The 138,208-nt window shown below is 55.3% G+C and overlaps 5 protein-coding genes and 1 long non-coding RNA gene across 8 annotated transcripts in view; 3 read left to right on the forward strand and 3 right to left on the reverse strand.

The window, feature by feature from the left end:
• The first annotated feature begins 12,476 nt into the window (after positions 1–12,476).
• DAGLA (diacylglycerol lipase alpha) lies at positions 12,477–62,963 on the forward strand. Of its 2 annotated transcripts, XM_049779586.1 has the most exons (20): positions 12,477–12,562; positions 40,325–40,463; positions 40,734–40,945; positions 42,177–42,278; positions 42,473–42,611; positions 46,656–46,743; positions 49,039–49,173; positions 49,521–49,598; positions 52,213–52,337; positions 54,503–54,656; positions 54,739–54,822; positions 54,911–54,988; positions 55,175–55,255; positions 55,730–55,872; positions 57,088–57,156; positions 57,346–57,418; positions 58,272–58,468; positions 58,999–59,128; positions 59,381–59,565; positions 61,795–62,963. In XM_049779586.1, the coding sequence occupies exons 2-20, from the start codon at positions 40,369–40,371 to the stop codon at positions 62,792–62,794; spliced, it is 3,168 nt and encodes a 1,055-aa protein (XP_049635543.1). In that variant the 5' UTR covers positions 12,477–12,562; positions 40,325–40,368; the 3' UTR covers positions 62,795–62,963. The 2 variants fall into 2 exon arrangements, with proteins under 2 accessions (XP_049635543.1, XP_049635542.1); XM_049779585.1 differs by lacking the exon at positions 12,477–12,562 and having other exon boundaries at positions 40,307–40,463.
• A 9,386-nt stretch (positions 62,964–72,349) lies between these two features.
• On the forward strand, positions 72,350–104,651 carry MYRF (myelin regulatory factor). 2 transcript variants are annotated; one of them, XM_049779577.1, is made up of 27 exons: positions 72,350–72,506; positions 84,333–84,420; positions 84,491–84,736; positions 86,191–86,252; positions 86,957–87,233; positions 88,962–89,212; positions 89,302–89,425; positions 90,641–90,836; positions 91,774–91,850; positions 92,093–92,203; positions 92,707–92,797; positions 93,029–93,229; positions 93,891–94,002; positions 94,373–94,482; positions 95,194–95,354; positions 95,450–95,522; positions 96,639–96,727; positions 96,862–96,930; positions 97,233–97,313; positions 97,474–97,562; positions 97,698–97,865; positions 98,019–98,264; positions 101,421–101,508; positions 101,661–101,735; positions 101,868–101,973; positions 103,462–103,536; positions 103,680–104,651. In XM_049779577.1, the coding sequence occupies exons 1-27, from the start codon at positions 72,461–72,463 to the stop codon at positions 103,758–103,760; spliced, it is 3,393 nt and encodes a 1,130-aa protein (XP_049635534.1). In that variant the 5' UTR covers positions 72,350–72,460; the 3' UTR covers positions 103,761–104,651. The 2 variants fall into 2 exon arrangements, with proteins under 2 accessions (XP_049635534.1, XP_049635535.1); XM_049779578.1 differs by having other exon boundaries at positions 97,477–97,562.
• Positions 104,652–106,362: 1,711 nt separating this feature from the next.
• Positions 106,363–109,875, reverse strand: TMEM258 (transmembrane protein 258). The gene is made up of 4 exons (XM_049779942.1): positions 109,701–109,875; positions 107,749–107,858; positions 107,011–107,147; positions 106,363–106,476 (listed from the first exon to the last, which is right to left on the reverse strand). The coding sequence occupies exons 1-3, from the start codon at positions 109,809–109,811 to the stop codon at positions 107,021–107,023; spliced, it is 348 nt and encodes a 115-aa protein (XP_049635899.1). The 5' UTR covers positions 109,812–109,875; the 3' UTR covers positions 106,363–106,476; positions 107,011–107,020.
• Positions 109,876–110,201: 326 nt separating this feature from the next.
• FEN1 (flap structure-specific endonuclease 1) lies at positions 110,202–115,489 on the forward strand. The gene is made up of 2 exons (XM_049779718.1): positions 110,202–110,288; positions 114,282–115,489. Exon 2 carries the CDS (start codon positions 114,295–114,297, stop codon positions 115,435–115,437), a length of 1,143 nt encoding a protein of 380 aa, XP_049635675.1. The 5' UTR covers positions 110,202–110,288; positions 114,282–114,294; the 3' UTR covers positions 115,438–115,489.
• Positions 115,490–121,316: 5,827 nt separating this feature from the next.
• LOC126017941 (uncharacterized) lies at positions 121,317–121,724 on the reverse strand. Its single transcript, XR_007498898.1, has 2 exons — positions 121,635–121,724; positions 121,317–121,445 (listed from the first exon to the last, which is right to left on the reverse strand). It is a non-coding gene; the product is annotated as an uncharacterized LOC126017941 (long non-coding RNA).
• Positions 121,725–122,400: 676 nt separating this feature from the next.
• The window catches only part of FADS1 (fatty acid desaturase 1), a 15,932-nt gene continuing 124 nt past the window's right edge, over positions 122,401–138,208 (reverse strand). The window contains exons 1-12 of the mRNA XM_049779688.1: positions 138,132–138,208; positions 133,884–133,994; positions 131,827–132,024; positions 130,808–130,909; positions 130,555–130,683; positions 128,192–128,252; positions 126,916–126,992; positions 125,479–125,576; positions 125,265–125,361; positions 123,764–123,843; positions 123,532–123,657; positions 122,401–123,308 (exon numbers count right to left, since the gene is read on the reverse strand). The exon at positions 138,132–138,208 is cut by the window's right edge and continues 124 nt beyond it. Of these exons, the coding sequence (XP_049635645.1) occupies positions 123,257–123,308; positions 123,532–123,657; positions 123,764–123,843; positions 125,265–125,361; positions 125,479–125,576; positions 126,916–126,992; positions 128,192–128,252; positions 130,555–130,683; positions 130,808–130,909; positions 131,827–132,024; positions 133,884–133,994; positions 138,132–138,208 (1,208 nt within the window). The 3' untranslated portion in view covers positions 122,401–123,256. The remainder of the gene's footprint in view (positions 123,309–123,531; positions 123,658–123,763; positions 123,844–125,264; positions 125,362–125,478; positions 125,577–126,915; positions 126,993–128,191; positions 128,253–130,554; positions 130,684–130,807; positions 130,910–131,826; positions 132,025–133,883; positions 133,995–138,131) is intronic.

The following is a 138,208-nucleotide window of genomic DNA, read 5'->3' on the forward strand; positions in this document are numbered from 1 at the left end:
CAAAATAAAATAAAATAAATAAAAACAAAAAATAAAAGAAAAAGAATGACTCAAGGAGGACGAGTGTACGATTGCCACTCTGTGTAGATACATAGCATAGGTCTCGAATCCCCAGAGCTCTGATGCAAAAGGAGTGAGGGGAAACTCTTCCTTCACCCCTCTCCACACCTGCTCTTGGTTTTGAATTTCAGGTGTACAACCATTCATTAATCTAGAGGTGTCTAATTAGAAGGAAAAATGATTCCTCCTTCACCTGCAATTCAAATGGACGTGGGTACACTCTTCTCTTTAGGCATTTCTATTCACAAAATCGAGCAGCTCGACTCTATCCCACCTCTGAGTGTGAAGCCAGTTTCTGACAGCCTCTGGGCCTGGAGTGTGGCCAGTTGACTCTGAAGTGGCCTCCCTTCTGGGGACTCCCTTAGGGACCATTGGCGGATTCTATGGTAGTGAATGAGTCACAGGGCGCTGTCTGTAAGGGGCTCTGAGGCCTTTCTCTCGCCCAGTCCTTGGCAAAGTACAGTGCTTTGCAAGAATTTTGCCCCCCTCTCCCTCACCACCAGGGCCAAAGAAATAGCATAGTAGGGAGGGCATTTACCTTGCACACAACCAACCCAGGTTCAATCCTCCATATCCCTTATGTTCCCCTGAGCACTCACCCCTCAAAAAAATAAAATAGGACCCAGAGAGATAGCGGTGTTTGCCTTGCAAGCAGCCGATCCAGGACTAAAGGTGGTTGGTTTGAATCCCGGTGTCCCATAGGGTCCCCCGTGCCTGCCAGGAGCTATTTCTGAGCAGACAGCCAGGAGTAACCCCTGAGCACCGCTGGGTGTGGCCCAAAAACCAAAAATAAATAAATAAATAAATAAATAAATAAATAAATAAATAAATAAATAAAATAAAAAGATAATCTGGGTGTATGTATGTAAGGCATCCTAGTTAGATTCCTGGCACCCCAGTACGACCAGGGGTCTCATCTGAGCATATAGGCAAGAGTAGCCACTGAACAGCTCTAACCCCGGCCCCAAATAAAGAACCGTCCAGTTAATTAAGCAGTGTGTGCACCAAAAGACTTTTCAGGAATGTTTGCCGTGACCTTGTATCATGTATGAGCCAGAAGGCTTATAAATGAAGAAACTCCACGTGTCCCTTAATAGTATCATATGCGGGGCCAGAGCAGTAGGGTGTTTGCCTTGCATGTGGCCAACCCGGGGTGGACCCGGGTTTGATTCCCAGCATCCCATATGGTCCCCCAGCCTGCCGGAGCAATTTCTGAGTGCAGAGCCAGGAGTAACCTCTGAGTGGCGCCGTGTGTGGCCCCAAAACAAACAAACAAAAAGTATCATATGCATGAACAGTACATATATGTACTGTACATATGTATACAGTGCTACATGCACAGATAGTACAGCAGATAGGGCATTTGCCTTGCATGTAGCTGACCTGGGTTCAATCCCTGCTACCCCAGATCCCATACCCCAAGCCTTGCCAGGAGTGATTGATCCCTGAGCATAGAGTCATGAGTAAGCCATGAGTACCACTGGGTGTGCCCTCCAAAAAGAGTATTATATGCAAAAAAAAATAAGTAAAGCATAAAACAATTAACTAATGAAAGAGTGCGTCACAATAAAAAAAAAACAAACAAGAAATTCCTAATGCACTCAAAGACACTAATGAATCTAATAGATGCAGTGCAGAGCTGAAGATCCAGACACTGTGTTGAGAGAGTTTAATATGCTGAGTGCATGCTCTGCATCTGGGCACTGAGGGATTCATTGAGCACCACTTAGGTGTGGCTCAAAACAAACAGGATTGTTGAAGAGCTAGCGTATGTGTTAAGGCACTTGCCTTGCGTGCTGGCCAACCCTAATTTGAATCTCCAAGATGACATATAGTCCTCAGAACACCACCAGGGTTCACTCCTGAGCACAGAGGCAAGATTAGCCAGTCCCTGAGCATCACTGGCTGTGACCCTCATCACCAATTAAAAAAGGAACCCAAGGCTGGAGCAATAGCACAGTGGTAGGGTGTTTGCCTTGCATGCAATCAGACCCAGGTTCGATTCCTGGCATCCCATATGGTCTCCCAAGCATGCCAGGAGCGATTTCTGAATGAGAACCAGGAGTAACCGTTGAATGTCACCAAGTGTGGCCCCAAAAACAGAAAATAAAAATAAAAATAAAAAAGGAACCTAGGCACAAAAAGTATACTTGATTATTCCATCTGCAGAAAGTACAGGAACAAGATACTAGTGCAGAGTGTTTACTTCCAGGGATTGGGCATAGACTATGAAGGGCATAAAAAGGTGGAAATAATTGGAGAGAAAGCACAGAGGTTAAGAAACTTGCTTTAGGGGCCAGAGAGATAGCATGGAGGTAAGGCGTTTGCCTTTCATGCAGAAGGTCATCAGTTCAAATCCCGGTGTCCCATATGGTCCCCCGTGCCTGCCAGGAGCAATTTCTGAGCCTGGAGTCAGGAATAACCCCTGAGCACTGCCGGGTGTGACCCAAAAACCACACACACAAAAAAAAAACTTGCTTTACACCAGCTTGACAGAGATTAAGAAGCTTGTTCACCCCAGATTGAATATCTGGCATCGCATATTGTCCTCTGAACAGAGTGATCCCTGACCACAGAAGCAAGAATAAGTCCTGAGAATATCAGAATGTGACCTAAAGGTGAAAAACAAATGCCACATACAGAGAAGAGGAGGAGGGGAGAAGGAGAAAGGAAGAGGAAAAGGAAGAGGAGGAAGAGAAGGAGAGGAAGGCAGGGGGAGAAGGAGAGGAAGAGGAGGAGAAGTGAGGAAGAAGAGGAGTAGTTGGAGAGGGTAAGAGGAAGAAGAGGAGGAGAAAGGAGAATGAGAAAAGTAGGAGGAGGAGGAGAAGAGAAGTAGAAATACTATATATCTTCATTTGGGTGTGGTCAAAATTCATCCATCTGAGTACTGAATATGCTATAGCTAAAGAAATCTGGGTCTGAATTTTAAAAGCAATGGAAAGTCATGGCAAGGTTTTAAGCAGTGACATGATACAATCTGACACTCATTTGTAAAAGGCCACTCTATCTGTTGGATAGAAATTGAGAGGGCAGTGAAGAGGCAGTGACTGTTGCCCTGAAAAGGAACAAAGGCCTTCTGATTTTGATTAGTAATGGACAGAAGTGGATAGACTCAAGAATATTTTGGGGGGCTGGAGAGATAGCATGGAGGTAAGGCATTTGCCTTTCATGCAGGAGGTCATCGGTTCGAATCCCAGCGTCCCATGTGGTCCCCTGTGCCTGCCAGGAGCAATTTCTGAGCATGAAGCCAGGAGTAACCCCTGAGCACTGCCGGGTGTGACCCAAAAATTACCAAAAAAAAAAAAAAGAATATTTTGGAGGGAGAATCAACAGGACAAGATTTAGGATATGACTTAGGATTGATTTAGGATATGTACTGATGGATGTATGGATGGAAGAACTACTGGGTGAATAGACAGGATGGAGAGTGATAGGTGGATGGATGGATGGGTAAGTGGATGAAGGGATGGGTGGGTGGGTGGGTGTGTTGGTAAGTGGATGGGTGGGTGTGTGGGTGGGTGGACAGGTGGAGGATGGACAGGTGGGTAGGTAAATGGATGAATGGATGGATGGATGGATAGGTGGATGCATGGAAGGATGGATAGATGGCTAGTTATCAGTGGCTAGATAGATGTGTGGATGAATGGATGAATAAATATATAGATGTGTGTATAGGTAGGCAGAGGTAGAATGAGTTGATGTGTGGATGAGTAAATGATGAATAACAAATAAATTATTTAGCATGAATGAATGGGCAGTTTTATGTATGGCTGAGTAGGTAGAAGCATGTGTGAATGGATAGAGGGTGGATGGGTGGATCGACTGGGAATAAATGGATGGGTAGATGAATAGATGAAGAATATGAGGAAGATCGTGGGTGAGTGAAATGATGGATACATCAATGAGTGGATGGATAGATGTGTAGAGGAATGTAGAGGTGAGTGAAAGTGGAGGGAATTGGTGGCTGAAGGAACAGAGGACAGGTAGGTGGATAATGGATGGGTTGGATGGAATGATAGGCAGGTATGGGGACAGGTGGGTGGGTGGGTAAATGGGTGAAAGGGTGGATGGGTGAATGGGTAAATGGATGAGTGGGTGGGTGAATGGATTAATGGGTAAATGGGTGGATGGGTGGATGGGTAAATGAGTGGATGAATAAATGGATGGGTGGATGGGTGAATAGGTGGAGGGGTGGGTGGATGAATGAATGGGTGGATGGGTGGGTGGGTGGGTGGGTGGATGAGTGGATGGTTGAACACCCTCATCAGGACAGACTTTCTACTCATGCTATTGCTGTCCAGAAAGTACAGATGACGCCCTCATCAGTGAGCATGCAAGCCTTCCTCTGAGACATCTGTGTTTACACTCCAGTAGCTCCCCAGTGCCCCAAGGAGAAAAACTAGTTACTACTGTGCCCACCGGGGAAAAGACACTTACAAGTAGGAGGGATTAATGAGATGCAGGATTCCCCAATCCTTTGGGCATTACAACAAAAGCACCAGCGATGCCCAAGCGAGTTGAGGATGAGGCCAGAATAGAAACACCTTCCAGAATCTTCCCACTTGAAGACCTCCAGACTCTTCCTCCTCCCTCTCAACACGAGCACCCCAGCCCTACCCCTCACACCACCTCCTCCAGCATCTCCACCATCAGTTCTAGCACCCCACAGATGCAACTGAGGCAGGCCACAATATGGGGTTGTTCCATAAATGTATCACCAAGCATGTAGGCTCCCCGCTGGCATCGTGTCGAGGGAAGTTCTGTGCCTCTTGCACAGAACCGGCTGATCTTTTCATTCCCGACAGCCCAGCTCCCCTCCTCGCTACCCATTCCTGCCTCTCATAGCAGGAAGGACTGGATGAAGGGCTTTCAGAGGGCCACGGAGCTGAAATCCTGCCAGGAGAAGTTCCACACAATGGAGCCCTCCAGCCCTTAGCCACACACGCATTTCTGAGACTGAATCAAGGAGTTTATTTCTCTCCCTGCGAGAGCCTGAAATTTCAGTCTCAAAGGAGTCTCTCTGCTTTCCAGCATGTTCTATTTGGGTAAACAACATTCCCCTCGGGTGTCAGAGTCTTATGAACCTGATGGGGGCATGGTTTGGGTGTGGGGGGAAACTGCACAATTCCTTCCCACCCACCCCATCATGCAGAACCCAGCACCTCCTAAACTCAAGCTGGAAAGAAAGACACAGCCTCTGAGGATGAATGATCTCATAGGGACCCCTGGGAAAATCACATTCACTATGATCTCAGGGGCCTCCCTGGGATTTCTGCATCTAGCCCCAAGCTACTCAAGAGTTCCATGGGATGGGCCGGAGAGATAGCACAGCGGTAGGGCATTAGCCTTGCACGCAGCCGATCCCAAACAGGCAGTGGTTCGATTCCTGGCATTCCATATGGTCCTCCGAGCCTGCCAGGAGCCATTTCTGAGCACAGAGCCAGGAGTAACTCCTGAGTGCAGCAAGGTGTGACCCAAAAGCAAGCAGACAAACAAAAACCAAATGAACAAATACAAAATAGTTCCATGGCCCAGAGCTGGGATCTTATTTTGGTACCCAATATCCGACAGTGAGGACACAGCCATTGGAACTTTCCAGCCTATAAGGAGCAAGTTTCTACTTTTAAAAACCTTACTGTGGCAAAAACAAAACAAAACAAAAATGGGGAGGGCCCAGAGTGGTGGTGCAAGAAGGAGGTCGTTTGCTTTGCACGTGCTAACCTAGGATGGACCACAGTTCGATCCCCCGTCGTCCCATATGGTCCCTCAGGCCAGGATCGATTTCTGAGTGCGTAGCCAGGAGTAACACCTGAGCATCACCGATGTGGCCCAAAAATCAAAACAAAATAAAATAAAACAACAACAACAACAACAAAAAAACACCAATCCAAGACAAACGGTGGTTCAAATCCTGGCATCCCATATGGTCCCCCATGCCTGCCAGGAGTGATTTCTGAGCACAGAATCCCTAAGCGCTGCCAGGTGTGACCCAAAAACAAAAAAAAAATAAACAAAACCAAAAAATTTTAATTTAAAAATATAAAAATTAAAACCTTATCACATCTGGGATTCCTCCAGCCCTAAGCCAGAGAACCTGTTTGACAGCTGCGAAACCGCCCATTGTGGACCAAGCACTTAATTTCTGGGACCTCAGGGCCATGTGTTTGGGGGTGGGGATGCCACTGTGCAGAAATTTTGCAGTGGACTTTGCAGGTGGCTCTACTCTGATGCAATCACTGGCCTGTCCAGCCCGTTCTGCAGCTACCAGGGAGCCGAGCAGCAGGCGTCGTCTGGGGCTCAGCACCCCGGGCCCAGCTGTCTGTCGGAAACACGGTCACATCTCCCGGTGCAATTATTGTGACTCAAATACGGGTACGCTGGGGAAATGCGCAAAAGTTCTCTGCCGTCTTTGGAGTGTCAGAAAGCATCTTGGTTTTGCCTTGCAAGATGTTCAGCTTGCCAGAGTGTGGGGCAGACGGAGGGAGGGGGCGGGGAGGAGGCGAGGGGAGCAAATCCATCTCCAGCCGACTCTGCCTGTCACAGCCCCCCCCCCCATCGTTCTAATAACAACACTCAGCATTTAATCAGCCCCTGTGTGGAAGCAGCCGAAGTCAAACTCGTTAATTAGTTAATCCACATGGCCCCCTGGCAGGAGGAGCCATGTTATTATCCCCCACTGGGACCCAAAGGGAAACTGAGGCCAGAGTGGGAATTTGGCACGAAACCCAGGCCGGCTGCTGGACCAGAACTGGTGGAGGTATATGACCCATTCAGCACCCTCCCTCCCTGATCCTCCCTCCCTGTGAGAATTTTTCACAAGCTTAGAAAACCCTATGATCAGGGGCCAGAGCAATAGAGCATCGGTAGGGTGTTTGCCTTGCAGGCAACCTACCCAGGACGGACCTGGGTTCAATCCCCGGCATCCCGCATGGTCCCACAAGCCAGGAGTAATTTCTTTTTTCTTTTTCTTTTCCTTTTTTTTTTTTTTTTGGTTTTTGGGTCATGCCCAGCAGCGCTCAGGAGTTACTTCTGGCTCTACACTCAGAAATCGTTCCTGGCAGACCTGAGGGACCATATGGGATGCTGGGATTTGAACCACCGACTTTCTGCATGTGAGGCAAATGCCTTTTACCTCCATGCTATCTCTCCGGCCCTAGGAGTGATTTCTGAGTACAGAACCAGGAGTAACTCCTGATCATCATCGGATGTGGTCCAAAAACCATAAAGAAAAAAGGAAAAAGGAAAAAAAGAAAACACTGATCAGACGCTGGTAGAATTGGGGTGAGTGTGATACAGGGGCAGAGAGAGGCGGGATGCAAGACGACTGGCAGCATGAGCAAGTCAGACACCCCCTGTGGTAAGTGGCATCTAAAGGTTTTCAGTGCTCAGCGTGGATTCTCAGCGGTCCTTCTCACCATTCGCCATAGGGTTGCTCTCAGCTTCCTATTCAGGCGACTCTGGATTTTGACTGGCTCCAGGTGGGCCCAATAGTGAACAAGAGAAACTTTTCCACCAGGAGATACAAGATTGTTTTCCTGCTTTGGACATGGAGGAAAGCCACCTGGATATTTGGGGTCACACACAGCTGGGTGGAAGCAGAACACCCCCGCACACCCCCCCCCTTCTGTATCCCATCACGCCTGTGACAATGTAGGTGGAAATCGGCCCCAGATACTTCACAGCCATAATTCAGCGCCTCAGCGACTCAGAGACTCAGCTCAGTTCGCCAGGCAAAGGACATGCCGGCAGAAGGCCAGCAGAGCAGAGCATGAGAAGGATGGAGGGAGTCAAATACATCTGAGGAGTTTGGGAAATACTGCAAGAATAGAACCAGCTGCTCAGCGCTGTGGCCCAATCATGAAACACTTCTCTTGAAAAGGTGAAGCCCTGGGATTGATCACTACACTGCAAGGGGAGAAAAAAAAAAAAAAAAGATATAGGCCTTGATCTGGTTATTTGGAGTTGCTTAGGCGGAAATAACAAGCCTTTCCCCTTTTTCTATTTAATAGAAAATTGTATTCTAGGGTTGGAGAGATAGCAAAGCGGTAGAGCGTCAGGACAGACGGTGGTTCGAATCCTGGCATCCCATATGGTCCTCCATACCTGCTAGGAGCTGTTTCTGAGTGCAGAGCCAGGAGTAACCCCCCCCCCAAGCACCACCAAGTGTGATCCAAATCCCCCCCCCCAAAAAAAGGAAAATTGTATTTCTATTCAATATATATTTATGTATGATTTGTAGGGGGGTCCACACCAGTGGTGCTCAGGGCTTACTCCTTCCTCTGCATTTAGGGGTCACTCCTGGCAGTACTTGGGGGACAATATGGGATGCCATGGATTGAACCCAGGTCATGCATATGTAAGGTTAATGCCCTACCTGCTGTACTATCACTCTGACCTGATTGTTGTTGTTGTTGTTTATTTTGGAACCATATCTGGAAATTCTCAGAGGTTACTCCTGGTTCTGGGCTCAGAAATTACTTCTGGCATGCCCGGGGGACCACATGGGATACTGCGGATCAAATCCGGGTTGACCGAGTTCAAGGCAAACACCCTCTCCACTGTGTTATTGCTTTGGCCCCTGACTCCCTTTTTTTGTATCTTTTCTTCCCCCCTCAATATTGATGCTAGTAGCATGGGTCTGCCTATAACTCATCTTATTCCCTTTTGGGGGTTCTTGGGCCTGAGACGGTATCTCTAACAAAGTGCCAGTGGCATGTTTGAAGGTCAGAGAGTGCAGAAGACTGCGTTGCTGATGGTTGATTTTGAAACACCTTTGAATTTTGTTGTAAAACATCCAAGATGGGGTCACACAGGCCTGGAAGAGAAGCAGGAGCAGCTCAAAAATCTCGGGCAGGGGCCGAAGAGATAGCACAGCAAGAGAGTCTTTGCCTTGCACACGGCCAACCCAGGACTGATGGTTCGATTCCCGGCATCCCATATGGTCCCCTGTGCCTGCCAGGAGTGATTTCTTTTTCTTTTTTCTTTTTCTTTGTTTTTTGGGTCATACCTGGCAGCTCTCAGGGGTTACTCCTCACTCTACACTCAGAAATTGCTCCTGGCAGGCTCAGGGGACCATATGGGATGTCGGGATTCAAACCACCGTCCTTCTGCATGAAAGGCAAATGCCTTACCTCCATGCTAACTCTCCGGCCCCACCAGGAGTGATTTCTAAGCACAGAGCCAAGAGGAACCCCTGAGTGCCGCTGGGTATGACCCAAAACAAATAAACAAACAAAAAATTTCAGGCAGCAGTTCTGATAGTATTGGGGTTAGATAAGATGAAGGGCCAAGGGACTTGAGAGATAGCATGGAGGTAGGCCATTTACCTTGCATGCAGAAGGACGGCGGTTCGAATCCTGGGATCCCATATGGTCCCCTGAGCCTGCCAGGAGTGATTTCTGAGTGTAGAGCCAGGAGTAACCCCTGAGCGCTGCCGGGTGTGACCCAAACCCCCCCCCAAAAAAAGATGAGCGGCCAAAAGATAAGGTAAAGATAAGGCAAGGCCAAAAGATAAGATGTGTGACCCCCAAAACCCCCAAAAATAAATAAATAAATAAATAAATAAGATGCATACATAACATTGTTTCCCACACTGCAGATGTCCCTCCCATCAACACCTGGAGGCACTGCTGAACATACAGTACAGAGTAGCTCCTGAGCACTGCTAAGTGTGGTCCCTAAGCAACCAAACAAACAAAAATATACTTGGCAATGCTCAGGGGTTACTTCTGGCTCTGCACTCAGGAATTATTCCGGGCAGTGACGAGTCACCATTGGGGACGCTGGGAATCAAATCCGGGTTTGTGTGTGCCAGTCAAGCGCCCTCCCCTTGCCTATCTCCCCAGCCCCCAAGCAATAATACTTGATTAAGACATCAAGTCTGGCAATCTGGAGGCGGCTACGCACAGAATGCTGGGACTTGGTGTTTAGTCAGGACAAGTCTGGATGGATCAATGGGGAAGAAGGCTGTTTGCAAATAAGGTGCAAAGTCTTAGAATCTTTGAAGTGGTGGTTTGAGTTCTGTTTTCTTTCTCCCAAGTCCTCTCTATACTGGAGCCCTGCACTACCACCTGGACATTTCTGTTTGTTTCTGTTGGGGGCGGGCACACCTCGGTACTCAGGGATTACTCTTGGCTCTGAGCTCAAAGAGCCATATGGGATGCTGGGGATCGAACCCTGGTTTTCCTGGTACTGGATCAATTAGATGCTTTCTTCATGCCAACACTGGGCCAATTGGTGGCTTTCTTCTGCGAATCCATAACTTGGACCAAAGAGACATGAAGTTTGACAGTTCAGAATGTGATGAATGGAAATGACCTAGAGACCGAGTTCCCTAATGCTTCTCTACAATGATCCCAGCTCTCTGAGCGGGGGAAAAGCTCCATTCTTTTTGTTTTGTTTTGTTTTGGGGGTCACACCCGGTGGCACTCAGGGGTTACTCCTGGCTCTGAGCACAGAAATGGCCCCTGGCAGGCACGGGGGACCATATAGGATTTGAACCACCATCCGTCCTGGATTGATTACTTGCAAGGAAAACGCCCTGCCGCTGTGCTATCTCTCAGGCCCTTTCTGCAATTCCCTGTGGGATCCCACCCACCATTTTTGTCCTCCCCTTCCTGGAGTTTTGCTGTTGGGCTGTTGTTTTCTTTGAACCTAGGCTGGAGTTTGTCTTCTCGGCGAAGTGCAGGTGAGGCAAAACTTTTCTTCCAGAAGTCGGTTCCCACCTGCCTTGGTGGCGGCGCTGCACTTTAAATCCAAATGTCCTGGTAATTTTGAGGCTGAGATGCCACCTCCATCAACCCCGTGACACACAGCTCCATATGCCGCACCCAGGCTCCCACTTGTTCAGAACGTCTGTCCATCATCCTGTTTCCTTTGAATGACATCAGGAACCCCCCACCTCCACCCTCACTGGGGAGCCATTTAGGGGCATAGCACCTGCAAAAAAAAAAAAAAATCATAGAACTCCATGCTCGCCCTGAGATTGCCTCCGATGAATTTCTACCAAACCAGGGAAGACTCTGCTGAGTCTAGGGGCTTCAAGACCCCCTGCAGTGAAGACCCCGCAGCCAGAACTGGCACTCCTGCCCTACTGAGCCCCCCTGGATGGAGCCTCAGCCTAGTGCATATTGGAGTTCAGGATCTGGGTTCTCCCTGGGCTCATCCCATCCTTATTATGAATAGTATATTTTCCACTCAGGAGCAGCTCTCAGGGAAGGTGTGTTAAAAAACCACTTAAACCTTAAGTGAATGGGCAAGCATGCAGCAGACGCCTAGGGATGATGCATTTCATGGACCAGCAGTTAAAAATGGACCAAGCTGAGGCCGGAGAGATAGCACAGTGGTAGGATGTTTGCCTTGCACGCAGTCGATCCAGGACGAATGGTGGTTCGAATCTCGGCATCCCATATGGTCGGTCCCCCATGCCTGCCAGGAGCGATTTATTTATTTATTTATTTATTTATTTATTTATTTATTTATTTATTTATTTATTTAGATTTTGGGTTTTGGGTCATATACCTGGCAGCACTCAAGGGTTACTCGTGACTTTACACTCAGAAATTGCCCCATGGCAGGCTCGGGGGACCATATGGGATGCTGGGATTCGAACCACCATCCTTCTGCATACAAGGCAAACACCCTACCTCCATGCTATCTCTCTGGCCCCCCCAGGAGTTATTTTTGAGCCCAGAGCCAGGAGTAAGGGAGCGCTGCCGGGTGAGACCCAAAAACAAAACAAGAAAAGAAAACAATGGACCAAGCCAAGCACCTTGCTGACCCCTGTTGCAAATGCAACTGGAGGACACAGCTTATATCCTGGTGTTCCTCTCACCCTCCTCTAGGTCTCCAGATGCTCACTTACAGTGCTCCCTCCAGCCCCTCTCCCCCAGAGGCGGGTGCAAACCATTCACCAGGCCTCGCCTATCCTCCCCTCCTGCAAACGATCCCGTTTTCCATCCAGCGCTCCTCCTTGCTGTCTTGCCTCTCCCACGCTCAAACCTTGTCACGCGGGACCCGAAAAGGAGGGGGGACCCAACCCAGCCCAAGCCCAAGCCCAGTCGGCGGGGGCTCCCCTGCGTTCTCCCCCACGGGGACCAACGCGGAGACTCAAACCCGTGTGTCCACCGGTTCCCCCCTTTCCACGCGTGATCGCGCCCCAAAGGTGGTCCACGGGGGGCGCCAGCCACAGACAGACAGACTGTGCGCTGCGCTGCGCTGCGCTGGCTTTGGCAGGCAGGGCCCCGCGGTGCCGTTCTCCCTCCTTGCCACCAGGGGACGCTGGCGTCCCACGGCCGTCGCCATGGTCACCGCTAACGGCGTAGCGGGGTTTTACGTCAAGGGCGTAGCGTCCCCCTGGGGGCGGAGGCGGCCTTCGCGCCGGCGCCGGCGCCCTGCGGAAGCGGCGTTAGTGAATCGGGGCCTTGGGGAGAGCCCAGGATGGAGGTGGCGGTCGCGGCGGCGGCGGCGGCGGCGGCGGGCCGGGCCCTGCAGCAGGCGGGAGGTAAGAGGCGCTGCGGGAATGGGGTGCAAGGGGTACAGGGGTGGAAGCCGGGCGTCTGCGATGGCCCTGCCCTGCCCGACGGGGTCTCTCCAAGCTAGGGCGGAGGTGCGGCTGTGCCACGCACGTCCCTGGCAGGTGTCATTCAAATGCGGGGTCCGTGCATATATGGGGGTCCTCCTGGGGGGTTTGCAATGCAAGCACAGGGGGGTGATCAGCAGATTTCACCCCATTCCTGGGGGGATGAATTGCAGCTCTGCGGGGCCCGGCTAGGTTTGAGAAAGGTGCAAGCAACCCTTGGAGCTGGGCTGGTTGGTTTTGGGGTTACCCCCCTGGAGCCCAACCTTAGGCGGGGTGGTGGCAGCAGCAGCAGCTGGCAGCAGCTGGCACGGGGGACGCATGGCCGCGCCCCAGGGCATGGGCGTGAGGAAGTGTGTGCCGTCTGTCTGGTCCGCTTGCTTGCTTCTGGCCTTGACTGCGGTGAGGAATTGCACCCCACACTGGCCATGCCTACACCCTCCTCCAGGGCTTGCAGGATTTGGGGAGACCTCAGCCCTTGGCAATGAGGCTCAGAGGGGGGCTCCATTCCCTGGCCCTAGCTAGGGGCCCATCTGTGGCCCTCAGGCCCTGGTGGATGGAATGAGGGGGTGCTGCCCTCCTCCCCTTCTGCTGATGACGAGGACTTGGCCTCCCCCGGACACACACACACACATACACACACAGCCTTTAATGCCTACTGGGTGGGCTCCCCATGGGCTCCCCACCCACCCACCCCCAAGAACCGCAGCAGGCTGTCTTCCCTCTAATGGAACTTGAATGAGAGAGACACCCCAACCCCCTACCCCACCCCAGCGGTTCTTCTGCTGTGTGGGCCCCAATAGTGGACACAACAGAGATGGGCCCCAGGAACTGGCATTTTCCTGGGTACTTGACAATTCATCCTTCCTTAGGGAAGAAAGGGCAGGGACTGGGTTCTTGGGGCGGCCGCTGTCCCCCACCAGCAGATGTCTTTCTCGGGAATCTCAGGAAGGGTCGTGCCTGGCCATCCGCAGCCTCCCCTCCAGGGGGGTCAGCCTTGTCGGAGGGTGGGAGGGGTGTTCTGGGGAGCCGCCTCTCTTCAGTGCTTAGAACTCTGGGTTCCAGGGATGGTTTGGAGAGGAGGTGCCTGGGGGTGGTGGGGAATCCAGCCTGCAAGCGGATGGGGGGGGGGCACTTGGGTTGCACTGCCCCCCCATACCAGGTTCTTTGAGGACGCTTTGAGTAAGGGTCTCACTCTGCCTGACACAGATCTCTGCTTTGCAAAAGGGGTCCAGATGGAAAAAAGGTGCGGGGGCCACCTGGGGAAGTTGGAGTTGGTGGAGGAAATTCCTGGGTGTGTGGAAGGGTTTGGGGAGACTGGGTTGGGCTGGGGAATGTCAAAGAACCCTCAGGCTGGCTGAGCTGGAGCTCGGTGCCAGAGAAGGCACCCAAGGGTCCAGAGAGATGGTAGGGAGGGTCTGGGGGACCTGAGGCTGGGGGACCGGACAGCTGCTCGTGTGCCAACCTAGCCTCTTAGCAGATGCTGCGAAAGATCTCCAAGGACTGTGTGGGTCCGAGACCAGAGGTCCATGTGGGGCTGTGTGTGACCTTGAGCAGATGACTGACCTCTGGGCATGCTGGCTGAGATGGTCACGGAGGTCACAGAGGAGCCAGAACATGGGAAACCATTGTCACCCATGCCAGTCACAGTCCAGGTTATTCAGCAGGTGGAGAGCCTAGGGCAGGTGGCACAGAAGTGGAGATTGCGGGTGGGACATGGAATGGCATTGGGCCGGCCGGCAGGGCCAGGGAACAGAGGCGCTGAGCAGAGAGGCCGGGGCCTGGGGGCAGCTAGGGGGGTTCTGTGGACACTGTGAATCAACTATAAGGCTGGTACCAGGCCCCAGGTCTCCTGGGGATGGCCCGGCTCTTGGCCTGCATGAATAGGCATGGGGAGTGGCCGCACCAGGGCTGGACGGGTGCAGGGCTGCACAGGGCCATGCGGGGTGGGAAGTGTCTGAGGCTGACAGATCTGGGGTACCTGTGTGGGAGGGAGACGTGCCAGTGTGTGTGTTTTGTCTTGAGAATTTCCTTTGGCTCTGGCTTCCGAGGCTGGGGGTGGGGAATGGGAGCATCAGTACGTGTGTGTTTGTGTGTGTGTTGGGAGACGACAGGGCATTGGTGGGGGGAGGCCAGGAAAGCAAAGTGGGTCAGAGCTGCTGAAACGTGGGATGGGCTAGGCACTCTTGGGAGGCAGGTATCGACGGGTTGGCAGGAAGACTGGGGTAGTGGGCACATACAGGGGCTGGTGGGCAGGGGTGGCAATCTTAGACGGTTGCATGGGGTGGGGCTGTCTCATCACAACTGCTGGCCTGATCTCGAGCTCTGGAAGGCCCGTTTCTCAATCTTGTCTGGTCCAATCCCTTTCAGAGTCAGACCTGTTTCTCAAGCCTTCCAGTGGCCATGTCTGGCCTCAGTCTGGACTGTGAAGGACTCCTTCCCTGTCGCCATAGCCAGGACCCAAAACTGCCAGGCCAGAGCCACGAGCAGACTTTTTCAGGCTCAGGGACTCACTCTGCGCTCAACACCCGATACTGCCAGCTTGTGCCCAGTCTCCTTTAGTCAGTTTTTGGGATCAAGCAGGTTGCCCATGTTCCCCCTTTTGCTGCCAACCCCAGCAACCCACTGTGGGCATTGCCCCACACACACACCCCCAACCCCACACGCCCCAGAGCCTGTTTGTTCTGATGTGCCTGCCACTCAGCCGTATGGTTCGGGGCTCCAGGGGCCCTTTACAGCCACCCTTTGCCATCTGCTTGGGGTGCTGAGACTCAGCACAGCAGAGCCAGGGACTAGGGGGAAGAGGAGGTGGTGGTGCCGGCCGCGTGTCTTCCAAAGCTGCTGAACTCAGCTGCTGGCTGTCCTGCCCTGTCTGCCGCGGTTTCTGGCATCTCCACTCCAGGGGTGCCAAGGCAGCGGGCATCTCTGGACAGAGGAGTTTGGCTCCCAATTGAGTGTGGCATGGTGCCGATCTCCCTCACCCAGAGAAGCGGGGTGCTGGGCACAGGGAAGGGACTCAGCTCCACCCCCCCAGCACCTGTCGGCCAGCCCTGTGTTCTTTGCGAGCAAGCGAACAAATGAGAGAGCACTGCCCACTGGAATCCCTTTTGCGTCACTTTGCAAGTGGCGCTGGGGGAAATGTCAGGGAGCATGTGGCCAGAGCTGGAAGGATCCCCGGCAGCCGCCGAGGCCAGGGCGGTGCAGGATGCGGTTACTTTCCCCTCGGGTAAGGCTGGAAACGAGCTATTGATTTTTCTCTCTTTTTTTTTCCTTCCCATCCCCTCTTGTGCCAAGCTGCCCGGCCCCCACCCCAGCCTCCATCCCCCTGAGCACACAGAAAGAGCTTGGATCTACCCGGGTGGAGACAAGCTGGTGGAGGGGGGGAGCCTGTCCCCAAAGCAGGGTGCCCGGGGACTGCACGTGTGTGTGGCCATGTGTGCCCGCCAGCGTCTCTGTGGGAAGTGAGGGCTGAGGGGGTGTGGAGTGCCTGGCGGGGTGGGAACTTGCAGGCTCCCATGTCGGGCTGGCCCTGGCGTTGGTAGGTGTCTGCAAAAGGTTTTGTTGGGCCCCACAAAGCAGCAGGGGGCCGGGAAGAAGCTCATTGGAGCACCAGAAGGGATCAGGAACACCTTTAGGTTTCCATGGGGTTCACCTTCTTCGACCCTAAAAAACAAGGAACCGTGGAGGCTTTCTCAGGATTCCCTAGAGAAGCTGGAGCTGGAGATAGGGGTCACCCGGGTGTCTTCACTTCCAAGTCTGCCCAGGACAGACAGACATAAGAGGGTGAGCAGATTTGGGGGCTGAGACCCACCCCTCTACTTCCTCAATTTACCCATCTGTAAACTGGGCCAGCTTACAGCCAGCCACCAAACTATCCACCATGTGGTCACTCACAGCTGCTGCTGCTCCACCGCCAGCCTCATGCATGGCCGAGGCCCCAAGGCGGGGGGGGGGGGGGGTCCAGTCTCTGTTGGGGAGTGTCAGCTCCGGCCCCCCCATTCTCGGCATGGCTGGAATTTGCAGCACACGCCAGCCGGGTTCTCAGAGCAGCCGCTGCCCGACCCCTGGCACCGAGCCCGTTGGGCTCAGTGACCAGCAATTCCTTGGGGGGGGGGGGGTGGAGGGGTGAGAGTAGGCCCTGCAGTGCTCAGGGTGCAGAGGTGCGGCATGGGGGAGCACTCCCAGAGATGCTTGGCCAACCTGTCCCAGACAATTAAGTGCTGGGGCCTGGAGGGACAATGTCCCCCATTTACCCCACACAGTGATACAGGGCAGGGCCCCTGATGGCCAAGCGCCCTGAGAGTCATTTCCTGAGTGCCCCGGGTGGGGGCAGGGAGGGCCTGGCTGCAGTTTGCAGAGACAAGGGTCATGGAGACTTGCAGAAAGAGTGACTCAAGCCAGGGAAATCTGGGGGGGGGGGGTCTTGGCGAGTGGGTGGTTTGAGGGGGATAGCAGGTGTGGGTAGAGGAGATAGACAGGCTGGAAAAGGGGATGCTGATCATGAGCCTGCCTCAGTGCAGGGGGGGACGGACTGTGGCTGATTTCCTAGGACCATTCAGGGGGACGGGGAGGTCAGTAGTCAAGGCAGGCTCAGACCAGGAGGTGGGGGGTGACTTGGCAACCCCCCCCTAAAGAGAGGCCTGGGGGAAGGAGGTCCTGGGGGAAGGAAGGGGTGGAGGTAGAGCAGTGACCACTCAGTGAAGGGCAGGAGAGCACTTGGCCTTATTGCAGAGCCTTGAGATGGGTAGATGGGAGCATCCAGGGAGCTTCCAAAATGAGGGCGAAGGCCCGGGACCCCTCTGCCTGTGGGTTGCTGGTTGTGACGCAGTCCTGCGAGGCTGTTCACACAAACGGGACCCCCGAGGGGTACCAGTGTTCCCCCTCACCATGCCTCAAGTCCCCCCCCACACACACATACACCCGGGACCCCCAAGGTTGCCAGTGTTCCCCGCTCACTCCAGGTGCCGATCTGGATCATTTTCTCACCAAATTACCCCTTGAAATCTTGCCTGCCTGAGTTCAGCCCAGGAGGTAGCTATTCTGGGAAGTTTCATCAAACCCTTTCAGCCCAGGCGAGTTTTGCACACTGGGGGGCGGTGGAGGAGGAGAGGGGGTGGCGCTCACCTGTGCCTATGTGTGCGTGCGTGTGTGCGTGCGTGTGTGTGTGTGTGTGTGTGTGTGTGTGTGTGTGTGAGAATGTGTGTCTTGAGGAGCAGGGACCCTCGAAGTGCCTGCACATGGCCGCAGACAGCTGCGGTAGGCACGGTGGAATCGCCCGTATGCAGCTCTGCTCCCTTTCCGGCCCCAGAGGGCCTTTGGCCATGGCCTCTCCCGGAGCTACTTAATTAACCTGTGATGGATGTTCTGGTCACACTGAGGCTCATTTATTATTGATGCCTCCTTCGTGGTTTTAGCAGCTACCCTGCATCCCACCCCCAGCCTGGGGCTGCTCCCCCCCAGGGACAGAGCTACTCAGGGAGCCCTGCTCAAGCCTTTTCAGGTTTTGGGTAGCCTGGAAGGCAGCGGGACCTCCAGCCGTGCACGTCAGCCACCGAACAGCAAAGCAGCCAACCGCTTCCCTTTCTCATTCCAGGCGCCTCCATAAAAGATCTCAGCCTTAGGGGCCGGAGAGATAGCACAGCGGTAGGGCGTTTTTGCCTCACAGGCAGCCAATCTAGGACTGACAGTGGTTCGAATCCCGGCATCCCTTATGGTCCCCCCGAACCTGCTAGGAGCTATTTCTGAGCACAGAGCCAGGAGTAGCCCCAGAGTGCCACTGGATGTGACCCCCCAAAATACCCAAAAAACAAACAAAAATATCTTAGACCTCATTGGTCCCCAGAAGAGGCATTAGCTGCCCCCAAACACACAGCACCCGGGAGGGGACTCGTGGGTGCCCCGATTGGAATCATATTCGCATCCCTCCCTGAATACTGTCTGTCCCTCCACCCAGCCCATCTCCATGACACTCCCCAAGATTCCAGGACAGCCTGACCTGGCAGCTTCAGGGCATGTCCAGGCACTCCCACCCCACCCCCACAAACCTAAGCATATAGAGTACTATCAAGCTGTCCCCCAGGAAAGACATTCGCTCAAGGACCGCCCCCCCCCCCCAGTACCACCATTGTTTGGAAGGAGCTTAGAGAGGCACAGAAGCGGGTGTGGGCACCTCCCTCTCTGTCTCCCTCATACTTTATTTACTCCCTGGCTCCTTGCAGCCCACAGGGTCTCCATGTCTCCCCACCCTACCACCTCACTCCCTACCCCAGTGTGGCCCACAAAAAAAGTGGCTGATTTGGAGGAGATGAGATAGCAAGTCCTGCGGAGGGAGTAGGGCCTGCATTCTGCTCTAGGCTTTTCCAGGCAACCTCGGAGGACTTGGCCACTACCTCAGGCTCTGTCGCAGGGCCTCTGTCTTGGGGCCTCTCATCCCTGGGTTCTGTCCCACAGCATCTGGACCCTGTCCCTGTCCTGTACTATCTGGGACCTGGCCCTCCCAGGAGCACAGGCAAGGCAGGACATGAGAGCCACCCCATCATGGGATGTGTGAGTTTGTATGTGTGTGTCTGTGTGTTTATGTTTGTGTGCTAGTGATTATGTGGATGCAAGCGTGTGTGTGTATATATGCATGAGTGTATGTGTGAGTATGTGAGAAGCCAACCCAGCGCTGCTCAGCAGACTAGGCACACACCCCCAGGCCAGGGCATGTGCTACCCACTCAGGGCGCTGCCTCCACGTGGCGAGCCTCCACAGCGTGCCAGCTGGCAAGGACCAGCTACGCACTCGTGTGCCCAAGGGTGGGTCAGGAGGGCCCAGCTTGGGTCTTGCTCAGGCTGTTAGGTGCCAGCATCTTCATGGGCAGCACAGGGGTTGCCTGGCTGTGGGGGGATAAAAAGGGGACGAAGAGGGGGTGCAGCCAGCCCACCCGGTTCTCTCCCACCCTATTGGTGAGGAAGGAGAATGGTCTGCCAGCCACTGCCTCAACCTTTCCTGCCTCCTGCCAGCATGCGGCAGGTCTGGTAGAGCCGCGCCCTGGGTTCGTTCCGGAAAGCGGGGAGACTTGCAGCATCGCAGTGGGGCGGCAGAGTTCCCAGGGCCTTGGCTCCGCATTCTCCTCTTTCTTGCCAGCTCCCTACACCCCGCTGGTGTCAGCACCCCATTCTGGCCTGGCGTGGCCAGTGAACCCAGCTGTGTCCTGGGCTCCTCAGCCCGGAGCCCAGGGCAGCGACCAGGGCTGAGTGGAGGGCGAGGCAGCTGGCTGGGCTCCCTGGAATCTCAGGGCCTGTGGCCCAGGCTGACGTCCTGATTTCCCTCAGCCTGGTTACATCAGGCCCAGCTCCGCCCCTGCAGCCTCGGACCTGGGGGTGGGGGCCCTGCCTGCTGGCTGCCCTGCCTCCTCACGGGTGCCTTCTCCTCCTCGTGCACCCCCTCCTCTGACACCCCTGAGCTCACACACCCTCCTTCTCCCTCTTGCCCCATTGCCTCCCCCTTGCCTCCCACTCAACCCCGTCCTCCCATGCAACTTCACCCTTCTCAGGCACCTCCTGACTCTACCCCATCCTTCCTTCTCTCTCACCTGGCCTTTCCTCAGGCCCATGGTCCCCTCACTGCTTTGTGCCCATATCCTCGATGCCTGAAGGGGCTGATGGAATGTCGACCAGGATCCAGCCAGATCCACCCCAGCTGGGCTCAGGTCAGGGTCAGGAGCTCAAGAATGATTCCCCCCAAGAGGATCCCACATCTTTCTCACCTCAAATCACGGGATCCTTCTTCCCTATGGCCACATTTACCTACCCTGTAGCTCCTGTACTGTCATTTCAGAACTGACATGTGTCCGTGCCTCCTCCTGGGCTTTTCTCCTCTTTGTCCCCTTTCGCTTCCCCAGGCCTTGGGGGAGGTCAGTGTCTTTGCCTTTGCTGGGGGGAGTGGAAGGACTCTGACCCCAGAGCAGATCTGGACCCCTCCTGACTTACAGCTATGAATCTTGGCCACACAAAAGAATATCTAGACCAGCCTCTGGCTGGGGAAGGGGGCACAGATGTGTCCCCCCCCCCCCCCGAGGGCCCCGCTGGATGCTGGAGCCAAGGCCACACTGTGTCCTTGTCTTCCTTGTCTCCTTCGAGGTCTCCCTCTGCGCCTGCCATGGGAGAGCCAGGCCTCCAGGGTCGGGGCCAAGGGATGAGAGGACAGGGCGGCAATGCAGCAGCATGGCTGCTGAGCTCGGTGCCATGTGCAGTGCCTAAGGAGGGAGGCAGGGCTACCAGGGAATCAGGGGCTGGGAGGAGCACTATGAGGGGAGAAGCCCAGGTGTTAGCACTTAAGAGAGGAGCAAAGCCCCGGCCAGGAGCACCATGGGTGGGGGTAGGAGGTGGGTGGGAGTAGGGTCCATGTGGGATCACTCAGGAGATCGAGAGCTGGGTGGAAGCTCTGCAGGGGAGCAGGGACTGGATAGGAGCATTGACTTGAGAGCAGGGCTGGGCTGGGAGCATTTTAGGGGACACAGGGGCCATGTAGGAGCACTTAGGGGATCAAGGGCTATTTGGGAGCACTACTGGGGAAGGAGGGACTGGGCTGGGAGCATTGTATTCCTGCAGGATCCAGGCAAGGTCACAGTGGGTCAGGTGGGCTCACACCGGTACCCTGTCTCTCTGGCTTTCACTTTTAGGGTGTTACTCTTGGCTGTCCTACTGCCATGGGTTTGAGAACCCAGGTCTTGGGGACCTTTTCTCTAAGAGTCCAGAACCCCACCCCACCCCCAACCCCCACGGTGCTGTGGAAATTTCTTCCTTTGCTGTAACCTGGACTCATGAACAACCCGGGTCCTCCCAGCTCTCTCCCTCCTCCGGTCCTGGGGGAGCCCCTGAGCAGAAGTCATTGAGCCCCCTACCCCTTCGCACTTTGACCTCAGCTTTTCAATGCTGCCTGGGGCAGGGTTGGGGCCTGGGAGCTGGAAAGGGCACTGGGTACAGAGGCCTGACGGGACTGAGGCTCTTTTCTTTCCTTCCATCCTTCCTTCCTTCCAAAGGCAGGACACACAGTCGGCTGTGCGGAGCGGAACGTGTATTCCCAGCCCGGCCCAACCTCCCCATCCCGCCCTGCTTCCCACTTCCTGCCCCCCACTGTGTCCCAGGCCTGTGGGCTGTGGAGGTGGCCCCACCCCTACTCTGTGCGCTGGCAGACCCAGTGGGTCAGGGGGAGGTGAGATGGATGAATCTGTGGGGATGAGTGGGGAAGCCGTGGGGAAATGAAAATCTGGGGACCCAGTGGTCGGGTGACCGGGTGACCCACTGGGAAGCCCAAGCTCTGGCACTGGGCCAGCTGCTTTCCTGTCCCAGGGCCGCCCCTTGTCCACAGAGTCACGGACCCTCCTCCGTCTTCGGAGTTGGGGGAGGGGACAGGGGGCTTGGGGGGACACAGCTGGTGGATGCTCCTTCGGCTGAACACCTCTTTAGTCTTTCCGATCCCCTCCCCCCCCCCACACACACACCCATTGCTGATTCTGGGGTGAGGGGATGGGAGAGTGACTAAGCATGTAGGGAGAGGCTGGGGGTCAAACTGGGGGCCTTACCAGCCTTGTGCTTGCCAGGCAGATACTCTGCTGGCCCCCCCTTCCAGGAGCTGGGGGGGAGAGAGAGAGAGTGTTGGGGGAAGAAGCACACACACCCCCAGGAGGTCTGGCAGTACAGGACCCACAGATGATGGCCCCAGACCTCATGTGGCATCTAGCCCAGGGGATGTTAAGTGCTTAGTAATGCTAGTTGGCATAATCCGAGTTGGTTAAGTGCCACTGCCAGCACCAGCCCAGAACCTTTGTGAGGTAGGTACTCATGTGGACTTGGCCGTACCCCTGACCATTGCCTCCCAGTCTTCTAGCCTGGTCTTGAACTCTCTGGGAGGAGCCCAGAAATCTACATTTCACTGCTCTGGGTTGCTGCTAGAGTCTCCCCAGCTGAGTAGGTTTCTGGGGTGTGGGGAGAGGTAGCCCCAACTTCCTGGCGTTGCATGGCCCAGGAGTAGTGCATAATTCCACCATGGTCCCTGCCTTCCACCTGCAGGTTTACAATGTTGGGAAGTACCTGAGAATCGGCACTGATCTCCCCCAGTCGGGTGTGTGAGTGTCTGGGGAGCCCCTGAGAACCAGCACTGACCCCTCCCAATCAGGTGTGTGTGTCTGGGCCCACCCCCACCCCATGCGTCCCTCACCTGCACAAGGAGTTCTAGACTGTGTCCCAGAAGGGACGTGCTTGGGCCTCAAAATGGGATGGGGGGGACTTGGAACATGGGATCCTGGTCATGGTCCAGGGAGAGATGGCGGGAGCGGGGACCAGGCCGACATGGGGGTTCTGGGATAGTGGACCCTGTCCCTCACTATCTCTGTCCCTGGGACCCCTTTTCCCATGTGGAACATCTGTGTTGTCCCGAGGCAGGTCTGGGCAGGGTAGGCAGTGGGCCCAGACTCCAGGTCAGTGCTCCTCCCCCCCTTCCCCCTATCTCAGCATCTGGCTTACCCCCTCTCTACTCTGAGTCCTCCCATCATGGTCACTGCTCCTCCTCCTGATGGGGGAGAAGAGGGCCCTCCTCCCCAGCATCAGCTGTCTAGGTCTCCTTAATCAGAGTCATCCTGACCCTTCTGAGTGTCACAGATCCCTGTCCCCCCTTGTATACTCTCCTAAGCATTCAGCACTGCCCAAGACCCTCACCCCAGCACGAACGAAGCCACTGCTCAGGAGGGGCCCCGGGAAGACGGGGAACCATGTGAAATGCTCCTGGTTCCCGAGTTCCCGCCTGACTCATGGCGAATGCTCTGTGTCCCCAGCCATCTGGGGACGCCCTTGGGAGCTGAACAGTCACGTCTCCAGCCTCTTTCCCTGCAGAGAGAACAGGATGGGGAGACCAGCCAGGGTTCAAGGAGTAGAGGGGGTGCCGGGGATCCACCAAATACCACGGAGGGGCCTGTAATACCTCCCATGTGTCCTTGCGTGTGGCCCCCTGGAACTTGACACCAGGAAATAGGCCCCTGCCACTTTGCAAATAATGTTCTGGGGGCCTGGAAGCTGCTATGCCAATGCCCAGGGAGGCATTGGGCATCCCAGGTGGGGTGCCCTTGGGAGCTGTGGCCAACAAGGCACTGGGACATGCTCTACCCTCGGGGCCCCAGACTGTCCTTTCAGACCCACTTGGTGGGTGCCCCACATCCTCACCCACCCCAGGAAGGGCCTTGGTTAGGATAAGGCTGGCACCAGGCATGGTGGCACCAATCCAGGGGGTCTGCATAGTAGGGGTTGCTGGCGCCAGTGGGTCCAGCAGGTTGTGGGGACAGATGGATGGACAGACACAGACTTGGGGTTGGAGCCTGCCCTGCCCTCCTGTCACCAATCCCATCACTACTCCACACTCCTGTCATTGTTCCTGTCACTGTTCCTGTCACTTTTCTGTCACCACTCAGGTCTTCTGTCACCGTTCCTGTCACAGTTTCTGTCACCACTAAGGTGTGCTGTCACCATCAGGTTAGCGCTCATGTCTCCTGTCACCGCTCAGATCTCCTGAGACAGTTCCTGTCCCTGCTCATGCCCCCTTCACTGCTTCTGTCACCACTCCTCAAGTCTCAAGTCTCCTGTGACCACAGGTCACGGCTCAGGTCACCTGTCACCTGTCCTGTTTCCTGTCATGGCTCCCAGCCCTGTTCCTGCCCCGTCCCTTTGCCCCATGGGGGGCAAACAGGAGCTGCTGGGCTCCTGGCACCCCTCATCTTCCAGGCACCTTGCACGGATCCCCTCCCTCCTCGGGGGTGTTCCTCTCACCCTATGCGGGTGAGGCCGGGCACCCCTTGCCGTAGGTGTCAGTGGAACTGAGCCGGGATTTCCCCGCTGACTCACGAGGCCTGGCTGCGCCTCAGCCTCCGAAGAAGCTGCTGGAAGGTGTCTGGGAGCTGAGGGAGGCCCAGGGCCCCCACATGCATGCCTCTCCCTGCCCTGTTCCTCACTGTCTGCCCCTGCGTGGGGCCTGAGAACAGCCCCCAGAAGAAACAGGGAGACCCCAAGATCCTGAGCCCTGTGTCCCTGAGCCCCCTGTGCTGGGGGCCTATGGGAGAAACAGTCCCAGCTCAAAGGAGACATACATGAAAAGCAGAATCGGGGCTCAGTGGGGACCCAGGAAGGACTCAGAGGGGCAGAGAGGTTCATGTGATCCAGCCAGGGACCAGGGACCCCGCACTGCAGTTGGGGTGTTGGGAGGCTAGGGCAGCAGAGTTGTGGAGGTGAGGGCCGTAGAACAACGGGGTGCACACGAAAGGGCAAAGAGGAGTGCTGCCAACCTAGGCCTTAGGTGCCCTGTGATCTGGGGGACCCCACTTTCTAGAGTCCCTTATCCACTGGAGAAACCTTCCACCTGCCTGCATAGTGCCACCTACTCGTCCAACATCTTCCCGACCCCTCCCTGCCTCCTGCCCTGCTGACTCCCGTCCTTTGCACTAGTTGCCCTGAACCCTCTGAGCAGACTGGTGGGGGGCTGAAAGGAGCATGGTGGGGCCCGGCCTGTGGCTAAGACGAGGGCACCTGGACCAGAGCGATAGTACAGCAGGCAGGGCACTTATCTTGCACTCGGCTAATCTGGATTCAGTCCTTGGCATCCCATATGGTTCTCTGAGCAATGCCAGGAGTGACTCCTGAGCATTATTGTTGGGTGTGGCCTCCCCAAAAAATACCAGCTCAGGGTTCCATGACTGGGTAGGGATTGGAGGCAAGGGGATGACGGGCTGTGGGTCCTTATAGGGAATTCAGCCCCCCACTCCCCGCTGTGGGCTCTGCAGACACTGCTCTGCCCTGCCCTCACCCCAAAAGCCCATCTTGGTTCTCAGTGGCTCTGCTGGTGCCTCTCTGCCCGGGTAGCCCTATCTGTGGAGAATGAGGCAATTTTGGGGTGCCCCCTCAGTGGATGCCCTTCTTCAGGATTCTTCCCTGTCTCTTCCCCAGTCTCTTCTGGGGACTACAGGACTGGCTTCTGGGGGGCCGCTAGAGTCACCCTGAACAGCTGCTCTGGCCCCTGGCAGGGCCTCCCAGGGAGAAGCGGGGTACAGAGTGTCCTAGGCTGGCCCCCTGCCCTCAGCGCCACCCCAGACTCGGGTCAGCCAGGGGCAGGCGGGGACTGGGGTGGGCGGGAGGGGGCTCTGGCACCTCTCTCCGGGGCTGAGCCGCCAGCTCCCATCTGCCAAGCACAGGGGTGCCCCCCGCCCCCCACGAGTTGGCTGGGAGGCCCGGAGCTGAGGAGTGCATGTTCTCCAAACATCTTGTGTGCGGCAGATGGCCTTGACGCCCCGAGCCCCCCGTTCCGGCTGTGCTTCCCTTCCCTTTGCCGTCCCCTCCTGTTGACTTGGGTCGCGGGGCCCTTGCATGTGTGTGTGCGTGTTTGTATGTTTGTTTGTGCTTAAATGCGAGAATGAAGCCCCACTGCGTGGAGACCTCTGGGGAACCTCATCCTGAGGAGGAACAGGGGGTCCTAGCTGCCTTTCTCTAGTAGCCAAGCACCTGGCCGAACTACAGCCCCTTGCCTGGTGGGGACGCAGAGTGCCCTGGGTGGCCCCTAATTGCTGGGTGGGAGCTCCCCAGGGGAAGCTGTTTCTGGCTAAGCCCTGGTTGGCAGCTCAGAGCTAAGCAAAGGCACTGGGGCAGGCCTGATGCTACAGAGTCCAGGCTAGCGGGATGGGACAGGTAAGGTCCCCCCTGAACCACTCCATGTGGTCCATCCAATTGTGCTGTTCATCCCTGCCTCTGCTTGCTTGCAGGGCGGGTTTGGCCTGTGAGGGGCCTTTCTCTGAGCCCCAAAAATCCTGGAACAGTCTGCTGGGGGCCCCATTAGAAACTCTCCCGGGACCCCAGAGTAGCTGAGCTGCAGCCAGAGCGTCTGCTGCAAGCCACCCCACCATTCCACAGGGCCCAGGGCTGTACCCCAGCCACATGACCCTGGGGTGTCTTGAGACCATCCTCTGCCTAGTTCCAGACTGGGCCCTCCCACAGCCCCATGCCTGGGTTCTGCGTCAGCCACAGAGGCCCCTGGTCCCGAGGGGTCACATGCTGGCCTGTGGGTGCAGCATTCCCCACCCCCACAGCCCCCAGCTTGTTTGTTCTTTCCAGCCTGCTTTTGGCCTTGCCCAGAAGCTCACACCTGCCTCTTGTTTGTCCAAGGATTTGCCCTCCAGGTACAAGGGAGGGGCTAAAGGAAGGTTGAGGGGGGCAGGCCAGCAGCCAGAAGGGCTGGACCATCTACCGGCCATGCTGCAAGGCCTGGCCCAGCCTGGCCCAGAAGAGCATGTGACTGCAGCGTCACCCCACCCTGCCGTTTCACCAGCCTGGTTGCCACTGGCAGTTGGGCTGTTGGTAAGGAGCAGAAAAGGGCTCCGAACTCTTTCCTATAGGGGTGCAGGCCCCAGGGTGCTGGGGCGAGGGGCCTTGTGAATGGGACTGTTGTGTGGCTGGGCCTGGAGCACATGGGCCAGCCAGGAATTCCCTCCATGGCCACCTCTGGCCCTGTCCTTCCTCCCAGCAATGCCACACCCTTCCTTGATGTCCTGGACCCCTGCCCTGCTCATTCACGCCTTTCTGATGAGTCACCCCAGGGGGATGAGGGTTCTTCTCTGCTGGCCAGGGCACTCTGCCTGCTGTCCTGCCCTCCTGAGCTGGCTGCCCTGCATAGCTTTCCTGATTGCAGAAGGCAGCTATTGGCCAGGAAGGGGCTGGTGGTTCCCTGAGGATGCTCCAGGCTTGGTCCTAGAGATGAAAACAGAGGCTGGGGGCATAGCAGTAGGGTGTTTGCCTTGTATGTGGCCAACTCAGGACGGACCCAGGTTCAATCCCTGGCATCCCATATGGTCCCCAAAGCCGGCCAGGAGTGATTTCTGAGTGCAGGGCCAGGAGTAACCCCTGAGCGCTACTGGGTGTGGCCCAAAAACCAAAAAAAGAAAACAGGCTGGAAAGAGGAAGTCCTGGGGTTCCTCAGCTGGGCTCCATTCCACAATTCCATAGCGACTCTGCCCCGCCACGGGTCCACCTGCCGGCCTGATGGCCTCCTGCACGCGGTTCATGCAGCCAAGATGAGTTCTTTGGGTCCTGGCTCAGAAGCCACATGGCTGCGCAGATTCTGTCTTAGACACAGGCAGAGTTGTGGCTCTGCTGGGAAACAGCCGTGCCATTCCAGGTGGCCATAGCTGGCCAGGCCTGGTCACTCCCTATAGGGGTGCTGGCTGCCCATGAGGGCTGGAGCAGGTTGCCTCTGGCTCCTGATATTGGGGAGCCCTGGCACTCCCCCTTCTTAGCTGGGTAGTGAGGCTGCCATGGAGGAAGTCAGGGCTGGTGTCCTGAAACTTGTGATCATTCAAGTCACACAATCTCTATAGGCTGCTCCTGGGTCAGACCCAGTGCATCTGCATACCCATAGGCATGTGTGTGGCTAAGTCAGCCTGGCCTCCAACCTCTGACTACCCTTCAGTCCCCACCAGTTGAGATGTAGTGGGCAGTTGGCACAGCTCTGGGGAAGGGGTGACCTTGGTCCCCACTTGTTGCATGAAGCCCTTAGGATGGGCTTGATGGAGAAGGATGGAGGCCTTTATTCTTAGGCCATGGCCACGTGGCTTCATCCCCCATCAACCGGCAGGTCTGGCGTCCAGGAAAGCAAGGGTATTGAACTCACTCACAGGCAGGCTTCAGGAAGCATCAACTTTATTCATGCCTTATCCACCACATGTGTGGCCTATATCATAACCTTTTAAGCATTCAGCCATTCTTAGCTAGCCCTGCATCTTAACTCCTGTCAGCCATCTTCCCTTTGACCTCCATGCTGGCAAAAAACCAAAAGACCAAAAAGCGCCCTCATCCCCTCTGGTCAAAACCTTATCTACCCTTTCCAAAACCCCTCCCAGGATATGGGCGGGGTCTTGTAGGTAAGGTCAAGTTACCTAGGAAGAATGGGCGGGGGATGAGACTTCACCCGCTTACCTATAAGGAACTTTCCTGGTGTGCCAGGTATTGTGGCCACATCAGAGTGCTCAGGGCTTACTCCTGGCTCTGTGCTCAGGGATCACTCCTGGCAGTGCTGGCCACCTGCAAAGCAAGCACCTTCCCGATAGTCCTGTCCCTTGGGCCCCTTCTGTCCCACTGTTAACTGGCTGACACAAGTGCCATTTCTCCCTCTTCCCATTCAGGGCTCCAGGGTATTGGGACAATACCTGCTCAGCTTAAGTGGCCAGAATGGGATCTAGGGCCAGAGAGATAGCATGGAGGTTATAAGGCGTTTGCCTTGCATGCAGAAGGACCGTGGTTTGAATCCTGGCATCTCATATGGTCCCTGGAGCCTGCCAGAAGCTATTTCTTTCTTTTGTTTCTTTTTTTTCTTTCAGTTTTTGTGTCATACCCAGCAGCGCTCAGGGGTCACTCCTGACTCTATGCTCAGAAATGTCTCCTGGCAGGCTCGGGGGACCATTTTTGAGTGTAGAGCAAGGAGTAACCCCTGAGCGCTGCCAGGTGTGACCCAATAAACAAAATAACAACAACAACAACAACAATAATAATGGGATCTGGCCCTTCACCAGCCTCCCACCAGCCTTTTTTGCTCTGTGAGCCTCAAGTGCAACCCAGAGAGGGTTCCGTGACCTCCCCAAAGCCCAGAGGAGCCCTAGGCAGGCAGGCAGGAAAGAGGGTGATCGGTCATCCCTGGCCTCTCTGCCTGGCTCAGTTCTCTGCTTCGTGTAAGGGATATTGCAGGGCCTGGAGCCTGGGCATTTGCTGGCTGCACTCATGGGGAGCTGGAAGGTCTTCTTGGGGGCCAAAGGGGGGACCCTAGATATGGGGGCTTTTAAGATTTTTCCAGAAGCTTCAAGCACTTCCTGTTAGTTCTGATATCCACAGGAGGTTGGCAGGTCAGTACATGGGCAGGGGTCTCAAACTCAATTTACCTGGGGGCCGCAGGAGGCAAAGTCGGGGTGATCCTTGAGTACAAAGTCAGTAGTAAGCCTTGAACATTGGGGGGTGTGACCCAAACAACTAAAACAAAACAAAACAAAAAAGATTCCTCTAGGGCAGGGCCACAAAATGTTGTATGGAGGGCCGTTTGTGGCCCGAGGGCTTCGAGTTTGAGACCCCTGGATTAGGGTCACAGAGAAGGAGATGACAAGGATCCTGGACATGTGTTCCTGGATCTGATCTTGGGACAGGCTCTCAGCAAGGGACTTAAGGGATCCTGGGCCCCAGACCTTCACAGCAGGGCCACGAGGAGCCCAGTCAGCCTTGGGGTGGGGTCTGGGAGCAGAAGCTGGGTACCCTAGTGAGTGGAACACCTAGGGAGCATAGAAAGGCAAGGAGGCTTCTCACCCACAGCCACTGTCAGTGCTCAGTCCTCACCCTCTCAGGCTCCCACAACTAGCCCTGAGCTTAGTCCTGGGTTTCTGTGCTGAGGGTTCATCCATTCAGGTCCCTGTTGGGGATGGCAGGGGGACCTGCAGATCCCCCTCTCCCCCTGTGACCTATCAGCCCTGGGCAGGAGAAGAAGAGGACTGGGGGTCCTTTGAGTGGAGGAACAATGATGTGAGGGGCCTGTGACAGAACATTGAGGAGGGGAACATTGAGGCAGGAAGGCCTGAGGGTCCTTGGAGGGTCTCTGGGCCAAGAAGTTGGGGACCACAGATGGGGGGTGGGTAGCAGCAGAAGACAAGTCTTCCCATGTGTGCTATGTGGCATTGGGGGTGTGCAGGGATGGGGGAAGTAGTGATAGCCCCTGTGGACCCTCTGTTTTTCATCTGTGTGGGGTTCCATGAGCCTGAGACCCCTGACTTGACCAGGTCCTCTTAGGAGGGACTGTGAGGACATGACCCCAGTCTACCCCAATACCACCTCATGCTGGAGACCCCTGGATGGCTGGAGGGACACCCCAAGGACAACACTGAGCTGAACTGGGATCTGGGGGAACCTGTTTATTTCGGGGGCTGGCCTCTCCTCTCCCTTCCTCCAGGATCCACAAGTTTGAGTCAGCCATGGGCTCAGAGCCAGGATGGCTTGGGGTCCTCTGGGTACCCCTAAATGTGCCATGCTGCCCCCACCCACCCATAGGCTCCCAGGTGAGAGAAGGACCCTGCCCACTTCTCTGCCTCTGAGACCCTGCTGGCAGGACCCCAGTAAACCCAGTGAAGTCCTATCCCTGGACACTTGTCCTGTCCCCCACTGTCCTCTGCCCTGGGAGACCTCCTACTGTCATTTTCTCAGGGTCCAAGTCCAGGTTTTGAACTTGGGAAGGGGAATGAGTGGAGTGTCAGTAAGCATTTCCCAGGGCTTGTCTTCTCTTCCACTTCCTGTGGCTGTTTGGGGGTATGGGGGTGCAGCACACACTTGTCATGAGGAGGTTCATATTGGCCACATTGGTTTCAGAGTCATGACCCCTACCTTGTGAATTTGGTTTTGACAGCCAGAGTCCCGTCCCTAACCAGCAGTGCCCCATTTTCCTTCCCAGGACTTCCACTCCCAGCACCCCACTTTTTTTTGTTTGTTTGTTTTTTGGTTTTTGTTTTTTGGGCCACACCCGGCAGTGCTCAGGGGTTACTCCTGGCTGTCTGCTCAGAAATAGCTCCTGGCAGGCACGGGGGACCATATGGGACACCGGGATTCGAACCAACCACCTTTGGTCCTGGATTGGCTGCTTGCAAGGCAAACACCGCTGTGCTATCTCTCCGGGCCCAGCACCCCACTTTCATTCCAGTCCCATCTGTACTCTCAGGGGCTCCCCAGTAGATCTTTCAGATGCATCTGGATGCCCTGGAACATTCTAGCAGCCCTCCCTGCCCCAGCTTTCCAATAGGGAAAGCAGGCTGCATTGTGGAGAAACCCCTGTGTCTGGAGAGAGCCCCCAAGCTGGGCTCCCAGGCAGATGGTCCAGGCCACATCAGCAGCAGACATTGGGCGTTCGGACTCCCCTCTTTGCCTTTGACACCCCCTCCTGCCTGTCCCCCAACCCCTCCCACCAAAAAGGTGGAGACTTGGGGCTTAGGTGTTGGGTCACCAGTCACTTCTGAGGTGGGGGGCTGTGTCCAAGGCTACTTGGGAGCCTCCAGTTCTTCATTGGCACCTGCTGCATTTGGAGGCAGCAGAAGTATTTATGGGGGTCAGTGGGGTTAGCAAAAAGCTATGGCCAGGTGTCCTCTACTCCTGAGCCCTTTGCTCTTGCTGACACACACACACACCCCTTGCTCTAGTACCTTCTGCTGGCTGTGAGGACAACAGCGTGCTGAGGAGGTGGGTGTGGACAACCAGCTGGCCCCTTCTGGCCCCAAGCATTCCAGGAGCCACATTGCACTGGCAGGAGCCTCATCACAGTGCTCAAGCCAGGACCTTGTCTGTTCCTGCAGTCCTGTGGGCTGGGGTCACTGGCCATTCTCAGGAAGGTCCTGAACCCAAGCGCTAGGCAGCTTTGCAAGCTCCTGGTCCAGCAGTGGCGAGTGGACAGCCCAGTCCCCCAACTGGTGGCAGCATCTCAGTGTAGGGGAGGATGCCCAGTTAAGCGCACAGGGACCCTCAGGGCTATGGGCACCTGGAGGCAGACAGTGGCCACATGACCACTGGGTCTTCTAGGGAGGCAGATTCGACCAGGGATACTTAGGGTACACAGCCCCTTGCTGCCAGGGTAGCTGCCCCAGATTGTTACTCTCTAGAGATATAGGGCCTTCTCTCAGCATAGGGACGCTCGGAGGGGGAAGTGAAGGAGGAAGTGGTGCAGGTACCCCAAGAACCTGCAAGATGGAGTGGTTTCTTCACTGACCAGGGTAGATGCTGGAGAGACCCTGGTGTGACCGTACCACATGGGGACACCCCCCTTTAGGGGTTACATTTTGCTGATGGCACGAGATGTGGGCAGGGGGAGCATCTGGCATACGTGGTGAAGGTCATTAGAAGCGTTTCTTTGGAGGGTTGATGTAGTCAGAGTGGGAAGTGGAGGGTCTGGCGGGGCCCCCCAGTTCTACGGCCCTTGGCCTTGTTTCCACACTTCTTGCTCTGACCACAAGCGGCCTCAGGCTCACCGTAGAGCTGACCATGAGCACCTCGGTCCTGGGAGGAGTAGCGTGCCAGGAAGTGAAGGACTCTGAAGCAAAGTGGACCCCGCCCTCCACTCCAACCTGGGAGTTCTCATACCTACCTGGTTATCTGTGGCCACGCCCCATTCTATGTGCCCACGCCCTCTTTATGGCCACGCCCCTTGTCCTCTGTGGCCACGCCCTCCTCCTGCCTAGTTATCTCTGGCCCCGCCCTCCCCTCTACCTTGTTATCTCTGGCCTCACCCCTAACTGGGTCTCTCTGGTCCTGCCCCCCGCCTGGTTCTCTGTTGTCCCATCCTTTTCTCCAACTGGTCCAGTGTCTGCACCTTTCTCCCACCTGTGGTCCTTCACTTCTTTCCCCAGGGTTCAGGCCAGGTTGTGCCCTCTAGTCTAGGGCATCCTGCCCTATATATCAGGTGGAGTTCTGGGAGTCTAGGCTGAAGGGAGTACGGCCACCATCTATGGCCTGTGCACCACTCCACAGCCTGCCAGGCCCTGCCAGTTCCCAAAGCTCAGATGCCATCAGGTCCAGCATCTTTCCTTGCGCAGGGGTCCCTGTGGCTCTGGACACTCAGAAGAGCACTATCTCCCACCCTCAATGGGCACAGGCTCGAAGGCCTCTGAGGAGAGGGGGTGCGGGCCAGGCCTGCGTGCGATGTGGTGTGGTGGGGCCTAGGGGTGGGGGCCCATGCATCCGGGACTCAGCCGACTCCCCAGGGAAGGAGCTCGTGTTACATCGTCACTCAATCCCCGCCCGCTTCCGAGATGCCCAGGGAGCGGTCAGCCTGTAACCCAAACCCCCCGAGGCAGGCCTGTGCCCTACATGGCCCTGCCGTGCGGGGAGGGGGCCTCAGGCCCATGCAACCCCCCTCCCTGCACCTGAGAGACCTTCACCCTGTTGTGGGGCACACCCCGAGGCCAGCTTCCAGCCTGAGGACCAGTGCACAGGCCCACTGGTGGGCACCGGGTACGCGCTGGGCACAAGCAAGGGAGGTTCCCGAGGGGAGGCGGTGGCAGCTGGGCACACCCGGCCCCATTTAGCAGCTTCATTAACGGCTTCCTTAGGGGGCCTTGATGGGGCAGAAGGTGCTAATTCCTCTGAGGTGTTGCCAGCACCCCACTGGCAGGGCCAGAGCCTCTTCCTAGGGAAGCGCTGAGGGAACCGAGGGAACCGGGCCAGAGCAGGGCTGGGGCAGAGAGGGGAGGGGAGGGGAAACTGGGGGTGCAGCGGGCATGGGCGGATACCACTGGGCAGCAATGGGAGAAGGCTGCTGCCAGCACAGGGAAACTCAGGGTCTCCAGAGCAGGGGTCCTTGTAGCAGTCCAGGTGAACCATGCCAGAGCCCTATGCTAGGAGCCTGTGACAGGATGGGCTGGTGTGGGGAGCCCCTGCCCCCCATCACTGTCACCTCCTGCTGCCTTTGGCTCAGAGAGCTGAGTCAGGACTGTCCCCTTGCCCCCAACTCCCCAGGGAACTTGTGGGATGAGAATGGAGAGGCTTCAACTCCACCTGAGGCTCAGTGGGGCAGGCGGAGACAGATTTATGCCAGGCGTCCTGGGAAGGCCATGCATGGATGGGAGTCGGAGAACCAATGGGACACCCCGTTAGCAAGGCCTCCATGTTTTGTTGCTGTTGTTTGTTTGGGCGTTTTGCTTTGGTTTGATTGGGGGCCACACCCAGCATTGCTTTGAGAAGGGCTATTGCAGGGGTGTGGGTGTAAGAAGCAGGGGGGGGCACTTGCTCCCTATATTCACACAGGGTGGGGCAGTTGGTCACCTCTTAAAATGGGCAGCAGGCGTGTGTGTCCTCTGCTCTCCTGGGTAACCAGGCCCGCCTGGATCATCGTGGGCTGAGCTCCCCCACCTCTGTCTGGAAAACAGACGGTCTCCTCGGAGAACTGAGATGTAGAACCTTCTGGTCCTGAAAAACAGGTCATGGGGAGGCTGGGACTGAAGGAGCTCTGGACAATACCCTAGAGAGAAGCCCCCTCTTTGCTGAGCAGCCCCCCCCCCCCCGCCTTTCCCCAGGAAACCAAAAGCCCCAATTGATGGCTGGCGAGCCACAGGGCAGTGTCAGCCACAGGCCAGAGGCAGATGGCAAATTCCGCTGGTTGTAGAAGGAATAATTAGCGTGAGAAGGAGAAGTTGAAGCTGGGGTGATAAAGGGCCCCCACACACAGAACACCCCATGGGAAGGTGACCTTGGGCCACTGAACTCTGTTGCAGGGCTGAGTCTCCCCTAAAAACAAGACAAAGACAAAGGGCCCCTGGTGGGGGGGGGTGGGCAGCCTTGTTGAGGCCTGGGACCCAGAATGGGGGCACTGAGGGATATAAAGTGCAGGACAGAGGTTTCATTCCTGGAACTCTGTTGCCGAATTCCTGTGCGCTGTTTTGGGGAGAATCTCTTCCAACACAGTAACCCCCAGAACACAGCTTGGGCCCCTACTACCTATAGGAGACAGTGCCTTCAAACCTCAGTTTCCCCATCTGTGCTGCAGGCACAGGCCCACCCACCAGGATGCAGTGAGGCGGCACCTCTCCAGGTCTGTCCTGCCTTGGGCTGGGTGGGATGGATTGGCACTGTCCACATGAGACCCCATCTCATGGCCCTGCCTGTCCTGCCCTGTCTCTGCTGGAACTGGGTGTGCAAGGACCCCACCTTGTCTGGAACAGCAGCCCCCAGCCCAGGGCAGGCTGGGCAACGCCTTCTGCTGCCTTCTGCTCCTCCTGCACAGCTGATGCGTGAAAAGCAACAGCTTTGAGGCCCCACGCTGGGGCTGCGCCCGCCTGCATGTGGCCCCCCGGCCCACGCACCACCTTCCCTGCCTGTATCTTCTTTGAGCCCAGCCCTCTGTGTGCGGCCACAGACCAGAACCCTGGGCCAGGGTCAGGAGGTGCTTTTCTGGGTCCTGGGATCGATCCTCAGGTCCTAGAGGCTGTAAGAAAGACAGCAGGAAGAAAGAGCTTACACGCTTCAGGTTTCTGCCCAGTGCCTGCTCTCCACTTTTTTTGTTTTGTTTTGTTTTTTGTTTGTTTTTGTTTTTGGTTTTTGGACTATACCCAGTGATGCTCAGGGTTTACTCCTGGCTGCGCGCTCATAAATCCTTCCTGGCTTGGGGGACCATATGGGATGCTGGGGAATCGAACTGCGGTCCTTCCTAGGTTAGCGCATAGCAAGGCAAACACCCTACCGCTTACCCCCTATTCCGGCCCACTCTTGCACACACAATTGTACGCATATACCATGACATGTCAGTGTGCTAAAGAGCCCATATCTCTGCCCCACATAGTGGGGTGAGCTGAAGTCTGGAACCACACTGAGAGCCCAGCTCTGTGTGCCCCAAGTCCCCACTGCCTCTGCTTGAGAAGGCTCCAAGGCCGGGCCTTGCTCATCTGTGAAATACCAGGTTGTGCTGAGGCCCAGATAGGGCTTGCAGCACCTGTGGTAGCTGTCAGTGGCTGTATATTCCACTTGACTGTGCTGCCGGGGTGGAATCCTCCCTCTGCAGGGCACTCTTGGACCCTCAGAGCACATCTGGGAGCCCCCAGATGATCAGCAATTGGTGGTTGTGGGACAGCAGAGCTGTGACACCCATACTCTGGCTGTTGGTTGGTTTGGTTTTATGGGGGCCACACCTGTCAGCGCTCAAGGTTACTCCTGGCTCTGTGCTCAGAAGTCGCTCCTGGCAGGCTCAGGGGACCATATGGGATGCCGGGGATCGAACCCAGATCTGTCCCGGGTTGGTCATGTGCAAGGCAAACACCCTACTATCTGTGCTGTCACTCCAGTCCAGTTGTTTTTATTTTTTATTTTTTATTTTTTTATTTTTTTATTTTTTGGATTTTGGGCCACACCCAGTAACGCTCAGGGGTTACTCCTGGCTATGCACTCAGAAGTCGCTCCTGGCTTGGGGGACCATATGGGACACCGGGGGATCGAACCGCGGTCCGTCCAAGGCTAGTGCAGGCAAGGCAGGCACCTTACCTTTAGCGCCACCGCCCGGCCCTTATTTTTTTTTTTTTTTTTGGTTTTTGGGCCACACCCTGTGACGCTCAGGGGTTACTCCTGGCTATGCGCTCAGAAGTTGCTCCTGGCTTCTTGGGGGACCATATGGGGCGCCGGGGGATCGAACCGCGGTCCGTCCTAGGCTAGCGCTGGCAAGGCAGGCACCTTACCTCCAGCGCCACCGCCCGGCCCATTTTTAATTTTTTTTTTTTTTTTTGTGGTTTTTGGGTCACACCCGGCAGTGCTCAGAGGTTACTCCTGGCTTCATGCTCAGAAATTGCTCCTGGCAGGCATGGGGGACCATATGGGACACCGGGATTCGAACCGATGACCTTCTGCATGAAAGGCAAACACCTTACCTCCATGCTATCTCTCCGGCCCCATTTTTTATTTTTTTGTGGTTTTTGGGTCACACCCGGCGGTGCTCAGGGGTTACTCCTGGCTCCATGCTCAAAAATTACTCCTGGCAGGCACGGGGGACCATATGGGACGCCGGGATTCGAACCGATGACCTTCTGCATGAAAGGCAAAAGCCTTACCTCCATGCTATCTCTCCAGCCCCATTTGTTTTTATTTTTAAGACCCTACCTAGAAACCACTGTACTCTCTCCAGATTTTATTTCTTAGTTTTGGTCCCTTGCCACTATCGGGGAGCAGGACCCAGGTTCAATCCCCAGCACCTATATGTTCCTTCCCAACTGCTACCAGGAATGATCTTTGGGAGCAGAGCTGGGACTAAGCCCTGAGCAGTGCTGGGTGTGGCCCAGAAAGAACTGGAAAAAGTAGGTGGGACCCCAGAGGCAAACCACAGACCCCACCCGGCAGCCACAGCCTCAGAGGAGGACAGGGTGGGGCTGGGGGGGCAGTTGGGGGACTGACCCTTGGCTGACCCAGCGATGAGAAGGGTTTTCCCGGCAGAGGAGTCAGGGATGGAGGAGGAAAGCCTGGATCTTTCCAGTGTGGTTGTTGGAGCTGTAGGTTTGGGGAGGCAGGAAGTAAGGATTGAGGGGGGGAACCTGCTGAGGAAACTCATACATCATCCTGCCATCCAAGGGTGCCCGGAAGGGGTTCAGAAGTGGGCATCACTTAACAGATCTTAAATTTGCTTTTTAGCTTGCTTGTTTATGTTTGGGGGACACACCCAGCAGTGCTCAGGGCTCGCTCCTGGCTCTGCACTCAGGTGTCATTCCTGGCAGTGCTTGGGAGACCAAATGGGATGCCAGGGGTCGAACCTGGGTTGAACTGTCATTTTGCTTTTATGGAAAAAAAACCTTCTGGGATGTTTAATTTGGGCCTTATGAGTGAGAGGTATCAGGGCATCCTGCAAGTCATCCACCTTCGGGACTGGGTAGAGTTGGGGGATCCTTTTCTCGCCTTCCTGGGGTGCCTCCCCGAGCAGTGCCTGTCTGTGTACTGTCCCCTGGAGGGACCCCTCCAAGTCTGCTCAGTTCTCCCTACTCTGCGCCTTTGGGGGTCGGGAAGAGGAGAGAGCCTGGCCCCCTCCCCCTTACATTTCCTCCTGATGAAATCACATCCCCAGCAGGGCGACAGGCCCCCATTGTGAGAGCTGACCCCATAGAGAAAGGGCCTTTCAGACCCCTTCAACAGAAGCCATGAGGTCCCAGGATGCCCCCTCCCCCAGGATGGTGACCGAAGTGACCTGCTGGGGAGGGAGGGGCGCCACCTCACCCCCAGCTGCAGCCCAACTACCCTGCACCGGCTTTGTGAGCGGTGGGGGCCAGGGGCACTGGCAGGGGACCCTCCATTACACCCCCCCCCAAGAACTTTCAGGGGCGGGACCATTCCCAGGACTGAGAACAGGGCGCCTAGAAGTAACGGTCTGGGGTCAGCCATCAGCACACACAGGCCCTAGTGGACTGCATACAGACCTGATTGGGGACCAGCTAGCTTAGGTCTGTCAGGGTACCCCTGTATATATGCATGGGACCTCTGCTTGGAGGTCTGGCCCCAGGGGTGCAGATGTTGGGACTTGCCCACTCTGTTCCTGCAATGTGGGGGTCCTACCTCCCCAGGCCTGGTCTCGAGAATGCCTCCTGCCAACTAGGCCAGGGAGGGGTGCACCACCTGGCATCACTCTGGGGCTCTCCATCCTTCTCCCCAGCTTCCCAGGATCGGGGAGATGGGAGAGAGGGGATGATGTCACTTCCTGAGGGGGGAGGAGTAGGCATGACCCCGGCAAGCTGGCCCGCCCCCCCCCCAGCAGCGGTGGTGGCAGCATCGGTGGCTGATGATGGCTGCACCCCGACATGCGGACTGGCCCCTGCACTCCCACGTCCGCCTGCCGCCCCTGCACGCCCACCAGCCTGCCGGGCCTCTCGGCTGCTGCCTTGCTCGGGATGCCAGTCCTGTACACAGCACTGGGGACAAGACTCATCGCCCACCCCGGCCCAGGGACCAGGTGCCTTGGGGGCGATCCTGGACCACCACCCCCAACCCTCCTTGCAAGCACCCGGCCCCTAGGAACTGGCTTGGTCTCTGTAAGATCCGCTTCTCCCTGGGGCTTTTGGAACTGGGGGTGGTGGGGGTGGGGGTAGCCTGGATTCTTGAATATTCGTTCCTCCTCCCTGAACTAGTGCAGGGCCAGTTTGAATCAGGGGCCCCTTCCCACCCACCCCCACACCCCCAAGCAGTTCTGGCTGCTGCTGTAGGTGGGGGAGGTGTGGCTGCTGGTGTGTGGAGTTCTGTATTCTTCCCATCCTGCATGCGAACACACACACACACACACACACACACACACACACACACACACACACACGCATGCACTCCTGACCCGAATCGCGGCCGCAGTGGGGACTTGTCTTAGGGGTGCAACTATCATGGCATAGGCCAGGCGGCAGGGTTTGGGCAGAGCAAGCAAAGAGAGAGATCTGGGTCCAGAGAGATAGCACAGTGGGTAAGGGCTGTTGCCTTGCCCCCTGCTGGTCCCCTGCACCTCATGTGTTCCCCTCCTCCAGGAATGATTTTGTGGGGGGGGGGGTCACCTGGCAGCGCTCAGGGGTTCCTCCTGGCTCTACACTCAGAAATTGCACCTGGCAGGCTCGGGGGACCATATGGGATGCGGGGATTCGAACCACCGTCCTTCCGCATGCAAGGCAAATGCCCTACCTCTGTGCTATCTCTCCGGCCCTCCAGGAATGATTTCTGAGCTCAGAGCCATGAGTTAACCCTGAACACCACTGAGTAGGACCCTCCATATAAATTCATCACAAAGAGAGGGTATTGGGGTCACTGAGCACCCACTGTGTGACCCCAAGATCCCAGAGATAGTGCCCTTGGGGAATGGCTAGAGAGGGGCCAGGCTCCGCCATGCAGGGTGGGGTAGGATACGCCTAGATCTTGAGCAGATGGGAAAGGCTTTGGGATTCCCCTAGAGAGAGTTTATCCCAAGAATCCAGAACCAGTCTGGAGGGGACCTCTACTACTTTCAGAAGTGGTCCCCCTAAAACCAGTGTGTGGCTGGAAAGGTCCTTTATGATGGCTCTGGCGGGGTGGGGGTAGAGTTCCAGGCAGGAGGTGGCCCTGCCCAGCCACGGGTGAGCATTTCCAGCGGGTGCAACAGCCTTGTGCCATGGGGGGTTCTCTCTGCTCCCCACAGGAGGTGAGTGCCAGGCCCGCTGAGCCTGCGCAGAGCCGCCAGCCATGCCCGGGATCGTGGTGTTCCGGCGGCGCTGGTCTGTGGGCAGTGATGATTTGGTTCTGCCGGCTATCTTCCTCTTCCTCTTGCACACCACGTGGTAAGTCTGGGCCCAGCCGTTGTCACCCCCCAATCTGGCACCGTAGACCACCACCACCCACACCCATCAGGGCCAATGATGCCCCAGAGAACCCAGAGTCTCTGTGTGGCCCTGGCCAAACCCCCATACACCGACCATAGCTGCCCCCACAACCTCCCCAGACCCAACTTTGGGGCTTCCCATCTTGATTCCCAACTGGTCCTGGTGCCCAAGCCAGGTGGGCATGACTGAGTGAGATCCTCACTCCCCCCCCCCCCCGTGACCCCCAAGGTTTGTGATCCTGTCCGTGGTGCTCTTCGGCCTGGTCTACAACCCCCACGAGGCCTGCTCCCTGAACCTGGTGGACCACGGCCGCGGCTACCTGGGCATCCTGCTGAGCTGCATGATCGCTGAGATGGCCATCATCTGGCTGAGCATGCGTGGCGGCATCCTTTACACGGAGCCACGCGAGTCCATGCAGTATGTCCTCTACGTGCGCCTGGGTAAGCCCCGGGCAAGCGCCCACAGCCCCTTCGCCTTCTGTGTCCTCTGACCCCATGCTCATCCCCCACATGCTGCGCCAGGCTCCCCTGGTTGGAGGAGGGTACAGCAGCTGAAGCTCTGGGCCCCCACCCTAGGATACAACGACACACATCAGTCAACCCACTGGGCTTCCATTCTAGACCACGGGTGGCTGGAGTCCAGTCATCTGCATGCCCAGATTTGGTTTTTGTTGGGTCAATAAAGTTTTATTGGAACCCACTGTCATGCATGCATCAGTGGTGCCCTGACCAGGCGGTGCCAACCTGAAACTGGCTGTCATTGCGCAGAGACTTTGTAGTGCCCAGAGTGTCTGTGCCCTAATCCAGGCGCTGTGTGTCCTGTGGGGGCCTCAGGGGCTGTTCCCCATACCCCCCCCCCGCCCCAGAAAGTGGAAGGCCTGGTGCCTAGGCCAGAGGCTCCCATCCCCATCCCCAGTGCCTATGCCAGCCTGGTTCCCCCTTCATGGTCTTGGCTTTATTGAAACTCTGGGAGGAGCAGAATCAAGGAGAACCCCGGCAGGCTGCTTGTGTCCTGGGATGTGTGTGTGTGTGTGTGTGTGTGTGTGTGTGCATAAACCCCCCTTTGCCAATTCCCACCTGACTCTCACCTTGTCAGGAGACAGCTACTGTGAGGTAAATTCTGTTGCATTACTGCCCTTTGGATGGGCTTGGATGGTGGTGGGTCCCTTTTTGGGCCCCATTTGTTGCCCCATTTGTTGGGTCCCGTTTATTTCTTTGTTGGTTGTTTGCATATCCGCAAAGAGCTCCCAGAATGAGAAATTGATTCCCATCTTCTTGTCCCCTTTTGGGGGGAGATCTTGGTAATATTTATCTGCAGCAAATAATCCACACAGACAGGAGGGTTAAGGGGTAAAAGGTTGGGTGAAAAGACTCCTTTATCAGCCTGCTGCTAGCTCCAAAACACACCTCGAGCCAGCCAGCCAACTCTGGCAAAAGACCCCGAAAACCTCAATCCCAAACTATTTATTCGGCTCTCAACAGCGCTCCCACCTGGAAGGTCAAGGTGGGACAACAGGCAAAGAATAATCTTATGGAAATATTTTCATATACAACAAATCCCTCTCCCCGATTCCCTCTAGCCCCCACAGAAGGGGGAAACTGAGGCCCAGAGGGATTTAGGGAGTATGTCTTCATAAGAGCAAACGCATCCCTCATGCCTCCCTCCCCGCAGCCATCCTGGTGATCGAGTTCATCTATGCCATCGTGGGCATCGTGTGGCTTACCCAGTACTACACTTCCTGCAACGACCTCACGGCCAAGAACGTCACCCTGGGTAGGGCGCGAGGAGGTGGGCGTGGGGTGCGGGTCCAGGCCAGGGTGCCCTGAGGTGGGAGCCAGCTAGGGGTGGGGACCCTGAGGGAGGGTGTTGCGGGCCCTGTGGCTCCTGAGCTGCTGGCTAAGGGAGGCTGCGGGGTCCCTGCTCCCCCAACCTGCCCCAGCACCCGCACCTCCTCCTGCTGCCCCCAGGGATGGTCGTGTGCAACTGGGTGGTCATACTCAGCGTCTGCATTACGGTCCTCTGTGTCTTCGACCCCACCGGCCGCACCTTTGTCAAGCTCAGAGCCACCAAGAGGAGGCAGCGCAACCTGAGGACTTACAACTTGCGGTGAATGAAGGGGTCTGGACAGGGTTCTGGGGCGCTCCGCCATTTCCCCATCGCCCAGCTGGGGAGTGAGGGGTAGGGACTATCCCTGCTTTCTGTGACCACCGCATAATCTGACACTCAGCCAGGGGTCCTCAAATTTTTTAAACAGGGGGCCAGTTCACTGTCCAACAGACTGTTGGAGGGCCAGATTATAGTAAAAACAAAAATTATGAACAAATTTCTTTTTTTTTTTATTGTGGTTTTTGGGTCATACCCGGCAGTGCTCAGGGATTATTCCTGGCTCCAGGCTCAGAAATTGTTCCTGGCAGGCATGGTGGACCATATGGGATGCCGGGATTCGAACCGATGACCTCCTGCATGAAAGGCAAATGCCTTACCTCCATGCTATCTCTCCGGCCCCATGAAAAAATTTCTATGCACACTGCATATATCTTATTTAGAAGTGAAGAAACAAAATGGGAATAAATACAATATGTGGCCCGCGGGCCATAGTTTGAAGACCCCTGGAAGTCAGCAACTGGTGCCAGAGCGGTGGCGCAGCAGTAAGGCACGCGTCTGACCTAGGATGGACCGAGGTTCAATCCCCTGGCGTCCCATATGTCCTCCCAAGCCAGGAGCAATTTCTGAGTACATAGCCAGGAGTAATCCCTGAGTGTCACTGGGTGTGGCCCCCCCCAAAAAAATAAAGAGCAGCGGAGGGCCGGAGCTATAGTAAAGTGGGGAGGGCGTTTGCCTTGCAATTCCCCAGATTTGTTCCTTGGCATTTCATGTTCCTCTGAGCCTACCAGGAATTATTCCTAAATGCAGAGGCAGGAGTAAACCCTGAGCATGGCTGGTATGATCTAAAAAATAAAAATAAAAATAAAAAAAAATAAAGATCAGCGACCAGAGTAATAGCACAGCAGGTAGGGCATTTGCCTTGTACACAGCCAACTTACGTCCCAAATGGTCCTCCAAGCCTGCCAGGAGCCACCCTTGACTTCCTGCCGGGTGTGGCCCAAAACCCAATAAAATAAAATAAAAGATAAGCAAAGGTCAGAGTAGGGAGCACTGTACAGGGAGTCAGGCGAAGGATTTTAGAGTTCCCTCCGCCCCACAAGACAAGCACCAAACAGTGAGGGGTCAATACCCAAGCTAGACCTTTGCAGGCTTTGCTCTCTCTCTTTTTTTTGTTTTTTGTTTTTGGACCATACCCGGCGGGGCTCGGGGGTTACTCCTGGCTCTGCACTCAGCAATAGCTCCTGGCAAGCTCAAGGAACCATATGAGATGCTGGGAATCGAACCCAGGTTCTTCCTGGGTCAGCTGTGTGCAAGGCAAAGGCCCTACTGCTGTGCTCTCTCTCCGACCCAGTTGGCTCTCTTATTGGGTTATTTTTTTTTATTTTATTTTGGATTATGGGTCACACCTGGCAGCACTCAGGGGCTACTCCTGGCTCTACGCTCAGAAATCGCTCCTGGCAGGCTGGGGGGACCATATTGGATGCCGGGATTCGAACCACCGCCCTTCTGCATGCAAAGCAAATGCCTTACATCTATGCTATCTCTCCAGCCCCTCTTTTTGGGTTATTTTGTTGGCAGGGCTGGGGGTCCATACTCAATAGTACTCAAGACTCCTCCTTGGGGATTATACGGTGCTGGGGATTGAACCTGCATTCAAAGCGTGTGGTCAGCTCCTTGAGCTGACCCCACCACCACCCCTGACCCTAGACTCCTTGCTGGTGTCACTCGGCCAGGCCAGCCACAGCCGGACAGGCCCAGCTTCCCAAACCTGGCAGGCCCACCGCTTCCTTGCCAAGAGACAAATTCACTTTGTGACCCCATACACCCCCAAACAGACCCTTAATTAGACAAAAAAAAAAGCACCTCCTGAGTCATTCCAGTGTACCCACCCCCAGGGGCAGTGTCACCCTTTGAGGGGAAACACTTGTAGGATTCAGAGGGGTGGGCAGTTGGAGGAGGTTGATCAAGGAAAGCTTCCTGGAGGAGTAGTTTCTCCTTGCTAACTTAAAGCAGGGGTGGACAGTACCCTAGCAGAAAGAGAAGTGGCTCCCAACTTCCAGGCAGAGTCGCCTCCTGTGACAGGACCCCCTAGGGTCTTTGTTGCAACCCCAAAATGAGCTGGAGACCCTGCAGGGTGGGAGTGGAGGGTTCCATCAGTCCAAACAGGCAGTCACCTGTTTGGTTCAAGTTCCAGGAGAAGGAACCAGGTCCACGTCCGAGTGGGGAGCCAGGAGCCAAGGAAGCCCGCTTCCCACAAAGCCCTCCCCCCTCCTTCAGGCCTGAGTTGCTGCCCCCGCCACCCCCAGCCGATGTTGGCACCCCCATCAGAGCCTGAGCAATGCGTGGGTCCCTCTGGCACCCGCAGCGGCCCATTTTGCTTGCTCTGAGCCACACGCCCACACCCGACCTGGTTTCTGGGCTCCCGGGGCCTGGACTCGCCTCTCCCCGCCCTAACTCTGGGTAATTGCCTTTGGGGCCCCGGAGCAGACAGGCCCCTAGGGTGATGGGCGTTGGCAGGTTGTTTTAATCAGGAAGTTTTCCTGCCTGCCAGGGCCAGGGTCAGGTCAGCCGTTAGAGCTGGCTTTCCTAAATTATGTGACGTGGGTGCTGGGTGCACACCTGGGTAGGGGTGCATATTTGGGGGTGCCTGAGTAGCTGCATGCGTGCTTGAGGGTGTATGCTCAGGGGTTCAGCTAAGGGTGGGGTCCGTGTGGGGGTGACCAGCTGGGGGTCCTTGAAGTGACTTCACTGGCCCTTCAAACCCTTGGACCACCTGTTTTGTCTGGAGGACTCTTTCAGGCCTGTGGGCCCTTCACCCCTGTGGGCCCTTCACCCCTGCCCAGTGTCACCTGCCCCAGGCCTGGTCAGTGTCTGGCTATCCGGGGATGGGACTACAGGGCGCCCTGTCCCCTCCCAACGACCTGGGGCCTGGAGGTTCTGGGTGTCTGTGCCCAAACTTGGTCGGTTAAGGAGGACCCGCCCCGTCCCCAGCTGCCCCCTGGTGGGCCCAGAGGGTACTGCAGCCAAGTTCTTGCTCACCAGGCCTGGGTGATGAAAGTCTCCCCAACCTGGGCAAGTCTGAAACCAACCCCAGGTCTGGAAACCTGCACAAAGGTGGTAGTCTCAGAGCCCGCTGGGCTGATTTGTCCCCGTACCCAGCCCCAGGTACAGCTGTAAGCTGTGAGGCAGTCCTCATCCCTGCAGATGGCTGCTGGTGGGTCCTAGATACAGACAGACACACAGACACACACAGACACAGACACACACAGACACAAACACACACAGACACTGGTGGCTCCTAGACACAGACACAGACACACACACACACACACACAGGGTCCTAGACACAGACACAGACACACACACACACACACAGGGTCCTAGACACAGACACACAGACACATACACACACACACACACACACACACACACACACACACACACACACACACACACCCTTCTGGTGGAACCCAGGATTGGAAGTTGCTGAGACAGTGGCAAGTCCTACCTGCTCCCCTGCCTGAACCCCAGAATCAGTCTCTAACCTTCCCACCTACCCACCCCAGCCCCGGCCTCCTGGACCTCCCTGCTTTTCTGCTGAGGGTCTAGTGTAATGTGGGTTCTGCTCTCTCTCTCTCTCTCTCTCTCTCTCTCTCTCTCTCTCTCTCTCTCTCTCTCTCTCTCTCTCTCTCTCCACCAGTTACCCCACTTATGTGAACGGTGGGGGTTTGAGGATTTGAGCCCCAGTTAGCGGCTCCCTAGCATCCCACACTACAAAGACATCCCCAGCTGTGCTCCCAGCTCTCAACCCACTCTACCCCCAAGGCTGCTCTGTCACCTGGATCAAACCTGGCATCCAGGCGCTGGCCTTAGCTGTGCCCAGACACCCGCCCACAAGGGCCTGCATGTGTTCAGCCAGCTGGCAGTGACCCACCTGGCTGCTGTCCCCACGACACCCCCTTACCCTGGGTGGGCTCCAAGGAACAGGCCTGTCTGTCCACAAAGGGTGGGCCTCTGACCCCCACCCTCATCCCCTGCCCGTAGGCACCGCTTGGAGGAGGGTCAGGCCACCAGCTGGTCGCGCCGCCTCAAAGTCTTCCTCTGCTGCACCCGCACCAAGGACTCACAGTCAGTAAGTATCGGGGGTCGCCCCCGGGAGCCGGGCAGCGGGCAAGGCGGGCAGGGGCTTGGGTCGCCCGTCCCCCCTCGGGTGGATGCCCAGTCTGCCTGGTGTGTGTATGTGTGTGTGTTTTGTATGCTTGTGCCAATGTGCACTTGTGTCTCTGTGCATTTCTCTGTGTGTATTTGTGTGCATCTGTGTGTTTTTCTGTGTCTTGTGTGTTTGTGTTTGTATGTGTCTGCATATGTATTTCTGTGTTCATCTGAGTGTTTTGTATGTCTATGTATATTGTATCTCTTCATGTGTCTATGCGCATCTATGTGTTTCTCTGTGACTGTGTGTCTGTATGTTTTTGTATGTTTACATGTATATATCTGTGTTTGTGTGTGTTTGGTAGAGGACGAGAAGGCCTTTCCTCCAATCCAGGTGGGCAGTAAGAGAAAAGCCTTATATAAACCAGGTGCCCTGAGTCAGGAGGCCACCAGGCAGCTGCTCTGAACTCCCAGCATCATGGCCAGGGAGTGGCCTGTCTGCAAGAGCTCAGAGTTCCCAGCTAGGGTTAGCAGCCCCAGGGAGGCAGGGCCTGAAGTCCCAGGGGGAGCCCTTCCCACCCATCTGGGCACTGAGTCCCACCCCTGCCTTGCTCAGTCAGGCCCCGAACGACCATGTGCTGGCTCCTCAGGTCCCTGCACTGGCAGCAAAGTGCCCTCTATGAGGCATGGAACCCTTGAGCTGCCCCCAGCACCCCAGCTGTGGGGTGAGTGAGCACATGGGAGAAATCCCCAGGTTCAGGGCCTGAGTGGTAGTGCAGGCTGTAAGGTGTCTACCTTGTGCGCGCTATCCTAGGATGAAATGCAGTTTGATCCCCTGGCATCCCATATGGTCCCCCAAGCCAGGAGTGATTTCTGAGTGCATAGTCAGGAGTAAACCCTGAGCGTCACCAGGTGTGGCCAAAACACAAAACAAAACAAAACAGAAATCCCCAGGTTCCCTGTGGGCAGGAAGCCCCCCCTCAGACTGATGAGGAGCCTGGGGGGTATTTTTTGCAGTGGGAAGGGAAAGGGGGAGCCTACCGGGCATGTGGTGTTGAGTCAGAACCAGGTCAGAATGGACAGAGCAGCCCAGGTCATGGCCATGATTTGAGCCCACTCGGGGTTTGAAAGGAGTGTTAAGATTGAAGGATCAAGGCCCGGAGAGATAGCACAGTGGCGTTTGCCTTGCAAGCAGCCAATCCAGGACCAAAGGTGGTTGGTTCGAATCCCGGTGTCCCATATGGTACCCCGTGCCTGCCAGGAGCTATTTCTGAGCAGACAGCCAGGAGTGACCCCTGAGCAATGCCGGGTGTGGCCCCCCCTCCAAAAAAAAAATAAGATTGAAGGATCAGGGGCCAGAGAGATAGCACAGCAGTAGGGCATTTGCCTTGAACTCAGCCAACCCAGGACTGACGGTGGTTCGAATCCTGGCATCTCATATGGTCCCCCAAGCCTGCCAGGAGTGACTTCTGAGTGCAGAGTCAGGAGTAACCCCTGAGCGCTGCTGCCGGGTGTGACCCCCCCCAAAAAAAAAAAAGATGAGGGACCAGAGCGATAGCCCAACCGGGTGGGTATTTGCCTTGCACGCAGCTGACCCAAGTTCAATCCCCAGCATTCCATATGGGCCCCTGAACCTGCCAGGAGTAATTTCTGAGCTCAGAACCAGGGGTAACCCCTGAGTGTCGCTGGGTGTGGCCCAAAAATAAACAAAAAAAAGATCTAAGTATCAGCCATTTGCCAACACTGTGTCCTGCCCTTTTGGCTGCCCGGCTGCCCTGTGCCAGTCACTGGCTGAGTGCTAGATGCTGAGTCTTTACATCACTTTCACTGACACAGGCCAGCAGGAAGAGCAGGAAGGTGGCCAGGTCTGGCCATATGGCCTCACCCCTGTACCCCAGTCCGGCCCCTTCCTCTCTGTACCCCTGTGCTCCCCTCCCTGCCTTAAAACTGAAGCTGAGTTGTAAGGCAACGGGAAGAGTTTACAAAGACTTTGTGTGTGTGTGTGGGTGGGGGATGTTAGGACCAGGACAGCAGAAAAGGTGGGGGGTGCGCTTAGCGCTGAGGAAGCAGTCAAGAGCCAAGTTTGGGGTCCTGGGCTAAAGACAGCCAGGATCTCCAGAGAAGACAGGAAAAGGCTCAGATCTTAAGTGGGGAGGACAGGGACAGGCAGGATGGACAGACAGGGTTGCTGGATGCCCAGAGCCCGCCGGGATTCACGCCCTTCTCTCCTGCCCCCTCCTGCTCCCCTGCCCCCCGCTCCCGCCTCCCCCGCCAGGACGCCTACTCGGAGATCGCCTACCTCTTCGCCGAGTTCTTCCGAGACCTGGACATCGTCCCCTCGGACATCATCGCGGGCCTGGTGCTGCTCCGACAGCGGCAGCGGGCCAAGCGCAGCGCTGTGTTGGATGAGGTAGGCCCTGGGCTGAAGCTCAAAGCTCAGGGACGAGGCCAACTTCAGACAGACCTGGTTTCAATCCCCAGTATCCCATAGGGTCTCCTTGGCCTGCCAGGAACAGTTTCTGAGCACAGAGCCAGGAGTAACCCCTGAGCGCCACTGGGTGTGACCCCAAAATAAAACTCAGAGTCAACCTATATTTGCATCTTAGGGTCTCCCAGCACACACCCAATGGCCCAGGCTGGGAGTGTGGGTGATGCTGCTGGGGTACCCAGGAGCTATTCAGAGATGGGAAGAGAAGGGATTTGGGGGTGCTGCAGGGCTGGGGAGCACCTGCTCAGGCTCCCGTTTTTATTTTTCAGGCCAACAATGACATCCTGGCCTTCCTGTCTGGGATGCCCGTCACCAGGAATACCAAGTACCTGGACCTCAAGAATTCGGTGAGTCCGCAGGCCCCCAAACCCCGCCTAGACCCCCTCAGCTCCCCAAGAGTCCTTGGCTCTAGCTTCTAAGCCGGGTATGTTCATACTGAGGCCGTAGTCTCAGTCCCATTCCATGGCTGCTAGCATGGGGCTCTTGGAAAGGTGTTTTGGGTCCGACCCTTATCTATAGGGGACCCCTTCTCCAAGAGCCCCTTCTCAATAGGCCTCAGGAATGATGGCACTGTCTTGCAGGCTGGTGAGGTGACCTGATGCCTGTCTCTGTGACCCTCCATCCCCCAGAACCAGTACCAGGTCACGGTGTTGCAGGAAGGAGGCCTGTGGGCCTCTGTACCCCAGAAATACCTCAACTTCGCCTACGAATCCCCACTCTCCCAGGCAGGTTCTGGGAAGTCAGCATTATGCCTCCCTTGCGTTTATCCTGCTGCCGGAGACAGGGTTTGTCACCTCTGCAGGAGCTGCTGAAGATGGACAGGCCCAGATTAAGTCTCTCTCTCTTTCTGTCTTTCTCTTTTGTTTTTTGGGGTTATTTTGGGGGGTATTTTGGGCCACACCCAGCAGCACTCAAGGGGCTTCCTGGCTCTGCAATCAGAAATTGCTCCTGGCAGGCTCAGGGGGCCATATAGGATACTGGGGATCGAACCCAGGTCTATCCCGGTTCAGCTGCATGCAAGGCAAATGTCTTGCTGCTGTGCTATCACTCTGGCCCCTTTCTTTTTCTTTCTTTCTTTCTTTCTTTCTTTCTTTTCTTTCTTTCTTTCTTTCTTTCTTTCTTTTTTCTTTCTTTCTTCTTTCTTTCTTTCTTTTTTCTTTCTTTCTTTTCTTTCTTTCTTTCTTTCTTCTCTCTCTTTCTCTTTCTTTCTTTCTTCCTTCCTTCCTTCCTTCCTTCCTTTCTTTTTCTTTCCTTCTCTTCTTCCTTCCTTCCTTCCTTTCTTCTTTCTTTCTTTTCTTTTTCTTTCCTTCTCTCTTTTTTCTTCCTTCCTTCCTTCCTTCTTTCTTTCTTTTTCTTTCCTCCCTTCCTTCCTTCCTTCTTCTTTCTTTCTTCTTTCTTTCTTTCTTTCTTTCTTTCTCTCTTTCTTCATTCTTTCTCTCTTTCTTCTTTCTTTCTTTCTTCCTTCCTTCCTTCCTTCCTTCCTTCCTTTCTTCCTTCCTTTCTTTTTCTTTCCTTCTCTTCTTCCTTCCTTTCTTTCTTCTTTCTTTTCTTTCCTTCTCTCTTTTTTCCTTTCTTCTTTCTTTCTTTCTTTCTTCTTTTTTTCTTCCTTCCTTCCTTCCTTCCTTCCTTCCTTCCTTCCTTTCTTTTTCTTTCCTTCTCTTCTTCCTTTCTTTTCTTTCTTTTTCTTTCCTTCTCTCTTTTTTCTTCCTTTCTTCTTTCTTTCTTTCTTTCTTTCTTTCTTTCTTTCTTTCTTTCTTTCTTTCTTTCTTTCTTTCTTTCTTTCTTTCTTTCTTTCTTTCTTTCTTTCTTTCTTTCTTTCTTTCTTTCTTCCTTAATTTCTTTCTTCCTTCCTTTTTTTTTTTTTTTTTTGGTTTTTGGGCCACACCCGGCGGTGCTCAGGGGTTACTCCTGGCTGTCTGCTCAGAAATAGCTCCTGGCAGGCACAGAGGACCATATGGGACACCGGGATTCGAACCAACCACCTTTGGTCCTGGATCGGCTGCTTGCAAGGCAAACACCACTGTGCTATCTCTCCCGGCCCCTTCCTTCCTTCCTTCCTTCCTTCCTTCCTTCCTTCCTTCCTTCTTTCGTTCTTCTTTCTTTCTTTCTTTTCCTTCCTTCCTTTCTTTTTCTTTCTTTCCTTCTCTTCTTCCTTTCTTCTTTCTTTCTTTCTTTCTTTCTTTCTTTTCTTTATCTCTTTTTCTTTCTCTCTCTTCTTCCTTCCTTCCTTTCTTCTTTCTTTCTTTCTCTTTTTTCCTTCCTTCCTTCCTTCCTTCCTTCCTTTCTTCTTTCTTTTCTTTCTCTTTTCTTTCTTCTTTCTTTCTTTCTTTCTTTCTTTCTTTCTTTCTTTCTTTCTTTCTTCCTTCCTTCCTTCCTTCCTTCCTTTCTTTCTTTCCTTCCTTTTCTTTCCCTCCCTCTTCTTTCTTTTTCTCTCTTTCTCCCATCTTCCCCACCCTCTCACTCTCCATCACCTCCTCATATTTAGGGGAGTCTCCCCTACTCACAGACCCACCAAGGGCCAGAACCTGGTCCCCAGGTCTGACCACACCCACCTGTCACATTTCAGGGTCTCTGGCAGCTCTGAAACACCCCCATAACACACATACTCATGCAACATAGAGGGGGTTCTCGGAGTCTCAGCCCCCTCCCCAGCCTTCACGCCACCCACTCTGTCCTTCTGAGGCAGTCAGGGAATTCGATCCAGTGCTGCGTGTGGTTTTCTGTCCCCAAATCATTAATCCTGAGATGGGCCAACAGCCCAGGTCCCGGGAGGCTGGTGGTGGCCCAGTTGCAGGAGATAATTTGGGAAATGCAATTATCATCAGAGGATCTGATCTCCCTGCTGGGGGGCTGGTGAGGGGTGCTGCGGCCCCTGAGTTTAGCGTCCTTGATCTTGTTCTGTCTGCCCAGTCTCCTGTGGAGGGCCAGGGCTATGGGGTGATATCCCCCCCTCTTTTCCAGCATGAGATGCTACGCTACAAGGAGGTCTGCTACTACATGCTCTTCGCGCTGGCTGCCTATGGCTGGCCCATGTACCTGATGCGCAAACCAGCCTGCGGCCTATGCCAGCTGGCTCGATCCTGCTCGTGAGTGCCCGGTGCCACTTGGCCTTATTGGGGGGGGGCATTGGACCGGTGGGTGGGTGGGCAGGCAGGTGGGCCCACCCTGGACTTGGAATTTGGCTTGGTGGTTTCTGCGTCTCTCCCAGGAAGGCTCCCCCCAAGAGTCAAGGGGCTATCAAGGTGGGTCTTCCCATCCCTCTGTCTCAACACTTTTCCAGGTTTCTGCCCTCCACAAGGCTGTTTATGGGGAAGGGTATCAGAACGCCTTTGAGTTGGGGCTCCAGCCCTTTTGGGGGTACTAGCGTGGCCTCTGTCCTCCCTCTGGAGAGAGGGAGGACTCTGCTGAAGTGAGCCAGGCTGGGGCACAGTTCAGAAGGGTCATCCTGTCTTTATGTTTCCAGGCTTAGTGCAACCCCGAGGCCTCCAAAGTCTACATGTGGGCCCATTCCTACTGCCTTTCCTCCTGCAGGAACTGGGTGTAGGCTCATCCCCTGCCCCCTTGGGTTCCCCCCACGTGCCCTTTCCCCAGCCCACCTACAGCTGTTCTTCCTCCCCGGACCTGGGACAACCCTGCTGTGGGATAAGAAGTGACCCCAGTACATGAGCACGAGACTTGGAGTCCCTGAAGCATGGCCCACAGCCCCTGAGGACCTGCATTTGGGTTGGCTGTCAGTAGAGGGCAGTAGGGGGTAGGGGGTTGCAGGCTCAGGGAACTCAAGAAATGTTGTGTTGGACACAGATGGTCTGCAATGGGATGACCAGCAGGCAATCCTGCCCACCCCCCCCCAGATGCTTGGAGGTGGGGTGCAGAGAGTCAGGCCTGGAGTAGAGGAGGTTGGTGCCCCCCATCAGGCTGCCTGGGGACCCCTGCCACTCCTAGGCCCCCCATGCTGACCCTGCCTAGCCCTGGATGCTGTGGTCTGTCTCCATGGCCAAGACTCTCCCACCTCGAAACCTTTCAAGCCCAGTCCTGTGCAGTTCACAAGGACACCCCACCTAGAAGGCTGGCCCTCCAGGGCACCCTTGGTCCTGGGGTGGGGGAACAGGGTACCCACTCCCCGAGACCCGCTGCCTGGTTCTCTCCAGCCTGGGAAGTAGCCATGGGCTGGAGATGGGGCCTCAGGCCCTGCTAGGCTCTCCCCCATTCTGCCCAGTAGTGTGTGGTGCCCGTCTATGCACTTCTGGCTCCCTCTGGCGGCCGAAGACGCAACTGCACCATAGCGGGGGTGCCCTGCCTAGGAGGTTCTGCTGGGGTCACCGCAGGGGATGGGGAAGGGGGTGCTGGGGATCTAGGGTGGTTCAGAGGGTGCCGCGTGTCTGAGGGAGGAGGAGAAGGAGGTCTAGGGCAGGTGGGGGTACAGCAGGAGCCAGATCCCAGCCAGGGCGCTGACGTCAGGGACGTTGTGGGCTGTGTGATGGGTGTGTGCAGGGACGTGATGTGGGGGTGATTGTGCATAATGCCGGGGTGTCAGTGTGTATGTGAGGGTATGGGGTGTGTGTCTAGTGTGGAAGGAGGAGGAATGTGTGTCTAGCATGGGGGTCTGTGTTTGATGCAGGGTGTGTATGTGGTACTGTATGCATGTAGTTTGGTATAGCATAGGGAGTGTGTTATGTACCTGTAGTGTAGGGTAGTTCTGTATGCTTAGAGCATACTTGTGGCCCGACATGTGACGGTACTGAGTGTTGGGGACTAGGGATAACATGTGTGTACAGAGAGCCAGGGATGAACCCACAGGGCGGATTCTGTACCACTGAGTCACATCTGGGTCCTGTGGTGGGTTTCAGGGCCCAGCTGAAGGGCCACTGTGGCAGTGGGCTGAGAATGGGGGACAGGCACAGACAGAGGGGGAGCAGCCTGGAGCTGGGGATCTGGAGGGCTTGCCCCTGAATCTGAAAGTAAGGGATGAGCTGAGTGGCTGATATGGGGTGTAAGGTGGGGGTCCGCAAAGATGGCCTCATGGGGGCAGGTATCTAGCAGGGCCAGGAAGAAGGGCCTTGGGTGCTAGTGTCCAGAGACAGGGTAGAAGAAGCAGGGCCATGGGGAGCATTTCCGGGGAAGGCATAGGCCTGCTGCTCCCTGTGGCCTGGTGCTGGGCCTCAGTGGGGCAGAACAAGCCACTTACTATTGGTTGGTTGAGGGGGGACCAGCTCTAGGGGGGAGCACGGCCTGAGCCCTGCCCTGCCTCCAGGTGCTGCCTGTGTCCTGCACGGCCCCGCTTCGCCCCCGGCGTCACCATCGAGGAGGACAACTGTTGTGGCTGCAATGCCATGGCCATCCGGCGCCACTTCCTGGATGAGAACATGACAGCTGTGGACATCGTCTACACCTCCTGCCACGATGCGGTGAGGGCCGCAGGGGGCGGAACTGGGGGGTCACATCTGCGCCCCATTTAGGCGCCACTGACAGACAGGCCGGCCCCTTCAGGTCTATGAAACCCCTTTCTATGTGGCCGTGGACCATGACCGGAAGAAGGTGGTGATCAGCATCCGGGGAACGCTGTCCCCCAAGGTATGAGCCCCCTGCCCACCTCTGGGCCCTTGGTGCCCCACACATTCTTCCCCCCTGAATCCCACCCATCCCTTATCCTGTCTCCCAGGATGCCCTGACTGACTTGACGGGCGATGCCGAGCGTCTCCCAGTGGAGGGCCACCACGGTACCTGGCTGGGACACAAGGTACCCCACACTCATCACTGTACCCCACAAGTCCTGGGCTTCCTCCCCCCAGGCTAGCTAGCCTGCAGGCCTGTCCTATGTGGGGCTAGGCTGGAGCTTCTCCCACCCTCTGGGACACCTCCACCAGGCTGCCTGCTGTGAACCCCTCCATCCTCTCAGAACACCCACCCCGGTGACTCTCCCCAGGGCATGGTCCTCTCAGCCGAGTACATCAAGAAGAAGCTGGAGCAGGAGATGGTCCTGTCCCAGGCCTTCGGACGTGACCTGGTGAGGCCCTGCCAGCAGCCAGCAGGGCCTTGGGGTGGGGTGGGAGTGGGGCTAGGGGGAAGAATCCAGCTCCCATCATGTTCACCTGTCCCCCCCCCCACCTCTGCCTCTTTGCTAACCAACTCTTCTGCCCACCCTCCTCTGCTCTGGAATGCTTTGGATCAGGGGGTGGAGGGCATTTCTAAAATATGGAACAAATGTGGTCTTTATCACCGACTATGACCATCCTGGTAAGGGAGTTTGCATGAGCAAGGTTTTGAAAACTGAATAGAAGTTGGTTGGAATCGTCTTCTCCCCCACCCCACCTCCACACCCTCCCATAGGGGATTGTCTTGATCCTTCCTTTGACCCAGCGTCACAGACTTGGCCCCAAGACTCTGAGAAACTCCCCATCCCTACCCTCAGCCCCACCCTGGTAGCCCCTGGCAGGAAGGGGAGGGGTAGACCCAGCTCTCAGATCATCTTGGTCCCCAGGGCCGCGGGACCAAGCACTATGGCTTGATTGTGGTGGGCCACTCGCTGGGCGCAGGCACCGCTGCCATCCTCTCCTTCCTCCTGCGCCCCCAATACCCGACCCTCAAGTGCTTTGCCTACTCACCACCAGGCGGCCTGCTGAGGTGAGTGGTTGGCTGAGTCAGGGTGGCCTGGAGTGGAGGAGAGTGGGGCAGGATTAGGGGCTTAGGGGAGACCAGGCCTTGAATGGGGTGGGACTGGGATCAGTTTATTTGGGGGATTAAGTCTGAGCCAGGATATGCGCTAGGGGGTGCTGTGGAAACAGACACAGTCAGGGAAACAGGCCATGTGAACCATGACCAGGCAGAGACCAAGCAAGCTGGGTATGGGGAGGGGACACAGAGGCCCATCGGAAGTGCCCCCAGGACTGGCCATTTGGGTGGTGGCTGCAAGGACTGTGCCCCAAAGCCATCAATGTCAGCACTGCTCTCAGCAAGTAACACAAACCCCAGAAACAAAATCTTGAAAGTGGAGCCTGAGAGCAAGGGTCCAGTAGGGAAGGGCCTTGTTCCGTGGCACACAGCCAACCCGGATTCCATCCCTGTATCCCACAGAGTCCCCTGAACCTCGCTAGGAGTGATCCCAGAGTACAGAGCTGGGAGAAAGCCCAGAGCACCACTAGGCATGGCCTCAAAACTAATAATGACAATAACAATAACAATAATAATAATAATAAAGTGAAATTAGAAAGCAAGAGCATGGAGCTGGAGTCATAGCACAGCGGTAGGCCATTTGCCTTGCATGTTGCCGACCCAGAATAGACCTGGGCTCGATCCCCAGCATCCAATATGGTCCCCCCAAGACTGCCAGGAGCGATTTTTGAGCACAGAGCCAGGAATAACCCCTGAGCGTTGCTGGATGTGACCCAAAAACAAAGCAAAAAACAAAAAAAGAGCAAGAGAAGTGATGATACAGTCGACCTGGGTTCAATCCAAGTATTCCATATGGTCCCCTGAGCACCGCCAGGAGTGATTCTTGAGTTCAGAGCACCTCAAGGTGTGACCCAAAAATGGAAGAAGGAAGGAAGGAAGGAAGGAAGGAAGGAAGGAAGGAAGGAAGGAAGGAAGGAAGGAAGGAAGGAAGGAAGGAAGAAGGGAGGGAGGGAGGGAGGGAGGGAGGGAGGAGGAAGGAAGGAGGAAGGAAGGAGGAAGGAAGGAAGGAAGGAAGGAAGGAAGGAAGGAAGGAAGGAAGGAAGGAAGGAAGAAAGGAAGGAAGGAAGAGACCAGCATGAACCCCACAGACCTTCCTTACTGGCAGGAGATGGGGGGGCCAGCAGCAGGTGACCCCTCCCCCTCCCTGATCACCCACTTCCCTTGCAGTGAGGACGCCATGGAGTACTCCAAGGAATTTGTGACAGCTGTGGTGCTGGGAAAGGACCTGGTCCCCAGGTGAGTTGTTCCTCCACCTCGGGGTCGGGATGCCCTCCCATCCCCAGGGCCCCCCAGCACCTCTGTCCCTCCCAGAGTCCCCTCCTTGTCCTCTGGCACCCATTAGGCTCCCCTGCCCACCCAGACTCTTCCCTCCTGGCTGCCCCCCCACCCCTTGGACCAAGCTGACCCCTGCTCGCTGCTCCCCAGGATCGGCCTCTCGCAGCTGGAAGGCTTCCGAAGGCAGTTGCTGGACGTCCTGCAGCGAAGCACCAAGCCCAAGGTGAGTATGTGTTGAAACTGAGGCACCCCAGAAGGCAGGGGGCTTGCTCTGCTCACACAGGAAAGCACAACTGAGGGTGCCCAGATAGATGCCCAAAGGCAGGAAGAGGACCCCAAAAGAACAAGGCTTTGGGACTTCAGGCCTGTGACAGGAAGAAATCAGGAAGGACCTGGCACCTCTCCAGGCGGCTGGGACCTGTTTCCACTGCCATCACCACTGCCAGGGGAGGGGCCCAGGAAGTCACTGGGACCTTTTCCAGATTGTGGGTGCTGGGGGGCCGTGGGCGTGGGGTCAGAGGAGCCCAGACACCGCCATCAGAGCCTCAGCAAAGGATCCATCTCATTGCTATCTGTGCCTTGTGCCAGGTGGCAAGACAGTTGGGCAGGTGAATTGAGGGGGCTGAGTCAGCTCGAGGAGTCCTTTCTGGGAGGCTAAATTGCTCCTGCCACTCCCATCTCCTGCATCAATCAGCCTTACCTACCCACAGGACCCAGAAAATCAGTCCCACCCTGTGTACCTCTCAGCCCCACCCCTACACAAGTAAGCCCCATCCTGTGCCCATCAACCCCACATAGCCCTGCCCATGTCCATCAATTCCCAAGCTCTGCCCTGCTCCTATTGGCTCTGCCCCCATCATCTTTGCTCCTGTGCCTGTCAGACACACACACACACACACACACACACACACACACACACACACACACACACATCAACCTTGCTGCAGGCTCCTTTCTTGATACAGACTCCATTATCAGCCCCTCCCCTATGCTGTCAGCCCCACCCCCAGCATGTCCCCTTGTCCCCCTGCCCCTGCTGAGCTCAATGCCCTTCTCCTCCCCACACCCCACACAAGTGGCGGATCATCGTGGGGGCCACCAAGTGCATCCCCAAGTCAGAGCTGCCCGAGGAAGTGGAAGTGACTGCCCTGGCCAGCACCCGGCTCTGGACCCACCCCAGCGACCTGACCATCGCCCTGTCGGCCAGCACCCCGCTCTACCCCCCGGGGCGCATCATCCATGTGGTCCACAACCACCCGGCAGAGCAGTGCTGGTAGGTGGCGCTGGGACAGGGTCCCCCACAGAGGAAATGCCTCCCCTCACTGCCTGGTACCCCAGAACAGCTCTTCCCACTGTGAGGTCCTGCCTGGCCCCTGACCTACCCAGTCACCTCCAGTCACAACACAGGAATTACTTGAGGGGGTGTCGTGGGTTTCTAGAAGCTGGCTTAGTGATGTGAGGCTGCGGTGCCCCCCACTGGGACTGAGGTGACCCCAACATCTCAACATCTCTGCCCCCCCCACCCCCCGTGAGAAGGGCCTGGTGTCAGCTCAAGTGCATAGAGCAGGGCCAGAGTGATAGCACAGCGATAGGGCATTTGCCTTTCACGTGACCAACCCAGGATGGACCCTGGTTTGATTCCCGGCATCCCATATGGTCCCCCAAGCCTGCCAGGAGTGATTTCTGAGTGCAGAGCCAGGAGTAATCCCTGAGTGCCGCAGATTCCCCAGGCTTGGGGATGGGGGCGAGTCCAGGGCTAGGACTGGGCCCTGCCCAATCCTCCTGCTGACCCCCTCCACTCAGCTGCTGTGAGCAGGAGGAACCCACTTACTTTGCCATCTGGGGCGACAACAAGGCCTTCAACGAGGTGGTCATCTCGCCAGCCATGCTGCACGAGCATTTGCCCTACGTGGTCATGGAGGGGCTCAACAAGGTGAGGGGACCCCCCTTTTTCTGAGATTGGAAGTGTGTGGACCCAAGGCCCCCTACGGGCACCACTGAGATCAGGGCCTCCAGTCCAGGCTCTGTCCCTATCCCTGTCCTGTCCCCACAGGGACTGTGGGGGGAGCCGTCACCCTGCCTGGAGATGCTAACTAGGCTGTGGGCATGGGGGATGTGGGGGGAGCCCCCCCACATGGCCACCCCCCTTTGCCCACCTCCAGCTTGTTCTCCCTGCCACCCACAGGTGCTGGAGAACTACAACAAGGGCAAGACGGCCCTGCTGTCCGCCGCCAAGGTCATGGTGAGCCCCACCGAGGTGGACCTCACCCCCCAGCTCATCTTCCAGCAGCAGCCGCTGCCCACGGGGCCGCCACTGCCCACCGGCCTGGCCCTCGAGCTGCCCACCCCAGACCACCGAAACAGTGTCAGGTGAGGCCCCCCCACCACTTCGCCAGCTGTGCTGGCATCTGCTCCGCGCATGCGTGCCCGCTGGCTGTCCCAGGTGCTGCTCGCAGCTCTGTGCACATGCAGGGATGCAAGGTCAGAGCAGCTACGCAAAGGATCATTCAATCACTCACACACACACACACACACACACACACACACACACACACACACACACACACACTGACATACTCAGCCTCATAGATTGCAGCCTTCAGCACGCTCAGGCTCGCATAGTGCGGCATGCGTAGCACATGCGATCACAGGCATAACCAACACAGGTATGAACATGCAAAGCACATTTGATTCGATCATGCATAGACATTGAGCACATGTTTTTGTTGTTGTTTTGTTTTTGGGGGGCCACATCCGGTGACGCTCAGGAGTTACTCCTTGGCTATATGCTCAGAAATGGCTCCTGGCTTGGGAGACCCTATGGCACGCCCCAGGGAATCGAACTGCGGTCTGTCTTGTGTCAGCCATGTGTAAGGCAAATGCCCTACCGCTGCGCTATTGCGCTGGCCCCAGACACTGAGCACATGCATAGCACACAGAGAGACACACATGGCCACGCCTATGACCAGTCACGGGTATTGCATCGCATGAATAGTCTTCACACACAAGACTCGTGTTTCAAGGACACAGCAAGGCCAGAGGCACAGCCACAACCCAAGGGCGCGCTTTGGGGCTGGGGGCAGCAGCGGTGCAAACTCAGGACCCCACATTCTGCCTGCTGCTCCCAGGCCTGGTTTGTGATACCTCATAGCAATGCTACACACAAAACACACCTACTTCGGGCCCGGAGAGATAGCACAGCGGCGTTTGCCTTGCAAGCAGCCGATCCAGGACCAAAGGTGGTTGGTTCGAATCCCGGTGTCCCATATGGTCCCCCGTGCCTGCCAGGAGCTATTTCTGAGCAGACAGCCAGGAGTAACCCCTGAGCACCGCTGGGTGTGACCCAAAAACCAAAAAAAAAAAAAAAAAAACACACCTACTTCTGAAACAGTCGGGTGTGAGGGATGTGCTGGACGCTTCAGTGTTCACTGCCCCGACTTCCCCGGACCCTTCGCGCCCACACACTGAGCCTGACTCATAGCTGTGGCCTGGAAGCTTCGAGAACACCAGTGACTGCTTCCAGCTGCGTGGAGGGACACCAGGACCGCTCTGCCAACTTTCTGCACTTCCCCGCATGGCCACATGGGGGAGCCCTGCCCAGTGCCTGCCACACACCCCCGGCTAGTCTCCTAAGCCCGGCAGACTGCAGCAAGGGGCACCTAAGCACGGGAGAGTGGGTGAGGTGGGAGGAACCAGAGTGAAGAAGGAAATGAAGGGACGGACCCCAGAAAAGGCAGTCTTCGGTGGGTGGTGTTCTTGAGCCTTGCCCACCAGGGCCCCTGGTGCAGTGCCAGACCCCCGTAGCATTGTTGCAGCCTCAATTCTCCAGTGGCTGTCAGATGCCTTTGGGCCCCCAGCCCTGGCTCAGTCAGACAGTGACCCTTGAGTTATGTTGTTTTTGTTAAACATCTTGAAAAAAAGAAAAACTGGCCAGAGAGATAGTACAGAGGTTAAGGCGCTTGCTTTGCAGGAAGGCAGGAAGGAAGGAAAGAAGGAAGGAAGGAAGGAAGGAAGGAAGGAAGGAAGGAAGGAAGGAAGGAAGGAAGGAAGGAAGGAAGGAAGGAAGGAAGGAAGGAAGGAAGGAAGGAAGGAAGGAAGGAAGGAAGGAAGGAAGGAAAGGTTTGTGGTCAGAGCAATAGTGTAGCAGGTAGGGATTTTGTCTTGCATGTGATTGATGGGGGTGTGAGGTTCAATTCCTGGCACCCATGTGGTCCCCTGAGCACTGAGCCAGGAGTAAGCCTGAGCACCGCCAGGTGTGGCCCCAAAAGGAAGGAAGATAGATAGGAAGGAGAATTGGATTTAGGTTTGGACCAGAGAGCTAGTTCAAGGTATAAAGCTGATAAGGATTCAAAACCAACAACCCCCTGTGGTCCCCAAAGCTTGAACAAAGTGACCCCTTGAGCACAGCCAAATGTGGCCCCAGAACCAAAAGACCAAAGAGCGAGAAGCAGAGACAACAAGGGTTTCTTTCCCCACCTCTGCCATTCAAGCTAAACTGACTCTCCCTCCTCCTTCCCCCCAAGTTCCCTCCATCCCTCACCCCGGGGGTCTTTCTCTCTGCCCCTCCTGAGTCTCACCCCCCTGCCCCACCCTCTGCAGGACCAAGTGCCAGTCTGAGATGAGCCTGGAGGCCTTCTCGGAGGGGCAGTTGCTGACCCCGGCGGCGGCGGTGACAGCCGCAGCGGCCACCGCCTCCCAGGACCCGGTGGAGCTCCTGCTGCTGTCCACGCAGGAGCGGCTGACGGCTGAGCTGCAGTCCCGGCGCGCGCCGCTGGCCACCATGGAGAGCTTGTCAGACACCGAGTCCCTCTACAGCTTTGACTCCCGCCGCTCCTCTGGCTTCCGCAGCGTGCGGGGCTCCCCCAGCCTGCATGCCGTGCTGGAACGTGAGGAAGGACCCCTCTTCTACATCGACCCCGCTATTCCGGAGGAGAACCCCTCACTGAGCTCCCGTACCGAGCTACTGGCCGCTGACAGCCTGTCCAAGCACTCACAGGACACGCAGCCCCTGGAGGCCACCCCGGGCAGCAGAGGGTCGGGCACCCCAGAGAGGCCACCCAGCATCGCCACCATTGCCACCGCCGGTCCCCCAGAAGTTGAGGAGGCCGCAGAGGAAGAGGGTGGCAGCGGCGGGGTGGCTCCTCGTGGGGACTTGGCCATGCACAACGGGCGTTTGGGGGACTCCCCCAGTCCGCAGGTGCTGGAGTTTGCTGAGTTCATTGACAGCCTCTTCAATTTGGACAGCAAGAGCGGCTCGTTCCAGGACCTCTACTGCATGGTGGTGCCCGAAAGCCCCACTAGCGACTATGCCGAGGGCCCTAAGTCCCCCAGCCAGCAGGAGATCCTGCTGCGGGCCCAGTTCGAGCCCAACCTGGTGCCCAAGCCCCCCCGGCTCTTTGCCGGCTCCACCGATCCCTCTTCTGGCATCTCGCTGTCCCCGTCGTTCCCGCTCAGCTCCTCTGGGGAGCTCACGGACCTCACACCCACCGGCCTCAGCAGCCAGGAGTGCCTGGCGGTGGACAAGATCCGGACCTCGACCCCTGCGGGCCACGGGACCAGCCCAGTAAAGCAGGACGACCTGGCCATCTCGGCCCGCTAGCATCGGTCAGCCGATGGCCCGGAGGTCTGAGACTGTCCCACCCACATTCCCACCCCACCCCAGTTCTCACTTACCCCAGGGCCAAACCCTCCCCGCCAAAGCTGGCCAGGCCTGGGGCACTGCTGCTGAGCTGGGGGTCCCCCTTGCTACCTCAGCTTAGGACCCTCAGAGTCTAGGAGCTAGGATGGGGCAACCCCCCCTCAGGAAAGGGAGGGATGGATGGGGGATATGAGCAGGGAGGGAGGGGCCTGGGGTCCAACAGTAGGGACCCCTGAGCCCTAGGTTTCCCCTCCTCTTCAAGGTCTCCTGACTGCTCTCCCCCTACAGTGCTCATCACTGCCTGGAAGGAGGGAGATTGGCCTCTGTGGAACCCACCTGTGGCTCCGTTTCTGTCCTGGTTACCCCAGAAGGGGTGCCTTCGGGCAGCGCCCTGGTGTGACCCTCCCAAAAAAAGCACCCCTTTTTCCCCCTTCCTCGCAGTGCTGCGGATGTTTACAGAAGCTGTGGGCTGGCCCCTCGGAACACGCCCGATACAGCCCCTCTTGGCAGTCCCCAAGCCTTCCCCTCATGCCCATTTGGGCTCTGGGCTCTGTGCTCCCCAGGGCCTGCCCTGCCTCCCTCATCACTTCCTGCTGGTCTTTCCACAACACCCCCAAAAATGCCCCCCTCAGAGCTGTTCCTTGGGGTGACCTCCCCAAGGCCGCACCACCAGGGCCTGAGAGGCAGGAGAGCCTACCAGTTCTCCTTTCCCCAAGGACCCCAACCCCCCATATTCACAGGCCCAGTGCGGGGATGTAAAGCCAGAATAATCCACCCACCCACACACACACACACACACCCTCTACTGCCCTGTCATGCATGGATCAGCCGGACTGTCCCCCAGCCCTACCTAGAGAGGGGCTCTCAGGCCTTTGCCATTCGCCCAGGGTCCCCACTTAAGGGCTCCCTTCCCTCCACAGGTGGAAGGCGGTGGGGGTGTATGCACGTGTGCCCACTGCCAGCCTCCTCCAGACAACAGCGTGTGTGTGTGTGTGTGTGTGTGTGTGTGTGTGTGTGTGTGTGTGTGAGGGGGTCCAGGCAGGGGCTGGGTTTTGGGGGGTGCTGTCCACTCCTGCTGTTCTAATGGGCTGATGCCTTTGTCCCCTCGAGGCCTTCCCCCATCCCCACCTCTTGCCTACGTCAACTCCATGAGCCCCTGACCAAGGACTCACCCCTTCTCACTGCCCTATAACCCCCAACTACCCGGACAGAGGGGGACAGAGAGCAGGGAGCTGGGTCTCTAACTCTCCCACCCCACTGTTGAGAACCTGCCCCCCACCCTCACTAAAGCATGAGCCCCATCTTCCCACCTCTCACACCCCTGTTTTGGCAGCACAGAAAGCAAAAGCAAGGGGCCGGAGCAGTGGTGCAAGTGGTCAGGCGTCTGCCTTGTGCGTGCCGGCCTAGGACAGACGACGTTTCGATCCCCCAGCGTCCCATATGGTCCCCCAAGCCAGGAGCGATTTCTGAGCGGAAGTAATCCCTGAGTGTCACCAGGTGTGGCCCCAAAAACAAAACAAAAAAGCAAAAGCAAATCAGTGACTCCTAGAATTAAAAAAAAAAAAAAAAAAAGGAAATAGAGACCAACCACGAATTAGAACAAAATCCAAACTGATACCTGGCACTCAGCAGTAGCTGGGTACAGGGCTCAGCTTTCCGGGGTGGGCCCTGGAACCTCACCTTTGGGGTTCAGTCCATCAGGGATAGCTCCCCTCCCCAAGGATGGACCCCACTGCCTGTTTCACCCCCTCCCACACTCATTTGGGGGATTTGAGCGCCCCCATGCCATCCCCGGCCTGCAGCACAAGCCCTTCCTTCCTCAACTGTGCACTGGCCTGTCCCTGCCCCCCCCTCCAGGTCCCTGGCTGATCCCCACATGCACCTGGGTAGCACATAGCCGGGGACCCCCGACCCCCAACACACTACGTGCTGGACCCTCAGCCTTTTTGTACTTATTGTATGAAAGATCTCGACTAATACTGCTGTACAAAGGAGAATGAACATAGCCGCCTGTATAGACTGTATATAAGGTTTCTGTATATTGTACAGAGCTATGTATAAACTGGATGTAGAAGCTGCGAGTCTCTGCTGCCCTGGAGGATGGGGAGGGAACCCCTGGGTCTGGGTCCATACTTGGGAGTCCATGATGGTCCTGACTGTCCAAACACAGAGTGGACATGGGGTTACCAGGTTAGGGTGATGGCGCTAACCCCATTTATCTTTCTGGGGCTAAGAGCTAGATTTCACTTAAACCTTTCCCCCCTATTTCACCACCGTGTCCTGGCCCTGAAAGCCTTCACCCCCCAGTTCTGGCTCCTTGGGAAAGAGGCCTCCTGCCAGGCCCTGCCTTGCCTTCTTTACACAGAAGATGGCGCCGTTTCTCCAGCCCGACCCAATGAACTGCAGGGTTGGCCCGACCTAGCTTGACCCTGGCCTTGACCTGCCCATGGAGAAACCCCCTGACCATATCAAGTCCAGAAACAATCTGAGTGGCTAAGCGTTTGCATGGTGGGACATGGTTCAGGGTTTGACATGGGGAGGAGGAGAAGTGGGCCTCCTGACCTCTGCACCAAAGAGGAAACTAAGGTTAAAAGAACAGAAATGGGGGCCGGAACGATAGCACAGTGGGTGAGATGTTTGTCTTGCAAGCAGCCAACCTGGGTTTGATTCCTGGCATCCCAAATGGTCCCCTGAGACCACCAGGGAGAACGACTGAATGCAGAGCCAGGAGTAAGCCCTGAGCACCAATGGATGTGGCCCTAAACCAAAAAATTGAAAAAAGAATGATGAAAAAAAAAAAAAAGAAAAAGAATGAAGGGGCCAGAGGAATAACAATGGTAGGGCGTTTGCCTTTCATGCAGCTGACCCAGGACGAATGGTGGTTTAAATCCCAGGATCCCATATGGTCCCCCGAGCCTGTCAGGAGCCATTTCTGAGCATAGAGCCAGGAGTAACTCCTGAGCACCACTGGGTGTGACCAAAAAAGAATGGAAGGGAATAACAATAATAAGGCACAAGGGGTTAGACATGCCACAGCTAGGGAAGGCTTTCATGTGCCCAACTCCAGTTCTATCCCTCACACTATATATGGAAACTCATAAGAGAAATAAAATAAAGATAATCAGGAGCAAACACCAGCTGCTGCTCTCCCACCTTGTAGACAAGAGGCGGGGCAGGGCCGCTCATGGCATCCAGGACAGCTGCGATGTACTTTTTGAGGCCCTGGGTCGGCAGCTGCCTCTGGGCTGTTCTCTCTGGGAGGGAAACTTGAAGTGCTTCCTGCATGGGAAACATGGAACTCAATATGCCATCCCCTGACCCCCTAGTTTTTGTGCCCCCTCTCCAGGGCTACCTTCTGACTGGGCTCCTTCGACATCTTTAAATCCTAATTATGTAGGATTTAGGCCCCAACTTCAGTATGAATCAGTCTCAATACTTCACTCAGACCCAGAAACCAGGGTGCCCCTCTTTCTCGGAGCCTAGAGATGAAAGGTCACCAGGACAGTTCCTCAGAAACCCAGAAGGAGATGGATGTGAATGGACCCTTGAGTCCTGGAGAGTCTTTCAGCTTCCTGTCCAGTGTGACTCTCAGCTTCACCCACTTCCAGGTTCCCCAGCCTCTGGTGCCCAGAACAAAATACGCATTCTCCATCTATATACCTGGCCGTGGAAGGCTCTAGAATGGTGGCTTCTGGGACAATGAGTGGGCAGGGGCTAAAGACAAAGCTGCGTTTGCACCCAGTCCTGGGCATTAGTCACCGAGAAATTCATAAGGAAGGAGCTAGAGTGATAACACAGCAGGTAGGGTGTTTGCCTTGCATGCAGCCAACCAGTGTTTGATCCCCAGCAATTTATATGGTCCCCCGAACCCACCAGGAGTGATTTCTGAGCGAAGGGAGGGTGGGAGGAGGGAAGGAAGGAAGGAAGGGAGGAAGGGAGGGAGGGAGGGAGGGAGGGAGGGAGGGAGGGAGGATGGAAGGAAGGGAGGGAGGATGGAAGGAAGGAAGGAAGGGAGGGAGGGAGGGAGGGAGGGAGGATGGAAGGAAGGAAGGGAGAAAGGGAGGGAGGGTGGAAGGAAGGGAAGGAGGGAGGAAGGAAGGAAGGGAGGGAGGAAGGGAGGGAGGGAGGATGGAAGGAAGGGAAGGAGGGAGGAAGGAAGGAAGGGAGAAAGGGAGGGAGGATGGAAGGAAGGAAGGGAGAAAGGGAGGGAGGATGGAAGGAAGGGAGGGAGGGAGGAAGGAAGGGAGGGAGGGAGGGAGGGAGGATGGAAGAAAGGAAGGGAGGGAGGATGGAAGGAAGGAAGGAAGGAAGGAAGGAAGGAAGGAAGGAAGGAAGGAAGGAAGAAGGAAGGAAGGGAGGGAGGGAGGGAGGGAGGGGAGGGAGGGAGGGAGGGAGGGAGTATGGAAGAAAGGAAGGGAGGGAGGGAGGATGGAAGGAAGGAAGGAAGGAAGGAAAGAAAGAAGGAAGGAAGGAAGGAAGGAAGGAAGGAAGGAAGGAAGGAAGGAAGGAAGGAAGGAAGGAAGGAAGGAAGGAAGGAAGGAAGGAAGGAAGGAAGGAAGGAAGGAAGGAAGGAAGGAAGGAAGGAGAAAAAGGAAAGAAATTCATGTGGAAGAACCACAGGCCAAGGCCAGGGCAATAGCACAGCAACAGGGAGGGTGCTTGCCTTGCACTCGGCTGATCCCTGATTGATTGGGTCCCTGCATTGGGTCCCCCTGAGTCCTGTCAGGATTGATCCATGAGCACAGAGTCAGGAGTAGACCTGAGCACTGCCAGGTATGTCTCTAAATCCAATTTAAGAAAGAAAAATGGGGCCAGAGCGATGGCGTAGCAGTAGTGCATTTGCCTTGAACATGACTGACCTAGGATGGACCTGGGTTCAATCCCTGGCATCCCATATGGTCCCCTAAACCACGAGTGATTTCTGAGTGCAGAGCCAAGAGTAACCCCTGAGCATCACCGGGTGTGCCCCCTCCCCCCAAAAAAAGTGATGATAGAACCAGAGTAGGGAAAGCATTTGACTTGCACAGAGTCAACTGGATTTAATCCTCAGCATTCCATATGGTCCCCCAAGCACCGCCAGGAGTGATTTCTTTCCCTTTTTTTGGGGGGGGGGGCGGTGCACACCTGGCAGTGCTCAGGGTTTACTCCTGGCTCTGTGCTTAGAAAATGCTCCTGGCAGGCTTGGGGAGCCATATGGGATGCTGAGAATTGAACCTGGGCCCATCCCAGGTCAGCAGCCTGCAAGGCAAACGGCCCTACCGCTGGCTATAACTCCGGCCCCCAGGACTGGTTTCAGATTGCAGAGCCAGAAGTAATCCCTGAGTGTCGCTGGGTGTGGCCCCCAAACAAACAAACAAACAAATAAAAGTGATGGGGAGGTGGAACTGGCCATAGACGTAGGCGTAGGCAGCCAAGCCTGGGGTGGGGAGGGGCAGGACAGAGAATAACAATTGTCTTAAGGGAGGCAGCAGAGGGGGAGTAACTTTGGGGTGCAAGGACTGGGAAAGAATAGGCGTCTCAGTGTGCTCCCCACTCTGGCCAGGCCCACACAGCTGGGCCGGCCAGCAAGATCCATCTATACAGCTAAGCAGCAACTCCAAGAGCGGCCCCTGCAGACAAAACCTCATTGTCAGTTGCCCGCCGCCCCGGCGCCCCTTCCCCCAGCCCCAGAACTGTTGTGCCATTGACCCTCCCGGTTGGCCATGGCGGGCGGCTGACTGGGCCACATCTGGGTCCAGTGCACGCCCCCCCCATATACACTGGACAGGGATGGGCAGTCTTACAGGCTCAGACCCCCAAACCCAGAGCTGGGCTGTGTAGTTCAGTCCCCCTTCTCTCTCCTGGGTGGGACATAGCCAAAAAGGGTTGAGTTAGGGGGTCTTGTTTTTTTGTTTTTATTTATTTTTGGGAGAGGTTTGGGCCATACCCAGTGGCACTCAGGGGTTACTCCTGGCTCTGCACTTAGAAACCCCTCCTGGCAGGCTCCCGGGACCATATGGGATGCCCTAATTTGAACCACTGTCCTTCCTGAGTTGGCTACGTGCAAGACAAAAAGGCCCTACCGCTATGCTATGGTTCCAGCCCCCGAATTTTGTTTTTAGTTTTTGCTTTTTGTGCCACACCCATCAGCCCTCTGAGGTTATTCTTGGTTCTGCATTCAGGAATTACACCTGGCAGGCTCCTGGGAACCTATGGGATGCCAGGAATCGAACCCAGGTTAGCTGTATGCAAGGCAAACACCCCACTGTATTATCGCTCTGGCCCCTGAATTAGGGGTCTTGGATTCGACAGCAAGTCTTGTAACCTCTGAAACCCTGTGGTCACCTGTCCACCAAGCTGGCTGTGGAGTCGGGGTGGCTTCTAGTTGGCTTCTTCTTCTTTTTTTTTTTTTTTTCCAGTTTTTGGGCCACACCCGGCATTGCTCAGGGGTCACTCCTGGCTGTCTGCTAAGAAATAGCTCCTGGCAGGCACGGGGAACCATGTGGGACACCGGGATTCGAACCAACCACCTTTGGTCCTGGATCGGCTGCTTGCAAGGCAAACGCCGCTGTGCTATCTCTCTGGGCCCTCTACTTGGCTTCTGTATCTGAGCATCCTGATGAGCTGTAGGTTAAGCCCCTTTGTTTGTTTTTTGTTTGGGGACACACTCAGGGGTACTAAGGGATTACTCCTGGCTATGGGGTGTCTAGGATCAAACTTGAGCTGGGTGTGTGGACAGAAAACCCTTTATCGGTTATTCTATCTCTCTGACTCTGGGTTGAACACTTCTGTAATGAGACTATTTGCTAAATCATTCAGAGTTGGATCCTTGGCATCCCATATGGTTCCCCCTAGCAATGCCAGGAGTAATTCCTGATTATAGAGCCAGAGTCACTCCTGGACACCACCAGATATGGCCCTAAACCAAAAACAAAAGAAAAAAAAGTATTTAGGGACTAGAAACAGCTCAATGGCTGAGCACATGCTTTGTAAGTGTTCCTTAAGCACTTACTGAACCAGGAGTAGCCCCTGAACATCGCTGGGTGTAACCCCAAAACAATACACAGCGGGGCCCAAGAGATAGCATGGAGGTAGGGCATTTGCCTTGCATGTAGAAGGACAGTGGTTCAAATCCTGGCATTCCATATGGTCCCCTGGGCCTGCCAGGAGCGATTTCTGAGCATGGAGTCTGGAGAAACTCCTGAGTGCTGCCAGGTGTGACCCAAAAACAAAAACAAAAAATAATAAAATAAAAATACACAGCATCAATACTTCTTGCCCAGTTTCCAAGACCTTGAATGGTCTGACCTCCATTCTCCGTATACCACTGAGCACAGTTTCTTTCTTTTTTTTTTTTTTTTGATTTTGGGCCACACTTGGTGACACTCAGGGGCTACTCCTGGCTATGAGCTCAGAAATCGCTCCTGGCTTGGAGGCAATATGGGACACCGGGTATCGAACCACTGTCCATCCTGGGTCAGCAGCTTGCAAGGCAAACACCCTACCGCTGCGCCATCACTTCGGCCCCTGACCCCAGCTTCTACCTTCATCTCTGTTGCTCACTGATCACAGCCACCAACCCTGCTTTGTCTCACTTCACCATGCTGGATGCACATGGCTCTCCCGCCTGCCTGTAACACCTCACTTGGCCCCACACAACCTGCTCCTCTTCAGCACTCTCAGCACCTCTTAACTCCCCAGGCCAGGCCCTTTTTCCTTGCCAGGTCACAGATTTCTTACCTTACCTGTGAGTCACAAATTTTTATTTCCTGATGTGGACAGGAAATAGACCCACTGAGGTCAAGAGGTTTTTCTCAGCTCAATAACTGGCCTAGCTTCAGCAGCCAGCACACAGTAGAGACTCAACAATACTTTGGCATGAGGTGACAATGAGTCTTGCAATTACTGAATTCCAGTCGTTGGTTATTTTATTTTGTTTTATTTTATTTGGGCCCCACCTGGCTTTGCTCAGGGGTTACTCCTGGCTCTGCATTCAAAAATTGTTCCTGGCAGGCTCGTGTGTGTGTGTGTGTGTGTGTGTGTGTGTGTGTGTGTGTGTGTGTGTGTATGTGTGTGCGCGCGCCGGCGTCAAATTTGGGTCTGTCCCTGGCCAGTTGCATGCAAGTCAATCACTCTACCACTGTGCTATCACTCTGACCCTGGTTTTGACTTTATAAATCACATCCAGCGGAGCTGAGAGCTTACTCCTGGCTCTGCACTTAGGAATCCCTACTAGCAGTGCTCAAGGGACCACATGGGACGTCAGCAATTGAACCTGGGTGATCAGCCATGTGCAAGGCAAATGCCCTAACCTCAGCACTATCACTCTGACCCCCACTGTTTTAATTGTATTCATTTTGGGGGGGGGTGGAGCTACACTCAAGTGCCCAGGTATACTTGTGACTTTATGCTTAGCTAAGCATCACTCCTGGCAGGTCCTGGAGGACCCTTTGCTATGCCAAAGATCGAAGCTGTGGGTTGGGTTGGCGAATGTGCAAGGCCAGTGCTTGACTTGTGGGTCTTTAATATTTGAAGTAATTATTAAGATATCAAGTGGGGAAGTCAATCATTCAGACACATAGGGACCTAGAGAATGAGACGAGGAAGCAACATTTTCATCCTCAAAGAAAAGCCATGCAGATGGGGCTGGAGCGGTGGCGCAGCGGTAGGGCATTTGCCTTGCACGCACTAACGTAGGATGGACCGCGGTTCCATCCCCCAGCATCCCGTATGGTCCCGGGACCAAGCCAGGGGCGATTTCTAAGCGCATAGCCAGGAGTAACCCCTGAACGCTACCGGTGTGGCCCAAAAACAAACAAACAAACAAGAAAACAAAACAAAAAAAAAGGACTTCTGGATCCACACACCTCTGCAGGCCATCTGCAAGCAACCTCAGTTTCCCTGTCTGTAAATTGCAACCTTGTAAAAGCTCCTTCCAGGCGGGGAGTAAGGACCTAAGGTCTGAAAATGCTGGGGTGGGGTGGGGCAAATATGGTTTAGGTATAGTTAGTAACGGTTACTAGTACTGATACTTTTAGGAGATGAGACTGTTTCTGAGGTTCTTTTTGTTAAGGGGCCACACCCAGTGACGCTCAGGGGTTTCTCCTGGCTATGCGCTCAGAAACTGCGCCTGGCTTGGGGGGTCCCATGGCACCCCGGGGGTATCGAACCAGGGTCCATCCTGGGTCAGCCACGTGCAAGCCAAACAAACGCCCTACCTCTGCGCCACCGCCCAGGTCCCTATTTCTGAGATTCTAAGACTCATCGTCTCTCTCCAGGCCAGCTAGGCTCTTTTGGGGGACCCCCAATCCTGGCAAGACCTCTCTCTATCCGCATCCCATACAACCCCTGCCCACTCCCGCACCCAGCGCCGCCTGCAGGCCTCACGTGGGTCCTGCCAGCTTTTGGGGGGCCACTGCATGGGTCAGCAGGCAGAGGGCGCCGCGCGCGCGGCGGGCGGGGCGCGGGGGGCGGGCAGGGGCCGGGCCGGGCCGGAGAGGCGCGGGGGGCGAGTGCGGAGCGGACCGGGCGGGACCGCAGCCGGAGCCGAGCGAGCGGGGACTGTGGCTCGGGCCGCGCCGGCGATGCCGCGCCCCCGGGCCGGGCAGTAGCGGGGCCGGGGCGAAGAGCGCGCCGGGCAGGCCGGCCATGGAGGTGGTGGATGAGACCGAGGCGCTGCAGCGCTTCTTCGAAGGTGAGGGACCGCGTGGGGGCCAGGGGAGGGACAAGGGGGTGTCCACCCTCATGCCTTGGGACCACCGCCTCGCCCCGATGTGTCTGGACACCGGGACCCCCTATCTATGAGCTGGAAACCCCGCTCCTGGCTGGTGCGCCCTGCGTGGTGCGCCCTGCTTCGTGCGCTCTGCGCGTTGCGCGCGTCCCGGAACCCGCGGGAGACCCTAAAAGTTCCCAACCTGCTCCCCCCAAGTTGGTCCGAACCCCCTAACACAGCTTCTTTCTTGAAGTTCTGCCCAACCATACTCGATTCCTTCGGTGCCCCCGTAAATTCTCACCCCGTGCAGACTTTTTAAGTGGGACCTTTCCCTGGAAGCCCATTCTGGATTCTCCCCTTTGGAGATGGGGACCCCGCGTGCTTTCATGCTTTTGAGATCCTTCCAGATTCCTCCATCCCCACCCCATCCCTTTGGCCTGTGTATCTAAAGACTGGAAACTCCCACCCCGCCCTTCCTCAGTGTTTTTTCAAGTTGTCACCTCCAGCGGTGACCTGTAAGCACAAGGACCTCACTATGGTCCTTTCTGAGATCAAGTTTCTTAGTGGGCGGTGGGGGGGGGGGCATCCTCAGGACTGTCCCCACTTGCCACTAGGTTTCAGTGGGATTTGGGGGAACAGGACATCCTTCCCTAGTTTTCCTCCTGAGTTAGCCCCTCTTATCCCCCCTCCCCCATCCAGGCCTGGATCCGCCTTCTCTTTTGGAGAAGTCGGGGACCCACACTTGGCTGACTCCCGGGCAGGGGACCCATACGGAGATAACTCCTAGAGGGCTGGGTGGCAGTGCCTTTCCCCCTTGGGGACCCTCCACACGCTCTGAGCTGCCTCCTGCTGCTGGGGACCTCCTCCCTAACAGCTACTCTGGAGCCCTGGCCCTTCAGTCTATATCCCTCACCTTGACCTGCCCTGGCTGGATTTGCTTCTGGAGATGTTGGGGTCTCTCCTGACTGGGTTTAGGGGACCATGCGGTTGTAGGGCTCCAACCTGGGTCTCTTTCCTCATGAGATGTCTGCATTGTCTCTGCCTTGTGCATCATGGAACCCTGAGTGGAGTGTAGCGGGGAGGAAGGCATAGACTGGCTGGTAATTGCCCATGAGCCTCCACACACCTTCTTTGGGGGGCTTCTAGTCCTTTGTGCCTCTTTCTCACCAACTCAGGGAGCCCAGTCTCTCTGCCTTACCATCTCCCCAGTCCACCAGTCTGCCAGCCTCTCCTGCTGCCCAGAACTCAGAGACCAGGAAACTTTTTGTTTTGTTTTGGGGCCACACCCAGCTATGCTCAGGGCTTACTCCTAGCTCTGCATTCTGGAATTACTCCTGGTGGTGCTTGGGGAAACCATATGGAAAGCAGAAAATCAACCCTGGGTCTAGAGAACGCCCTCCCTGCTATATCTCTCCAACCCTAAGACCCAAAAACATTTCCCAGGATTTTTTTTTTTTTTTTGCTTGTGGGCTCCTGCTCAGGGTGGGTGGGGGTTTCCAGAAGACAACCTGGGCTGAGGTGTGGAGCCATGGGGAGTGGAGAAAACCTGGGATCCAAGTCCAAGTCCCTTTGGGGAGTCCCACTGAGGAAGAGGGAAAAAAAACTTCTCTCTGTCCCTGTTTCTCCTTGTTTGTGACTGGCAGACGGGAGTCTTTGTCCACTCGAACCCAGGTGAGGGCTCCCCAAGTCTCATGATGCTGAACACCACAGCAGTCAGTTTTGGGGCAGGTAAAATGGTGGGTTCTAGAGTGGGGAGCCCCTATCCTTTCCAGACACCCTTCAGGGACTCCTAAAGGCATCTGGTAGGGGGTTTGGGGTTGCCCAAGTTTGTGAGGGCCCCCGAACCCTGGTGGCTCCTGGCGTGGGTGGGGGTGGGGCTGACGCCACGGCTCAGCCATGCGAGCTCGCTCCTCCCCGAGATAAGAGGGGCTCAAGAATGTCTGCGGGGAGCCGGCAGGCAGGCGGGTGCGGCCCTGGGAGCAGGCGTTGGGGCCAGGGGCCAGAGCTGAGATGGGAGACTGCAGGATGGCACTGGGGTGGGGTCGGGCCCTGCGGGGTCCAAGGAGGTCTGACTGGGTGCAGGTGGACTGGGAGACTGGAGTGGGCAGTGGGGAGCTTGGGGGTGCACCTGAGTGTGTGCTTTGTGGGGTGATTTTCCTCGCCGGAGGAAGCCGTGGTGTCTTCACCCTGGGACACCCCCGTTGTCATCATCCCAGTTCCCACCTGGCCTCTGGACAGGGGTGGGTGGGCTTTGTGCTGAAGGTGGGGGGTGGGGGCTCTCATCTCACATGAATTCACCCCCCCCACACACCATGGTGGATGTCTGGGAACCCACCCTATGTACGTGGGGGACAGGCCTGGGTTGCTGGACTGGGAAAGAATATGTCTTGGGCCCCTGAGTGGGTGAGATGCTGGTACTGTTGGGGCCCCGTGACTGGTCCCCTAATCCGCTAGCAGGGAGAGGGCTGCTGCCTGGATGGCAGTCACTGGCCTGCCAAGAGGGTACTCCAGCCCCCTATGAGTACCCATTAATGAGGGACAGGAATCTGCTTTTCTTTGGCTAGCTAGAGACAGGAACTGCCAAATTCAGGGGGCCCTCAGAGGTTCAGTGCAGGCTCTACCCCTGGAAGCTGTGTAACCCTATGTGGAATTCTTGCCTTCTCTGGGCTGCAAGAAGGGCTTGAGGAGACATAGTCTGAGAGCTGAGGGTACATCAGTGCACAGAGGTGGGGACAACCGAGCCCTGCGCCAGGAGTCTGTGGAGACAAGCAGCCAGCACCCCAATAAGAAAACTTTAAAGACTGAGGGACTCTAAGCTCGGCCAGGCCCGGCCTGAAGCCTCCTGAGAAGCCCTGAACCTCCCGGTGCTCCCAGACAGATGCTCAGCAGCACCCCAAAAGCAGGGTCAAGGCTTGGAGCCACCGGATCCAGGAAGGGGGAGCTGGACCGCCATTCCAGGGGATCAGGGACCTGAGACAGAGCTTTCTGAGGGCTGTGACTGCCCCCCAATTTCGGTCCATTCCCACCCTGTGCTGTCTCAGCTGCATTCTCCAACCCGGGTCACACTGGACAGTGTACATGGTGGGGAGCGTCTGACTCATCCCCATGTGCCCACACCCAGAAACATAGAGGGGGGGGCTTACAGGAAATGTTCTCAGGGTCAGCAGAGGCAACAACGGGCATGTGAAGTGGGTGAGGGGGGTGTCCCTCTAAACGGGGTTCCAGCATGGACAGGTGGAGAAAAAAAAGGCTGTTTCTAAGCTGTGGCCTCTAAGGCTGCACCCTGTAAGGCAGCCTGGGCAGAGTGAGTTGGCATTTTAGGGGGACAGACAGGCCATGTGGGATAGTGTCTGCATCTCTGGGAGCATGTCTCCCCAGGGATTACCAGACCGGTGTTGGGGCTAGGGGCGGTATTGGCACAAAGGCTGCTGGGAAGAACCCTTTGGGGCTTCTGATTGGCTGCAGCCCTCGGACTTTGCCCTCCTGATAAGGACAGGCAGAAATTATTAACCAAATCATTAATGGGGTGGCCCCACCCCACCCACCCTGCCCTTCCTTACCTTCTTCTTCCTTCTCACCTCTCTGCCTGCCCCAGCCTCAGTTTCCTTCACAGCCCCAGGTGCTAGGGTGGGTGCCGGTATTTCCATTCTATCACAGGATCTCTAGCCTCAGTTGTTGTCCCTAATGGGGCACAGATGGCTCTGGTACGGGGGGGGGGGGGTGTCAGGGTGGGATAAGAAGTTATTCCAAATATGCATGGTGTTGGCTACTCACCCGGCTTTTTGGTTTTGTTTTTGGGCCACACCTGGCGATGCTCAAGGGTTACTCCTGATTCTGAGCTCTGAAATTACTCCTGATGGTGGTTAGGACACCGTATGGGATGCCGGGGATCGAACCCAGGTTGGCTGTGTGCAAGGCAAACATTCATTTCTGGGGCCCGGAGAAATAGCATAGCGGCGTTTGCCTTGCAAGCAGCCGCTCCAGGACCAAAGGTGGTTGGTTCAAATCCCGGTGTCCTATATGGTCCCCCGTGCCTGCCAGGAGCTATTTCTGAGCAGACAGCCAGGAGTAACCCCTGAGCAATGCCGGGTGTGGCCCCAAAACCAAAAACCAAAAAAACAAAAAACAAAAAACATTCATTTCTCTCTGTGCTATCTCTTCGGCTCATCACCAGCTTTCTGGATGTATGGGGGAACGTTTGTGTTCTGCTTTGTGCAATGTGGGTAGAGTGTAGCCCCTTCTCTGGGTTTCTGTGGAGGTGAAGGTGCTGAGGGGATGCCCTGACCCCCAAATGCCAGCCAGGTAGTGGCTATTGGGGTAATTAGACCACAGGGCCTGCCTGGCTCATCTTGGGGGGAGTTCATGTGACCATTTTGTCCCTCAATCAGATCATTTTCTGCCTTTATCCCATCTGTGGGGGCCAGTATTATGTTTCAGGACAAATCCCTCACTCTCTTGGGGTCCCCACACCTCAGGATGGGGCCATAGAGGTGCTGGGGGAAGACAGGGACTGTTCTCAGCCCCTGCCCGCCACCTCAGCTCACGACTGGCATTTGTCATCTCGGGACATCTCAGAGATTCAGGCAGTATTCCCATATTTCCCGAGAGGGGTGCAAGACAGGAGGGGAAGGGGGTCTGGGGATTGCAGTTTTATTTGCTGGATCATCACTGCTGTGCTTACCTGATGGTTAGGGTTAGGGGGTGATAAGGAGACCAGGGCAGTGGGGGGGGGGGCAGGGCAGAGTGCTAGGAGGCAGGAAGTGCCCAGGGCCCTGTCTCCCCACTAGTCCTACTAGCCAGGGAGAAAGACATCCCTCAGTCTTCTTATGTCCATCAAGATCCAAGAACACAACGAAGTCAAGTGTGTCCTGGTGGGGCTTGGGGACCCCTGGGCCTCCCCCATACTTACCTATTCATTTGGGGTCCCTCTGGACCTCCTCCAAACCCCTATTCACCTGAGGACCTCTCTGGGCCACCCCTATGCTTCTCTTCGTCATCTTAGTCCCCCAGTTTCTGTCCTGCACCTGGGGCCTGGGCAGGGAGGTGAACTCTCAGGTCCTGTCAGTTGGAGATGAAGCTGCTTTTGTTTGGGGAGACCCCTAGTCTGACTCTGTGTTTGTTCAGTTGGAACTGGTTCCAGTGATAGCTGGGTATGTGTATGCCTACATTGCCATCAGGGCGTCTCTGTACACCCCACACCTTCAATGTTCCCTCTGGTCCCCCCGATACTCACCTGTTTCCTCCGATGGTCAGAGAGACACCACCCAACACTTGATTGTTGCTTTTGTTTTATTTTGATTTGTTTGTTTGTTTTGGGGCCGCATTCCTCGGATTTATTCCTAGCTCTGCACTCCAGAATCACTCCTGGTGGGTTCAGGGGACCATATAGGGTGCTGGGGGTCAAACTCTGTCCAACTGCTTATAAAGCAAGCATCCTCCCCTCTGTACTATCTCTCTGGGCCCATAAGTTTTACTTTCCTTTGCAACACGCCCACCCAGGTCTTTCGGGGAGGGGGACGGGGTGGGGGGATGGCCCTCAATGAGGGCCTCATTGCCCACCTGCCTTTCTCCAAAACATTTGTCATGGGCCTGGAGAGATAGCACAGCGGTGTTTGCCTTGCAAGCAGCCGATCCAGGACCAAAGGTGGTTGGTTCGAATCCCGGTGTCCCATAGGGTCCCCCGTGCCTGCCAGGAGCTATTTCTGAGCAGACAGCCAGGAGTAACCCCTGAGCACCGCTGGGTGTGGCCCCCCCCCCAAAAACAAAACAAAACAAAAAAAAAGTTTGTCATGTGATCAGGTGTGTGGATTTGACCTGTCAGGCTGCTCCTCTCTAAGCCGCTATGTCCCCTCTCCATTGGGTGGGATATATGACTGTCCCCCCTGTCTGTCGCTGTGTCTGAGCCCAGCACATGTCTCTCATGGAATAGACACTCAGCAAGGGACTGAGGAATGACTGAACCGACAAGGCCGTGTATGCCACGCAGCTTGTGTGTCTGTAGGCAGCTGTTTGCCTGTGCTTCCAGCATCCTGCCATGTCTGTGCCCTTCCATACATGCTAGGGGATCAGCTGCCAGGGTGACTGTATGGGACATGGGCTCCCCAAACCACAGCCTCTCTCTGTCTGCCCTGTTCCCTGGGAGAGAGTTGGGGGTACAGGTGGGTGAAGTGATGGCCAGAGGGATTTCTGGGGGCTGTTGTGGTTGTATTTAAAGCAGTTCATGGGTGCTATTCTCTGCTGGAGAACATGAGTTGGGGAGGGGAATCTCTGGAGCTGTGAGTTCAGCCTGGGGAAGAGCTGGAGGGGGCATGAAGCTCTGGACTTGGGGTGACTGAATGATCCAGGCCAAGACAGGTCTCTGACTGCTCTATTTCTGTAAGAAGCTGTGAGAAAACAAAGACAGGGCAGTTCCTCTGTCAGGGACGGACAGACAAAAGCCTTTGGCGCTGTGTCTGGGTCTCGGTGAGCCCCATACAAAGTGGGGTGTCAACATAGCAAAGCAAAGCAACACACACAGCTTCAGACAGTGAAGGCTGGGCCAGCAGTTTCCCACTCAATCAGAGGTCAAGTTAATCAAGATACAGAGTCCAAATCAAAGGAGGTGAGAGCCTGCATAGCCAACTGGCCCTGGAATGCACTTGTCTGCAGCTGGTCAGTGATCTGGGTCCGTGCTGGGGGTCCCCTGTGGCCCGGCGATTGAGGAAGGATGGCTTTGCTCACTGCAGGGGTCCCTGGAGGAGGATTGGGGCCACTCATAGGCCTGAGAGCATTGGGTCTGTTCTCAGAAAGTGAGGAGCAGGGGCTAGAGAGATAGCATGGAGGCAAGGTGTTTGCCTTGCATACAGAAGGTCGGTGGTTCAAATCCCGGCATCCCATTTGGTCCCCCAAGCCTGCCAGGAGCAATTTCTGAGCATAGAGCCAGGAGTAACCCCTGAGCACTGCTGGGTGTGACCGAAAAACCAAAAAAAGAAAAAAGGAAAAAGAAAGTGGGGAGAAATGAGACTCCCTGGAGAAAGGATCCAGGAATGTGGGAAGCAGGGGAGGGTTCAACCTGGGCCAGGAAGGAATAGAGCTAGCAGCTGCATGGTGAACATGAAGCAAAGTTTTTTTCCAAGTTGGGGCTCCCCGTCGCCTTATACACTTCTGATTCTCCAGAAAAAGGCTCCCAAGTTACAGTTAAACAAACAGGAACTCAGGTGGGCTTGGTTCATTCTGGGGGTGACAGGGATGCTCCTTTATAGCCAGGTCGACCAGCCTAGGAGCCTAGTCACTGCCTGCTGTACTAGGTAGGGTTCCAGTCCTGGAACCTGGAGGGGGGATGCCTATATGGATGCCTGGGGCCAGCATCGCCCCAGATCCCGTCAGCCTCAGGTCTGGCTCGGTGAGGCCTGAGTCCACGACCCTGCCCGGCCCAGCCTGCCCACAGCCACGCGGCCACGGGATTTCCGCCATGTTCGGGGCATGAATTGACAAGTGTCCCATTGACGGGCAGGGGGAGGGCATGGGCAGGGCACAAGCGTCCCACTGTGCCTGGTCCCCACCCTCCCCGTCCTCCTGGACAATGGCTGAGACTCAGCCAGTGGTCACAGCTGGTGGGATGGAAGGGTTTGAGCACGAGGCGGGGGACAGGAGGGGTCCAGGGTGGAGAAGCCACCTGGGCACCCACCTGCCCTCTCCACCTGCACCTGGCTGCCACTCTGGCTCTGGGTCCGCGTGTCCTTTCCTGTCCTGCGGCTGGCTGGCCTTCCAGGGAGGAGCCGCTGGTAGGGACGGGCACCCCGACACAGCCCAGACCCCAGCAGTCAGGAAAAGGTTGCATCTGGCTCCTGTTACTGGCAGCTCGTAAAGGGCCAGATTAATGGGGTGGGGGGACAGATAGGGCGCAGAGCTCATCAGGCCCTGGTACCTGGTGGGACCCTGTCTCGCCTGGGACCCCCACCCCCTTTTCAGCAGGGCCTGGAGGAAATCTCCAGACAAGGCTGGAGCTAGCTCTGTGTCCGCTGACCACTCTGCTCACCAGGTCTGGAGCATTTATGACCTGTCTGCTGTATTGTCCATGCGGGAGCATTTATTACCTCTTTACTTTCCTTCTCACGGGACCAACAGTAGCACCCAGTACCTACACTGTCCGCACAGGCAGAGCTCACTTCCAACCCCCACCCCCAAATCTCAGTTTCCTCCTCTCTCAGAATGAGAGACACCCCCTCCGTGCTCCATAGTGTTGGGGCTCCAGTTAAGCAGGAGCCATGGAACATGTGGCTTGGGACAGAGCACCGAGTGATTCTCAAGGGCTGTGAGCTGTGGTGGGGACCCCCAGGAGAATATGCTGAGCAGGAGGAACCCGACTGAGAGAAGGGAGGGTCAGAGAGAATCTCTAAGGGGAAACTTATTGACTCTAAAACATGCAGAAGGAATGGGTGTTGGCATCTTCCTGCAGAGGGATTAATATTTCCTCTCAGAGGGACCAGTGTCTCCCCTCAGAGAAACCCACATCTTCCCCTTAAAGGGACCAACCATCTCCCTTTAGAGGACCCACCATCTCCCTGCCTCCAGAAGTGAGATGTACCTAGGCTGAATGGAGGCAGATTTTGGACCAGGAGGGAGATTGGGTTGAGGTGGCAGGAGCGAGAAGTCTTGGGGCTCAGCTTACTCTGGTAGTGAATAGGAGCAGATGGATGTAACTGGCACTACCATTTTCAGGTTGGGGAAACGAGGCATCTTAACATCCTGCCTGGCAGGTACCCACGACTCCGTTCTCCACCCTGAGTTGGTCTTCCTGACTGTGTGCCTGAAAGTCTCCAGTTTGGTTCCTGTCTGAGGCCCTGGGCCAATGTGGTGGGAAGATGAGGCAGTCTGGAAAAAGGAGCATTTCTTTTTTTCCTTCCTTCCTTCCTTCCTTCCTTCCTTCCTTCCTTCCTTCCTTCCTTCCTTCCTTCCTTCCTTCCTTCCTTCCTTCCTTCTTTTTTTTTTTGCGGGGGGTGCCACAGCCAGTGGTATCCAGAGTGATTCCTGGCTCTACACTCAATGATCACTCCTGGTGAGCTCAGGGGACTATATGGGATGCTGGGAATCGAACTTGGGCCGGCCGGCCATGTCCAAGGCAAGTGCCCTACCCGCTGTCCTATCTCTCCAGCCCCTGAAGAGGAATTTCTCAGGAGACCCCCCAAACCTCAGCCTGCCCACCCCCCACCCCCACCCCATTCCTGGCCCGGTGACGCCTTCCTCCCTGCGCCAGGCTCCCGTCCACCCCAGCCCCTGGCACGAGCGGCCTCCCCCACCTACCACATCTGGTTCTCGTTAGGGTCTCCCAGGATGCCTCTGCGGAGGTTTCCCGACCCCAGGGGAGGTGGGCAGGATTAGGGGGTGATTAGGAATCCTCGGGGCCAGGACGGGAAGGGGAGGAGGCTGCCTGTTATAAATAGCAATGCTCCGACTCTGCCACCCCATCATTCATTCAGCCCAAGTTCCAAGTTCAGTCTCAAATCCTGCCGCTTCAGCAGTGGGAACTGGGTGGCCCCCATCCCGTGCTTTCTGCTCCCCTCCAGCCAAAACCCCCACAGCCTCCCTGGGAGGGGCCGCCCAGGAAGCTGCAGTTCACACACACATACACACACACACACACACACACACACACACACACACACACACACACACACACACACACACACACACCACTTTCTGGCTCTTCTTCCTGTGCTGCCTGAGACAGGAGATCAGAGACCAGGCCTCGAACCCTGGAGGGACCCTAATAACACCAAGTCTGCAGGAGGGCTGGAAGTTGAACCCCTCACACACACTCCAGAAAGTGTCCTGGTCTCCCTGTCCAATGTGGACAGCAGAGGGCTGGAAGAGGAAGGGGAAGGTTGGGAAGGGGTCCCCCAGATCTTGGGGTGTTCCTGCCCCCTAAGAACTCAATTTAGCACCAGCTAGGCCTAAGGGGGTGTGAGCACCCAGGTCTCTTGGAATGGGCACAGGACTGGGGGAAGTAGTCCGGAACCCCGGCTTGCAGGATGGCTCTGTCCTACTACTCAGTGGGTGCCCAAGTCCCCTGTTGGGTGAGGCGTTGGGGGTTTGGCCTGTCCTGGGTAGCGCGTGACTTTCGGAGAGCTTAGCTGCACATTAATCACTTAAGTGGGCTCAGCATTCCTGAAATGCCAACCAGGGCCGGGTCAGGGGGTTCCTGGGGGACCCCAAGGCTCTGGGGACTGAGAATGACTGCTCCATGAACCGAGCCACCCATTGTCCAGGGCTGGTCATGCCATAGACTCGCTTTATAGATCCTCCAAACCACCCCAAAGCCCTGTGTTTGCTGTTCATGGACCCATTTGTTTTCAGGAGACAGAGGCCCAGAGAGGGTCGGCGAGCAACCCAAAGTCACACAGCCCGGGCTAGGCCCTGGGGGGGTCTATCCAGGGAAAGTCTATGAAGCCCCCAGACTCAGGCCTGCAAGTAGGGGTGCCTCCTGCCTCTGTGGAGCCAAGGAGAGAGTCAGCGTGTGGGTGGGGCCCTCCCCCATTATCGAAGTTGACGAGGCTCCCACGTCAGCCCCTTATCACCCTGCCCTCTGGCTCGATGCCCCCCTCCTGTCACCCCCCCAGCAAGGTGACCCCAAGGGAAAGGCCAGTCCTGCCTCTCCTGGGCCGCCTTTCCAGTCCCTCCCTCTGGCTCTCCTCCCCCGTGGGAGCCCGCTGGAACCCTCCCAACCTTTCCTCCCTGCCTGGCCACTCAGTTTTCTCCTCTGGAAAACTAGGTTAGCACTTGTTCCTGCTATGGGGGTGATGGGTGCCTCCAAGGATGGTGGGCTGCCCTGTCCCTTTTGGCCTCCACCCCCATGTGTCTGCATCTGCTGCTGGGACATGGGATGCTGGAGTCTCCTCCAGTTTTATGAATGGTCCAGGATGTGAGGTCCAGCCAGAACCTAGCTTCCCACCTGCCTCAGCTGGGCCTTTGGGTTCTGCCAGGGTAGGAGGACACTGGACTCACTAGACAGAACAAAGCACCTCTCTGCTCTGGCTAACTGCCACTTAGGGGCCAGAGGGTAGGACAGCAGAATGGGTGTTTGCCTTGCCTGAGGTCAACCAAGTTAGATCCTTGGCATCCCATATGGTCCCCGGAGCACCACCAGGAGTGATTCCTGAGTGCAAAGTCAGAGGTATAACTCCTGAGCATTGCTGGGTGTGGACCCCCGATGACCCCCCCCCCATACACACACACAATTGGGGCTGGAAAAATAGTGCAGTGGTAGGGCATTTGCCTTGCATGTAGCTGACCCAGGACAGATCTGTATTCAATCCCTGGCATTCCATATGGTCCCCCAAATCCAGGAGCAATTTCTGAGCACATAGCCAGGAGTAACCCTGAGCGCCGCCAAAAACAAAACAAAACAAAACAAATCTCCCCAAATTAATATTTAGGCTGGAGCGATAATACAGCAGGGAGGGCACTTGCCTTGCATGCAGGAAACCTGGGTTCCATCCCCGGCATCCCTGAGCACCACCACCAGGGATGATCCCTGAGCACAGAGCCAAGAGGAACCCCTGGTCAATGTTGGGGACTCCAAGAAGCAAAACAAATAAATTGGTGGGGGAAGGCTGGTGCACCTACAGAGTTTGAGGGGGACAGGGAAAGGAAGTGTCGTGCGGGTCCCACCTCTTCTGGGGACTTGGGGGCCTGGTGGGTTGGGGTATGTCTGACTGAGATGCTGTTGGAGGGGGAGTCAAGTGGTCATTGAAGGGATGCACCCAACGGATACCCCTCTGGGAGGGTGGGTTGCAGCCAGTCTCCCTCACTTGTCGCCTCTTCCTGCAGGCCATGACATCAATGGGGCCCTGGAGCCGTCCAACATTGACACGAGCATTCTGGAGGAGTATATCAGCAAAGAGGATGCCTCAGACCTGTGAGTCCCACGATCCTGGGGGGTATGGGCGGGGAACCGGACACCCCTGAAGGCGCCCCCTTCTCCGCAGCTGCTTCCCTGACATCACAGCTCCCACCAGCACGGCCTCCTACCCGCACGGGCAGCCTGCCCTCCCCGGCTCCAGCAGCGTCCACGCGGCCGGACCCTCCCCTGGGCGCCATGGGCCCCTCGCACCCCCCAGCTACGGCGCCCCGCTCAACTGCAATAACAACAACGGCCTGGCCGCACCCAAGCCCTTCCTGGGGGGCTCTGGGCCCCCTATCAAGGCAGAGCCCAAGGCTCCCTACGCCCCAGGGTGAGCAGGGCAGAGGGGGGCCTGTGGTAGGCGGGGAGGCCTGGCAGAAAAAGGGGCTGCCCTGAGTTTTGTGTGTGTGTGTGTGGGGGGGGGTAGTCTAAGAGCCTGGTCCACCTGTAATCACAAGGCACATGGGATCATGCCTGAACATGTATGCAGGTCTTGCCTGCACACTGGCACATTGAGATACATACATGTCCATATATGCACACAGAGACACATAAGTTGCACGTGCAAATACACGCGTGTGCTGGATATGTGAGACATGGGCGTTCATATGCACAGGATCCAAGCTCACATCTATGCGCACACACACACACAAAGGCACACAGACTCACATGTACACACACAAGCATAAGTCCATACATACACACTTGCAGACACCAGCACTTTCAGCAGCCCCTCTCTCTTCACTGCTTCCTGGGGCCAGTGGACTCCCCAAAGCCTCCCCTCCCAGGAGCCTGTCAGCAGTGGCCCCTGTTCCCACTGACATGGGGGCCCATGTGGGTGGGGAACCTCCACTTTGACAGCTCTGCCAGGAGGCTCAAAGAAAGTTCTGGGCCCCCAGTCTGGGGAGTTTCTTGGCTCTGCGCTCAGCCTGGCCCCGTGTCTGCCTGCCTTACCCACATCTCCTGCCAGGGAGTGCAGTTGGTCTGTCTGTCCACAACCCTGAAGGTGGGGGTGTGTGGTTGGGAGAACTGGCAACCCTGCTTCTCTGCCACCTCCCCCCAGGAGCCACTCCCTGTGCTGGTCCCCCAAAGGGCCTACAGGAGGCCTGTTGGCCTGCAGCAGCTCCAAAGGGTGCATGTCTGTCCGAAGAGACCCAGGGAGGGAGAGAGGATGGGACTTGTGTCCCTGTGGCCCTCGGGGTGGGGTGTGGGCTCTGCCACCCTGAAGTTGCCCCCTCTCTGTGCTTCTCGGCCCCAGGATGGCCAAGGGCAGGATCCTGAAGGGGCTGTGGGTGGGTGGGTGGGGCTCCCCCTTGCTGGGTGAGCTCAGGCTTGGCACAGGACACGCTGACCTCTCAGGGTCGAATTTGCTCTTTGCCTGATAAAAACAAATGCAGGAAAAAAATAAACGCAGGCCGGCAAGCGTTGGCTCTCCGCCCGGCTCACACCTGCCTGGCCAGAACTGGCCACAGCACCCAACCCCCGCCCAGTCCCCCAGAACCCCACAGGGCCAAGAAGGAAGGGGGCTTTGGTGGGCTTGAGTAAGGAGGGAGGGTCCCGTGGTAGCCCTTTGGGGGAGCGGTGGGCATCACTGCATCCCGGTGACATCATCGGGGACCCTAGAACTGACCCTCAGGTCCCCACTAGGTCAGAGGGGGTGCATGGCACGACCCCCAGGCCCCCCGCCCAGCCCCCAGCCCCAGGCCCTGCCAGGCACCCTGAGGTGAGGACAGAGAAGTGCCGAGAGGTGCCGCTCGCCCATCGGGCTCCCCCACCCCCCCACAGCACGCTGCCAGACTCGCCCCCCGACTCGGGCTCTGAGGCCTACTCGCCCCCTCAGGTGACCGGTGAGTCTGTCTACTGCCCCGCCCTATCTGGGCCTACCTTAGCCTTATCGGGGCGGGAGGGAGGAGGCCGGCCAGCCCCCACTGGCCCACATTATCATTGCTCAAATACTCGGGGTGCTGCTATTGTTCCCCTGCGGGTGGGGAGCTGTGCTGAGAGCCCTGTCCCCGCGCAATGCCACCTGCCTGGCGCATGCGCCATCATGGACGCACCCTTTGGGGGTAAGTGGCCGGCCTGGAGAGGCCTCTGCTGCTGGGCCCACCTCGCCTTGGGTAGGTGGGTGGGTGGGTGGTTGGGGTGCTGCAGAGATGGAAGGACCCAGAAGGTGTCAGGGAAACAGAGGAGGCTCGGCACAGCCAGAGAGAGGTCAAGAGTTCTGTTTATCTTACCCAAAACATCTCTGGAATGTCTCCTGGGGAACAAAGGAGGGGGCCTCCCCCCTCGGGCTGGGGGTCTGGCCCCTGCGGGCCTGGTAGAGGGGTTGCTGGAGCTATTGGGGAGTGGGAGGCTGGGAGAGAGATTGGGGGTCCCGGAAGAGCCTTCCTGAAATCGTCCTGGAGGAAGCTGAAGGGCTGGGAAGGAGCTGGACTAGGCCTGAATGGGCAGACTTGGGCCTCCTGGACCTATCATGCTCTCAGCCGCTCAAGCTTCTTGGGGTGGGGTGACTGCGGGAAGCCTGACACCTACCCACCCCTTTTTCCTACAGACCCCCATCTCCTGCGTACCCTGACTCCTGAGGCCCTATGCCATGTGGGTGTGACCTCCCGCCTGGAGCACCCGCCCCCACCTCCCGCCCATCTCCCCGGCCCCCCGCCACCCCCACCACCCCCACCCCATTACCCGGTTCTGCAGCGGGACCTGTACATGAAGGTGGAGCCCCCCATGCCACCCTACGCGGCCATGGGGCAGGGGCTGGTGCCCCCCGACCTCCACCACACCCCGCAGTCACAGATGCTACACCAGCTGTTGCAGCACGGAGCTGAGTAAGACTAGATGGCAGGGGTGGCAGGGAGGGTTGGGTGAGTCCCCGCTGGTGGCACAAGTACCCGGCGTGGTCACTGACGGCTTGGTGGGCAGATCGGTCAAGTAGGGCTCTGAGAAGGGGAACTGCTTGCCTAGGTTGCCAGCTGGGCAGGGACAGAGCTAGGACGTGACCCTGGAGCGCTCAGTACCCAGTTTCCAGACCCTGAAAGTTTCCAGCCAGGCCGGAGAGATAGTACAGGGTAGGGCATTTGCCTTGCATGTGGCCAACCCTGGATGGACCCGGATTGATTCCTGGCATCCCATATGCTCCCCCCAAGCTTGCCAGGAGTGATTTCTGAGCACGGAGCCAGGAGTAACCCCTGAGCATTGTTGGGTGTGGCCCAAGAACCAATCAATCAATCAATCAATCAATCAATAAACTGCCCTTAAAAATAAAGAAAAAGGGCCCGGAGAGATAGCACAGTGATGTTTGCCTTGCAAGCAGCCGACCCAGGACCAAAGGTGGTTGGTTCGAATCCCGGTGTCCCATGTGGTCCCCCGTGCCTGCCAGGAGCTATTTCTGAGCAGACAGCCAGGAGTAACCCCTGAGCACCGCCGGGTATGGCCCAAAACCCGCCCCCCCCAAAAAAAAAAGCAAAACTTTCCAGCCATTTCATGGAGCTGCAGCCTCACCCACCAGGTTCTGTCTCCACTGAAAGCTTTGAGCAGTTGGGAGATTTTATGAAAGATTTGTTTGTGTTTTGGGAGATCAGATCAGCCACATGCAAGGCAAATGCACACCCCGCTGTACTATAGTTTCGAATCCTCATGAGAGATGCAGAGTAAGGATGGGTAGGAGCAATCATACAGCAGGGAAGGCATTTGTCTTAAAATATGGCTGACCCCAGTTCGATCCCTGGCACCCCATATGGTTGTTAGCCTGCCACGAGTGAGCCTGGAGTAAGTCCTAAGCCACCAAAGCTGAATAAGTATAATAAAAATATTAAGGGGCCAGAGCCATAGCACAGTGGGTAGAGTGTTTGCCTTGCATGTAGCCAACCCAGGTTCGATTCCTGGCATTTCATGTGCTCCCCCGAGTCTTTCAGGAGTGATTTCTGGAAGCAGAACTAGGAGTAACTGCCAAGCACTACTGCCAGGTGTGGCCCCCCCCAAAAAATTAAAATATTAAAAAAAATTTTAGAGTAAGGCAAGGTTCCAGTGTCCAAATGTTTTGCAACCCAGAAGTAGAAGGAAGGGATGTGCAACCCCCCCAAACCTGCTGCCTTCTCCCCCCAAAAACAACATTTGTGGGGATCTGGTAGCCATTTAGTTCTTTTGTGGGGTCTGCTCCCATCAAGGCCTTTGGGAAAGGAATTGTTGGAGGACCAGGGCCTCACTCATTCCACCGAGATACCCAGGTTTAGTGTGGTGGCCCATGGCTGGGCCTGATTGGAGGTGTTGCCAAATAAGGTGATTCCTGCCCACCTTCTTGGGGTGTAAGGAGGACAGAAATGAGGTGTCAGGGGTCAGAGTGATAGTATAGTGGGAGTTGGATCCTCAGCATCCCAGTGAGTCCTGAGTGCAGAACCAGAAATTAGTTATGAACATCCTCAGATGTGGTCCCCATACAAAACAAACCAAAAACCAAAGAAATGGGATAATGGGGGATGGAGGAGGCAAAGCCAAATAGGAGGCAGAGCGTGTGGCTGGGCTCAGCCTTCCTACAGTACCCGTCTCTGCTCCCCCAGGCTCCCTACACACCCCTCCAAGAAGAGGAAACACTCGGAATCACCCCCCAACACCCTCAACGCCCAGATGCTGAATGGAATGATCAAGCAAGAGCCAGGGACCGTCACTGCGCTACCCCCGCACCCCAACCGAGCCCCATCCCCACCCTGGGCCCCCCAGGGCCCACTGTCCCCAGGCCCTGGCTCCTTGCCTCTCAGCATTGCCCGAGTCCAGACACCACCTTGGCACCCCCCAGGCGCACCCTCCCCAGGTACAGCGGGTGGGCAGGCAGGCTCCCTCTTGGCAAGTGGGGCCCAGGAGGTGCATGTCCATGTAGGGCTTGTCCATCCCCCCCCATAGGGATCCTCCAGGACAGTGACAGTCTCAGTGGCTCCTACTTGGACCCCAACTACCAGTCCATCAAGTGGCAGCCGCACCAGCAGAACAAGTGGGCCACGCTGTGTGACGCCAACTACAAGGAGTTGTGAGTGTCCCCAGCCCTGGGACCCCTACAGTTGTGGCTGTTTCCTGGATCAAGGGGACCTGGGCTCTTGCTGCCCACCCTGGCTTCTTAAGAAGTGGGTGTTGTAGGGCAGCTGGGCAGGCATGGAAGGAGGGGAAGTGGGTGTTTTCTGGCCCCCCTCCACCTCCTCTCCCACATTCCTGGAAGGTAGCAGGAAGCCGTCCTGGGGGAGGGCCCAGAGGTGGGGCACTGCAGGACCAGTCCCAGGCCGGCCCTCCCAACCCTGCCAAGCGTCCAGCCTCTGCCTGGTTCAGGGCATGCTGGGATTGCTCCCTATGAAGGCCAGCATGGCGGGGGGCATAGTGAGGCTCCCCTGATTTCACTCTAGATATATTGACTGACTGTGAGCAGTGTGCTGAAGCTTCTTGAGCATTGTGGGGTTCAGAGCCAGAAGGTCTTGGGGTGATCTACATACAGTAAGGGAGGGGCTGAAGGTCCTGCCCCATGAGAGTGACCCCTAAATGCCTCACTGTGGAGCTCTGGTGTGGCCAGACTCCCGTTGGGTGTTCCTGAGACTTCCAGTGGCTCAAACCCTAGCAAGGAGATGGGGTGATTCTGGTCTGTGCTGGAGACATCTGAGACAACTGAGAACATTCCGCTTCCTCCAGGCAGGCTCTGAGACACCCAGGGACAGACATAGGGGACCTTAACAACCCCTTTTCTGCCACCTAGAATTTCCCTCCCACCTAGAATTCACCCTGACAGCACAGACTTGAAAAACTCTCCTGGAAACAGCAGGGTAAACTGAGACAGAGAGGACTCAGGGAGCCCTGAATTCGCCTCTCTGCCATACCCCCAGGAGAGAGTGGGTTGGAATGAAGATGTGGGGGCTTCAGCAGCTGGTGGGCAGGAGCTGGGCTGGGCCTGGCCGGGCAGAGCTGGCTCCTGGTTCCACCGTTTCCATGGTGACCAGCTGTCAGGCCACACTGAGGTTCCCCAGACGTTCCCCTCTCACCCCGTCTCCTGTGTGCGGGCGGGGGCGTGGGGCAGCTTCCTGGGAAGGAGCCAAGTGTGGCTAGGGGCCGGCCAACACCCCCCCCAAACCCCCAACCCCAGGTATCCAGTGTGCCTGCCTCGTCATCAGGGAGGGACCAGAAAAAAGACTATTGGTGAAGGAGTTGACTGGCCAGCACTCAATGCCCCCGGCAGACTCAGTTTCCCCTTCTGCACCTCCAGGCCCATGCTCACCTACCGTGTGGATGCAGACAAGGGTTTCAACTTTTCCGTGGGCGACGACGCCTTCGTGTGCCAGAAGAAGAACCACTTCCAGGTCACAGTCTACATCGGCATGCTGGGAGAACCCAAGTATGTGAAGACGCCCGAAGGCCTGAAGCCCCTCGACTGCTTCTACCTGAAGTTGCACGGAGTCAAGGCATGTTGGCGCTCAGCGTGGAGGGCAGGAAACCCAGGGTGACCCGAATGAATGCACCAGGCTGCAGCCCATAAATCTCCTCTGCTCCTGCTCCCCTCCTATGGGTGCTCCAAGCTTCCTTGTTGACTCTGGGACCACACCTGTGGCACCCTCGCCATGATCCCTCTGCCTCGGCTTCTCATCCCCAAATGGGCTCCCTGAAAACTTGGTCCCCTAGTCACTCTTTCTGGGGGGGGGGCAGTGCCCTGGGCCACTGGCTTTCACCTCACAATATGCTCATTCTGGGGTTCCTCTTACCTGGTGGAGGTTGATGGAACCTTTGCTCAGGGGCTGGAGTGATAACACAGCAGTGGGGTGTTTGCCTTGAACGCTGCCAACCTGGTTCAGACCTGGGTTCAATCCCCGGCATCTCATATGATCCCCCAAGCCTGCCAGGAGTTATTTCTGAGTGCAGGGCCAGGAGTAACCCGGAGTGCCACTGGGTATGGCCCTCCCCCCCCCCAAAAAAAAAGGAAAAAAAAAGAAAATGAAACTTTTGCTTAGGTTCCTGATTCAGTCTTTGCCTGAACCCCTATGCTCTAGTTGGGTTTTGAGGGCCGTGAGTGTGGAAAGGCCTATGGGGGACGAGATCTGTGTGTGAGTGAATATGAGTGAATATTTATGGGACAGGCTGGAGAGTGCGCCCAGAGGTGGGGAAGAGGGTGGGAGCACGTGGGGACTGCCAGTCTGTGGAGGGCAGGCACTAATAGCTTTGGAAGTAGGGAGTATGTCAGAGAAGCCAATGGGTCTGGTGTGAAGGAGGAGCTGAAGGGGAGGTTGTGCCTCAGTTTCCCCATGGGCTCTAGCTGGATCAGGAATTGGCCCAGGCTGAGCCACTGGAGGACAGTGGCCGGCTGGGGAGCTGGGTCCTGAGATGCCGCTGCTGTTTGTCCTGCAGCTGGAGGCCTTGAACCAATCCATCAACATCGAGCAGTCCCAGTCAGACCGCAGCAAGAGGCCCTTCAATCCTGTCACGTGAGTGCCGAATGGGATGAGGTGGGTCATGCGTGCAATGGTACGCACATGTGTAAACATGTATGTGTACGTATGTGTGAAGCACACGGAACGTGTGTGCGTGAAACCTAAAGAGGACTGACTTTGGTGCCGAGGGGCCCAGGTCAATGCCCAAAACGCCCCAACCCCACACACTCCTGACGAGACCCCAGCCCTCCATCCCTTGCACCCCCTTTGCCTGAGCGCCCCCACCTCCTCTGCAGGGTCAATCTGCCCCCTGAGCAGGTCACGAAAGTGACGGTGGGGCGCCTGCACTTCAGCGAGACCACCGCCAACAACATGAGGAAGAAGGGCAAACCCAACCCGGACCAGAGGTGAGAACCATTGGGTCCCCAGGACCATTAGGGCGCAGTGACCCAGGGCAGAGAGGAGCCTGGCTTCCCCCTGAGAAAGGGCCCTTGGCTCTCTCCTGGGTTCTGGGCTACTCCTGCCCTCTAGTGGACACCTTCCCTTTGTGTGTGTGCCCAGTGTTTGGAGCCCACTTCTTTTTTTTTTTTTTTCTGTTTTTGTTTTGTTTTTGGGCCACACCCGGTGATGCTCAGGGGTTACTCCTGGCTATGCACTCAGAAGTTGCTCCTGGCTTGGGGGACCATATGGGATGCCGGGGAATCGAACTGCGGTCCATTGAAGGCTAGCGCAGGCAAGGCAGGCACCTTACCTCTAGCGCCACTGCCCGGCCCCCTGGAGCCCACTTCTGAGGATGCTGCAGTGGGGGACCATGACCTGTGACTATGGGGAAAGGCTGTGGACTGCGGCTCTGGGAAGGGTGCAGTAGGGGCAGGACCCCGGTGCCTCTGATACCCCTGTGCGCCCCTAGGTACTTTATGCTGGTGGTGGCACTGCAGGCACACGCCCAGAACCAGAACTACACGTTGGCTGCCCAGATCTCGGAGCGCATCATCGTGCGGGTGAGGGGAGAAAACAGCTCCTGGGCTCGAGTGTTGTGACCCTGGGCTAGAGCCCCCACACCCCATCTCCAGACTGCAGTATCTCCACACACCCTCCGAGCACCCCCCCAAACATGCTGGGAGCGCAGTTTTGGAGGGGCTCGGCTAGTTGGGATCCTTTGATCTGGGGCTGGAAGTTCGAGGCAGTAGGGCCTCCAGCCTCCCCACTAATCCAACCCCAACTCCTGCTAGGCTTCCAACCCAGGCCAGTTTGAGAGTGATAGCGACGTGCTGTGGCAGCGTGCGCAGATGCCCGATACCGTCTTCCATCATGGCCGTGTGGGCATCAACACGGACCGACCCGACGAAGCCCTGGTCGTGCATGGCAACGTCAAGGTCATGGGTTCGCTCATGCATCCCTCGGACCTGCGGGCCAAGGAACAAGTGCAGGAGGTAGGGAAACAGGTGGGCCGAGGGGGCGTGGCTATTTGTGGGCGTGGCTTAGGAGGGTGTAACTGACATGGGCGGGGTTTAGGAGGGTGTAATTGGCGTGGGCGGGGTTTAGGAGGGTGTAATTGGCGTGGGCGTGGCTTAGGAGGGTGTAACTGACATGGGCGGGGTTTAGGAGGGTGTAATTGACATGGGCGCGGTTTTGGGCAGGGCTATATAGGCGTGTGCCTGATAAGGACAGAGGGGGTGTGGCTAGTAGGGCCGGAGCCCTAAAGGGTGTAAATGATAAAGGGCGTGGCTTATGGAGTGATGGAGTTTGGGCGTGGCTTTTAGATGGGTGTGGCCTTGAGGGGCGGGGTCAGATGACAGGGCCTGGCTGTAGGGGAAGTAGGCTGGACCACCTGCTCTCAGAACCCAAATTCAGGGCCTGGGAGGCAGGAGATAGAATAGAGGTAGGGCATTTGCCTTGCATGCAGAAGAACCGTGATTCAAATGTCGGCATCCCAGGTGGCTCCCCCTAAAGCCTGCCAGAGCAATTTCTGAGCATAGGGCCAGGTGTGACCCAAAACAAAAATATAAAATACTGGGAGGCGGTGACCCTCCTCTCTGCACATCTGGGTGCAGCCCCTGGGAAATGCTCAGTGTGGGCCCTGCTCCCACACAGGTGGACACCACCGAGCAGCTGAAGAGGATTTCGCGCATGCGGCTGGTGCATTATAGATACAAGCCTGAGTTTGCTGCCAGCGCTGGCATCGAAGCCACCTCGCCAGAGACTGGTAGGAATCGCCTGCTTGGATGCGGGCTGGGGGCTGGGAACCCTGTGACTTCAGCCCTGGGGAAAGTCTGTCCAAGAACCCTCTCCCTCCTGGAATTGGGCCTTCCCTCCCCAAGTCCACTTTCTAGGAACTCCTTCTGCCCCTGGAAAATCACCTTCCAGCCTTGACATTGAAGATCAGAAATGGGGGTGCCAGGGTTCATGCCAATCTGGGGCTCCCCATGTCTTGATCCTCTCTTTCCCAACTGTGTTTGCTCTGGGAACATTTGTTCTGCTTCAGGACCCAGCAGAACACAGCCTCTCTTCCTTGAAGGGGCTGTGGGTTAGGGCTTCCCTCTCACCCCACACTTTACTATCCTCTTCCCCCACAGGTGTCATTGCACAGGAGGTGAAGGAGATTCTCCCTGAGGCTGTAAAGGATTCCGGTGATGTCATTTTTGCCAATGGGAAGACCATTGAGAACTTCCTGGTGGTGAACAAGGTTTGTGAGGTTGGGTGGATGGGAGGGAACCCCCAAGGGGTGGCCTGCCCAGGCCTGCAGTCCACATAGAGAAGGGGGTCTGCCGTGCAGAGGGTGGGAGATGCCTCCTGCACCCCTTCCGCACAGCACAGGGAAGGACAGTGTCGGGGCAGGGGCAGCTGGGCCCCTCTGTATGATGGAAAGAGGGAACCCTGAAAAGGCACGTTTGGGGACCCACTCCAACAGCCTGGAGTAGCTGTACAGCACTAATGCAGGTTTTTTGTTTGTTTGTTTTGTTTTTGTTTTTTACTAATGCAGGTTTAAGGGGAGACACAAACAGCAGAGTTTGTGTCCAAACTCAGAGGGATCTCCAGGGGCTCTGAGCCAGGAAAGGCAGGCAGGGGGATCCAAGGTGGACTGTGGGCCAGAGAGATAGCACACTGGTAGGGCGTTTGCCTTGCATGTGGCCCACCCGGAAGGGACCCGTTTCAATTCCCAGCATCCCATATGGTCCCCCAGCCTGCCAGGGGTGATTTCTGAGTGCAGAGCGAGGAGTAACGCCTGAGCTCCCTTGAGTGTGGCCCCCAAAACAATCAATCAAATTAAAAAACAAAACAAAACAACGTAGACTGCAGGTGGAGAGCCGCCCAGGTGGCCATGGGGCTGAGGCCAGATTGGAGAGACTGGGGGCAGGTTTTCCCCAGGGGCTGATCCTGAATATGGCCTTGGCAGGAACGCATCTTCATGGAAAATGTGGGCGCCGTGAAGGAGCTGTGCAAGCTCACCGACAACCTGGAGACGCGCATCGACGAGCTGGAGCGCTGGAGCCACAAGCTGGCCAAGCTGCGGCGCCTGGACAGCCTCAAGTCCACCGGCAGCTCAGGCGCCTTCAGGTGGGCGTGAGGTGGCACAACCAGGATGGGTTGTGTGTGTGGAGGGGGTGAGCCTCTTCCCTGGGGCACCTCTCACCCCGTCCCTCTTGTTATAGTCACGCAGGGAGCCAGTTCAGCCGGGCGGGCAGCGTCCCCCACAAAAAGAGGCCTCCCAAGATGGCCAGCAAGGTGAGGGTAGTCGGGATGGGGAGCAGGTTGGAGTGTATGTGTGTATATTTGTATATGGGCTTGTGTGCTGCGTGTCTACATGTGTGTTTATATGTGTGAATTCTTGTGTGAAAAGGTACATGGTGGGGCCAGAGAGATAATACAGAAGTAGGGCATTTGCCTTGCACACAGCTGACCCAGGACGGGTGGTAGTTCAAATCCTGGCATCTCATATGGTCTGCCAAGCATTCCAGGAATAGTTTTTTTTTTTTTTTTTTTTTTTTTAGTTTTTGGGCCACACCCGGCAGTGCTCAGGGGTTACTCCTGGCTGTCTGCTCAGAAATAGCTCCTGGCAGGCCCGGGGGACCATATGGGACGCCGGGATTTGAACCAACCACCTTTGGTCCTGGATTGGCTGCTTGCAAGGCAAACGCCGCTGTGCTATCTCTTCGGGCCCCATTATTATTATTATTATTATTATTATTATTTTGGTTTTTGGGTCACACCCGGCGGTGCTCAAGGGTTACTCCTGACTGTCTGCTCAGAAATAGCTCCTGGCAGCCATGGGGAACCATATGGGACGCCTGGATTCGAGCCAACCACCTTTGGTCCTGGATTGGCTACTTGCAAGGCAAACGCCACTGTGCTATCTTTCTGGGCCCCAGGAATAGTTTCTGAGCACAGAGCCAGGAGTAACCCCTGAGCGTCACCGGGGTGTGACCTAAAAACAAAAAAAGAGAACGAAAAAGTGCATTGTGAGCATGTTTGTGTGTATATACACCTGTGTTTGTATACACGCATTATGTCTGTACGTGTGTGCTCATGTCCAAATATGCATTGTGTGTGGACACGCGTGCAAATGCATGTATGCAACCATACTTACATGCATGTATTGTGTGAACACGTGTGGGTACATGTTTGTGCCTGCATGTGTATTGGGGGGGCCCGTGGTTCCCTATCCCCTGTGCATCCCTTTCCAGCCTGCCCCTCTCTAAGCTTGGTGATCACATTCTGGGCTGGAAGAGACCCTGTCACCTCCTCCCCTCAGACTGAGTGTAACTTGGACACAGGCATGGATGGACGGATGTGGCTAAGCGGGTCTTTTTCTTCTCTCTCCCTATTTCTCATTGTCCGCAGCCTTCGACCGTAGTCCCGGACCAGGCCTGCATCAGCCAGCGCTTCCTGCAGGGGACCATCATCGCCCTGGTGGTGGTTATGGCCTTCAGGTGACTGTCTCCAGGCCAGTGGGACGTGGGGAAGAGGCAGAGCCGCCTGGGATCAGGGGGCTGAGGTCTCGAAGGGAAGTGGGGTCCCCTGCTCCCCATGGCCACGACTCTCACTTGGTCTCCTCTGGCTGCAGCGTGGCATCCATGTCTACACTGTATGTGCTGAGCCTTCGCTCTGAGGAGGATGTGGTGGAGATGGACGGGTAGGTCTGGGGGGGGCCTCTCCTCGGACAGGGGTTCTTCACTCCAGGGTCTCCCTGCTATGGTGAGGGGATGCATGTACCAGCTTCTCACAATGCTGAAGTTTTTCTCTGGCCTGCTGTTCTCTGGGTCTCAGAGTGGGTCAATTTGGGGGGCCCAGGCTGTAACATGGATGGGGATAGGGAGAGGGGTGGAAGGGTTCCATCTGCCCACTCACCCTAACTCTGGAGCTGTTTGTGACCGTGTCTTTTCTCTCTCTCTCTCTTTCCTGCACCCACCTCCCATTTTCTCTGCTCGGTCTCAGCTCTTTTGCCGTGTCCACTTCCTGTCTTCTGGCCCTGCTCCGGCCCCAGCATCCTGGGGACGGTGAGGCCGCGTGCCCGTGGTATGTGTCTCTGCCAGGCCCCGAACTTCACTCCCTCCTGCCTCTGGCTCTAGCTGCCCTTCTTCCTGCCCACCCTGTCCGCTGCCTCCTCGCCCTCCTGCTTCTCCGGGACTCTTGGGCCTTCCATCAGCCCCTCTGAGCTCAGCCTCTGCTTCCCCAGCAGGCTCAGCCAGAACTTCGGGACCACGCAGCTCCGGCAGTCCCCCATGACCTCCGGGCCACCAGGCACACAGCCAGCTCTGCTACTGGGTACGCACCCTGGCAGCTGGGGGTGGGTGGATGGTGGTGGTGGTAGAGGGACTGGGCATGTTGGTGTGCTGGGGAAGGGGGCGCTACTGCCCCCACCTGCTTATTTGTCTGCTCATTTGCCTCTGGCTTCCTCAGTTACCCCCAGCCTGAGCAGCTTGGGTCCTGGCCCAGCCCTCCTCCGCACCTTGGACCTGTGTTCCAGCCATCCATGCCCAGTGATCTGCTGCTCCAAGGCCTCTCCCAGCCCCACGGAGCCTAGCTCCAGCCCCCAATCTACCCCCAGCCCTTCTACCAATCACTCAGGTAGGACTGTAGAGAGTAGGCTGGGCTCCTGAAGAGCCCCAGAGCTCAGAATGGCTCCCTGGAGAAACAGTGGGAAGGTTTTCATGGGGGGCCAGAGATAGTCTATCTCCCCCCGCCCATTCTCAGCCTGTGTCTTGTTCTGTCTGTCTACAGCCCCCAGTCAGGCAGCCTTATTGCCTGTCAACAACATCAGAGCCAAGTCCTGGGGCCTCTTAGCCAATGGCATCAGCCACTCCAAGTTCCCGAAGAGCCTGGAACCTGTGGCCAGCCCTGCCTTCCCCTTCCCTGGGGGGCAGAACAAAGCCAAGAGCAGCCCCAGCCTTGATGTCCATGGACGTACCCGCAGAGGGGCCCCCCAGCCCAGCCCCACTCAGCCTACCCAAGCGGGACTCCCACCAGGTATCAGCCCTGCCGTCACCTCCACTGCCTAGCCCTACCTGATCTGTCCCCACCCAGTGTTGGACTGTCAGCCATACTCGCTGGGCCCAATGTCATTTCCTCTAGCATCCTTTCATTAAGTTGCCAGTAACAGACAAAAGTGTCCTGGTTGATGCGGGCCCTTAGGTGACATCATTTCAGGCCCTGCTCCCATTAGATATAATTTCTCTAGAAGCCCCAGTTTTCTGGTCTGTGCCTGTTTGAGACTGGGCCAGAGCCACTCATATTTCTGTGTAGAGGGAAAGGTAGCACCTGGGGGACCATCCTGGAGTCTTGGGGGCCACGGAGCTGGGCTTCGACCTCACCACTCTGCCAGGGTTAGGTGAGGAGGAAGCTGTGGGTCACCTCACACGTACCCGCACTCTTTTCCAGTCTTGAGAGTCTTTTTTGACTTTGGGGGCCATACACATCAGTACTCCAGGGTTACTCCTGGTTCTGTACTCAGAAATCACTCCTGGCAATTTTCAGGGGACCAGATGGGATGATGGGAATTCAAGCTGGGTCAGCCATGTGCAAGGCAAGCACCCTACCCCTACCTGTACTGTTGCATGTTGGGTCTTTATTATACATTTCCTTCCTTCCTTCCTTCCTTCCTTCCTTCCTTCCTTCCTTCCTTCCTTCCTTCCTTCCTTCCTTCCTTCCTTCCTCCTTCCTTCCTTCCTTCCTTCCTTCCTTCCTTCCTTCCTTCCTTCCTTCCTTCCTTCCTTCCTTCCTTCCTTCCTTCCTTCCTTCCTTCCAGTTTTTGGGTCATACCCAGCGGCACTTGGGGTTACTCCTCAGAAATTGCTCCTTGCAGGCCCAGGGGACCATATAGGACGCCAGGGATCGAACCTGGGTCTGTCCCGGGTCAGTATTGTAGGTTTTCAAACTGGGTGTTTGTAAGAAATGCCAGGGACTACCTTGGAAATGATTGATGAGATAGGGGTACATGTGGCCTTGGAGACTGAGATGGGGGGACAAATGACTTCTGGGTTCTATGCTGGTTTCTGGCCTCCTCAAGTTTCCTCTGACATCTCTATGGCTTTCTGGAGTCAGAGAGGGGGAGCCTAGGAACAGTGGTTTGCTGAAGTTGAAGTTGAGAGTGTTGGGGAAAACTCATGACCTTGGTGCTTACCACCAGCCATTTCCTGCCCACTGATGTGTTTTGGGCTCTGTGCAGAGCTCTGGGGGTGATACAGCCAGATATCCATCACCCGACTCTGTTTCCCATCACTCATATGGCTCAGATGCAAAAATCACAATGGGGATAAAGCTTGAAGGCAACACCCAGACAGTTTGGTTGCTGGGGAAAGTCCTCAGCCCAAACTGAGGGGCTGAAGCAAGGGTGATCAGAGAAGGCATACTGGAGGAGGTGACCTTGGTGCTTAGTCTCTGAAGGGTAAGAGTAGTCTGCAAGGAGACAAGTGGGAAGGGTATTGTCTGTCCTGTTTATGTCTGATATCTGGGGTCAGATACTGTGGTCTTTGGGGGCCTGGTACTTGTCACACAGAGCTTAAAAGGTACCAGCTCCAGGAAGAGAAAAAAGCCAAAGAAACAAACAATAAAGCCAGGGCCCCAGTTCCCCATTTTTGAGGGGCAGGAAGTTAAGGTGACCAGGATAGCTGGTAAATTGAGAAGACACAGTCTTGTCCCTCTGGCCCCAGGCTTACTCAGTATTGGGGTGTCTGCCCCTGTGGGACAGCAGGAAGTGGGGAAGCCTCAGTCTGGTAGTTTGGTTATAGGCTCCTGCCTGTGGCCCCTGCACCAGACACCTCCGAGTGGGTCCTTTTTCTCCTCCTCAGATGAGGCTCTGGGCCTTCTGCTCAGCTCAGGAGGCTGAGCTCAGCGATCGGGTTGGCTTGCTTCAGGGCTGTGGGCGAAGACCCCAGTGGAACCACATTCTTTTCTAGAATTATCTGGAGGGCATAGAAAGATAGCACAGTGGTAAGTGCTTACTTTGCACATGGCCGACCCAGGTTCCATCACTGCCAGGAGAGATTCCCTGAGCACGGAGCCAGCAGTGCTACCTAAGCATTGCCAGCTATGGCCCCCAATAAAAACCTATCTGGGATTGGAGCAATAGTACAGCCAGTAGGGTGTTTGCCTTGAGTTCAAACCTGAGTTCAATCTCTAGCATCCCATATGGTCCCCCGAGCCCACCATGTGTAATCCCTGAGCAATGCAGGTTATGGCCCCCCAAACAAAACAAAACAAAATCTTATCTGAAGGTCTGGAGCAAGTACAGAGGGTAGGGAGTTTGCCTTGCACACAAGCCTTTCTTACCCAAGTTTGATCCCCAGCATCCCATATGGTTTCCCCCCTCCCACCCCATCCCACCAGGGGTAACCATTGAGCACAGCCCAGTATGGGACCAAAACAACAGTAACAACAATAACTTTTTTGTGTGTGCTTTTATTTATTTGGTCATACTGAACCAGTTGGCTACTTGTAAAATAAAACCCCATGAGTTGCGAGATCACCCCATGACAGTATTTCTAACCCCAGGTGGACGGGTCTGAAGAAGCATGATAGCAGTGAAGAATTAATAAACCAAGCCAGTCAGGAGAGTCATGGAGTCAGTCTGCACCTTGTGGTATCTCTTATCTGAGCCAAAAGCCCGAACTGGTCTTTATTCAACCCAGTACAAGGGCCAGAGAGATAGCATGGAAGTAGGGCATTTGCCTTGCATGCAGAAGGATGGTGGTTTGAATTCTGGCATCCCCATATGGTCCCCCGAGCCTGCCAAGAGTGATTTCTGAGAGTAGAGCCAGGAGTAACCTCTGAGCGCTGCCGGGTGTGACCCAAAAACCAAACAAAAACAAAAACAAAACAAAACAAAACAAGAACAGTACAAAATTGAACCCATTGGGGCAGGGTGAAGCAAGATCCAGATGATCTTTTACATATCACAGGAAAAGGTTTAAGGGAAAGAGGAAGATGGGGAAATAGCTGGGCTTATAGCTAGTTGTCATCTTCAGCTACTTTGCAAGAAAAAATACTGTGCTATTATGTTACCTGGAACTTACTCGAACTAAGGTGTGACTGAATGGGGAGACACCTGGCTACATCTCTCCTTAACCACCCCCCCAGCATTGATGTCCCCCATGACCCCTGTCCCAACTGTCCCTCTCTTCACAGGCGAGGTGCCCTCCCTGACCTCCGTCCAGCTGCTGGAGAATTCAATGCCCATCACCTCCCAGTACTGCACCCCAAGAGACGCCTGCAGGTGGGCCTCGATCCCTCCAACCACCCCTAGGCCAGGATCCCGGGGGTTGGGGGGAAGATGTGAGTGTTGATGCCAGGGGCTGAGCCTTCATTGGCAGGGGGGATGGAGGGATGGGGAGGCATTGACTTGAGGTGCCCCCTTTGCCCTTCCAGGCCCGGAAATGTTACCTACCACATCCCCGTGAGTGGCAACACCCCACTGCACCTCGCCCTGACCCTGCAGATGAAGTGAGTGCGAGCGGCCACCAGGATGCGTCCTTGACTCCTGGCAGCATGTGGTCACAGTGGGATGAGGGTGGCAGTAGAGAGGAACCCCCACACATTAGACCCTGTTCCCTGTTTACTGGGCTTTCCCACCAGCTCTTCGATGCCTGTGTCAGTGGTGCTGTGCAGTTTGGCCTCTGAAGAGCAGCCATGCGAAGAGGGGGATGTGCCACAGAAACCCCAGTCCTACAAGGACACCCAGGTAGGGACACCTGGAAGTGGGGACTGGGGGGGGGTCGTAATAGGTAAGGAGAGGGAGCTGGAGTCTGTGCTTTGGGGCCTGAGCAAGGGGAAGTATATGGGGGGTGTCGCTGGGAAGGACTTAAGCCAGATTGGGGGGTGGGGGTGTTTTGGGAGCCTAGGACAGGGAGGGCATGCTTGGGCCCAGGACACCTCCAGAGTAGTGTCTAGTTAAGAAGGAAGCAGAGGGGGTTGGAGAGATAGCACAGCAGTAGGGCATTTGCCTTGCGCACAGCTGATCCAGGACAGACGGTGGTTCGAATCCCGGCATCCCATATGGTACCCCATGCCTGCCAGGAGCAATTTCTGAGCACAGAGCCAGGAGTAACCCCTGAGTGCTGCCGGGAGTGACCTCCCCCACCCCCAAAAAAGAAGGAAGCATAGGGGCTGAGTAATAGTACAGAAGGGAGGGCATTTGCCTTGCATGCGGCTGACCCAGGTTCGATCTCTGGCACCCCATATGGACCCCTGAACACTACCAGGAGAATATCTGAGCCAGAGCCAGGAGGAGCCCAAGTGCCGTTAGGTGTGGCCCAAAAATTAAAAAACGAAAAAAGGAGCAGAGGATGACTTGGGGGGAGAAAAAGGAAGTCGGGGTTCAGTGGCCTGGCCTGGGCTTGAGTTTGCAGCCCCCTCAGGCCCAGCCTGCCACAGCCACATCACCCCAAAACTGATGGTACTGAGCACAACTTCAGGCACTCAGGTAGTTTCAGGATTCCCACATGCAAAGAATGTGGCCCAGCCCTGAGACTACCTCTCCTACTGGCTCTTTAGCAAATAGCTCCTAGGACCCCTCCAGTGCCAGGCCCTGCACTGGAAGGCGGCCAGATACAGACCCCACCTGCCAGCTGGGCTCCATCTGAAGGTGGAAGAGCAGGAAAACTATAAGATGTGGGGCTGGAGCAATAGCACAGTGATAGGGCATTTGCCTTGCACACGGCCGCCCCTGGACGGACCCAGGTTCTATTCCCGGCATCCCATATGGTCCCTTAAGCTTCCAAGAGTGATTTCTAAGCGTAGAACCAGGAGTAACCGCTGAGCGCCGCCAGGTGTGGCCCCCAAACTAAAAAAAAAACAAACAAACAAAACAAACTATGAGACGTGGAGTGAGAGAAGCACTGAAAGCGAAGTCCCTTAGCCTGCACACACCTGCCCTGGAGATGATCCTGGAGCCAGCAGCCCATGGGAGGCTGGAACTCAAGTCATCCCTGGGCCAGAAGCTGCCATGGTTGGACTATGCTCCAAGTACCCGGAACAGTGGGGGGCCCTGGGAGGGGGAGGTGGACTCAGAGGAGTCTGCAGAGGTGCTATGGAATAGGGGGCAGCGTGGGCGCTCCAACTCAGCCACACGCCTGGCTCCACTCTCCCAGAGCACTGCAGAGCCTGGTCGGGGGGTGGGGGGGATCCCCTGAGGTCTAGGTGCTGCCCTCACCCACTCTCCTCTCTCTAGGGCACCTCTCACGAGTGGCTGGTCACCATCCTGTCCTTCCGGGAATTCACCTACCACTTCCAGGTGGCACTGCCGGTGAGTACAGGGTCTGCACCCCACCCCAATTCTGAGGGAGGAAGGAGCACAGAGCACAGGCAGGCAAGGCCAGCAGGGGGTATGCCTTGGTCCTGTAACCCCAGAAGACGCACCTGAGTGTCCCCCACTTCCTCCCCCTTCAGGGACTGGCCAACTGCAGTGCAGAGACCTCAGGCCGGCCGGTCTCCAACTACTACTTCCACTTCTACCGCCTTTGTGACTGAGCTGTGTCCTGGTGCCCCCTCCACACTGGATGCGAGCACGGGACAGTGGAGCCTGCCAAGGACTGATCAGGCTCGGCGCTGGGCCGTGGACAGTCACCGGAGAGCCCCACAGGCTGCTGGAGCGAGACATAGGGGCACAATGCCCCTTTACCTCTGTCCACAGGGGTGCCTGGAAGCCTACAACTGTCTGTCCTCCCCCTGCAGAGCAGGAGCACCCCTGTTTTGGAGAGAAGATCCGAGGGACAGCAGGGGTATCCCTTGGATGGCATCTCAGAGACCCGAGTGCTCTCCTGGGGGTCTGGAGAGGGCTTGACTGTTACACTGGACCTGGACTTCTAAGCTTTAAGGGAGGCCCCGGAGGCCTCTTTGGCTCCTATGAGCTCCCGGAGTGCAGGAGGCCCCAAATGCCTTTATGAACTGTTAGTGCCTGGTTGAGGCAGGGCAGGGCAGGGGTGGTTGGACCCAAGTAAGCTTTGGATCATTGGACCTCGAGGAGCCTGGGAGCACCCAAGGGTCCAAGAATATCCAGAGCTGGTGGAGACTCGTGGCCCTACTGTCCTGAGCAGAGCCGGGACCTCAGCAAGGCAGGGAGAGGGAGGTTCTTGGCTGGTGGGTGGATGCAAACAGCTTTGGCTCTTATTAATGACGTAATTACTAAAATGCACTTAAACCAGGCCAGGAGTGGGAGGAGAGGGAGGGAAAGCCTCACAGTGGGAGGGGCGTGCAGGGCCCCGGAGAAATACGTCTGCTCATCACCTCCACGATGCTGGCCTCTATCACACTTACATGCTGGTGGCCTTATTTTCCAAGTCCAGGGGTGCCAGGCCCCCGGATGGCCCCCCTCTCTACCCAGGCCCATCTCTGTCCTCTTCTCTCTGGTGTGGATGTGTGTGGGGGAAAGTCTCTTGTCAACTCTCATCAGTCTTTGCAGGTGCCTAAACTTACAGGCTTCTGGAAGGAGTATGGACGCGTGTGGCCATGTCTGCCATGGGCTCAGGAAGGGGGGCACAGATTGGCCAGTGAGTCTTTCCCCATTTGTGGAAGCCATGCCCGACTCCTCTCCTATCTCTCAGCCTGAAGGAATGGATAGATGGATGGACGGATGGACAAACGGACAGACGCCACTAAGTGGAAGGGATTGGAAGCCAACCACCTTCAGGCCACCTTCTGCCCAGGATCTCCAAGCACTTATCCTCGGGCTAGGCAAACACCAAGGGAATTGGGGGACTGGTGAGGGCCCCCACATGCCCCAGAGTGACTCCCCCCCCCCCCTGCCCCCAGTCTTTCAGGCACAGGAAGTACTTGGTTTCTGCATGCGTGTCCGGGATGCTTTAATATGGCCTGGACCCTGGACTGAGATTTCTGGGACTTTCAGCTTGGGGCCTTCAGTCAGTCCTTAACTGGAAAGTGACTCTCCACTGGGCCCCCTGTAGCCCAAAGTGACGCTCCCACCCCAGTCTGGCGAGCAGCTGGCTGTTTCCCTGCCAAGGAATGGGGTCCACAGAGCAAGGGATGGGGGCCACACTGGGGCTCCAAGCTGCTCCAGGAGAGGGAGGGTCAACCTTGGACCAAAGTCCCCTTAAGCCCCCAAAGGTCAGAGGGCTTGAGGGAGGGGGCGGGCCTACCTGCCACTGGTGTATATGTGTGGTGTTCTGGCTCTATCCCCTGTGGGGTCCCTGCGGCCCATCCTTCCTCTTTGGCGTTTATTTCTGTAGCCACTGGGCTAATCTCCACCAAGCTTCAAGCTGTATATAGGGTCTCCGTACACAGCTCCCCAGCTCACGTGCCCTCCCCAAGCCTATCCATGTGTCTGGAGCAACCCCCAGCCCCAGGTAACCCCCACTTCCTGTCCTCAGCAACTCATATTTATCAGGTGCTGGCCCCCGCCTGTGCAGCAGGCAAGGCTCGCACCCCCACCCCTATGGTTCTGTTCTGCGGAAGGAAATCCCCGTATATAAATAAATGTATAATACTGCTTTGTATCCGAGCCTGTGTCCCCAGCACTTCTTGGGGTGCTGCTGCTGTTGTTGTGAGTCGTGGGCTGTCTGTGGGGCGAGGCCTAGTGGGAATTCCGGTCCCTGGGTCCAAGGGATGTTTTGCACTTATCCTCTGCAACCCCAGCCCCCTTCTTGCTGCCTCTCCTGGGCTTAACATGGCACCTTAGGAGAAATGCTGAGGTCCCTGCCCTTAGTGGGATATCCCCAGGATGGGCAGGGGATCGGCCTGGGGTAGATTCCCAGATAAGACTGGGAATCAGTCTTTGACTAGGGGGTCAAAGTGATAGCACAGCATGGAGGGCTCTTGCCCTGCAGGCGGATGACCCAGGTTCGACTCCGGCATCCCACAGGTTCCTTGAGCACTTCCAGGAGTGATTCCTGAGTGTAGAGCCAGGAGTAAGCCCTGAGCATGTCAGGCATGGCCCAAAAAACCAAAGAAAAAAAAAACAAAACAAAACAAGAAAACTCCGTTGTAGACCCCACCTACGAGGAAGAGTAGGAGGCTAGCACCTAACCCTATGGGACACAGTGAGAACCATTAGAAGGGCAGAAGCCGGAAATGGGGTTGTGGCCTGGTCTGAGGCCCCGTTCCTCAACGGACACCATTTGAAATAGTTCATATACCTTTATTGTGAACAGCACATAGGAAATTCCCGATAACAGTACAAAAATTAATTTACAAAAAAATGCAGGGCTTCAGCACAGCTCCAGGTAGGAACCTGCAGGGAGAGAGGGTGCCAACGTGAGGCTGGTATAGCTGCCCCTCCCCACTTCTTTAGGGCCACCAGTGCCCCCCTTCTTTGAGGCCTGCTGGGTGAGTCAGCCATGCACTGTGACGACTGATCCATGACCTTGGGGATTTGGGTTTTCAAAAGAGGCTTCCCTCCCTCTGCATTATTGGGGGCATGCTCCAGATTGAAGCTGGGGTTCCTGCTTCCAGAAGACTTGGAGTTCCCCTAGCCCTCCAAACAGTCTCCCTAAGGCTAGAAGTTCATACTGAAAACCACTCAGTCAGTCAGGACTGTTGCGAAACCCCTTGCCAGCCCCCAACTGACCCCTTCATCGCTGTGTGACTTGTAAGAACAAATGGACATCCCTGAAACTGTTCCCAGTCAGGAAGGCTCTGGGCAGAAGCGCCTTTGGCTTGGTCTAGATCAGGGCAGGGCCACTGAGTCTGTCTTGGTTCCCAAGGGCAGCTCCTGGGGCAGCGCATCAGAGGTTTCTCTGTGACCCCCAAAGATCCCAGCTCTTACCCATGGGAGCTCATACATAGATGCCGACCCAGAGCAGCAGGAAGAGGACGCCGAAGCCCATAAAGAGGGAGGCCACCAAAGAGATAAGCAGCTCCTTATAGATGTCCCGCGTGTACTTGGTGGAGGTGACCTCATATCTGGCGGGTGGTTAAGGAGGACTTCGGGGATAGGCTGGGCGGTTCTGAGCAGAGCTGCCTTCTGGGGCTCTGCTAGGAAGGGGACCCAGAGGGCAGGAGCCTCCTGCCTCAGAACAAAGCTGGATCGAGCCTTCAGCTCTCTGGATAGTCAAGCATCCCTTATCTTCATGGCACTTTCCAAATCAGGCTTCCTACTGAACTTGTTTTGTCTGGGGGTCACACCCTGTATTGCTCAGGGGGTTCTTCCTGGCTCTGCACTCAGGAATCACTGCTGGAGGTGTTCGGGGGGACCATTTGTAGTACTAGGGATTGAACCCAGTCAGCTACATGCAAGGCAAACATCCTTCCTGTTGTATTCTCACCCCATGTCAGTCCCCCTAAACCCATCTTCCCATCCAGCCAGCGTCTCTGGTTACTGTCTTGGGAATTTGAACCTCAAACGGTCTCAGCTGAAGCAGGAAAAATAGGCCATAGGCTGAGCCAGGACATCTTCTGGACTGTGCTAAACTCCAGACCCAGGTCCAGAAAACTGGCACATCCCAGGCCTGTTCCCCACCGCCACCCCGTCCCCCACCTCATCAGTTCTGGCCGGGGAGGATACACGAAGAACCAGGCAGTGAAGAACATGCCGATGGCCAGCAGCACCACGGTCAGATGGGGGAAGACGGCGGGGTTCACCGGGCTGGTGTATCTGCTCATGGCCTCGAGCTCCTAGGGGTGGACACATAATTGGCACCAAGAAAGACTGTCTGGGGTGGGGGCTAGGAGGGAGTGGCTGTGGGATCTTTGAGGAGTCTGACGCTACTGTGACTGCCACATGTTGATGGGAGTGGGGGCATGAAAACCCTTCAGAACTGACACCGAGTCATATTTGTAAGTGATAAGTCTGATAGTTCTCTCTGAAAGTTAGGCGGTACTTAGTTGTTTTCAGTGTGACACAAGAGTACAGCTAAGTCTCCTGGTTAAAAACAGAGGGTGGGAGGCCAGAGCGATAGCACAGTGGGTAGGGCACTTGCTTTGCACAGGGCCGACGTGGGTTCAATTCTCGGCATCCCATATAGTCCCTGAGCCTGCCAGGAGTGATTTCGGAGCACAGAGCTGGGAGTCACTCCTAAGTGGCACCCGGTGTGACCCAAAAACAAAACATGACAAAAGTAAAAATAAAAACACCAGAAGGTGGGTGAGAGAGAGAGAGAGAGAGAGAGAGAAAGAGAGAGAGAAAGAGAGAGAGAGAGAGAGAGAGAGAGAGAGAGAGAGAGAGAGAGAGAGAGAGAGAATAAGATACCACTCAGAGAAAATACTTGCTTAGAATTTTAGGGGTGTTATTTGTTCATTTGTTTATTTGTGGGCCACACCAAAGGTGCTCATGGCTTACCCTGGCTCTGTGCTCAGGGCTCAATTCTGGCAGGATTTGGGGAAACCTATGAAGTGCCAGGGACTAAATGCAAGACAAATTCCTTGCCCACTGTCCTATCTCTCATTTCCCGATTTTAAGTTTTATGGAGCCCTATTTGCAGACAGCAACTTCAAGTCGCAGAGTCTGGGCTTGGGGATTCTCAAAGTTCAATTTCTAATTCTGTATCCTGGAATCTCAGGATCCACAGGCCAAAGACCAGGCATAGGTACAACTCTGGCACAGCTGAGGATCGTCAGGAACTGGGGGTGACATTGCTATCTGGAAAGCAGGGGTTGGGGTCGTGGGGGAAGGGAGTGCGTGACCTAAGGGACTGGGGGCTGGGGTTACTCAATCACTGCTTGTTTCCTGCTCAAGGTGATGGAGAGGAGGATGAGATCATGCCTGAGAAAAAGTTCTGGACCCGTGTGAGCACCCATTGTCCCCCAGCCAGCCACCGCTTCTGCGTCCCAGAACATAACAACTCAAGGGAAGTCAACTGGCCCCATTGTTCCAAGAGACACAGATATTCAGTTTCATGGACACGGATGCTCCCCAACTGAAAGATATCGAGACAATCGAGGCCATTCAAGGGGCCCGATGGGGTGGGGGAAAGACAAAGATGAATAAGCAAGCCACCCCGCCTGCAGCACGTCAGAGGGGGTCACTAGAAGTTGACATGACCTATAACAAAGGGCTGCACGGGACGTGGCCAGTGTGCACAGTGGCTGGGGGCCCACCAGGAGCAAAGGGCCCAGTGTGTGTGACCGTTGGTAGTGCTTCTGCGATGAGGGGCCCTTATCCTGGGGCCCTGCAAGATGCATAGGAATTGGGCAGAGGGGTGGGGTGGGGACAAGTGCACTCCACTGTGAAATCAGAGTGGTCGCAGGTACCAGCCTGAAGAGGTATGGAAGGGAGCCAGAACGCAGCCCTATCCCCCTGCCCCTAATCAATGGCGAGAGGAGAAGCCAGGGGGATGGTGTAGACACCCCAGCCTGAGTCCAAAGTAGGGGTTCCCCTTCCCCGCCCCTCAGTCCAAGCAGGTTCTAGGAGCCCCCTACATCTAAGGCGTCTAAACCCTCTGCTAAATAAAAGGGGGTGTGGAACAGGAACCTAGGAATCCTCACAGCCACATCCCTTCCTCCCTGCAACCCTCTCACCATTTTGCCTGGCACAGGGGAAACCACGACTCCGCCACCACCGAGGAACACGTCGGCAAGAGCCACTGCTCTGGCAGTCGGAAGAGGAAGTGAACCTTTGAAGAGGTGCATTCTGGGACTTGTAGTACTAGAGTTCTTGGGGAGTAGCGGGAATTGGGACTCAAGAGCTTGGATCAAGAGTCATGGGGGAGATTTGGGGTTAATCTTAGAGCAAGTATCTTAGAGAGAGTCCATTCATCCTGATAGGAAGATTCTATACGAGAGAAGAGGCCCAGGGAACTTGGGATATGGACTACAATTCCCAGACGGCTGTGCGCGCCCAGGGTCTTGGCGAGAGAAGAGGCCCGTGGAGCCTAGGTCTGAACTACAATTCCCAGGAGGCTGTGCGCGGCCATTTACCCTGATGGGCCGGTTTTCCTGAACTACAATTCCCAGGAGGCCGTGCGCGGCTCCGGGTCATGTGACACGAGCGCGGGCTTCTGAAGGCACAGCGCGGGAATTGCTGCTCTGAGCGCAGGTTCGGGGCGCTGTTCCAGGGAATCTTGGACCCCGCTTCTGCTGTCGTGACCCCGCGAAACCAGAAGCCAGGTGAGACTCCGGGGACGCGCCTGATGACCACGACGAGGCCCGTGTGGCCTGGGGGAAGGCCGCGCCAGGGGCTTTTCAGGCCTCGGATCTGGGTTCCGGCTTTAGGGGGTCGATCAGTGGCGGGAAATATTTGTTTTTGTTTACTTTTGTTTGGGGGGTTACACCCAGCGCCACTCAGGGGTTCCTCCTGGCTCTGCACTCAGAAATCTTGCCTGACAGGCTCGGGGGACCATATGGGATGCCGGGATTCGAACCACCGATCTTCTGCGTGCAAGGCAAACACCTACCTCCATTCCATCTCTCCGGCCCTTGTTTTTGTTTACTTTTTATTAGTTTGGGGGTCCTGCCCGGCTATACTCAGGGATCACTCCTGGCTATGCTCAGAAGGGTGCTGGGAAAAAGGGGGGAATCGAACCCGGGTCAGCCACCTGCAAGGCAAACGCCTTGCCCGGCTGCATTGTGGATCCAGCCCTACTGATAAAAAAAAAATTTTTTTTTAAAGAAAATGGGGCACTTTCTTTGGAGGGGAGGGTGCATATGGGATGCCGGGATTCAAACCACAGTCCTGCATGCAAGGAAAACACCCAACTGCTGTGCCCCAAAACGGGGCCCTTTTTAATGCAAACAGGTTTTAGTGGGCGGGTGCTAAAATCATGAGGGTGCTTTGGACTTGAGGTTTGGAAACTGGCCCCCCTGGAAAATACTTTGTTGGGGGAGGCCTGGGCCCTGGCTGATGGTAGTGAGCAGGGCAGCTGCCCTTTCCAGACTGTGCAGGAGCAAAAACAAAGGTAGGGCGGGATGTGCTGCTCCCAGCTGAGCAGGTTCTCTAGGGGGTTGATTTGGGTCAATATCAGTGTTTTAGAGTTTGACCTTCTCTTTTAGTCAATTCACCATAGGATTGGGACATAGCATGTAGAGAGAATGAATAAGAAAAATGTTGAAAAAAGAAAAAAAGAAAAATGTTGAGGGGCCGGAGTGATAGTACAGTGGTAGGGCACTTGCCTGACATGCTGCTGACCCAGGATGGACCCAGGTTTGATCCCAGGTATCCCATATGGTCCCCTGAGCCTGCCAGGAGTAACCCCTGAGCATCGCCAGATGAGGCCCCAAAACAAAACAACAAGAAAAATGTTGTTGTTTTTTTTCTTTTGCCTCAAATGGCTCCATGGGGTACAGATTTCAGACTTGTAAGGGAATTCTGGTCAGCAGGAGAGGATGTCGACCTGGAGTCAGAATTTTTGGGGGTAGATTATGTCTCTCAGGGCCTTTTAGTTGATTATGTGACCTCCCACCACTTAAATGAAGCCTCCTTACCTCACTGTGGCCTGTGGTGGGGATCCCCAAATTTGCAAAGTACCTCAACAACACCAGATTTTTTCTTCTTCTTTCTTTTGATCACACACAGTGGTGCTCAGGGGTTGTTTCTGGCTCTGTACTCAAGAGCTACTCTTGGAAGTTCTTCCTCAGGGTACCATCTGGGATGCCAGGGATCCAACCTGGATTGTCCACATGCAAAATAAACACCTTACCTGCTATATATATCTCCAACCCTACAAACTTATTTTTTTTCGGTTTTTGGGCCACACCCGGCGGTGCTCAGGGGTTAGTCCTGGCTGTCTGCTCAGAAACAGCTCCTGGCAGGCACGGGGACCATATGGGACACCGGGATTCGAACCAACCACCTTAGGTCCTGGATCGGCTGCTTGCAAGGCAAATATCGCTGTGCTATCTCTCCGCCCTACAAACATTTTTTTAGACACTTGACATTTGGGCCTGAGAGAGCTCATTGAACCAATGGGCTTAATCCCCAGCACAGCAGGTATTGCTGAGCACAGAGTCAAGAGTACCCCCCAACATTACTGGGTCTGGTTCCAAAAGCAAAAAAGAAGCTTTTTACTTGATTTATTGTGAGTGAAGGTTTTATTTGTATATCTACTTATTTGGGTTTTCTGGAGGGGGGCATCCTTGGTGGTGCTGGGGCACTATTTTTTATTCTGTCCTAGGCAATAGTCTGGGGGACCACACAGTGCTAGAGGTGAACCCTATGCACTTAGCAGAGTCACCCATTGCTCGGTGCTTGTGTCTATATCTTAGACATCTGGATACCTGGAGTCGCAGATAAACTTCTCAGAAAAGATATGGACAGGGGCCAGAGCGATAGTGCAGTGGTAGGGCGTTTGCCTTGCATGCGACTGACCCAGGACGGACCAGGTTCGATCTCTGGCATCTCATATGGTCCCCCAAGCCAGGAGCGATTTCTGAGAGCACAGCCAGGTGTGGCCCAGAAACCAAAAACCAACCAACCAACAAACAAAATGTACAAAGTGGTTCCAAATGATAGCAAAGCTGTTAGGGCATTTGTCTTGCATGCTGCTGACCCAGACCCAAGTCCAATCTTTGGGATCCCTGAGCCTGCCAGGAGTGATTTAACCTGAGTGCCACCGAGTGTGACCCAAAAAAGCCCCCACCCCCCAAAAGACAAAGTTTAAGAAGCTCCGAACTGGAAATGTGTCTTTCAGCCCTTTTACACCTGTGTACTGGTGGGTGGAAGCCACATCAGTTAAACAGCGTTCACTTTATTTTCACACAGGAAGGAAATTGAAAACCGCTCAAGGGCCAGTTGTGGCTCAGTGAATGAGCACGTTCGTGTGTGTGTGTGTGTGTGTGTGTGTGTGTGTGTGTGTGTGTGTGTGTGTTGGGGAGCGGGTATGATTTTAAAAAATGCGGGTGAATGAGGTCGGAGAGATAGCACAGTGGTAGGGCGTTTGCCTTACACACTGCTGATCCGGGATCAATCAATCCCCAGCATCCCATGTGGTCCCCCTGCCTGCCAGGAGCGATTTCTGAGCACAGAGCCAGGAGTAACCCCTGAGTGCTGCCAGGTGTGACCCAAAACCAAACCAAAACAAAACAAAAGTGTTGATAAGAAGAATTATTTGATTGGGAAAACCCAGTCCCTGGCTCAGAGAGGTAGAGGAAGAATAGCTTGGACATCACCAGCCTGGCATGTCATTTCACATATGCACATTTAACCTCTTTGCGGCTGCCCGTATGCCTGTGTCGGGTTGTAGGTGAGTCACGCTGATGTTCAGAGGTCTCTTGGGCCTTAAACAGTCGCAGCCCCAAAAAACGCTGTCAGTGTTCCTCTTAGTTCCGATTTCCGCTCCAGACACTCATGGAGTCTCGCTCACTAAGTGAGTTGCCAGCTGGCCTCTGCGTCCTGTGAGCCTCCGACCCTGGCTGGCCCACTTTGTGTTTGTATTATGGTCAAAGTGTTGAGCCAACAGCATCTATAAAGTGGATAAGAGTTAACCATCGGGCCCGGAGAGATAGCACAGCGGTGTTTGCCTCGCAAGCAGCTGATCTAGGACCTAAGGTGGTTGGTTCGAATCCCGGTGTCCCATATGGTCCCCCGTGCCTGCCGGGAGCTATTTCTGAGCAGACAGTCAGGAGTAACCCTTGAGCACTGCCAGGTGTGGCCCAAAAACCAAAAAAAAAAAAAAAAGAGTTAACCATCTTGAGGGCCCGGAGAGATAGCACAGCGGTGTTTGCCTTGCAAGCAGCCGATCCAGGACCTAAGATGGTTGGTTCGAATCCCGGTGTCCCACATGGTCCCCCATGCCTGCCAGGAGCTATTTCTGAGCAGACAGCTAGGAGTAACCCCTGAGCACCGCCGGGTGTGGCCCAAAAACCAAAAAGAAAAAAAGAGAGAGAGATAACCATCTTCAATCCCGGCTTTTGCTGCCTCCAAGATTTTCCCTATTTTTTTTTTTATTATTATTATTGTTGTTTTGTTTCTTGGTCACACCCAGCGGGGCTTAGAGGTTACTCCTGGCAGGCTCAGAGGAACATGGGATGCTGGGGTTCAAACCCAGGAAGGTCCCAGGTAGGCTGCTTGCAAGGCCAATGCCCTACTGCGGTGCTATCGCTCCAGCCTCTTCCTGTTCTTATTTGTCTTTCTTTTCTCTTTGTCTGTCTCTCTTTTCTAAGCAGCTCCTCCACAGCTATGGGAATCCAGGGCCTGGCCAAGCTGATCGCCGACGTGGCGCCTGGCGCCATCCGCGAGAATGATATCAAGAGCTACTTCGGCCGCAAGGTGGCCATCGACGCGTCCATGAGCATCTACCAGTTCCTGATCGCCGTGCGCCAGGGCGGGGACGTGCTGCAGAACGAGGAGGGCGAGACCACCAGCCACTTGATGGGCATGTTCTACCGCACCATCCGCATGATGGAGAACGGCATCAAGCCCGTGTACGTGTTCGATGGCAAGCCGCCGCAGCTCAAGTCGGGCGAGCTGGCCAAGCGCAGCGAGCGGCGGGCTGAGGCAGAGAGGCAGCTGCAGCAGGCCCAGGCGGCCGGCGCCGAGGACCAGGTGGAGAAGTTTACCAAGCGGCTGGTCAAGGTCACCCCGCAGCACAACGACGAGTGCAAGCACCTGCTGGGCCTCATGGGCATCCCGTACCTCGACGCCCCCAGCGAGGCCGAAGCCAGCTGCGCTGCCCTGGTGAAGGCCGGCAAAGTCTACGCCGCTGCCACCGAGGACATGGACTGCCTGACCTTCGGCAGCCCTGTGCTCATGCGGCACCTGACGGCCAGCGAGGCCAAGAAGCTGCCCATCCAGGAGTTCCACCTGGGCCGCATCCTGCAGGACCTGGGCCTGACCCAGCAGCAGTTTGTCGACCTCTGCATCCTGCTGGGCAGCGACTACTGCGAGAGCATCCGCGGCATCGGGCCCAAGCGGGCCGTGGACCTCATCCAGAAGCACAAGAGCATCGAGGAGATTGTGCGGCGGCTGGACCCCAGCAAGTACGCCGTGCCGGAGAACTGGCTGCATAAGGAGGCCCAGCAGCTCTTCCTGGAGCCCGAGGTGCTGGACCCCGAGTCGGTGGAGCTTAAGTGGGGTGAGCCCGACGAGGAGGAGCTGGTCAAATTCATGTGCGGGGAGAAGCAGTTCTCCGAGGAGCGCATCCGCAGCGGTGTCCGGCGGCTGAGCAAGTGCCGCCAGGGCAGCACCCAGGGTCGCCTCGATGACTTCTTCAAGGTCACCGGCTCACTCTCCTCCGCCAAGCGCAAGGCGCCCGAGCCCAAGGGGGCGGCCAAGAAGAAGGGCAAACCTGGGGCAGCCGGGAAGTTCAAGCGGGGAAAATAAACGGTTTTCCTTGTGGCACACTCTTCCCCCCCCCCCCCCACTCACACAAATAACTCGCACCAGAGACGTCTGTAGGGTTGGGTGGGATTCGTGTTGCTGCCCTCATGCCCTCTCTCAACTGTGCTCTTCCTTTTGATTTGGTCTTGTGGCCATTAGGCTATAGACATGTTTTTTTTGTTTTTGTTTTTGTTTTTTTTTTAGCTCAGGAAAATAAGGATTTCAGGCTCAAACAGTTTAGCTCGTGCAGTTTAGCGGGTACTACATCTTCTTGATAACTAGTTGTATAAGAGGGCAGCTCAGGGAGCAGGAGCTGCGGTGAAGTTTCCTGGAAGATTGATTTAGGGATTTCTTTTTTTTTTTTTTTTTTGGTTTTTGGGCCACACCCGGCAGTGCTCAGGGGTTACTCCTGGCTGTCTGCTCAGAAATAGCTCCTGGCAGGCACGGGGGACCATATGGGACACCGGGATTTGAACCAACCACCTTTGGTCCTGGATCGGCTGTTTGCAAGGCAAATGCCGCTGTGCTATCTCTCCGGGCCCTGATTTAGGGATTTCTTGACAAAGGTGCTGGTGGATCCAAAGGTGTAGATGGACTCGCAGTGCCCTCTGCTCTCTGCTTGCACCCTGGCCTGGCTTGGACAGTAGCCAGAGGAAGAACTGCTGAGAACTGAGACAGGGAAAGCTGGGCTTCCTGGAGTTGGGTGTTCAGACACTGGCTCCACAGGGGGCTGAAATGTGAATTTGGGTCTTTATCAAAGTATTTTTTATTTTCACTGAAGCACTGCCAGGAGTAAACAAGCCCTGAACATCACCATGTGTGGCCACAAAACAAAACAAAATAGTTGGGGCCGGAGATAAAGGATAACAAGTAGGGCTCTCGCCTTGCACGTGGCTGACCAGGGTTTGGTCCTTGGTATCCTATATGGTGTCCCAGTGCCTCCAGGAGAAATTCCAGAGTTCAGAGCCAGGAGTATGTCCTAAGTACTACTCTATAACCCCCAAACAAACAAAAAATGAGTGTTTTTTTTTTTCCAGAGGCGCACTAGGTGATAAAGGTGTTCTTACGACTTTTGGAGTCAAGTCAAACTGAGTTCAGGTGTTGGGATAATGTTTTTTTTCTTGTTACATCCAGTGTCAGCAGCAGCGGCATCGCTTGGATTGCTCCTAGCTCTGCACTCAGAAATCACTCTTGGCAGGCTCAAGGTATCATATGGGATGCCAGGGATCGAACCTACGTTGGTTCCAGGTCTGCCATATGCAAGGCAAACGTCCTGTGTCTGCTCTCGCTCTGGCCCTGGGATAGTGGTTTGTTCATGTACTGTTGTAGTTTTTTTCTTTCTTTTTTGTTTTTTTGGGCCACACCCGTTTGATGCTCAGGAATTACTCCTGACTAAGCGCTCAGAAATTGCCCCTGGCTTGGGGGACCATATGGGACGCTGTGGGATCGAACCGCGGTCCTTCCTTGGCTAGCGCTTGCAAGGCAGACACCTTACCCTAGCGCCACCTCGCCGGCCCCTACTGTTGTAGTTTTTAAGATAGGAGAGAAGAGTCAATAAAGTTCTGAAATAACAAGAATGTTGGTGTGTGTTTTCCTTTTTTTCTTTTTGGTTTTTGGGCCATACATGGCGGCTTTCAGGAATTACTCCTGGCTCTGCGCTCAGAAATTGCTCATGGCAGGCTTGGGGGACTATGTGGGATGCTGGAGATCAAAGCTGGGCCCATCCTGGGTCAGCCGTGTGCAAGGCAAACACCCTACTGCTGTGCTATATCACTCCAGCCCCCCTCCAAAATGTCCTTTCTGACACTACAAAACTTGACCAAACATGCTGGGATGAATCTCGTGGGGAATGGCCACAAGAGGGCGCCATGCACATAGAATGGACAAAGCAAGTTCAGTAGCACTTACGCCCCCTGCTGGCAGCATTCTCATATTACTGGGAAAGAATTTTTTGTTTGTTTTGTTTTTGTTTTTTGTTTTTGGGCCACACCCGGCGGTGCTCAGGGGTTCCTCCTGGCTGTCTGCTCAGAAATAGCTCCTGGCAGGCACGGGGGATCCTATGGGACACCGGGATTCGAACCAACCACCTTTGGTCCTGGATCGGCTGCTTGCAAGGCAAACGCTGCTATGCTATCTCTCCAGGCCCCAGGGAAAGAAATCTTAAGTGGATTAATTTCTCCCTCTCAACATATTGCTGAATATAGGGCTTATATAAAGAAAGCATAAGTTTTACCCTCTGCCTCTTAACATTTTGTTTGTTTTTGGGTCACACCCAGCAGTGCTCAGGGGTTCCTCCTGGGCTCTATGATCAAAAATCCCTCCTGGCTGGCTCAGGGGATCATATGGGATGCTGGGATTCGAACCACCGTCCTTCTGCATGCAAGGCAAACGCCCTACCTTCCATGCTATCTCTCTGATCCCTCATAACATCACTTTGTAAACAGTCAAAGCTGCCTTTCAAAGTATCACCTGGGCTGAAAATCATGAACAAATTTGTTATCACGGTGTTTAAAATGGGGGAAAACTCACTTGGAAGAACAGAGTGACAGGACAATGGATACAGCGCTTGCCTTGAATATGGTTCACCTGGGTTCAATCCCTGGTACCCCGTAAGATTCCCCCAGCACCAACCCTCCCCCGAATCACTTGGGTGTGGGAGAGCTTGGAGCACTGGCGGTGTCCTGGACTTGATCCTAAGCGGCCCCTGAACACTACACTTCTTGTTCCTGTGACATCAGATTCTTCTAGCTGTTCTGGTACAGCAGAGTGTTTCTGTGCTCGAATGTTTTACATTCCTGAGAAAATAGAGGAGTGACCTTGGAGTTGTAGCTTTTTAGCATTTCTGTCGCTGCCTTCTGGAGTCAACAAGGACACTCAAGCAGGCCGAGATTCTGTTTTTCGACCACACTCATCTGTACACAGGGTTTAATTCCTGTCTGTTCAGAGGGGTTACTCATGGCAGGGGCTCAGAGGACCATATGGGGTACAGATAATTTAACAATCCAGGTTAGCTGCTTGGCAAGCACCTTACCAGCTGTTGTGCTGTGACTCTGGCCCAATTATTTTTTTTTCCCCTCGGCTGTGCACCCACGGTGCTCAGGGCTTACTCCTTTGCTCTGCACTCTTAAGACTCACTCCGGGAGGGCTTAGTGGACTATACGGGGTATTGGGGGCAGATATTGCCACTGCACTGCCTCTAGCCCAGTTTTTCAGTGTTTTGACAATATGTAGGTAGAAGACTAAAAGGCTTGGTTTTCTTTTGATTTTGTTTTTTGGATTTTGGGTCTCACCAGGCGGCACTTGGGTTATTCTTGTCAGGCTCGAGGGACCATAGGGATGCCGGGAATTGAACCCACGGCCATCCCGAATTGGCTTCGTGCAAGTCAAACGCCCTACTGCTGTGCTATTTCTCTGGTTAAGGTTGGTTTTTATTTGCAGGGGATGGGATGAGGGGACATACACCCAGTGGTATTCAGGATCCATTTCCAGTGATTGAACCAGGAATGCCTGAAGGCATAGCACAGGGGTGGTGCCAAAATGAATGCAGCTCTTTGCCTCTTATCATTATTTTGTATACTGTGGCTCTTTGCCGAGTTTGGGTTTTGTTCTGCTGCTTCTGAGGAGGGACCTCTGAGGAGAGATCTCCGAGCGCGGAGTCCCCGTCTCCCATCCCTCAGAAACAACAGCACGGGCCAGCGAGCGGGGGACCCATGTGTCACATGTTGGGTCACATCTTGCTGTGAGTTCTTAGTGTGGAGGATGCAGCACACCCTCACCAAAATGGATTTTGACCCTCACTCAAAATGGCAAAATGCAATATGTGTTTCATATAGTATTGTTAAAATTATATGTTTTTGTGTGTTTGTTTTGGCAGGTCACTGCATGGTGTGGCTGACTCTCAGTTTAAAATTTTGGCTCTTTGTGTCGAACTTGTTCGCCACCCCTGGCATAGCATGTACCCCAGCCCTTTCTTTGAGCCTTCTCAGTCACTGCTGTTTGTTTGTTTGTTTTTTCCTTTTTTGGAGGTGGGGGTATGTGGGCAAATAAGGCCCACAGCTGGACTTACTCTTGCCTCTGTTCAGGGACACTCAGCAGAGCTCAGGGAAGTACTGGGGATTGAGCTGCAGTCAGCAGCGCGCAAAACAAGTATCTAAACTCTGTTACTATCACTCCAGCTAGTTCTTTTCCATCTTTTGGCTTTTGGGTAAACAAACACCCAGCAGCGTTCAGGTGTCCCTCCTGGCTGTGAATTGATTCCAGGTCAGCTGTGTGCAAGGCGAGAATCCTACCCACTGTACTACACGATCTCCAGTGCCTGGAGTAAACTATCAGTGCAGTTGTGCGTGAATCTCTAAGTACTTTGGAAGCAGGAATTGGGTGTCTGTCTCCTGGAGTGCCACCCAGCTAATAACATCTCTGAAAACTGGCACAGCCAGAAAGTTTTGGCCCTCAGGGCAAGGATCTTAGTTTTGTTCTCTGTTCCTGCGGTTGATGATTGACTTGAAGGAATTGCTTGAAGGAATCTTTCCAGGCTGAGCCAAACAATACCACCCACCTGGACTCCATTTCTGATTCAAGGGCTTCATGCTCAACTGAACTGGTGGCCGGAAGCTCCGTTTTCAGTGTTGCCTCTGCAATAACTGGTGACTAAGCCAAGCGGTTGGTTTAAATTTTATTTTTAGTTTCCTTGTCTTATCCAGCGTATTGGGCAAGGCACAGTGCTGGGAAAACTACATTCCACAAGTTTTCCTTTTGCTTTTAGTGGCAATCCCGGCTTGTGCTCGGGGATCAATCCTGGTTTTCCAGGGGGCTGGAGTCATAGTATAGCATGCCTTGCATGCAGCCAACCTGGGTCTGACCCCCCCCCCCCCCAACTTCATCCCAGATGGTCCCCTAAGCCTGCCAGGAATCAAGTGCAGAGCCAGGGGTGACTCCTAGTATCTCCAGGAATAACCCCCCACAAAACAAAACAAAAAAATGGTCCAGGGCTAAGGAGATAGTACAGAGGATAAGACATTTTTCTTGCATGTAACTGACCTAGGTTTGATCCCTGGGACCCCATAGAGTCCCCTGAGCCCCATTAGAGTGACTCCAGCATGCCCCCCCCAATAAAAACATAAAAATCATATAGTACAGATAAGGCAGCTGTTTTGCAGTATAGCCTACTCATTTGATCCGGGTACCCCAAGAACCCTTCTCCCCTCTTTCCCCCCCCCATTAAAAAAAAAAGACTGCCCAGATAGATACATAGAATCCTACCAATACATCACAAAGGAACAGGCCCAATTTGATCCAAAGTAGCTTTGATTTTTATTTCATTCAGATGTTACAAAATCAGCACAAGCAAAGGTACTGACATTGGACCTAGGGGTTGGAAGATGCTCCAGGGAAGAAGGAAGAGGAAAGTGACAGATAGAAATTGGAATTTCCAGAAAAGTCAGTCCTGCCAGGCTCTGGGATTACTAGCAGTATCTCTCCTAAGCTTGTCTTCTCTCTCAGTGGCTGGGCTGGAGATCACATGTGTGACCACCAAACACCACTGCAGTGTCCTTATCTTGGCATGCCTGTCAGGTCTGTCTGGGCAAAAGCAGAAAGGCCACAGTGGTTGAATTGCTTGAAGGAAGGTTTCCAAAGTTCTCATTTGGCTCCGTGAGACCCTCGCTGGTTTTGTTTGGGGGGCAAGTGGAGCTCACAGCCACAGGACGGGGTGAGGGGGCATCCACTTAGCAGAGCTCAGCTGCTTTGACCAGGTGCTTCAGCCCAAGTATAAAAGAGCTTTACCCCTTAAACAACCAGTTTTCCATCTCCTGCTCCCTAATCTTTGTTTTGACAAGTCACTGATCCTAACAGACTTTCCATGGCAGTCAAATCTGCCAGAAGACCTTTAGTTGTTTTCTGCTTAATCCCACGCTACGTGCGCTCACCCATGGGCCATAGATGTTTTTGCAAGCTGTCTCAAATGCCCTGTATGCTAGGGAAGGAAGGGACCACTAAGCTATAGGGATCCAAACCTTTTTTTTTTTTTGGTCACACCCATTTGCTGCTCAGGGGTTACTCCTGGCTAAGTGCTCAGAAATTGCCCCTGGCTTGGGGGGACCATACGGAATGCCGGGGGATCAAACCGTGGTCCTTCCTTGGCTAGCGCTTGCAAGGCAGACACCTTACCTCTAGCGCCACCTCGCTGGCCCCAGGAACCAAACCTTTGTCCTTTGCCTTCCTGCTGAACTCCAAATATAGGGGCCCAAAAGATAGTACAATGGGTAGGGTGTTTGCATAGGACTGACCTGGGTTCAATCCCCTGGCAACCCAGAGGGTCCCCACACACACAAGCACTACAGAAGTAATCCCTGAACACCGAGCCAAGAACAAGCCCTGAGTGCTGTCAGGCATGGCTCAGAAATAGTGAATGTTTAACCCCTTAAAATTGCTCAGAAATAAATCCTGCAACAGTACTTCCAGGAATGGCTTGACTATCTTCCGAATGACTAACACACCTGTTTTTCCCTCCACACCTAATGCAGTATTTCCCAACTCAGCCTCTTGTGCTTACCAGCTACTTTATTAAAGGAGAACAATGAGGTTGGTGATTATGGGGAGCTATTTTTTAGGGAGAAAATTAGATCACCCCACTGGGCATCCACATAGGTGAGGGCCACACCCACTCATTCAAATCCAGAATTTGGAGTTAGTTAATAGAACCGAATCTGAAGCCAAAAGTTATGCTTTAGTCTTTTGTTTTTGTTTTTTTTTTTACAATCTTTCTATTATTTTTGTTTTGGGGGTCACACTCAGCAGCACTCAGGGGTTCCTCCTGGCTCTATGCTTAGAAATCGCTCCTGGCAGGCTCGGGGGACCCTATGGGATGCCGGAATTCGAACCACTATCCTTCAGCATGCAAGGCAAATGCTCTACACCTCCATGCTATCTCTCTGGCCCCTATGCTTTAGTTTTGTTCTTTTTGGGGTTGGGGGGGATGGGGGGAAGCTTCTGGCTGTTTCAGGGCACACTCGTTTCAGCATTCAGGGACTTTGACAGTGCTCAGGGCATTGAATTGGGATTGTTTCTCTGTAAAGTGCCTTGTACCATCTCTCCAGTTCCTGAGGGGTTTTGTGTGAGGACCACACTAAGCAGTGCTAAAGGTTTACACTCTTGGCAGGGCTTGGGGTATATACTCCGAGCATATACTCCTATGTGATGCCCGCATCAAAACCAGGTCAGATCTATCCAAAGCAATCACCCTCTCCGCTGCACTACTTGAGCCCCTGATTAGTTTTCCCCAGCGGACAGACAAAACCATAGACCCCTGGCTGTTTGAGTTCCCTGGCTGGACCAGGAGGTCAAACCAACAGTGCCAGGGTGCTGTGATGACACACGTCATGGATGGCACAGCACGAGGGTTGGCCCTGATGTTTCTCCTCCAGTGAACCCAAACTATCCAGGGGTGACAGCTGGTCTCAACACAGCTGCTCCCCCCACTTCTTTTCATCTGCTCCAGGGCTGCCAGAGATGGGGCTCAATGCAAGACAGCCTGGGGAGGGGGGATTTAAAGTGGGATCTCCTGATCCCTGGCCTCAGCCATTTCCCCCCCCCAAATCCTCACCCCGCCCAGGCTCCCTCTAACCAAACTCGAAAGAAAACCCTAGAAATCCCCTCCCCAGGGGCTAGAAGATAAAGGTGGACAGAGAAAGGTCTGTGGACAGAGAAAGGCCTGCAACAACCCCCCCGGCCTCAATCTCCCGCACCCTCCTGAACAAGTCCCTGGCAATTCTTCAAAGTGCCCCCTCTGTTGTGTCCACGTTCCTCCAGCTGGGGGCCTCTGTGGTCACTGGTGGAGATAGGCATCTAGCCAGAGCTGTCCCGACTCCTTCAGTGAGCTGTGGGCGAGAGGTGACAGGCAGTTGGGGGTGCAGAGTCCATGAGCCCAAGCACCCGCTTACCCCCCCAAGGCAGCAGCGGCCAAGAAAGCGCTGAAACCTCAATGCTGCCATCATGATCATAGGGGGCCCCTGCAATTGCCGGGCTCACAGCCAGGCAGACAGCTGAGATAGACACCCCACCCTGTGTGTCCCCTTCCACCCTCCGGGCTCCTGAACTCACTACACGATGTCAGCGAAGGCTGTGAACAGGGGCTTGGACATGTATGGGACGCCATGCTTGGCACACAGTGACTGGACCAGCGGGGCCACTTTGTGGTAATTGTGTCGAGGCATCGTGGGGAAAAGGCTTGGGGGGAACAGGGGAGGACAGTCCGTCAGTGACTTGTACTCATCACCCCAGACTTTCCCCAAGACCCCACCGCCACCGCCGCCACCCTGGGTCCCTTCCTCACTGGTGCTCGATCTGAAAGTTGAGGTGTCCGGTGAACCAGTCGTTGAAGAAGGATTTATGGACATTGCACGTGGCCTGGAGCTGAGAAAGACAGGTAGGGAAAGGAGAGCGTGTAAGCTGATGTGGGCACCCCCCTGCCGCCCGGAAAGCCTCTTCAAGTGAGGTGGTCGGTTGGTCCCCCAAGCCTGCCAGGAGCGATTTCTGAGCATAGAGCCAGGAGTAACCCCTGAGCGCTGCCGGGTGTGACCCAAAAACCAAAAACCAAAACCAAAAACAAGTGGGGTGTTTGTGTGTGTGACAGGCCATCCCCTCCCCACAGGGGTTAGCTTTGAGTTGATGCAACAGCGCAGTTTGAGCACTTGATTCGGGGGGTCACTTTCTGGGGCCCTCACCTGTTGTCATATAGCTGTAAAATTCCTTTTTGTTTTTTGGGCCACACCCGGCAGTGCTCAGGGGTCACTCCTGGCTGTCTGCTCAGAAATAGCTCCTGGCAGGCACGGGGGACCATATGGGACACCGGGATTCAAACCAACCACCTTTGGTCCTGGATCGGATGCTTGCAAGGCAAACGCCGCTGTGCTATCTCTCCGGGCCCTAAAAACAGGTTTCTTAAGCCCCAAAACAACAACAACAAAAAAAGTGGGAGGAAAGCAACGAAGGGTAGAAGCTTGACTGGCTAAATGAGATTCAAGAGGCTGCTCAACTCCCCTGGCCAAAATGTATTTTCTCCTGTGATGCCCCCTGATTTCTTGGCAATGCCCTTGCTGCCGACCCATGTATTCCAGGGTTGGCACGAACATGGTGAATACTGAGAACTGCAAACTGCAATCAGTAGCCCCCTGAAGCCTCATCCCTCCATTCTTCCTAGGTAACTTGACCTTACCTGCAAGACCCCGCCCATTTCCTGGGAGGGGTCTTGGAAAAGGTAGATAAGGTTTTGGCCAGAGGGGATTAGGGCTCTTTTGGTCTTTTGCCAGTTTGGAGGTCAAAGAGAAGATGGCTGAAAGGAGTTAAGATGCAGGGCTAGGGCCCGGAGAGATAGCACAGCGGCGTTTGCCTTGCAAGCAGCCGATCCAGAACCAAAGGTGGTTGGTTCGAATCCCGGTGTCCCATATGGTCCCCCGTGCCTGCCAGGAGCTATTTCTGAGCAGACAGCCAGGAGTGACTCCTGAGCACCGCCGGATGTGGCCCAAAAACCAAAAAAAAAAAAAAAAAAAAAGATGCAGGGCTAGCTAAGAATGGCTGTGCTTGAAAGGTTATGATATAGGCCACACACATGTGGTGAATAGGGCATGAATAAAGTTGATGCTTCCTGATGCCTGTCTCTGGATGAATCTAATTCCGCCGTTCACCTAAACCTGGGACCCGCCAACTGAAAGGGGATTGCGGAGCCAGGTGGCCTGGGATGGCAGAGAAAGATCCCTCCATCCAGCTCCATTGCTAATTATTTAACACTACAGCCCCCCAGGAAACCAACCAACCTAGAAGTTCCCCACACTCACCTGTGTGGAAAGCCAGTCCTTGTTCTGGTCTCGGTCGATGTGCATGGGAATGTGGCTCATCTGCGACACCCACACGAACCAGTTACTCTCCAGAAACCTGGTACAGAGGGCATTTGTGTAACCAGGCTAAGTCTTCGGCCCTCACACAAGCAAGTCCTGCACCCCTGGAACCCGACCTTCATTTGCCCATTTCTGCTCCATCATGAACTCTTACCTGACTATGAAGTAGAGACCAACAACGCCCTTGAGGCCCAGCAAGGGCACGTAGGTGAAGTAAAGCCGCACGTAGAAGGTGGACATCCAGGCCAAATCCTGCGTGAAAAGCAGGGTTCAGACGCTCCTTGTAGGGGTACAGACATCCCCTGGGATCCAGGGCAGTGTATTTAATGTTAGGGGAGGGGCGCACCTGGCTGTCTCTGGTGCTCAGGGGATACTCCTGGTTCTGCACTCAGAAATTACTCCTGGGGGCCAGAACAGTAGCATGGTGGCAGGATGTTTGCTTTGCATGCATCCAACCCAGGATGAACCTAGGTTTGATCCCCGACAACCCAGATGGTTCCCCCCCCCCCCCAAGCCTGCCAGGAGCAATTTCTGAGTGTAGAGCCAGGATTAATTCCTGAACGGTGCTGGGTGTGGCCCAAAAACTAAATATATATAAAAAAAAAAATTACTCCTGGCAGGCTTGGGGTTAGGGGAACATATAGGATGCCAGGGGTTGAACCCTGGCATATAAGTAGTCAAATATAAGGCAAGCACTATGGCTCCATTCCCATCGTGCATTTAATTTTAAGTCCCTGCTGGTGGCTCCTCACTGCCAAGTTCTGCCGTTTTTAGGGCTGCATTCCCCTTCCCACGCTCGGCGCAACCCAGTCCTCCCTACCTCTCTCTCCTACAGGCGTCAAGGACCCCCCCACAGCTCCTTCCAGCCCTTCTAAATCCTTCCCCCCTTTATTATGCTGCCAGATGAAGCTGCCAAGGGCCAACTCTCAAGCTGGGCCAATGCCCAGGCCAAATGATGGTGCTGAAGCCGCCTCCTGCCAGACAGAGGTCTTGGGTTCTGCTTGCCCCAGTTCCCAGGGATTCTGCTGGGACATCCTCCTGCCTCGTTCCCATGGCCAGCTGGAAAATGGCCTTTGCAAAGCCCATTCTGGTGCCGCCCCACTGCCCTGAGTTGTCAGGCCCCCTCCGCAGGCCTAGAAGCTTGCAAGTCAGTGCTCTTCTGGTTCCAACTTCTGGGTCAAAAGTTTCCAGAGTGTGGGCCGGGCCATCTCTTAGCTGTTCAGCACTGTTTTTCACTCAGTGCAAGACCCTCAGGAGAGCGGGCCAGAGATAGTACAGAGGTAGGATGTTTGCCTTGCATGCAGCGGACCCAGATTCGATTCCCAGCATTCCATATGGTCCCCCCAGGAGTGATTTCTGAGTGCAGATCCAGGAGTAACTCCTAAGCATAGCCCGGTGTGGCCCAAACACCTCCCCCCCCAAAAAATAAATAAAAATAAAGACCCTCAGGAGACAAGCAACTCTATGGGAAGGAGGGTTTGGATCTATTTAGGGGTTTTGCTCCAATCAGGGCTTTGGAGACCCCTCAGCACAGACCCTGCCACCCCAGGCTAGGAGACAGAATTGGGAGGGGCTCTGGGCAGATACTCACCACCCACTTCTTCCGCCGGAAAGCAAAGTAGATGATATACCACTGGAAGTAAAGCGGCAGCAAGGCAGGGGGCCCAACTAGGGGAGGGACACAGAGATGTGAGGGGCACCAGAGCTGCGGGGAGCATCCAACATGGGCACTGACCCCCTGGGGTACCCCCCTCACCAGCCAGAGGCAGGACCTCCCACCCACTGGCTCTGCTGAACTGGCAGTCACCTGCCCCCATTCCTGGGCACCTCACTGTGGGGAAGACACTGTGTGTGTAAGATACTGTGGGTGTGACATTGCGTAAGACTGTGTAAAATACTCTGTGAGATAGTGTGGATGTAAGATACTGTAGATACAGTGTGTGAAAAAGACAGAGAGGTTGTGAGGGAGAGATTATGTGTGTGAGAGAGTGAAAGAGAGAGAAAGAGAGAGAGAGAGAGAGAGAGAGAGAGAGAGAGAGAGAGAGAGAGAGAGAGAGAGAGAGAGAATCAGTCTAGCTATGAGCTGGAGCAATAGCACAGTGTTAGGGCGTTTGCCTTGCACGTGGCTGACCCAGGTTCAATCCCTGGCATCCTTTATGGTCCCCTGACCTGCCAGGAGTGATTTCTGGGTACAGCCAGGAATAACCACTGAGCACCACCGGGTATAGCATAAAAAAACAAACTCTGGCTATGTTGCTCCCTCAGGGGGCTGAGAGCTCACTTCTGGAACTAAGCAGGTCACCCCAACTCTCTTGGGGACTACGTGGGAGCAGGGACCTCCTTAAACCCGGGAGTCAAGCAAGTCCTTTTCCTGCAGGAAAAGTCCCTCTCTGCATAAAGCCCCTGATGTGCCCCACTGAGTCAAGGAGTCCCATATTCTCTCCACCTCTCCCCATTGCCGGTCTTCTGTGGAAATGGTTGCCGAGGCCGGATTGGGGAGTCGGATCCCCTCAGGGCCCTGCTGCAAAGGGAGGAAGGAGGGAGCTGAGGAAGACTCAATCCGGGCACCCCGGGTTGGGGTGGGCACCCCAGTGCCCTCCTCAAACTGTGTCCCACAGGATAACCCTGGGCCTACATCTGGCTCTGACAAGGGTGGAGTGAGGCTCGAGACTTTATCAAGAGGGACCCACCCGAGCACTAACTTTACAGTGCTGAGGGAGAGGGGGTGATGGAAGATCTTCCTGTCTCCCAACCCCTCATGACCTTTGCCCAAAGGTCAGGCTCAGGAGACCAGGCAGGAGGAAGATTTGGGGGTGGGGGCGCTTTCTCCGGCATTTACCTTAGTCACTCCCTGCCCTCAGACTCACTCAGGAAGAAGTATTTGTGCTGGTGGTTGTACGGCATATATTTCTTCTTCTGTTTCCCGAGCTGTGGAAAGCAAACGTGATCAGCACCCACACCAGCACCCCCGGGCCCAACACCCTCACTCGGAAGTTGAGGCCCACCAGAAGTTGCCCACATATTAGCTGACACCCCCCACACTTCCAGCCCTAGCTCTTATGGAGCTTATAACCCCTCTGCTGTCTCCTCTTTGGGTACTTTGGTTATTTGGAGGGATTGGGTTTCCTGGCAGGCTAGGGATACCATATGGGATCCCAGGAATAGAACCTGGGTCCATCCTGAATTGGCTGCGTGCAAGCCATATAAATGCCCTACTGCTGTGCTATGGCTCTGGACACTCCCCTTTTGGTACTAGAATCTCCAGAAACAGGCCCGGAGAGATAGCACAGCGGCGTTTGCCTTGCAAGCAGCCAATCCATGACCAAAGGTGGTTGGTTCGAATCCTGATGTCCCATATGGTCCCCCGTGCCTGCCAGGAGCTATTTCTGAGCAGACAGCCAGGAATAACCCCTGAGCATCGCCGGGTGTGGCCCAAAAACCAAAAAAAAAAAAAAAAAAAAAGAATCTCCAGAAACACCCACCTGTTTCCCCTCTCTTGAGCCCACATACCCTCTGTACCCAGCTTGTATCCCCACAAAATTGAACCAAATGCAGGCTGCCTGTTCCCAGCGCCCTAAAAAGGCAAAACATGTCTAATGTGCCCACAGCTCATGCTCTATCTTCCGAAGACACGATGGGGGAACCAAAAAGTGAAACAGGCAGTGGGGTCGTAAGAAAATTCTTTCCCACTCTGACACCCCCCGGAATTTCTGCCCCAGACTCTGTGCTCTGCTAACAAATAACCACCATAGGGACTGGAGCCATAGCAGAGTAGAGAGGGTGTTTGCTTTGCATGCAGCCAACACAAGTTCGATCCCCCAGAATTCCATGGAGTCCCCCAAGCCTGCCAGGAGAAACCGAATATTACCAGGTGTCCAAAAAAGAAAACAGAAAACTAGGTGGGGATGGAGAGATAGCACAGTGGTAGGGCATTTGCCTTGCAAGTAGCTGATCCAGGATGAACGGTGGTTGGAATCCCGGCATCCCATATGGTCCCCTGTGCCTGCCAAGAGCGATTTCTTTTCTTTTCTTTTTTTTTTTTTTTGGGCGGGGGGGGGGGGGTTTATACCCGCAGCTCTCAGGGGTTACTCCTGGCTCTACACTCAGAAATCGTTCCTGGCAGGCTCAGGGGACCATATGGGATGCCAGGATTTGAACCACTGTCCGCCCCAAAAAGTTTTCTTTACTATCAAAGAACATGGTTGGGGGCTGAAGCAATAGTATAGCGGGAAGGGTGCTTGTAGCCACCAAGCCAGACAGACTGGGGTTCCATCTCAGGCATCCCATATGGTCCCCTGAGCACTGCCAGGAGTGATTTCTGAACGCAAGGCCAGGAATATACTCCTGTGCACTATAGAGTGTGGGTTCCCCACTTCCCCCCAAAATGTAGCCAGCCACCCAAAGACTTCTTTTGCTTCCTTCAACTCACATCATGATAACCTCCTTCATTTGGAATTTTGCTCACCATGGCAGACGCCACCTCACACCTCACATGGGGCACCCAGGAGGAAGTGAGGTGGGGATTGGCCAGTTGGGAAGAATTAACCCATGATAGAATATTCTGGGTCCCTCTAGGAGGGAACAAGCCTGACCTTGACAGGGAAGGCTGACACCGCAGGACTTGGAGCACTAGAGAGGAGAGTCCAACCAACACAGGGAAGGGGCGTTGTCCTAGCAGGGTGCTCGCCTTACATGAGACCAACCTGGGTCTGATCCCCGGCACCCCATATGGGCTCCTGAACACTACTAGAAGTGATTTTTTTTTGGGAGGGGCGGGGGGGTCACACCCGGCAGCGCTCAGAGGTTACTCCTTGCTCTATGCTCAGAAATCGCTCCTGGCAGGCTTGGGGGACTATAGGATGCTGGGATTCGAACCACCATCCTTCTGCATGCGAGGCAAACAACATTCTACCTCCATGCTATCTCTCTGGCCCTAGAAATGATTCTTGAGTGCAGAGTCAGGAGCAAGCCCTGAGCACCGCTGGATATAGGCCCCAAAATAAAACAAAACCAAACAAGAAGACCCCAAGGACAAGTGGGTATGTGGGGGGCCTCTCCCCACTGACGGCTCTCTGAGCATTCAACACATTGGCAGTCATTACCACTTCCTGTCACCTCATGAGTGGGCTAGGGGATTCCAGTCTAGGCAGCACCAACCAGTGGACACCTCCCCCTTGTCCCAGCCATCATCAGTAAATGGCTCCCCCAAAGCCCTCTAGCTACCACTCACCTCCACAGACAGGACCTTCCCCAAGGCAAAGAAGATGGGGTGCATGTTGAGGTCAGGGTCTTTGCGGAAGCAGTTGGGCTTGGCATGATGCTGGAAGTGCAGATGGTTCCACCAGCTGGTCGGGGCCCCCTAGGCCACAGCAAAAACATGCAGATGAAAGATGAGTGTGCCATGCATGCCCCTTCTCCCCAGCAGCCTTCCAGGACTGCACTTTCAGAGAAAACCCACCTTCCATCCCCAGGCAGCCACTAACCTTCAGGTGGCCCATAACAAAGTAATGGAGCACATGGTTCCAGGTTGACGTGCCGCAGACCGACAAGTGGCCAAAATCGTGCTGCAGCCAGCCGGCCTGAGTCTGCGGGGAGAGATCAGTGGTGGCCTGGGTTCTCCCACCTTTGCTGCTTCCCCCAGCATGGGCAAGTGTGTGTGTGTGTGTGTGTGTGTGTGTGTGTGTGTGTGTGTGTGTGTGTGTGTTGGGGAGTAGGGGGTGAGTTGGAGCAAATCCCTGTCTCCTTGCTGTTCCTCATTGTCCCAGAGCACAAGAGGAGATCAAGACTTGAGCAAGAAGGAAGTTCCCACCTTACTGAGACTTTGTGGGGAGAGTAACAGTGGAGGGAATGACACTGTGCTATGAGTTCTTGATACCTGTGGATATGATAGAACCTGAATTCTCCCATGCAGAAAGAAGACCCTGAACACCCCCATGCAGGAAGAAAGGGGGACCCCAAAACCTCACTGGATAAAGGGGGACCCTGAACCCCCATGCAATAAAAAAGGGGGACCCCAAAACCTCACACTGGACAAAGGGGGACCCTGAACCCCTATGCAAGAAGAAAGGGGGACCCCAATTCCCCACACTGGATAAAGGGGGACCCTGAACCCTCATGCAGGAACAAAGGGGACCCCAAAACCCCTCACTGGATAAAGAGGGACCTTGAACCCCATGCAGGAATGGAGAATCTGAACCCCCATAAGGGGGACCCTGAGCCCCACACGCAGGAAGCCCCTCCAAACCCCATACTGGACCCTGAACTCCCAGGCAGAAAGGGGCCTGGGTAAGGAGGGTAAGGAGACCCTAAACCCCACATGCAGGAAGAAATGAGTGCCCCAAAATCTCACACTAGGTAAAGGGGGACCCTGAACCCCCTCGCAGGAATGGGAGGACCTGAGAGGAGCAGCCACCGGCAAGGCCGAAAAGCAGTGACAGCCCCGCAGGACTCAAGCCCCAGCCCTGCCCTCCCGGGCCACCCTCTGCCCGCATCGGGCCCGCACCTGTACTGCACTCAGCAACAAGGCACAGAGCATGTAGGGCACGAAGGACGTTCCGAAGAGCCACAGCGTGAGCCATGCAGCCACGTCCAGCAGCACGATATGCAGCAGGTAGAGCATGAAGAAGCTGGGCTGGGTCTTCATGAGCCCCATCTTCTCCACGGCAGCTCGCAGCTCCCGGAACTCCAGCGTTAGGGCTTTCTGGGGAGGGAGGCAGGGAGGTTACTCTCCTCAGTCACTACCCTGCACTGCTGGCACTCAGGAAACCTATGTCCCTCCAAATCTGGGGGAAGCCACAGGTGGAAACGGCAGCAGCAGGAAGCGCTGTGGGGTCTGTGGACAGAGGTTCCACATGGGAACTTGCCCCTGGCCTGTAGCACAAGCTCCAGGAACGGCTGAGTGCTGGCAGGTGAAGAGTTGGGGGACATGGTGGTGTCCTAATTCTGCTCTCAGCCAGGACTTAGGTACTAGAGAGGGCATCTTACCCTTTTTTTTGGGTCACACCCAGCAGTACTCAGGGATTACTCCTGGCTCTGCGCTCAGAAATCACTCGTGACAGGCTCAGGAAACCAAATGGACTGCTGGAATTTTTCTTTTTTCTTTTTTTTTTTGGGGGGGGGGGTTGGGTCACACCTGGCAATGCTCAGGGGCTACTCCTGACAGGCAGGGGGACCATATGGGATGCTGGGATTTGAACCAATGACCTTCTGCATGAAAGGCAAACGCCTTACCTCCAAGCTATCTCTCTGCCCGGGGTGGCGAAATTCTAACCACCATCCATCCAGAGTTGGCCACATGTAAGGCAAACGCCCTTTTAGCCCTGTGCTATCTCTCCGAACCCACTTTTCCTTTGTTTTTGATTTTTGGGCCACCCCTGGTGATACCCATGGATTATTCCTGGCTCTGCTCTCAGCAATCACTCCTGGGCGGCTCAGGAGAATAAAACCCAGGTCAACAAAGTGTTTTTTTTTTGTTTTTGTTTGTTTGGTTTTTGGTTTTTGGGTCACACCCGGCAGGCTCAGGGGACCATATGGGATGACCGGATTCAAACCACAGTCCTTCTGCATGCAAGGCAAACTCACTACCTCCATGCTATCTCTTCGGCCCCAGGTGAACAATGTGTAAAGCAAATGTCTTACCTGCTATATACTCTGAAATTGCTCCTGGCTTGGGGGACCATATGGGACACCAGGGGATCAAACTGCGGCCTGACCTAGATTAGTGCTTGCAAGGCAAACACCCTACCATTTGCGCCACCGCTCCAGCCCTAGCAACTCACATTTTTTTTTTTGCTTTTATTTATTTTTTTTTATTTAAATACCTTGATTATATACATGATTGTGTTTGGGTTTCAGTCATGTAAAGAACACCACCCATCCATCACCAGTGCAACATTTCTATCACCAATGTCCCAAGTCTCCCTCCTCCCCACCCAACCCCCGCCTGTACTCTAAACAGACTCCATTTCCCTCATACATTCTCATTATTAGGACAGTTCAAAATGTAGTTATTTCTCTAACTAAACTCATCACTCCTTGTGGTGAGCTTCCTGAGGTGAGCTGGAACTTCCAGCTCTTTTCACTTTTGTGTCTGAAAATTATTATTGCAAGAATGTCTTTCATTTTTCTTAAAACCCATAGATGAGTGAGACCATTCTGCGTTTCTCTCTCTCTCTCTCTCTCTCTCTCTCTCTCTCTCTCTCTCTCTCTGACTTATTTCACTCAGCATAATAGATTCCGTGTACATCCATGTATAGGAAAATTTCATGACTTCATCTCCACTGCTGGTGGGAATGCCGTCTAGTTCAACCTTTATGGAAAGTGATATGGAGATTACTCCAAAAACTGGAAATCGAGCTCCCATACGATCCAGCTATACCACTCCTAGGAATATATCCTAGGAACACAAAAATACAATACAAAAGCCCCTTCCTTACACCTATATTCATTGCTGCACTATTTACCATAGCAAGACTATGGAAACAACCAAGATGCCCTTCAACAGACGAATGGCTAAAGAAACTGTGGTACATATACACAACGGAATATTATGCAACTCACATTCTTGTTGGGCTCAAAGCTGGGTTGATCTGGGGCCAGCTCTCCGATCAGCAGGGATTTCATGTACTTCCGCACCAGGCCCTGATTGATGTGGAAGGCCATAAAGGCATCCTGCAGAGTGGAGAGAAAAGAGGCAGCATAAGTTCCCTGGGTCAAGGTGTACTTGGCTTTGCCCAAACACCCCATGCTCGATCTGGCCAGCTGCCATTCCAGGCTGCTCCAGCCTTTCCCAGTTTCCTGGCGCTCAGGATTGCCCAGCAGCTATGTTATTATATGAAGAACTGAAGGGCCCATGATGGGAACCACAGAAATCTAAGTCAGTTCGGCACAGGAATGCAGTTAAATCTGACCAACGGCCATAAAAGGGCTTGGTGGGGCAAGGTGGTTTCTTGGCATTTCTTTGTACCTCCCCTTTTTTGGAGGGCCATACCGAGCAATGCTTAGGGGTTACCCAAGGCTCTATACTCCGGAATCACTCCTGGCGGTGCTCAAGGGACCAGATAGGATGTCAAGGATCGGACCCGGAAGGCTATGTGTATGGCAAGGTGCCTCCTTCCTCTACCTTTTCTTTTTTTGGTGAGGTGACACCCCACAGTGCTTAGGGGTTTACTCCTGGCCCTGCGCTCAGAAATCGTTCCTGGCTGGCTCGGGGCACCATATGGAATGCCGGGGATCAAACCTAGGTCTGCATACAAAGCAAATGCCCTACCGCTGTGCTATCACTCTTGCCCTCCTCTACCTTTTTTTTTTTGCTTTTATTATTATTATTTTAAGTCCGAAGTCTATCAATATATTTGGAGGGAACTGGAAAGGTTATTGGGGGGGAGGAGAATTAACTTTCAGTTGCTGTTTCCTCTGAAAAAATATGATGGTAAAAGACTTCATGAATCCATGATTAAGTTCTTACTAAATTTTGGTCACCAACTTGAAAAGATAATCACATCATGCAAAGAGGTCTATACCAAAATCTTTAAAAACAAGTTGGGTTTCTTTTTTTTAATTAATTAATTAATTAATTAATTTGGTTTTTGTGTCACACCCGGTAGCACTCAGGGGTTACTCCTGGCTCTATGCTCAGAAATTGCTCCTGGCAGGCTTGGGGGACCATATGGGATGCCGGGATTTGAACCACCGTCCTTCTACGTGAAAGGCAATGCCTTACCTCAATGCTATCTCTCCTGCCCCTAATATATTTATTTAAGCACCATGATTACCAACACGTTTGTAGTTGGATTTCAGTCAAAAAAGTACACCCCCCCCTTCACCATTGCAACCTTCCCACCATCAATGCCCCCCATCTCCCTCCTTCCCCAACCCCTGCCTGTCTTCGAGACAGGCTTTCTACTTCTCCCACTCACTACCATTGTCGTGATAGTTGTTGGTGTAGTTATTTCTCTAAATGCACTCACCACTCTTTGTGGGTTTTTGTTTTGGTTTTGGTTTTGGTTTTTTGGGCCACACCCGTTTGATGCTCAGGGGTTAGTGCTGGCTAAGCGCTCAGAAATTGCCCCTGGCTTGGGGGTGTTGTGTATGTAAATATTTTAGGGGATTATTATGTTACTGACCCTACCCTGATCGGTGATTGTGCCCTACCCTAGGGTGTGACCTGGCATTCTGCCCCCACCCTAGGGTGGTACCTGATTCTGCTTCCACCATTGGGTGATTCTGGGGGATAAAAACAAGGGTCTGTGGGAAGCGAGAGGCTTTTTTTTTTTTTTTTTTTTTTTTTTTTTTTTGGGCCACACCCGGTGACGCTCAGGTGTTACTCCTGGCTATGCGCTCAGAAGTCGCTCCTGGCTTGGGGGACCATATGGGACGCCGGGGATCGAACCGAGGTCCGTCCTAGGATAGCGCAGGCAAGGCAGGCACCTTACCGCTAGCGCCACCGCCCGGCCCCGCGAGAGGCTTTTTGCTAGAACTAAGGCTGAGACCTTGGACTTCAGTCTTGTCCACCAAATAAAGCTAATATTTCCACAAGCCTGACTGTCTGCGAACTGTTTACCCGCCGTTTCACCTCAGAACCGTCAGCTGGACGGGGTGGCAGATGCGTGCTTCGAGCTGAAGGGGAAAGACCTCATCCGCCATCCCTCCATCAGTCAACCTCTTCAGGGGCTGAATTGCAACGGGGGGGGGGGGGGGGGGGGGGAGACCATATGGGATGCCAGGGGATTGAACCTCGGTCCTTCCTTGGCTAGCTCTTGCAAGCCAGACACCTTACCTCTAGCACCTAGCACCACCTCGCCGGCCCCACCACTCTTTGTGGTAAGCTTCACATCATAGGCTGGTCCTTTCAAATCTCGTCTCTATTGTCTGAATATTATTACCATACCATCTTTTATTTTTCTTAAAATCCCACAGGCGAGTGAGATTATTTTGCGTCTATCTCTCTCTAACCCTCTGACTCATTTCACTCAGCATAAGAGTCCATGTCTGTCTATGTAGAGGAAAATGTCATGACTTCATCTCTCCTGATGGCTGCATAATATTCCATCGTGCGTATGTACCAGTCTCTTTAGCCACTATTGTCGTCTATTGTCATCTGGCATCTGTCATATTGGCATCTAGGTTGGTTCCAGATTCTGGCTATCGTGCAAAAAAATAAAAGAGCTGCACCTCTACCTTCTAGAGAGTCTTGAGCAATGCGCTTTTTCCCTCCAAAAAAATCTTTGCAACAAGGGAGACAAGACTCCAGCAAGAACAGAGGCTGAACTTTGCCCTTCTCTCCCAGAGGCAGTGCAGAAGAGAACTCACCAAGAACTGCCGGCCCCTACCCCGGGGCGATTCATCTCAAATAAAATAGGCGGGGTCAGCCCAGCAAAATTTCGAGGCCCCGGACAGGCCCCAAGCCTTGCTAGCAGGCGACAAGCAGCCGGGGCGGAGCCTGCAGCCGGGTGGCACCACATGTCCAGACCAATCGCGGGCCCCCTCCAAGGCCGCCCCGGCCCCCCAACGCGTCCAGCTGGGGAAACCCTGGCCAGCGGGCCTGCTGGTGCGCGCAGGCGCCGGGCTCAGCCTCCGGGCTTCCGGGGGGGGGGGGGTGGCCTTAGGGCTCCGGCTGCCAGTGGCCGCGAGTGAACCCCAAGTCTGGGGTGACTGCCCGCTGGGAAGCATCTAAACGCGGCTGCAACGGGACAGAACCCTGTGGTCTTGGTGGCACATTCAGGAGTGATGATGGCAGGGAGTGGGCACCCCATGGTCACACCCCTGTCCCTGGAGGGGGGGAAGCTGGGTTGAATTGTGGGGGGACTGGAAGGGATGCAGAATATGGTGAGGGGGGGAGATGCTCCAGCCTTTGGGTCCCCAGAGAAGGTGGTGGCCCCCCAGTTCTGCACCCAAATCTGCCCCTCCAAAAGCCAGTTATGCAGAGAAGGGTGCAAGCTAGGCCGGGTGTGTGTGTCTGTATGTGTGTGTCTGTGTGTGTGTGTCTGTGTGTGAGAAGGGTGCAAGCTGTGTGTGTGTGTGTGTTTCTCTGTGTGTGAGAAGGGGGCAAGCTAGGCTGGGTGTGTGTGTGTGTGTCTGTCTGTCTGTCTGTCTGTGTGTGAGAAGGGTGCAAGCTAGGCCGGGTGTGTGTGTGTCTGTGTGTCTGTGTGTGAGAAGGGTGCAAGCTAGGCCGGGTGTGTGTGTATCTGTGTGTGTGTGTCTGTGTGTGTGTCTGTGTGTGTCTCTGTGTGTGTGTGTAACTGACCCGACAGAAAGGCCTCCCCACTTCATGCAAATAATAGAGGGGGCATTCGAGGCTGGATTTGGGAAGTGCATCTGACCCCCCCCCCCAAATAAAGTGGCTTGAAGGGAAGGAAAAAAAAGGAAGCAGCCTCCTCGCTTTCTGCAAAAAAAATAAAAATAAAATGTGCTGAGTTCTCTCGGCTGCAACAGGCCTTCAGCGCTTCTAAGCATCCCTCTGCACCCCCCCCCCCAAAGCCCTAGTGGATCGCCAATCACGCGTATAACGGGCCCCCCAAGTGGAGGGCAACGCCTGAGACCCCCCAAAAAACGGTTTCCTCTATCCGATCTCGATTTACCCCCCCCCACACACACACACAGTCCAGGCCCACCTCTATCTAGGCCCTGCACCCCTGGCCGGAGGAGGAGAGCGCTCTGCACAGGCCCGGCCCTTTGTTCCAGCCAGCGTGCCCGGGGGCACCCCGACACCCCGGGCTCCATGTTTCTGCCAGCGGGCTTCCTCCAGCCAGCCTGGGGATCGAGCTACAGGTCGATCGGCCTGGCCTGCCTGGGATCCGCCCAGCTCACCGTGGCATCCTGCCCCGCGTAGTGGCTGATGACGCGGGAGCCCCCCGGGTGGCGCCGCACGAAGTCGCTGATGTCGT

The sequence above is a fragment of the Suncus etruscus genome, chromosome 9, assembly GCF_024139225.1.
Source record: "Suncus etruscus isolate mSunEtr1 chromosome 9, mSunEtr1.pri.cur, whole genome shotgun sequence".
NCBI lineage: Eukaryota > Metazoa > Chordata > Mammalia > Eulipotyphla > Soricidae > Suncus > Suncus etruscus.

Excerpts from the sequence above, each read along its gene's own strand:
- DAGLA (XM_049779586.1), top strand. The coding sequence starts at position 40,369 with ATGCCCGGGATCGTGGTGTTCCGGCGGCGCTGGTCTGTGGGCAGTGAT. Across the intron at positions 49,174-49,520 it reads GCAGCGCTGTGTTGGATGAG|GCCAACAATGACATCCTGGC; the intron begins GTAGGCCCTGGG and ends TTTATTTTTCAG. Across the intron at positions 49,599-52,212 it reads ACCTGGACCTCAAGAATTCG|CATGAGATGCTACGCTACAA; the intron begins GTGAGTCCGCAG and ends CCTCTTTTCCAG.
- MYRF (XM_049779577.1), top strand. The coding sequence starts at position 72,461 with ATGGAGGTGGTGGATGAGACCGAGGCGCTGCAGCGCTTCTTCGAAG. Across the intron at positions 72,507-84,332 it reads GCTGCAGCGCTTCTTCGAAG|GCCATGACATCAATGGGGCC; the intron begins GTGAGGGACCGC and ends CTCTTCCTGCAG. Across the intron at positions 89,213-89,301 it reads CCCAGGCGCACCCTCCCCAG|GGATCCTCCAGGACAGTGAC; the intron begins GTACAGCGGGTG and ends CCCCCCCCATAG.
- TMEM258 (XM_049779942.1), bottom strand. The coding sequence starts at position 109,811 with ATGCACCTCTTCAAAGGTTCACTTCCTCTTCCGACTGCCAGAGCAGTG. Across the intron at positions 107,859-109,700 it reads CCCCTGTGCCAGGCAAAATG|GAGCTCGAGGCCATGAGCAG; the intron begins GTGAGAGGGTTG and ends GTCCACCCCTAG. Across the intron at positions 107,148-107,748 it reads TTCACTGCCTGGTTCTTCGT|ATATGAGGTCACCTCCACCA; the intron begins GTATCCTCCCCG and ends ACCACCCGCCAG.
- FEN1 (XM_049779718.1), top strand. The coding sequence starts at position 114,295 with ATGGGAATCCAGGGCCTGGCCAAGCTGATCGCCGACGTGGCGCCTGGC.